This window comes from Chamaea fasciata, unplaced genomic scaffold (genome assembly GCF_029207755.1).
Source record: "Chamaea fasciata isolate MVZ Bird 193981 ecotype frontalis unplaced genomic scaffold, bChaFas1.0.hap1 SCAF_4, whole genome shotgun sequence".
Classification (NCBI taxonomy): domain Eukaryota; kingdom Metazoa; phylum Chordata; class Aves; order Passeriformes; family Sylviidae; genus Chamaea; species Chamaea fasciata.
The window spans coordinates 24,682,923-24,827,101 of record NW_027094089.1 but is presented as its reverse complement, the minus strand read 5'-3'; the positions used below and the strand labels follow the sequence as shown (position 1 = coordinate 24,827,101).

Genomic DNA, 144,179 nt, shown 5'->3' with positions numbered 1-144,179 from the left:
CCACCAAAACTGTCATTACCCTGCTGTGTTTTAGTTTAAACCATGATCTCAGTCTTAATTTTCTAGGAAGAATAATTGTCTCATCACTCACAATGAAGACAAATATAGTGAGATACTGGCAAGTGCCAGCATTGTAAGACATGTACAGTCTGATGCAGTTTAGCAATAGAAGAATTGTATTTAAGTAAACTAACAGCTGAGAGTAGTTGACAGAATGAAAGAAAAGGAACAAAAAGGTTAATACAGCTGTCTATGCCTTTATGTTTACTCTGTGCTTCTTTAGTAAAGGAACCATTTTTGAATGATATGTGGAAGTCGATTTGCTGTCAGGGTCACAGAATCACAGGATCACTAGGTTGGAAGAGACCTTCAAGATCATCGAGTCCAACCCAACCCAAACACCTCAATCAAACCATGGCACTGAGTGCCACATCCAGTCTTTCTTTAAACACATCCAGGGATGGTGGATGGTCACTCCACCACCTCCCCGGGCAGACCATTCCAACACTTTATCATCTTTTCTGTAAAAAAGTTTTTTCTAATATCCAACCTCTATTTCCCTTGGCATTGCTTAAGACTGTGTCCTCTCATTCTGCCAGTTGTTGCCTGGAAAAAGAGACCAACACCCACCTGACCACAACCACTTTTCAGCTGTAGAGAGTGATAAGGTCACCTCTGAGTCTCCTTTTCTCCAGGCTAAACAACTCCAGCACCCTCAGTCATTCCTCAGAGGGCTTGTGTTCCAAGCCCCTCACCAGCCCCGTTGCCTTCTCTGGACACACTCAAGTGTCTCAATGTCCTTCCTAAACTGAGGGGCCAGAGCTGGGTCTTGGAACATCAATCTAGAAGGATCCCTAGAAGATGTTATTTTCATACAGACAAAACAAGACCAGCCTTACCACCATACTTCAGCATTTACCTGCCTACCAAAGCTGCATACTTACACAGATAAAGCCTTGTTACTCTGCCCAAGGGGTCTATACAGAGGTTGACAATCTCTCAAGTCACAAAGTTTTCCCTGACACCTGGTCTGAATCTTCACTGCATCAATAAAGTTCTACTATTTCTGTTACAAAGCTGAGACTCCTTTCACATACTCCTCCTCCACCACTACTTCTTCAGTCTAAATAATCTTGAATCTATGTCTTTCTGTAGGAAACATTTGCTGCATGCCTAGGAGTTGTGTCCTACTATAGCGTCTTCTAGTGATCCAAGTCTCCCTCAGGGTGAAGTGACCGACTCAATATTAAGTTTTACTCATTTTGCATAGGACAAGGTTATACCATTGCTTATCTCAAATTATTCTGTTTTCCAGGATGATATTTACCTTGTAAGGTATCAGTGCTGCCTCACATTCAATTTACAATCCAGACACCTCTGAACCCGTACTCAGCTACAGTGCCAATACCATGCCTTGCAGCTGCTTTGCTGTTTCTCCCTGCCAAGGCTGGGACTTAACATTTGTTCATGTCAAACACAAATTTATGTTTTCCAGACTATTTCTCCAATTTTCCCACATAATGTAATTTCAAATTCTCTCAGCAAATGTACCAAAACACAAATTCTGGCTCTTTGCACCTTTTAGTAGCACCTGGCCATTTACAAAACAGTTGAATGTCAGCAGGGTTAGAGCAACCCATACAAAATTGCACTGAGTTCCCCTTCCATTTCTATAATGGCATGGAGTTATTTAAAATAAGCCTCCAAGTAGGTTCCCAGACAGACTAAAAGCTGTGATATAGGATTTTTTTGCCTAGACCATGCTGCCTGGTGTCAGGACTACTCTCTAGACTACTCTAAGACTGTGTTTATGGAAGTTGTGGCATTAATCAAACCTATCTTGCTATATATTTTTGACCACACTTAAGCTCTTATCTCTACTTAGCAAACAGCTCAAAAACAAATTATGGGCAAACACAAAAGTAGGCAGATGGTATGCTTTACTTTTTCTTGTACTTGTTTACCACCCACCAGGGCAATGCTCTCAGGTCAGAATGGTCTGCGACAGACAAGAAGAAAAGACACCAGATGTTAACTATAAATTGTTGTATTAAATAATGCCAGTCTGAAATACAACCAGCAATGGGGTCACTACTGCTGTGACACAAAAGAGAAAAAAGCAGAGACTGTAACAGATGTTTATATCTTTTCAAAAGGATTCTTCTGTTATTATTTCTCACTAATCTAAAGCTTCAGTGACAGAAGTTTCTATTACTGACCTCAAGACATAAAGAGAGATGTAGATGCTTCTCAAAATTTTGTGGCTCCTGATCTGAAAATGGTCAAAAGTAGAACAGGGCTGTGCAGATACTAACCGCAGTTGTGGGAGCCATGTCGGCAACCTAGTGGAATAATCCCAAGGGGCTAATTTTCCACTCCAAGGAGGCTTAGATCGGAATATGGCCATGCTGCTGCCAGCACCCAAGAAACCTTGCTCACAGCTAGGTCAAATACCTGTGCACAACACTGTATCACACGATGTAGAGATAGTAAGGGAAAAGGAAATAAAGTACTAGGTCTGTCTGTAAACTAGCAAGTTATCTGATGAAATAAAGCCCCCCAAAGTTATTAAGAAAAGTAATCCTCTAATTATCCTGGTCACTTTAATTGTATATTACTTAACTGGCAGTGAGATAGCTATACGTACTATGCTGCTTTAAAGGAAATCCCCAGCCATGTCTCATTCTGAAGTAGATCCTTAGCCGGTGTAGAATGACATTTCCCCCTTTAAAGCCAAGACATTGTAGCTGATTAAAACAGCTTCAGATGTGGCCCACTAAGACCTCTTCCATATGGCCTGAGGCCATGACCATTTGGTGTATCTTATTTCTGTACATCTGCACTGCTTCCCCTGCAGTGACAGGACAGGACCTTCTGTAGGGACAGTTGATGCTTGTTTGATGTGAGGTGAACCATGGGCATTGACAATAGATGCCCATGAGATGAGAACATCTTTTAAAACATGTATAAGCTTAGAAAATGGAGTGGGATTCACAGAAAAAGCAAAGGAAATGTTTTCCAAGGAAAAAAATAAAAGTATGACACTAAATAAAGTGATCCATTTAAAAGGCTGAGATTGACTGTCTTTTAAAAGAAACATTTTTACAGAATAACTGAGATGACAGCAAAAAAATTTTAAGCATCCATGAGAATAACTTTCAGTAAAGGGAGTGATTCAAAGGAACAATTGTAGACATAATTCAAGTTGCTTTTATCAATATTAACATCACAGTGTAGGAGAAACAGAGCACATAGGCACTGGTAGCCCACAAGTTTATTTCTTGTACAGTGCAATACTAGTAAAGATAAGGCTATGGGCATTCACATTTACAAGTTCTGAACTGCCACACCATTAATATCCTTCTAACCAGAAAACCCTTGCTAGAATCAAGGATGTAGCTGTAAAAACATAAATGCTAGAAATACAAATTGTCATGGATGTATTAACTAGCACCCACTCTACATGTAGCTTTTTGCCATAATCTTGAAATATTAAGATTTACTGCATTTCTAGATAGTAATTCAATTTTACAGTTTGACCAAAAAAACCCGCAAAATTCATTCATACCTTTATTTTTAAATTTCATGCAGAAATTTAAAAATAAAGATATGAATGAACTTTCATTCAGAAAATTCATTTTAGAAAATTCTATCTAGAAGATACATTTCTGGTCTTCCTGATTTTACTGCATATCTTAGACATATCAGAAATCTTTTGGCCTACTCACTCAGACAGCATCAACAAACATAGCATAAAGATAACATCAAAATAGACCCTGCAAAATATGGTCCCTGAAGACACATTACCCTGAAGGATGGAAAAGAGAGCAGGCATGTGTCTGCAACCCCTCCTATGAAGAGGGGAAGAGAGAACTTTGCTCTTGGAAGGCACCCAGTACTCCCACACAGGGACTCCTCAGTTTCATATGACACCAGAAATGACAAGCAGAAGTAAAAATTGCACATATTTTATTTCATGTTTTACTCTGCTGCAATATATAGGAGGATATTTTTAATATTTTATGATTATTGTTTAATCTACAGACAGTTTATCACTGACCTGAAAATGTTAGCATCATCAAAAAGTTTTCTAACTTTCTAACTATTATACGGACTGCCTTTTGTAGAAGTAAAGAAATAGAGTCAGGGCAGCATTGGGCATTTCTTTGTAGAAACACTTACTACATGTAAATTTCTCAACAGTCACCAAATTAATTTCTTTAAACAGGACAAAAGCTCCGGAAACCCCTGTAAATCCCTTTGCTACTGATAGAGTTTTGACAAAATATTTGTCATCCTCAATCCCTTAACAGGAATCCTTATGCATATTTGCAATCTTACAAGGGGCAAATCAGTATCTTTCTCAAACACTGAATGAAAGGAAAATGAGACAAAATGGAACATGATGTTTAGAGGGTAGATCCTTTATTTAAGAGAATTCATCATAAATCTTTTTCTTAAACCCAAAGAATAGCACAGCTCCAATCCCCAGTCAGTGTGATATGTACTAATAATGATAACCCACCTCATTTCCTCAGTGAGGTCACCTCCTTCCATTCTTTTTTCGTGATTACCTCCTGGCTTTTGCAATAAAGCCGTATTTTCAGCTGCAGAGACACATTCCCATCAATGGCAAATGTGAAACAGTACTGTCTCAGCAGCGGTGGCCTGAATTTGGCAAATATATTTGTTTAGGAAATGGAAAGGTAAATTATTTACTCCATCCATGATGATTAGAGGTTTTGTTTAATCAAAAATGTAAATATTAAAATCTCATTAAAAAATACTTGTGCTTCTTGAAATACAGGGGAGAAAAATGAATGTCCAAAACTTGATTAACTATAGCTGTCAAATTTCCTCAAGATGGCCAGCTTACCACAATCTTAAAAGGGCCTCCACCTTCCAAATCCTAAAGCCCAAGGTGGTCTCTTAGTAATTTAGCAGAGACAAATGACGAAATTTACACCAATGGATTTCCTTCTGTTGAACAAAATCACATGCATTACGTAGTTTCCACTCTTCTTTAGCTTTTCCTAATAACATTGACCTCAGATGTGTGCAGACATTCTGATTTGGCAGTGAGTTCTTCCAGCTATGCAGAATCAGGCTGTGTGTCTGGTATTAAAATGCCTAGTGCCTTCTCCATAATTCATCACCATTTATTTGGCACTAGCTGAACTCTGTAAAGTAATTTCAGGTTTACATCTCATAGTAGGAAACTTCATACAATCCTTTAATGGATACAAAAACCAGTAAGCAAAATCACAGGGTACAGAACTGATGCCAGGCACATATTGACTGGGTTTACCTGGCTGGTATCATGTTAAGTTTGAGCTATTCTTTCAATCTTTCTTCTGCATTTAGTTCTGTGCAAGGTAGGAAATGTAAATATTGCATAAATGTTGTAGAAATTACTCAGTTATTTTATGTTCCTACAATCTAGGAACACCTCTGTAGGTGCCATATCTCACTCCCTGCTAATACTGCCATTAGTGCTAGTAAGAGAATTAAGAAGCTGAAGATGAACTTTGTTGAGGAGAGGAGGGTCTGAAAACCTTCACTGAGGCAGGAGGTAAATAACTAGTAATTGCTGACTCAGCTGTTTAACTAGGAAGGGGTGGGGAGTCTGGTTTGTGGCACTGTGTAGATTACATGGGCAGTTTTGCTGTAGGAAGGTCACCTGACAGTGATGATATCCCAAAATATATTTGGACAGATGGTTCTCTATTACTGAACAAAACATCTGTCTAGAGGTTCATAAACAATTTGTCTAGTCAGTGGAAGTGTCACACCTGTGTAAGATGTTTGTTCCCAGTTGTAAGTCTATGACTTTAACAATGCTTAATGATGCTGCTGGGAAACAGAAGCTGCTGGGCAATCTTTCAGCGGTCCAGACTGAACTAATCTCAGTGATAATAGTCAGACCCTTAGTGACACCCAGTTACTGGTCAACAAGGAATGGGCATGAACAGAATAACTGAAAACTCTATTTTTTTTTTTTTTTTTTTAATTTTTTTTTTTTTTTTTTATTTTTTATGGCAAGAGGAGTGAAACACAGAAAATAGTTGCCAGGAGAAGTTGTGAAGAAACCGTGTTGGAGAGCCCCCTGATCACCCTGCTCGAGGTGGCCCTCGCTGAAGCAGCAAATTGGACCAGAGCTGTCCCCCAGCTCCAGCCATCCTGTGATTCTGTGGTGCCCATGACCTGGTTTTGTGCTTTTGCAAATTTTGCAACTCTTTATTCTCAGGGAATAACAATTTATATAGAAAATTATTTTAAACACAATCAGCTTGTCTTGTGAAAGAGAGTTTATGTTTCAGAAACTGGAATATTATCCAGCAAATCTTCAATAGCCAAAAAGTTCAGTGAGAAGATTATGCAAAGCATGACTGGTGCTAAAGAACAAACATGTGCATGGTTATATTACATTGCTGTAGCATCAGCTACTCAGCTAGGAAGAGATGATATGATTTGGTTTTATTTTAATAGGATTTGGGATACACACAACAGAGCAAACCTTTACAAGACAATTGGTTTGTAGATGCCATGGAAGTGGAGAAGTGGAAATTATGGGAGCAAGTTTTCTCATTTCAGGACTCTATTCAAGGGTGTTTTGAAATGTGCATTTGAAAGAAAGATGCACATAATCTTAGGAAAAAAATTATTCTTTTTTATCCCAGTCAACACCTGATAGCATCCTCTCCCCATTGTAGAAGACATTGCTATCATTATTAGTATTTTTAATTATTAATACTTACAATTAATCCACACAGAGTGATTCTTAACTAGTGTGAGAATAATTTCTGCAGAGTGAAAGATACTATGATACCATACATTGTTTCTAGTAAAGATATATAACATACATTTGGCCCCAGACAGTGTTAGACTAAGACTTCATCAAATAATTTGTAGAGGTCAAAAAGTTTAATTTCTGTGGCTTTATAAATATTCTCATGCACAAATATTTTGTAAATTTGCTACAAGACAGGTTTTGAAAGTGTCCAAAACATATTTAATACTGTAGGAAATACCACAAGTGTGTAAATGCTGACATATAAATAAGTAAAAAAGGAAAATGCAGTAAAAAAGTGGTCAACAGCAATGGGAAGATAAGCAAAGTTAAATAAGAATGTAGGATCTGCTTCACTCTCACTTGAGAAGTGATAAAAACTAATTTAATAGTCATTATATGGAGTTTGCTGAAAATTAGGAACCTAAAGTATAAAAACATCTCCTGTAGATCAATAATAAAAATGACAGCAAATTGATAAAATGCATTAACATAGCACAGAGAGAGCCTGCAGGGCAATTTTTGTCATCTTTTCCAAATTTTAAATGTTGTTGATGTACATTCAGTTCAGATCTGGATGATCAGGAGTTTTGGACTGTCCATTTGAAACTATTTTTGTCTTTGATGATGATTGCAAAATCATATCAGGTCTTTAACAGCTTTAAAGAAACACAATTTTCTTCTTTTCAATTAATGAGCAAATCCTCTTTTCAAATGCAAATGTTACAAAATCAACTCAGAAATATCTGTGTGCATCTCTATATAAACAAAAAAAACCCCACAAAAATACGCAAAAAAATCTAGACATATGTACACATGCACACATGGATATTTAGATATATATATATATAAATACTAAAATCCCAGATTAAATTCAATAGTGGCTTCTGATACAAGCAGCTTTAAGCTGTTTTCAGTGCTAGTGAAATTCCATATTTAGTAGCATTCTTTCTACAATTCTTCTCCTTTTGAAAATTATTATTGTTATTATTTTTCCAAATCCAGAGATATACATACCTTATACATTATTGCCATACCCAGTTGCCTCCTGATTCTAAGTCACATATGCTACAATATACTTATGTCAATTATATTCTATATCACTTTCCATCCTATATTTACAGATACTACTTTTCAATTCTGCCAGGCTCTTTCAATCTTCTCTGTTAAATATGGAATGTGTACTCTATCTTCGTGGATTGTGTTTTCCAGTACATATTTAATTAAATATGGGTACCTATCAGGAGCCATAATCACTTCTGAAATGTACTACCACACTAACCCAAACTCAGCAGCCACATTTTTTTAATATCATCTTTTTGTGCACAACCTAATTCTTGTATTTACTTTCTTCTTTTGAACAATGCACTGAAAATATTTTTAGCAAGTTTGAACAACGCTAGGAAATAAATATGTTTTACTATGTCCTAAATTACACTAAAAGTGTACATGCTACAATGGCTGAACAGTCTATGTTACTTAATGAAAATCACAAGGAAAATAAAGATTAATATGGGACTCTGGAACAGAATTCATAATGGTCACAGGATTTTGCTCATGTGACAGAATTTTCCTCTATTTTTAGTTCAACACTAAATAGGTAGCATAAAAAATGTAGTCTAGCAAATACCGAGGCATGTCCAGATTCTTGACTCTCTTCATGGATGGTAGATGTTTCCTCTATGGTCATGTTTGATAGTATTTTGATGTCATAGGAAAAAAAATATAATTCATACTGGTTTATGCATACATGGGATGAGAACAGTAAATACAGTGATACATTAAGAGCCGAAAAATAATTTAAAAAAACCAACTCTGTTCTAACTAGTCTTCACCATCAGTTTATGCATAAAAAGTCTAAAGATAATATTATTTTTATTATGACTGCTGTGTTATTATAAATAGAAAGTCCTCTTATTAATCTATTTTCCTCTAGACTCAGCTTGCTTTCCTAAGCAATATGGGTTGTTACTAGAAGATGATGACCTAACTGACATATAGTCTCAGTGTTGTTGTAAGATAAAGAATAGTACTTTTAATAGTTTCTGATTTCAAAGAAAATATAGATAATCACATACTTCAGAGATTAGGTTTTTTCATCGAGAGAAAAAAAATAAGATTTGAGATATAATTTTGGTATTTTTTGCTGTTTTAATTGGGAAACAACTAAATTTTCAATAACAGCAACAAAAAACCATGCCATGATCACTTTGGGTTATCACAGGGTTTTCCACTAGTTTTGAAATTTGACATGTTGTTTATAACAGTTTATGTTATAAAATAACAGCATTATTTCAAACTGGTTTTGTCTAAAAGGCTTTACAAAAGCCTTTAAAAAGTGTTTTGAATCAATTTATAATTTTCAATTTTTCCCCCCATAAAGATACATTTTGGAGAGGTGTAACAAACTGAAATCAGTCAATTCTTATAGGAAGATTAGATTTCAAAAAAACCAAACCAAACAAAAATTCCATTCCAACAACTTCCCACTAAACTTGTCTGGTCTGCCATTCATGTTTTATGTTAACATTCATAGTGACGAGTGCTGCAGCAGTTCCTTGCCATAATTTTTATATTTCTCCTTAACAAAGAATGAAGGTTTGATTTTTTCTTGGTCTTCAAAGCCTAGATAAATGCTAGAATTTGTGCTGAATTAAAAATTTTCAGTGTTATCTGGAAATCTCAATGGTTAAATTATCAATAAAGTAGTCAGAGGTCCAAAAATAATCTTTCATTTGCTAGGAAGCTGAGCTGTAAAGCCTCATTAGGTTCTCTCTACAGTTTTCATTTAAAAATAATAATCCCAGAAGTGAGAGCAGTAGTCTGTGAGGATGTAACAGAACAGATTTCCACATCAAAGTGTCACCAGTTAAGATACTTTATCTGAAGTATTTATAGTGCAAGATATGCAATCTCTTTCAAGTCACATGGTGCTACTGTTGCTACTAGCTAAATCCTTATTGCAGAAATAGTCTGAGATTAATTTATCAATATGGGTTTTATATTGATATATCATATCAAGTATTTTATATTGAGTGTATCAATGTAGGTACCTGGGTCACATTTTTATAGATTAAGGCTACCATGGTCCCTTGGTTCAGATGAGTTGCTCAAACTAATTGATTTACAGATAGTTGTTTGTAAACTGACTGGAAAAAGATGAAGTTGAATAAAACACAGAGAAAAGAGGCAAATCTTTCAGGGTAACAGACTGACTTGAGAGGGGTGGGTTTATACCGATTAGGGGAAAACTGAAGATAAATGTTAGATGACAATAGGTTCAAAATGAGTAGTAAATGAAGGAATTTTTGAATGGTAGGAGATATTTTTAAAATACAGACTATGACTGAGATGGTAGATATAGAGGCCAAAGTTTCACCAAATTTAGAAACAATCAAGAAACAAATGGCAAAATTTTACATACATCTGTCTAGTCAACTGAAACTTCTTGTCTAACTACATATGCAATTATCTGTTCTGCACATACCATGTGTCGAGGTCCAGTACTGGAACTGGACTGAGGTTACTTACAGAAAAGGGGTTTGGGTATGGTGTGTTCAATTACCAGAACATTTCAGACAATGAGTCATTGGGAGCTCTGAGAAGCAGCATCATCAGCAAAATCCTTTACTGCATTGCTGCTGGGAAGGGTGCATTAATGACACTGATAATGTTGAGGAACTGACAGTATAAAGATTTAGAGTAAAAAGTACTCTGAAGAAAGTAGGTCACATAGAAGTTGTTCAAATTCAAATCATATGGCCACTCTCATCCTTAATTTCAAATTATGTTGTCTGTTATGGGGCAGTTGGGTTTAGCAGTTTTTTCTTTGATGACCTGAGAGAAATGCTTGATGTTTTTCAACATAGTAATGAATTCTGCTACAGCAAATACACTGTAGTTGATAAAAGCAAACTATTTGACAAACTGTCAGAGATGCATATACAAAATGACAGCTACCCCCTTAGTGTGGCTGGAATAACAGACTTGAAAATTAAAACCAACTATAATTAACTTTTACAAATGTTGGGATGCAGAATGGAATCCCCAGACAATCATTCCTAGGATGTTCAAGGCTCAGATTTCACTCTCCATTCTCTCTAATTTGAAGAAGAACCTCCTACTTATCAGTCTACAGGCAATAATGCACAGAGGACTACAATGGAATCATAAGAGGAAGAAGGAGTGTGACATAAGAAGCCCAGCACCAGAGGATGCAATTCCCCAGGAGTATGTCAGTGAGAAGTTGTGTTGTATGGAACCCTTATCCTTTACCAGCTTCTTTCTTTGAAGTGCAGACAGTGAGAAAACACAGTTAAAGGAAGAAACATTCACTTTATGGGCCCTCATCTCCTGTATTGGTGAATGTGGGATGGTCTGTTCCCGACCTCATGAACCAAGGTACTAAGGAAAGAAGTGAAGCATAGCCCTCATGTCGCTGTAGAAAACCCCACGCAATGGTTTCTCTGAATATCACTCCAGGAATTCTAAAACTTAACTGAAAGCTGGCAGACTTTTTACAGGCTCTTAAACCTTCTATTACACTCTCTACTTCATTCTGGAATAGCCTACTTGGAAAAGTAATAAAAGATAAAAGTGCTGGAAAGCAGTAGGAATTCTCTCCCAGTGGCTGAATAGGCTCGAATCTACTTAGACGTTACCTCAAAAGACCTTACAAAATCAGGACAAAGTAACATTGCATCTCCTTCTTGTACAGATCCTGGGTCAGGCTCTTCTTTGATTTTGGTGACACAGCTGTACTATTGAAGACCTCTCTCAGGACACTGAGTAAGCTTTTGGGCTTATCCATTAATACTGTATGTGAGAAAGTGACTTTTATGAAGGAATGATTGCATAAGAGGAATGTGTCATGGGTTTTAATGGTTTATTTTAACCAGTTTTCTTTGACATAAGTGTAGAGGCTTATGAGCCACAGAATGTTATTTTCAGTAGAAAACCTGACCTATGCAAAGATTGATCCAAAGCTCCTCTATCAGGATGATAACTCTCACAATGTTTGAGAGATTTTTTTTCCTAGCGTATTAATGGTACAAGACCTCCAAATTTATTGCAATTTGGTGGTAAAAGGAACAAATCCTGAAAGCATTTGGACCTCAAAAATACTATAATTTCACTGGTGTTACTTCAGATTTTCACTAGTCCAGAACAGAACCTGGCCAGGCCTATTAAAAGACTTGACAGTTGATGATACATTGAGATATGCTCCAAGACACTGAGCAAAAAGTCACCATAACAGATGCAGAAAATCAATTCCATTGTACCAGAAAACGAAAAGGCAGCATCCTTAGTTTCAGAGAGAATTTTCTGTCTTTGTGGAATGTGGATTCAAATGCAAAAGGGGTAGATCCTCCATGTTTGGATAGGAATTTTATGTCCTTTTCTCAGCAGAAACCACTAGTTATTCCATCATCATTTTTTCATGCTCTGTTCAGGCATTTTAAGGTAATGTTCTACAGGGATGGTAATGGGTATTCTTGCTTCAATTTACCACAACAGTACAAGAAATAAAACTTAGATCAAACCTCAGCAACATGAGCTAAAATGGAAGAAAGAAAAATAATATGGAATAATAAAGCAGAAACATAGGGAGTGACATTTAATTAATCACCAGTGTTAATCAATTAAAACTGTGTATCAACATTACCTCTAACAAGGCCATTTCTATAGATATGTACAGTCCACCTGTGTACATCCCATCCTAATAATAGATGTTGCTTCCTTGAGATGGTAACAGTAATTGCAGGATTATTTCAAGTGTTTAATTTAAAGGAAGAAGATAAAAAATGGTGTAAATTAGCTGAGACTCATGGGTGGCAGCAGATATGTGCAAGAGTAAGAACAGAAACAGGGGAAACTATAAACAGGAAACCAATTCATAGCCCATTTTCAACTTTTAGAAGTTCTTTAGAAGTTCTTCTTCAAGTTATAGAAGTTCTTGTCTGCCTGATCCCACACAAGAGGAACTCTTCTCATTCCATGGCTCTTCTGTCTAGAGTAATTGTAAACAAAATCTTTTAGTGATTCACCTAGATCCAGGTCTGGAAAGGATGCTTTTCCCTGCTTACAAACAACAATACTAACAACCAGTCTTTCTGTGGCAGTTCTTAAGTAAATTTGTCCATAATTTGCTGAGAATATGTCCCAGATAAACGTACTCTCAAACAGGAGGGTTGTCATGCTTTGGAGGTATCTGATGGGTGCATCACAGATACACTAATACAAAGGAAATATTTTATTCATACCAGTAGAGAACTGACAATTGACTTCAATTAGATAATTCGTGGTAACTTTATGCTTCCTATTTGCAGACAAGCAACAGGCCTGCAATTCAGCACACATAAGCAAGATTAACTGAGAACTGAAAACACATTTTCAAGATTTGCCTTGGGGATGAAATGAGCAGAAGCTTGGGGGTTTTTTTTGTCTGTGATTGAAACCAGGAAAGCTTTGAATCCAAGTCCTAAGGAGAAAGTCGAGTAATTCAAACTAGTAAGTAACACACACAGAGAAATATGGTTTGTTTCTAGATCAGCAAAAATAGAGTATTTATGCCTGGCAAAAGTGTTGTATAACTTCCATCTTTATAATTGCTAGGGGGAAAGCACAATACAAATGATTTAGGGGCTCCATCTGAACAAGTGCAGGAACATTCACAGAGTTTACTGATGGTGGGAATTGCAGGGAAGAAAATGAACAGGAAAATAGACAGGTATTCTTTACACAGCATCAGAGTCTCTTGGATTCTGCTGAACAGCTACCAGTACTATCTTGCTTACCAGTACCAGTACACTTTCCCTCTAACTGACCTTGCTTTGGAAAATGCTGCAGCAGTGTCACGATCCATGATTTCTGCTGTTATGTTTTCAGATTGCTTTATTTTTAATCTTAAATAGTAAAGTGTGGTAACCCAGATTTCCTACAAATTATTGTGGACATAAACTGGACGCAAACTGCATCAAACAACATGTTTAACACTACCACATGGCTCAGTAACAATAAAAGGAGAGAGGCATTACTCTCATCTCACCTCATCCCATCCCTTCCTCTTTCTTCACTCCCTCATTTCTCATAACCATTCCAAGTGATATTGTCTCTTGAGCCAGATAAGGGTGTGACTGAACCCTTCTGCAGCAGAAGAAACAGAACCATCTCAGCAGAAGAGTACACTGTACTTTATCTAGATTACTTTTCTGCCAAATTTGTTAGAAGCCATGGAGGGGCTGAGTGTGAAATAGAGCAGTCACAAATGGCCACAGCACACAACAGAGATGGGCAGAAAATCTATGGGGAGAATTATAGAGAGACAAGACAGCCATGGCCATGATGGGATGAATCCAAAAGTGTTGAGAGATCTGGTAGACATCATAATGGGGCCACTCATGATTATATTTGAAGGGTTGTGGAGATCCAGAGCAGAGCCTGAGAACTGGAAGAAAGAAAAAGTGCAAGGAGGACCCAGGGAGCTATAGTCTCAACTTCTCTGGAGAGATGATAGAGTGCCTCATTATGGAGGACACCTGCCCTCCATTATGGAGGATGCACAAGACAAGAAGGTGATCACAAGTAATCAGCATTAAATCATGTCTGACCAACTCGATGCCCTTGTATGATGAAACAGCTACCTGGATGAATGAGGGGAGAACAGTAGATACTGTCTACCTTGACTTCAGCAAGGCTTTTGACATTGCTTCCCCCACAATATCTTCATAGGAAAACAGGAAGTGTGGATTGGATAAAGGGACAGGTGAGGTGGATTGAGAACTGGCTGCATGGCAGATCTCAGAGGGTTGTAATCAGTGGCACAGGATCTAGTTGGAGGCCTGTCACCAGTGGTGCCCCCCAGGGGTCAATACTGGGCCCAGTATTGTTTAACTTATGCATCAATAAGTTGAGGATGAAGGGCAGATGTCTCCTCAGCACATTCACTGATGACACAAAGCCGGGAGGAGCAGCTGATACCCAGAGAGCTGTGCAGCCCTTCAGAGGGATCTTGACAGGCTGGAGAGGCAGGCAGAGAAGAACAACGTGAAATTCATCAAGGGAAAATCCAGGATCCTGCAGCTGAGGAGGAATGATCCCTTGCACCTGTACAGGGCAGGGACTGACTTGCTGGGGAGCAGTTTGGTGGGGAAGGACCTGGGGGTCCTGATGTCCATGAGCCAGCAGTGTGTAGTAGCCAAGAAGGACAACGGTAACCTGGGGTGCATCAGGAAGAGCATTGCCAGCAGGGAGATGGAAGTGATCCTGCCCCACTGCAGCCCTGGTGCACCCAGAACTGGACACAGCCTTCCAATCTGGAGAGCTGTGTCCAGTTCTGGGCTCCTCAGGACAACAGAGACATGGAACTTCTGGAGCAAGTCCAGTGGAGAGCAATAAGATCATTTGGAGTGTCTCTCTTGTGACAGAGTTGGGCCTGCTCAGCCTGGAGAGGGACAGACATCAATGTCTGTCAGTGCTTGCAGGGAGGGGTCAGAGGCTCTGCTCAGTGGTGATGAGCAACAGGACAAGAGACAACGGGGCAGTGAGTGATGCACAGAAAGTTCCACCTGAACATGAGGAAGAAATTCTTTACTGTGTGGGTGACCATGAACTGGAACAGGTGGCCCAAAAATATTGTGGAGTTGCCCACACTGGAGATTTTCAAGAACCATCTGGGCACAGTCCTGTGCCATGTGCTCTGGGATGGCCCTGCCTGAGTAGGGAGGTTGGGCCAGACCACTGTGGGCCCCTCCAACCTGACTCTTTCTGTGATTCCGTGATTCTGTGAAGAGGAGATAACCTACTGCTTGACGTGACAGTGGCCTATCAGATCAGCTTTCCACATCTTGGCATGGCCACTTGGAAATTTGTCTGAAAACCTCACTTTGGAAATCACCCTCTTTTTCTCTTCTGACCATCTGCCATTTTTACCTGTGTTTGCCCTCTCATCCTGGTCCTTTTCCATGATCTGCTTGTTCTCTCATTTCTTCATCTCTCTCTTTTGGCATTCAGCTCTCACACAGATTCTTGTTTTCCTTGCCACATCCTCATTTCTCATTTTACCCAAATTTTTAAATACACCTAAAAAAAAATTTTAGAAAATCCCCAACAATCAGTAGCCAGTTTTGTCTGCTGCATATAAGTAAATATATCCTCTGTAATGTGCAGATTCCTCAAATCAAACTTTCTTACTGACAAATACATTTTCATTTCTTACATGACAATAGAGATGACAGCTGTATGTTAAATTCTAATAATTCAGATTTTAGATAGTGTTGACCTTTCTCTCACCCACCATTTTAAGATCTGCATCTCATTTGATCTAGTTTCTACCAAAATTATTTTAGAAGATACTTTGAAAGAATTAGAGCTGCCCATGCATCTTAGCAAACAACAAGACACTAATCTAATCTAACCACAAATCTCTGACATGTCCCATGCAGCAAAAAGCATCACTGAGTGCTTATGAGTGTGAATTGGTTCTTGATGAAAGCAACACAGCTCAGCCTTCAGCACAGACTCATCACAACAGATGAGGAGTCTCAGTTTCTGCCCTGCAAGTGTTCCTCTCAGCAGGAGGGTTTTCAGCATCACTGGAGACATAAAACTCTCCCAAATCCTGCACAAAGGAACAACAGGATGTAGGAACCAATATTTTACTGGATACTGCTTCAGTACCCAGCAAAGATAAACAGCTTTCAGGATAATTTTACACACACTTTGACAGATGTGAGGAGTGAAATGCACGTGTCTGTACTGTCAGATGCATGGTGACCCTGTGTGGTATGGAGAATCAGCACAGGGAAGGGAGTGAGTGATATGGAAGAATTAGCACAGGGAAAGGAGTGAGCAAAACTGAGAGGAGAAGCCAGCAACCAAGCTGGGAGCTAATCTGGGTCTGCTCTGTTTCTAGGTCATTTTACCGAAGCAGTCAAATGCTGCCTTTTACTGGAGACAGACTGTGGGATGCTGTTCCAGCACAGTGATAGCTGAGTCTTTAAAATGAGGTTTGGTTAGATTAGATATTTCCTCTATTTCCTTAGAAAGGGGAGAAAGCAACCGGATGTATCATTAAAGTCAGTGTTCCAGCAGCACAGCTAACAAATCACACTTTCTCTTTTTCACATTTGACAGCCTTGATTGCATACAGTATTTCCTATTTTCTGAGGTGTCAGAGGGCCTCAGATTGCATTTTCTGAAACTGGATCATGACTTCTGAAACTTGAAGACAAACTGTGGGAGGTTCTGATTAAATATTGATTCTTGCATTCAACACTGTTTGTAAATGCCTTTTATAGAACACAGAACAAACGGATCTCCCTATCATAGATATAGATGTTTCATTTTGCAGCTAGTATATTTGACTGGATTAAGTTGTTGCACAGAAGTATGTTATATATTTTGCTAGTTATGCTGCAACTATTTGGAGTTAAATAACTCTCTTATTTACGACTAAATACCTCTCTTATATAAGACTGTTTTCATTTTGGTGTCCTGGATCAACAGGCTATTTTTGAACTGTACACTTTCCACTCTCACTGCCAAAACTATATTCTAAGCCCCTTGTACCAGCACAGTGACCAGATTTTTTCCTTCCAACTATTTTTGAAGGATATTAAAGCCATTATCTTTTTTTCCTCATCTTTTCATAGGCTTCTTTAAAATTATTTAATTTTTTGCTGCTACCATAGGATTTTCTCAGCTCTTAATCACTCAGCTCACACTTAACAAGTTGTCAAGTGATTACTTGGGCAGCAAAAGGCATATGTCTACAGAACTGTAAATTATTTATTTCTTATAGGTACCTGAAAATTAGCCTAACCAGTCCTATGAAAAAGAAAAATAAAAACTAACTCCTCAGTTAGTTGGAGTACTTGGCAACTCCAATGAAAGTTTCAACTCCAGAAAGTTTCAAGGCACTATTAAGACAAAAATGTAATTGCAGAGCTGCTATTCCTGATCTTACTTGCCTGCTTTGAGAATTCACAGATATCTTCTCCCTGCCGGCCTTCCCTAACCCTGTGATGCTTGCACAGTCACCAGCTTTTTGTATGCAGTCTGTTCTGATAGGAAGTTTGGTATTTCAGCTTCTGTGCACTGATACCATCCTTGAGGAGAGGAACTCTCAATACAGGGAGGAAATGAGAAAGATGGGCATGTGGGTTCCAGCCTGGGAGTAGAGTCATTTCCACATGACTGTAGGTTCTTTGTATGACAGAACACTTGCTGACTTCACAGTGGTGTTCTGACCTTCAGAGATCCTACCAGACCTATTAGTGGAATCTAACAAACCTTGCCTTTCAAGCAAGCATTTTTCATTCCCCATTCACTGCTGCATAATATTTTGGTCTATTTGAAAACAGAAAGGATGTTACTGTGGACTCCTAAGCAAGTATGATGATGTGTACTACTCATGTGCAGCTCTTTTTGAAGTAGTATATCAGAAAGGCAAATTTAGTTCCCTCTTCAGCCTAACAAATCCACATCTACTGTATAGAATCTTTAAATGCGAACTTCAAGACTTCTGTCTAATTTGGGCCAGTGAACAGCAGCAAATGCAACCTTTTGGAAGTAACACAAGCACAAAGCAATAAAGATACAAGGGCTCAGTCAGACTGAAATGTTTGGGCCAGTTATGTTAATTCAATGGCTATTATACTTAAACAATATGGAGTCAACATTATTCTCTGATGCATGACTAGTTACTATCTAGACATTTTCTTCTTTTCCTTTTTCCTCCCTTTGTCAGATTGGCAACCATTCACACAAATTTGGCAAATGTTAGAAAGCAATTCTCCCTATGAACCTGGCTAGCCTATATTTTGGAGAAAGGCCAATTCATTTCCCACCTGGTAGCTTGGACCCATGCCCATGTATTGTTTAGCTGAGAATTGAGGGTCATAGGGGGAAAAAGCTAGAAGCAGCAGAGGAAGAGGGAGGAAAAGGAGTTTCTGCTGGCTTTCTTGCCTTTCTTGGCACTACTCCATATGTCTGGAGTCAGCACTTTTTCATTTCTTGCTTTACATTGCCTTGGCTTCAAAAAAACCCCAAAAATGTAAATGGAAAGTGGTTTCCAATTAGATAAGTTGATGAAATGGTGGATAAAATGCATTTTTCTGGACAAAACAAAAATTGCATGCTGGTCTTTAGTAGATCAGCAAAAAGATAGAAAAATAATTACACTTAACACACTCAATTCCATTTTGAAGGCTGAGGACTGTCATTATTAGAAATTATTCCATTCTGCAGAGCATATGAAGCTTAATAGAACTTTAGAGGCTACCAGTGACTGATCATTCCCCATCAGGTACCCCACAAAAGACAGAAAAGAGTATCAGTTTATCTAGACAGAAAAGAGTATCAGTTTATCTAGACACTACTGTAATATCGAACACAACTCAGTTCTTACCTCAATTGCTTCCCTTGTCACAACATTCCTTGATATATAAGTCATTCAAGTATTTTAAACAAATTGGAATTTTTTATTTTTTATTTTTTGAAATAAAACTCACACTTTTTTTCAAGATCTCCTAGGCTACACATTCAGTTTTATTTCCTCTGACTCAAACAAAGTTGAGTTCTACTTATCCACTTCAAGAATGAAAATGGATGAAAGTGTCAAGTGAATTAAGTAACAGTTTTCACCCAGCAGATATTAAGGGTATGGGAGGACACTGGAAGTTATGGACTATCACCCTGACTTGCACAGTTCAGTTTCAAAAGTACTGTCAGCTCTTTATTCTGATAAGATTAATCTGTGAAAGACCCAGACTGACTGTAGCAGATAACAATTTTAATGGAACAATATTTATAGCTGATTTAGAATGAACTGTCATGGGTCATCACAAAGAAATGCCTAACTTGCTTGTGCTCTCTCTGACAAATATTCCCACAAGTGTAATCGTATTAGGGACGGTTTGCATTAATTTTAAAAGAAAACCATATTTTATGGTTGAAATGGCATAGCTGGCAGCATTATTCCATGATTTTGATAACACTTTCATTTGAATAACGATCTCTGCTCTGAATAAGCAATACCCAGATGTGATACATCTAGAGAACCAGATGAAAATTTCTCTGTGCTATTTTAGAAATGTCTATATAAAACTAAAAGTATATAGAATTGTGTAAAACTTTATATTCAAAATTATGAGCAATGGCTGAGGAACAGTCTTCCTGGAAGGCAGTGGAGTTATGCTGGAGCATGGGAATTCCAGAATCACTGGTGCAAATCATGAAACATGGAAAGAGGGTAAGTAATCTTGTCATCTCTCTCCAGCACCTTCTACCGCTGTTCATGCACTTCAGATGACCCCACTTAGAATGAAATTGTCTTGTAATCTTTATTTTTTGTTTTCATCTTAAAGCCACTATTCTCCTCTTCAGTGGTAGTTTAAGGTAAGACCAACTGTGATTGTCACTGGATTATCCAGTTTTCTTTGCAACAGGGTTTAAGTAAATCACTTAAGGGACTATAGATTTCAGGAGCAGAAATTGTTTCACTGCCCACATCTAATTGCTTGGGTACCAGAGGGTCTGCCAAACTTTCCTAAGACAGGAGTTCCAGGACAGTGAAACATTCCCAAGCCCCTCGCTATGTCTTTCCTGGATGCCTGTATACTCAAGAAACAAACCAACTACTCCTGTAATACAGTCTTATGACATAAAGGAAATTAAAAGCCCCAAGATTTGTGCAATACACTTATGTGAGATGTGATGTATTAGATCTCCAGGAGGAAAGAACAGAGGATGGGGCTTCAGTGCAGACTTTTTAGACTTCTGCAATTGATAGTGGCAAGCTTGTATCTGGGTATTACAGATTCAAAATTCAGTTTCAAATGTATGCAGTTTGATATTGCAAAACTCTACAGCACACAAGGGATGTTGTTGCCTATATTCTGCCCTTTATAGAAGAGGAATAGACAGATTCAAACACTGAAGTAAGCGACCGGCTAAGCATTGATTCCATCAGCGCCTATATAGGCATCTCTGTGTGGTTTACCATGCGAAAAGGGTATTAGTCTAGCTCCAAATTGCCATTTCATAATCCATCCAGACCAAACAGAGGACAAGCAGCAGAATCTATTATTCCTGTGACAAACATCATGACAAGAGAAAAATACACGTACAACAAAAATATATTTTCAAAAAAAAATGCTATAGCAATCAATTAAAATAGGACTGAAAAAAATTAGAATTTTGTTCAACTGTTCTTTCATAACCACTTAAATTAGAAGATAACAATACTATAAACAGTACTATGAAATAAATAATTAAAAAATAGTTTGATTTCCATCACAGATGTAAGAAGTCATGGTTACAAAAGCACACCCATGAATAATAAAACACAAAAAGATAATTTTATGGGATTAAATTTGGATTAAAGATGATCTTGTGCAATTCATAGAAAAGTTTACAGAAAACTATATATTCTGTGACATAGTAAAAGTTCTTAATATTCCTTTTAGTTTATACCACCATTAACTACAAGAGCAGATTAAAGGTTTGAGAGCTTTTTTTGATATTTTGAACAACACAAGTCTAAACTACACAGTAAACTGCAGGTGTTTTTAATGAAAAGGGCTGCTACTAGCTTGTACCAGGAGCCACAAAATCATCACAAAAATTATTCCAAATTTATTTGCATTCTAAAAGCCCAAAAAAGATTTAAGAGAAAACCTTCATTTATAGAACCAAAAGTGTGGAAGTTAATTAAAAAATTAAATGTTGTAGCATCTCTGCTGGATAAAGTGTTATGTTTCAGGAATAGATGGGTGAACTCAGCCACAAAGGAGTTCAGCAGTATGTTTAAAACCACATAGGAAATTACTGACAGAACTCGGAACTGAATTTCAAAGTATTGTTCCCCGGTGACCTTCTCTGTCCCTTTTATCATAGTTTTTAATCAGAATTTGTCCACTCCCAAACTGTTAATAATGAGTTAATAATCAATTTCTGCTGCTTAATTCATTAAAAAATTTCTAGAGGGGAAAAAATGTTGTAATAGGAGAATTCTGGAAGAGCACAGCTGAGTAGGTAGATTCCATAGAAAGGCTGAGGAAGAATAAAATATAACTTAGAGGAAAAAAATTAGGGAACTGATAGTGATATTCCATCTATTTAAATACACAAAAAGAAGAGATCTCCTGATTGCAGTACATCCGGGCCTACTGAATAATTACAAGTGAACTTGGGTTGACTTCTTCAGAAATCCTCTGAAAATTTCCTTTGGGAAAAAATCCGTACGCAGGAGGTTTCTTTTTCTTTTCAAGCATAAGTACCCATAATCCACATGACACCATTCTGAGTTATGAAATAACTGAAGAAACACAGATCCCTGTCTTATCAGAAATACACATCATTGACATTTCACCTAGGCTAATGCAACAGTGTAACAGACTATATGTAAGAATCTGGGACATTAAAAAAAACCTTATCCTTCGAACAACTCCATTTTTCAATATTATTCCTCCATTTGGGGCCCATTTGAATGATCATGAAGAATTTTTTGTTTAGTTTCACCAAATACTCTAGATGTAAAAATGATGCTTGGTTCCAAGTTTTGGAGGAACCAGTGCATTTATAATGATCAAACTGTTCCCAGCATCTTGTATTTGATGGGATTGTACAGGATGTGAATGAGTGGGGAATTCGTTGTGTCATGACTTTTCCTCATCTCAGGAAAAACAGATTTCATTTCTGTGAGAAAGAATACATTTAAATTTAACTTTTCCTCTTCCCTTTTCTTGCCTTCAGCTCCCAACACCATCTGGAGAAAGGGATGGAAGCCCCTGGCAACTCCTTACTGAAGAGGGTGACTAGAGGCTATGCAAGAAGGGAAAATGCTGCATTAAATTCAAAATGCTCCTTCTTATGCAACAGAGAGATCTTGTTCAAGAGCTGGCACACGTAGAATTAGCTAAGGAACATTCAAAATATCACCATTTTTCATTCCCAGTGCAAGTCATGTATTTTGACCTTGTCATTTCCAGCGTAAGCACGTGTCAGTATCTATGTATGAAAATTCAGAAACATAACACTCCACTGCACACACTTCTTCCCCTGGGGAGACAGTGAGTGAACAAACACATGCCAGATGGTAGTTGCATTGCTCAGTGCATTACTGGAAGGCACTCAGTTATTGCAGAGACAAACACAACACACAATAAAAGCAGAAAGTCTCTACAGAGCAGTCCCTTTTTGGTGGTGGGTGTTAATACACCCCTCAGCATGATGAATTCCTGGTCCACAACAAGGTCCATGCAACATGTGGAAACAAAGGACAGTAGCATATCCTAGATTCTACGTGGTGGATGTAATGGCTGACAGATAGAGAAAAAGCACCTTGAATAAGGGAAAAAACCTCTTATTCCAGCCATTTAATCCTATCACAACATAATGTGAGGAAGACCACAAATGTACAAATAAATATCCTAACACTTCTTAGAAATGAAAAATATTATCAGGTTCAAAGGCTGACACCTCCAGCCCTCAATTTACTGAATTTCCAAAGAAACCTGTAAATCTGGATACCACATTCTCCATTTAGCCATAAGAATTAATAATCTCTTTTTTATAGGGAGACTTTGTAACATTTAAAATAGATAATTTCAGATAATTTACAGATAAACAAGATAATTTCCACTGCAGAGGGTACTTCCCACTGCAGTAGGAAAATTTACTTAGAGAATTGTACTGAAGGCCAGTGAGTTTGCCATCCCTTAAAAATCAGCAGTAGAAAATAGTCAGGTGGCAACATGTTATTTAAATTAATGCTATGCAATTTCACTCAAATTCTGCAGTGTGGCTTGAAGGGAGGGAAAAACAGTGTTTTCCTTCTGTTGCTTGTGCTTCTTGTAAGATTTTGTTAAGGTAAGGTGACTCAAAACTGCCACCCAAAATAGCTGAGGCTTTGCACTTAAAATAGCTGTAGACACTGCTGCAGGAGCAGGAAGACCAGAATAAGCCTGCAAGCAAGGCTGTGAGGTCCATCCCACAATTCAAGTGCCAGGTGGGTACTTACTTAGGTTCCAGGAGTCACAGCAGGTTCTGGATCCACAAGGCCATTATTCTCAAAAGTACTTAACTTCAAAATGTGCAATTATTTATTTTCTCTTAGAAAATCTACACAAATAGGAGCAAATTTTGTCCAAATGGTAGCAACTAGAGTTCTTTTGCTTTGCTATGCCAGTTGAACTCCACTTGCTTTTGCACAACAGCAGAAACAATGGCCAGTAAAGGGAGGTACGTATGGATGGACAATAGTGAAAGGGGAATTTCTTTATTTCTGGGAATCTGATTTTTCTATCTAAATAGTAATCTTGTTCTAAGCACATCATTATTAGCAGTAATTTGTGGGCCACCCTCACAGCTGATACAAGAAGAGCATGTTATTCAGGACTCTACACAGCAAATAATTATAAATACTTAAAGTTTAGAGTGAGCTGAAACACCAGAAAACCAACAGCTGTATCTGTAATTAGAAATGAAGTATTTTCATTAAAGGAGGCTCAACCTTTGACAGTACTAATGAGTGGATGAACTGAGCAAATTTATAACAGGACAGGTGCATTCACGATGTCCATCAGGTGTTTCTCTGCACCTGTGTATTTTTAGTATGGGAAAAAGCACCTTCAAAGCTCAAGTTCAGAGGTCTGCACTTAGTACTTATATATTAATACTTAAATATTTTCTCCATCTCTAAAATGCATGTATAAATTTAGAATCACAGAATCACAGGATCACTAGGTTGGAAGAGACCTTCAAGATCATCGAGTCCAACCCAACCCAAACACCTCAATCAAACTATGGCACTGAGTGCCACATCCAGTCTTTCTTTAAACACATCCAGGGATGGTGGATGGTGACTCCACCACCTCCCCGGGCAGACCATTCCAATACTTTATCATCTTTTCTGTAAAAAACTTTTCCCCAATATCCAACCTCTATTTCCCTTGGCATGGCTTAAGACTGTGTCCTCTCATTCTGTCAGTTGTTGCCTGGCGAGGAGACAGATCCCCACCTGACTACAGCCACCATTCAGGAAGCTGTAGAGAGTGATAAGGTCACCTCTGAGTCTCCTTTTCTCCAGGCTAAACAACCCCAGCTCCCTCAGTGGTTCCTCACAGGGTTTGTGTTCCAAGCCCCTCACCAGCGCTGTTGCCTCCTCCAGATATGCTCAAGCATCCTGATGTCCTTCCTAAACTGAGGGGCACAGAGTTGGACACAGCACTCAAGGTGTGGCATCACCAGTGCCCAGCACAGGGGAGGAATGACCCCCTTGCTCCTGCTGGACACACCATTCCTGATCCAGGTCAGGATGACATTGGCCTTCTTGGCCACCTGGGCACACTCCTGGATCATGTTCAGTTGCTGACACCAGCACCCCCAGGTCCCTTTCTGCCTGGGCACTGTCCAGCCACACCATCCCCAGCCTATAACATTGCAGGGAGTTATTGTGGCCGAAATGCAGGACACAGCGCTTGGACTTATTAAATGTTATTATACTGGATTCCACCCATCCATCCAATTTTTCCAGGTCTTTCTGCAAGCCCTCCTACCTTCCAACAGGTCGACACATGCTCCCAGCTTAGCGTCATTGGCAAATTTACTAATGAATGACTCAATACCCTCATCCATGTTATCAATAAATATATTGAAGACATAGACAGAGAATAAAAATCAGCATATTGAAAAACGTATTTTGTATTACTATTATTATAAAATGTATATTTTAAAGTTGTGTGTTATTATAAAGTGTAGCCATTGGTACATGAAGCACTGTTGCACTTTTCTGAACAACAGTGTAACAATAGTTGCACTTGGTATGTATCTTTTAATATTACTAGCATAAAATAGGGCATAGTGCAAGGCATGCAGAGGGTTTTTGTCATGCTGATGTTTCTCTCATTCATTTCTTGGGCATCCATGCATTTCTGTTTGTCATGCTGTAACGGCTTTCTTGCCATCCAAGCTTTGTCAATACTACTTAAAACTCAGAAACTTTATATATATATATAAACATATATTTAGCAAAAGCTTTAGTGTCACAGTTGAAATTGAAGACCAAAAATCTGAGCAATAAACACTGTAGTTGAGGCTGACATATTCACTGAGAATGTGGATATTTTATATGCAATTTCACAAATTCTATGACAAATAACTATGTAAACTATTTTAAATGTGTCAGTGAATTACAGGGCCTTAAAACTAATCAAAATACATGATACAGAAATGGAGAAGGAAGAAAGTCAGATGAAGAAGAATTAAAAAGATCTTTAATTTTTTTTTTTCCTGTTATTCCTTAACTCTCATTCAGGTAATAAGAAATCAAACAAGAGTCATAAACTCTCTAACAAAAGTTATAAAAATTGGCTACAAAAATGAATTGTTTTTTTCATGCTTACATCCCACATATATTGGTCAATCTTGTAAATCAAGTTGTCTTTTATTTTCTGTGGCCTTCCTCCTAGTTTCTCATCTGCAACTGCACAAAGAGCTCACTAAAGAATAATGACAAAAAAGAGCTCACTGAATTTCCCAAAATTTCTACTCTTACTTTCCCCAAATAATTAACCCACAGAACTCCTGACACTCTGCATGGTTTAAAAAACAACAGCAAGCCCAGTCAGTTTTGTTACAAAGGAGAATATCACTGATGTAAGAGATGGATTTTTTTTCCAGTACCAGACTAGCTGATGTCACTATCAGCAAGGTAACTGGGAGTTCAAAATTTAAAAATGCACTAGAATTTATTTCTCAGCAATGAACTTCAAAAGAACTTGTTTATAATGAGCTCCATAGTAGTCTGGAGATGAAAGATGATGACTTATTAGAAGAGATTGTTTATCTGAACATTGCCACAAACAAGTCCTTGATGGAAGTGTCAGCTCAGTATTCAGGGATTTACTTTCTTCTCTGGCATGCCAGGGAAACAGAAGACTATCTACAGGTTTTGAAGCTTTGACAACATGTCGGCTGCTTAGCAGTATATTGGAAAGTTAGAGATTAAAGCTTATTTTTAGAATTCATGGCTAGCAATGTATACAGAGATTGTCTTTAAAATGGCAGCCACTTCCAACACACACATTTCAGAGAACTGTCTCTCTGCTAATCCACTTATTTGTTATAGTCTTTGTCAGAATGAGGAAGACTCATGTAAAACACTAGTCAGTATATCCGCCCAGAATTTAACAAAACAATCCTTGCAATTTCCCTCTGACAATTTTCCCTTTTTATTATAATAAATATAGATAAATTCCTATGACCTTCATGTGAAAATGAGTGTTTCAAAAAATATTTACTGTTGAAGTCTTCATTCAATCCTTTAACTTAATATAGCAAGATCTTGCTAAAAGCTCAGAAAAAACAGCATGTCTGCTTCATATGAAATCTACACAAAGAAAAGGGGTTTTTAGTTTTTGTTCTGTTGCATACAGAAGAAAATCTTCTTCCTGGAGATCAACTTTGCCTTCCTGCCAATATCCAAATATCCAAATGCCAATGTCCATGAGGCCATGGATAATTTGAATCAGTTGCTAATTTGCAAGGAGTATCTCCATTCTTACAGTACACTGTCTTTGGCCAGTGTCTGCACAGGCATTTCACTACTGTATAGAAGGAAGTATTTGTCCCATGTACAAGAAATTAGCCATACGAAGACAGAACCTGCCTCTGCAACACCCAGTCTGTCTTGCTGACTACACTGAGGCAGAACTACCCCAAGAAAGGATGAAAACACAAGCCTGCCAGGTAAAGGAAGTCAGACACATGGAAAAGTGGCCTGTGTCTCCACTGGAAAATATCTAGGAATGCACCAAGGGAAAGGCTGCACACCATGGCTGTGGAAGTGCAGGATCCAACAGCTCTGTTTTCACCCTGCTCTCACAGAACCAGAAAAATCAAGTTTGGAAAGGCACTCAGCAGTCATCTGGCCTGTGCTATGCCCAGAGGTAGAAGTGCCAGTGCACAGGCTCTCTCACTGCTCACACACTTTATTACTCTGAGGGCGGGTGGTGGTACTTTAATATTGGTGCTTCTTCATTGTTGGAGCTTTCTCCTGTGTTTGTATGAAAATATATACAGCAAGGATTGTCACATTCTAGGACTGAGAGATTTTTGTGAAACCTTATTACTTTTTAGAAAGATTTAATATATTAAGCAACGTAGATGAAAATTGAGGTATCTTATGAGTTCTCTCAAAGGGAAGATTATTTCCCCCACCTTAATTCAGAAATAGTGCTCCTACATCTTTATGAAAATTAGCTGAGTGAAACTGGGTTGCAGAAAGATTCTTCCTTATGCTGACCAAATATCACCTTTTTTGTGTGTGTTTCATGGAATTATTTTATTCAGTAATGTACACAGAAAAAAACCCCACCTATTTTAAAAGTTAAAAAAAACCATGGAAACTATATTTAATTCTTCTCACTGTCCCTTTTTTTATGGGGTAGAAAATTAAATGCATATGAAATTAAATGCAAATGTTTTATGCAAATATAAACACCATGAAAGAAGATCTTCAAATTCCCTGACCTATGTTACTCTTATCTAAAGTTTAATTAACTCATTATTATTAATTTATTATTTGTGCTCTGGACATGAGTCTTTCTCATGTGGCTAATTTATCCCTGAGAAACTGCATATTTGTGGCATGGGGAAAGGATGTCTTGGGGGAATTCAGTGTATTAAACAACAATTAAAAACAGAGCAGAAAGGAGGCAAGAAGAAAACTCAGCACCCTATGGGAAAGGTGTCACAGAGAAGAGGGGTGAGAAAACATGTTGATATCTAAGGTGATCCTGATGGTCTGCTGATGCCTCACAAAAACTAAATCCTGTTTACTCACTATTAAGCCAGCTGATCTTGTGATGTCCCACTCTGATTGCAATCAATTGCAATCACTGGAGTACTAACATAAGTACAGTAGTGAATCCTGACCACTCACTCCTGTGCTTCCAGGCTGATTTAGCAATAGGCATGAAAGTCTAATTTATTGGTGGAAAAAGCATCAAAATGTTTAAATATATGGACTTGATTGGATTATTTCTGTGAAATGCTATCATAATTCAAAATGCCCTCTGAAGAATGATCTTGAAACAGAACCCACTTCATAACTGGCATCACCCTAGCAAGCTATTACTCTTGCATTCTGATAGAGCAGTTAAGGTTTTAAACTCAACTTCCTCTTCTGTGAGACTGGTTCTGCAGATGTGCTTGAAATCTTTAACTAGGATTTAAAATTTCCTACCCTTATGTTCTTAGATGGACAGATTACACTTCGACTGCTAATATTTGTGATCAGACAATATTCATCTACTTTTTCATTCATTATAGAAAGTAAATGAAAGTCTCTCCCTAGCCTCTGGCCCTTTCCCCTTTCCCCTCTTTCTCAGTACCTGGCATACTAGAGACAGAATTGGAAGCGTCAGATCATGCTGATTAATTACCACCCAGAAATATGTGGAAAAAGAAGCGTTCAATATCAATGTTCAGTAGCAGCTTCATAGCTGAAGCTCCTCATACCAGAATCTGAAAGGACTCAAGGGAAAAATCCAGGCACTATTGAAGTTTATGGAAAAGTTTTACCGAGGTCAATGCTACCCATAAAGAAGGTAAGAAAAATGAAAGCAACTTTTTCTCTTGGTGCCTCAGAAAACAATTTCCTGTTTGTCAAGAATTTTGCAGCATTTGAAAAACCTTATCAAAAATCAAATTTTACTCAAATTTCCAAAACGTTTGAAACAGTGCATTAAACCAGAAAATTCATGTCTTTTAAACAGTCATGACCAAGGCCTTCTGCTTTTTCATAAGAACAATTGTATTAGTTCAAATCAAAGCCATCCATAGTCCCGCAACCAACTTCCAGTTTTTCCCAAACCAGCTTTCCATGGTCACTTATGAGTCTATACCTCTACTTCTCATAATTTAAAAAATGTCCTTGTCTGTTTCCCACGTATGACTACCTCTCTGTAACTTGTTCACCCGTATTGTTCCTCTCTAAATCTTTCCCTCCTCTGCGACATTTTTCTAAGTTGGCAAGATCAAAATTGCAAACTTTGTTGAAGGTTCAGACATACCATGGAATTATACATCCGTGAAATTAGATTTTCTGTTTTTTTCCCTTGTCATTTATAACATTTTTGGGTATTGCAGGGCAGATAAGTCTTACTGGGTAATGAGTTCATGCTTCTGCAAAAACACCTGTAATTTAAACAAATACTGCTGAATATTAATATTATTCAATCTCTGGGGTTTTTTTTAAGGTGTTATTGAGATATTTTCCCTTAATGAATTATTTTGCATTCATGTACATAGAATTTCCACTGTCACCTGATCATTCATTAAGTCAAAAATGAGAACTTATTTACACACTGTAAGAAAAATAAGTAGGAAAACAGTTTTGCTAAAAAATATTATGTTTATTCTCATAGCAAACCAGAAGTTTGAAGGCTCTGCATGGCAAGTCGTGTAGTTATTTTTTGCCTCCTGGGAAAATTTCAACATTTGGATGAAACGTGTTTTTTCATAATCCAGATAAACAGTGTAATATGCTACAATGACATGCTGTAGGATATTTGCTTACAGAAGAATTGCTCTGGCTCCTCTACTGGCATGTGACAGAACCTTCATTCACTGGGCTCCATCTCAAACTAGCTGCCTTTTTCTTCTTTGAGGCCTTATCTAGGCAAAAAACACAGACAAATGAGGACTTAAAATGAGATAAAACCACACAGCAAACCCACCATCACCATCAACAATAAAACCCAGAGAAATTCAGCTCTGGTCCCAGGAAGGCTGTACCAGCTGTGAAGAGCTCAGCTGTGATAGGCACCAGTGAGGATGGCTTTGCACAGCACCTGTAAGCATTTAGGGACGCCTCTGCTGTGCCAGCTGGAGTGTCACACACCAGTGGTAGCTGGAGCAGGCCCTGGAGAATACCATGTGTCACTGTGCAGTGACAATGAGGCTGGCATCACTGAATAATCTCAGAGATCCTTCTTCTGGGAAGCATATTGGGAAAACATCATCTGCTTGCACAGAAACACAGAAAATAACCATGCTTTGTTCAAGTGAGAAAGTCCTTGTGCTGCTTCCGGGACACCATACCTGAGTACTTACTTTTAAAATAAGTCATGTCTACATTATTAGGACAAGCAATGGATCTAAAAAGCGATAAATATATGTCTCATGTCTTACGTATTTGCATCTATACAAAGAAGAGTGAGAAAATCTTGGCACTGCACACGTGCAGTGTTAAAATACGATGTCCACTACCACTGGCTGGCTGCAGGGACTACAGACTAAGCCTCAATTGCAACTAACATAACCAAGAGCTTGGTAGCCAAAACCTATTAATAACATGTAACTGCAGAAAATTTATACCTTCACAATCTTCATGTAAATCAGAAGCATATACTAATATTATTGAAAATATTTCAAATCCAAACTTTGGAAACATCAAATGCAGCAGACTTGAAAGGAAGAGTAATTTGCTTACTGACTGCAGGAAAACATCCAAGTTGCTTAATATTGCCACAGGGCTTGTAAATCAGCCTTAGTTCTCCAGCCTTGCAGAACAGCATTTCAATATTGTTGAGCTCACTGATTTGTAGAGCTGCAGAATTTTAAATGGAGGGAATACAGAACTGTAATTTTTGTGGCTAACTATCAAGAAATGGTTTAGAAATTATCAAGAAACTACCATTAATTGCTGACATACTGACACTGACAGCAAAAAGTAAGGTAGTGTTAGTCCAAGATGAGAAGATGCAAACTAAAAAGAAACCCCTTGATGTAAAGTCCTAGTTTGCTGAGACTTGAATAACTGCAAAACCAGTGAAAGAGCATTTATTTATTGCAGGGACCATTTTTAAAGGTCTGTATGAGTTTATTTCATACCCTTTCCAACTGTGGTTTTTCTCTTTATTGAGAGAGAAGTGTTAACACGTTGGCTAATGGAGGAAACCAATATAGATGTGGAAGTGTATAACATCATATTCTCTAAATGGTTCCATCAAAGGATTTCTGACTAACACAGCAATTTCATAAAAATTCACCCACACAATAGCTCAAAAATTTACTAGTCCCTGCCCCAATCAGATATAGCCTCAACCAAGATTCTCATGTACTCTGAGCACCACAAACTAGGCTACTGTTTCAACAAAAGCAAAATCAGTTCAAAAACTGAGAAATACCTTCTATTTAGTCTTAAGTAGAAGGATCTTGAAGGAAAGCTCAAAGCAGCCCAAGGCAGGTTCTCCTCATTGTAAATTCAGAACCCAAAGCTGCATCCCAGAGCACCCAGGTAGATATGGGCAGGGAGACCTTGCCTCTGATCTTTCAATTTGCTGTGCAGAGTAGGTGAAGTAAATCCAGCCCATTCTTGATCCTTGTTTGATTCATTTTATGCAAAGTCTGTCTCACTGGGAATGATCAGGGATCTAACACACGTTGTTCAGACACTGTTCAGCACCTCCAGGTTACAGTTAAGCAGTGCTGTAGTAGGGGTTCTGTTGGATACCGTGGCACTATGTACACAAATACCTATTGTAAAGGGGGTTCAAAGAGAGATACATTTTAAGAATAACATGATTAACCAGGTATCTAGGAAAGTCTGGCAATTTTTTTTCTGGTAACAACAAGAAAGGATAGGAGTACTTTTCAAAGTCTCCCTCTATACTTTAAAATTTGCATACAAATTATTCAGTCCTTTGTTTTTGTTGTGCACCATGTAAAATGCAAAAAACCCTGGTTACATCAAAAAGATTTGTAGGAGGTCTCAGGAAATCAGAAAAAGCAGAAAGGCATTAAGAAAATAGATCTTAAAAGGATGACTGTTGGATTTATAGGTGCTGGGGTAGATTGCAGGAAGCATGAAGTCACCAACCACATGACCAAGTGAAGACACTCAGACTGAGAAGTATAAATCATGATTTCCTCCAAAACTCAGGTTTTCAGCAATCATTTGGATTTGGGTTCTGGATTTCTACATAGACACTAACAATACAGCTAGAGCTCCCATTCATCAGAGGATGCGAATTCAAGTACTTCCTCTGGATGCAGTAGGAGAATACAAAAGTCTTTGGGATCAGCTGCCATTCTGGTCTGACATTCAAAGAAGACACAAGTGCATATACCAAAACAACTAATTAAACCAAATGCACCCTTATGAAATTTACAGCCTCCTACACAATTGAGTCTAACAAAAATGCGAAGCCCACAGGAAAATTTTAGGTTTAAGGATGATATGTTGTTTAATGTCTTTGTGAAGTAATTGTTTGGATACTTTACAAGTTATTAGGTAGTTTTAAAATAAACCCCAAATATTGGACTAGAGGTTAAGAAGACCCAAATTATGTCAGTTACACACTCAATTGCTTTCATTGCCATGCAGAGTATAATGCCATGAGTACCTAACATAAAGTTTGACATTGTTTCATTTTTTGAAAAACTCATCTTCTAGGGTTTGGTTTTGCAACACAAAGTTGTTCACTAGGGTAAAGAGCCAGAAATTTGTTAACAAATAGCATGAACAAAGTTCACAGAGTATTTGCAAAGCTTTTATCTAATAATATAGGCTGGAAGAAAGGAGGTAGAACATTTTGTTCCATGATTCATAAAGTAAGTCTGCATTGCAGATGACTGAACAATGAAAACTAGAACAAATGGACCTGTGTGAACTTCTGGCTACCTCACATCTGATAGAAAGACTATTGCTTGTGGAACGAGCTCAGATGTCTCTGTGCCACACTGCATTTTGCACTGGGAACCTACAGACACTCAAACAAGTCACCAACCTAAAACAAGTATAATATCACCTTTTCACTCACAACAAAGACTGCTGCTTCTCAACCATTGTAGTTCAGAGTAGGATCGTCTGCAGTGTTGACAATCAACCCATGCATTAAAGAAATTATTCTTAAAAGGCTGCACGTCTTACTTGCAATTTGGTTTGTTATTATGGGAAGTTTGCTATTAGTGTTTTCCATATTAAATAGAGAACCTTGTCTTTTTTTTATTATTATTTACTTTTTCAGTCTTTGACCAGCTTTGTACAAACAACTCCTCCAGAATATCTTTGAAAGAAATGCTCTCTCCACTAGATCCGAAAGAAATCTGTCTCTGATAAGCAAGAGGAAAGAAGGAAGAATAAAATCTCAGGACAAGTAATGAATAAATACTGCTAAAGCAATAAAGGCTATGTGCTGAATTATAGTACTGAGTCATGTTTCAGTGTTGTGGCCAATGTTGCTTTATCTATCTGTCCCTTTTCTACCAGTAAGCAGACTCCAGCTGGGACTTTTCAAAGCCATCTAAACTTGGACATATACTTTTAATTTCAAATAGACTGGTTGCCCAAATAACTTAAGACTTCTTTGAAAACCGTAGCCTGACTAAGCTGACATCTTTTCTTGAGGACAGTGTGAATAGCCTTTGTCTGGGGAGAAGCTCAGAAAGAATTTGTGAACAGCCAAGGCATTAAGAATATCTCCATCTCCAGGAGCAGCTGGTGCATAGGAGGAATGCATAGGTTTAACCTTCCCCCAGCCACTGCACAATTTTCATGAGAGGAATCTCCACTCATGCTCAGAGGAGGGAAAACTGATTACTGGCAAAGCTGAGCTGCAAATCATACCCCCATACAATTCTATTGCAGAGGGGAATGTTTACAGTGAATCTGTCATCCTAGCCCAAGCTCATTTTGGGTAATACAGAATGTACTCATTATAAAGCCCTCCTTTGGTAGGCAGGCCAATTTTAGTTTCCTGTCTGCTGCTTTTCCCCTGCATCACTGTTTATTGTACTCTCTACTTGACAAAAATGAGGTTTACTTTTTTCGAGCATTTCAGTTCACTGAAATAACATTTGCTGTAGAGCCCAACAAATACCCTTAACAACATAGCTCAGGCAAAGGACAATCAGAGAGGAAGCGAGCTGGAGAGAAAAAGAGGAGAGGACTTGGACAAATATAAGCATTGTTCCTAAAGTCAGCTTTATCACTGCAGCCAGAGACATGTTGTGAAATGGCAGTACAGTCACAAAAGATATGCAATAGCCAGTGCTCCTCAACTACATACTGAAAGAGGAAATGGCAAAAGGGACTCAACAAACAGTAGGAGAGAAGGAAATAGAGATGCCCCTAAAGTAACTGGTAATTCTTATCCTTCCCCTCACAGGTATAGGAAGCCACCTTACCATTTTCAAGATACAGATAACACTCAACTACTTTTTAAAATATTTTAAAACTTGCTGTGCAGCAAAATAAAGAAATGGTTACCAGCACTCAGAACTAAAAATCACCTAGAGAAGGTAAGGAAGTGGAGGAGGAGAAGGAATATACAATGGTAGGGAAAAGAAAGGAAAAAAGGGCAAAATAAGTGAGAATGTGATGGAAAGGGAGCCTCAGGGCTTGCAGAGCACTGGACAAGATTGGGCTGCCAGGCTGGCAGAGGATGCTGCTGGGAAGCAGAAGGGTCTGTGCCCAAGTGTCAGGCTAGGTTAGGGTATTAATCCCACACACTGCCACAGTGGTGACAGACAATGTGAACACAGACATAAGCTGCACCTATGTTCAAAGAGCTTGACAACAAAAAACTGATTTAGTTTATGTATAAAATCTGTAACTCAAAATCTATCTGAATAGGGTAATGAGCTGAGCACTTTCAGGTATGAAAATATTCTGCTTTCCACCAGCCTTGCCTATTCCCCTTTTTTATCTTCACTTCCTTATCTATGCACTCATTACCTCTTTTTCACTTTCATTTTTAGCACTTGAACAAGATGAGAGTTACCGTATTTCTATCGAAGATGCACACCCATGGAGATTCATGCATGATGGATGTTAGTTTTCCCACATATGTAGTACATTTCACCTGACCATTTCAAGCTGTCATCAGTCTGAAATTTACAATCAGGTATATTGGACAACTAGGAAAAAAACTGTCTACATCACATTTTCAAAAGAGGACACTTTCTAGCAAGACTATGTGTATGACTACTTTACTTAAGGATAGGGAAAGGAGAAGAGAGAGAAGGGGAAGTGAGGGGAAGGGTAAGTTTATTTTCCAAATACACAATAAAAAGTTCCAGAAAGTTCCAAAATACCAGTCTGATTTTCTGTCTTGTTTTTTTTTAAATTTATTTTTTTAAATGAAATGGACCAATTCTTCTTCTTATGGATTTAGACATCTAGTAATTCAACATCTAGAGCTGAACTGATCACACAGAGCTGTTTCTGTCATTAGGGCATGCACAAGAACTTTAGGGCATGAGTTATCTGATTTACACATCTGCTTTAGGACTGTGGTCTGAATACACAAATTCTGCCTAATATCTTTAATAGGAATTTAGGATTAATAGCTCCATACAGGAAGGTAAGTATTCATATGATGGGCAGAGCCACTGAACTATGCTTCATGAGCACCCAGCTGTTAGAAAAAAAGTGAGCTTCCCCTGGGTTTTAACCCACTCATTGTATAACTTCAGACAAATTGTTTCTGGGTCAGTTCTCCTGTAACACTTTGCCATTTATCTCTCACTCTCATTCTTAATACTCAGGGGAGAAATAGACATGTACCTGGTTATCATGAAAGCATTCACCTGGTTATCACAAACCTGCTCTGAAAAATAGCAATTAATTTACCATTGTAATCATCTGCATTTATTTTAAAAGTATTATCCAATCTGTGAGTAAAATAAAACATGATTGTTTTTCTCTATGCCTAAGAAAGTCGAGCTGGGCTTTGCCCTTATTAAGTATTGGGATCTGCACAAGACATCTGCCAAACAAATAGTCCCTCAAGGGCAGCAGTGCAGCCCCAATGCCTACCTTGTGATGGACATGACCTCAATAAGGAGTTCTGCTAACGGCACTCAGGAGATGGCACTCTGTGGCACACAGAGGCCACAGCTTTTTCTACAGCTGTGTCAGTTCAACAAAGAGAATTAAATTGGAATGAGAGCACTGTATGAAACCGTTGTTGAAGGTAGATCTGGATGAACAAACAAGAAACTGCACCAGCTACCTAATTTATCTCATTAGGACTGAATTCATTCATTTTTCCAATACCTCCATCTCCCTGTCCTTTAAAAAGGGGTAGTGCACCTTTCTCTACAGCTGCTGGAAGATTTAGAAACAGGTTTGGGAAATGTTTGGGTCATATATGTTACACATCATTCTTGAGATGTAGATAGATCATTTCAGATCTATCTGAAATTGAATGATTTTCAATCATTCAAAAAAGCAGAAATTTTGCTGCCTCAGCAGAGACAATGTCAGTGCTGCAGGCAGGGAGGAAGGCACCACTTTGTGCCTTAGAGAGCTGTCTTGTTGCTCTGAGAGTGGCGGAGACTGCCAGGTCTCTGTTTTGGCAAGGGTGGTAGGGCAGACCTGGATGATTAGGGCACATTGCAACAGTCATTTATGTGAGCATCCATATTGTTTCTTTAAAGTTCTTAATAAAAACAACCCCTGTATAACATTGACCTAAATGTATTTGAGCTGCAGCAGGGTAGGTGAGATGACTCTTTATATCACTGTTGGCTGCCTTTTGTGTTAGGAAGGCAGATTCCCAAACTGCAGGTGTCTGCCACAGCAGGTAGGACAGCATTTAAAATCTGCAATTTTACATTGCCCAAGGGAAATGGCTGAAAATATTCACCCCAAATGTGAAGCTGGTAGGTTTTCAATAATCACACATATTTCACTTCCCCCCTCTTACGCTTTAGTCGATTCCCAGAGCTTCCTTCATATGTTGTTTCATATTTTTGAAATTTCTTTTACAATTCTGTAATCATCAGGAATTTAGGCCGTCCTTCTTCTACTTCACACAGCAATAACACCCTTTCTTCTCCATTAAGTCAGGCTGTTCGAGGTTCTGTTTCAAAGCCCAGCAAAGGTTGTGTGGAGCACTACGAAGTCTTTAGAAATAAGTATATACAACTATATTCAGTACTTTCTACACTTAAGAGTACTGAAAACTAACAGAATTTTAGGGAAAACTGCATTATGGTAGCTATAATGGGATATAATTTATTTATCTCATTAAGTAGTACTTTTAAAAAACAGTCTTGCCTTTAGGGTATTCTAATAATCTCCTTTTTCTCCTTGACTTAGTTTTTTCAATATGTATATTCAGTCTGACACAAAAAAAAAATCTGATGCACATGATTTAAGTCATGTTCACCGTGCAAGACTGCAATCTAGCACATATTTTTCATCTCATAATTTCCAGAAATATAAGTGTATTAATGGAAAATATCTATATGCTAGAGACTATATTTTGAAATTGAACAGTGAAGGGAAAAAAGTAATTTAAAATGTTATTAATTTTCAACACCAGCGGTGAAATCACAACTGTGATTAGTGACATATATTCAATTGCACAATTGATGAACTATGTGTTCTGCAGAAAACATCATTTTGTTGGGAAGTCGATATTAATGAGCAACTTAATTTTGAAGACAAGAAAATCGTCCAAAGACTGAAAGAAGTCAAAGGCTTACAAACATGGAAAAATGTTTTCTTTTAACAATTCAGGATAAGTTTCACAGGAAATAGTTAACAACCTTCACATGATGATAGAATTTCAACAGCAGAATGAAGACAAGTAGAAATGTAAAGGCACAAATTATTCAAACTTTATTGAGACATGAGTGAGGCTGGAGAAGAGAAAGTGGCATCTGTTTTGTCAATATCATTAATTTGCTTGTAAGAGGAACATTATGACTTTTCTCATGGTCCTGGTTTTTCATATCAGGTCACATCAGTACTTCAAAACCTCCCTGTTAACAAATATCATGTTTAATTTGTGCATGAGACTTTTTCATATATATAGTAGCCTATAGTTAGAGTTGATGTGTGTCATTTATCCTGACATCTCACAGCCCCTCAAGGCTACTCCTTGAGGCTGAGCAAAAGAGATTTGCCCAAAGTCATCAGTATGGTTAGGTAACATCAATCTTTACTTAATAATTGTTTTTTCCAGCTTTAAAACAATTGTTTTAATAGAATGACTTCAATATTGCTTCTATAATAGTTGCATTATATCATTGCACTATAATAGTTGTTACAGCTCCTATACTCTGTCGCAAATCATTCTGATTAAAATATTTTTGTCTAATCCTTTTCATAATGTATATGTTTATAAATTATAGATTTATAAATTATAAAATACAAATTAATAAATGATACATCTGGTTTACCATCCTTAATTCTGCAGGACAAAGCTGTATAAAGATTCAGTTATACCTGTACAATCCTTTAGACCTAAACCATTGACAAAATCCATTTGGTTTTGGGTTGTTTGGGGTTTTTTTACAAAAGCTCTAATAAATATCCAGATGCCTTATGTAAGATTTCCTGGAGACCTTACTAACTGTATAACAGAAAATGGGATAGCAGAAAATATTAATGTTCATGGCAGGGCATATGGGACTGTATCTCCTGAGCCCTTAGCAGCTATGCCCTTGGGCCTCCTGCTGAGCAATACCAGCACTACTCAGACAACATGCAGAAGAGAAGTATTATAGGTGTTTTCAGGGGAAGAAAGAAGTCTTTCTGTACTTTCTGTACTCTGGTGGGTGAAACAGGACTACCTGACGGCCAGTTGTTTCCTTTACATGAAGCATCCTTGTTTGCTCTCAGCACCCATGCTTCTGCCTCTGGTGCCACCAGGGGCTCCCTAAGGATGTTCCACCTTGGCTGCAGGCTTCCAACTTGTCCCTGCTCCTTCTCCTAACAGAAGCCTGCAGTCCACTGCAATCCATATGACCAATACTGACTTAACTCAGTGCCTCAGTGCCTGCAAAAAGACAGGCTTCTGACACTAAGGACAGCCTGGAGCAACACCCAGCAGCTTTGATAAATTATCATAAATTCAGAACAAGAACATGACAGGAAAAAACACTCAGAAAACAATCCTGACTGTTATCCAAATTCCAGGCTGTCATCCAAATACCACAAAGTGGCTCTAGGGCTGAAGCACCTCAGCCCATCTCTGCAGAGTGTCTGTATTAGTCAGTACTCTTCCACTCCCAAAATTATTTAGCAACTCCACTGCTTCAGCTAGTGGTGTCTGATCTAACTGAGGACTACCAAAAGGAAAAAAAAAACCCAGCGGTAAGAGTGGATGCTTCACTTTCCTGTGGGAGTGCAACTTCTGACCACTCACCTACTTTGCCTCAGCACTAGAGATTTCCATTAAGTTGGTGCTTTGTGAGGCAAAATTGTGATTTGAATCACAGAGGTACACATATTTGTAGCATTTGTAGCACCAACACAAGAGCCTTGGAATATTCCACATAGTCTAAGTGTTTCCACTAGGTTTCACTCAAAACAACCGTTCTCAGTAGATGAGAAGCCTGACTCAAGTCTTTGCTTAGAAACAGCAGCAGAGATTACAGGACCAAGCTGTTCTTCTCTAACTGAGGCTGCAACTTTAAGAAGCTTCTCAGTGACAGATGGTAGAGGAATATAGAACCATCACACTCGCTATATCCCCAATCTGATCTGAAATTTAAATAACTTGACTCATTAAAGGATAATGCATATGCACTTATACAATGTAAAAAAAACCCCACAGAACAACCTAAATCAACAAGCCTGATTTCAATGCTTAATGTTAGTCTGTGATAGGTCATTAAAGGGCATCAGCTTTGGCAGAGGGTAAAATTTCTCAGATGAAAACGACAGCAACAGGAGGTTGTCACAGGCACAAGTAATCTCTACTAAAACACTGAGACTATATAGCTGCAGCCAGAAATCCTGTCCCCTAAATCATGTAAGAAGGATCCAGATGAGAGTTTGTTTTAAAAAAAGCAGGAATACATACCTGCAAATTCTGTTTTTGACTAATACATTCAGTTAGCTTGGTATCCATGCATTGCAAGGCCTGAACCTGAAACTGCCATTTAAAATCTTTCTAGTGCCACACAATTTAATTCCCACTTTTCTTTCCTCCTCTTCTCCTCCTACACAGTATTAGTAAATTATTTTAATTTTATGAGGGCTCAAGGGTGTTGTTATTTACATACACTTTACTGTACCATGGGAGTCAGTAACATTTGCAATAGATTGAATCTGGATAGCTGACAAAATCTAGACATTAAAACACCTTTTGAGTCAGTGTGCAATAATATAATGCCAAACACCCTGTTAAGAAAAGTAATTGCAATGTAGGGGAGTCATCTCTGAGAACTGGAGCTCCAGTAAGAACTTCGCTTGTAAGAGCAGACCAACTTCTTTTTGGTAAAACTGACCTGGCTGACCTTATCCTCTGCAAGGGAAGCGACCATGTGGAGAGGAAGGGACAGAGTATTAATGTGTTGCAGAAATGTGTGAATGCAGGGAGTTAGTTGAACAAATAAAACTGTCGGTTAAGTGGAGGTGGTCAGGACCTTTACAAGGCTAAGAACCTGGAGAGGTAAAAGGAGACAAAAAGCAATTCCATAATGTTGTCATATTTACTGTGATAAACATATCTGAAGAAGGCAATCAGTGCAGAGATATTTTTTCAAAGATACAATTTCAAAACTTCTTAATAAAATTCTTAAAATAATAAGAAGCAACAATCAGTAGTTTTGTTTTTTTAAAATAATGCTTCTCAACAGAAGAGGGGCTAACAGATACATCAGTAACAGGAAAAAAAAAACAGTGGGGATTTTTTAAATTTTGCGTCAGCTGCTTGACTGATTGTGACACTTCTCCTTGGATATTGTACCTGATGTTAAATTCCATTTTCTACAGCAGCCTCTAAGTCATGTTTCCTCCTATAGTAAGCACCCTGGTATTATTTTCTTCCCTCCTCAGACTTTATTAGCTCTGATTCAAGAGTCTAATCCAGTTGAGTGTTTAGTTCTTTACCACTTTTAGTCTGAGGCATTGTGTTTCATGTCACTGCAACTTCATAGGAAAGTGGCTATCATAAGAAAGTCTTTTATGGTGCAGCATGAAGGACCCTGTTCCAGCTGTGGAAAGGAACAAAGCAGGAAGGAGTCTGGAAAATATACTAGGAGTTCTGTAAGAATGCATCGGGAATAAGGGGAGTGGATATGTATCAGCTGACCCTCCTAAAACAAAGGCCATTTCAATTTTGTCTGGATTCAGAGTCACCTGAAAAAAAGTATTCATAAATCACTGATGATAGAAAACTGAAAATTAAATTGGAGAAAACACTGGAGAAAAAAACAAGGTTTTACTCTGCATTTTTTTGAGCAAAGTTTTTTGTTGTTGGTTTTTTTTTATTTTTAATTAAGAAGAAAGATATACTAATACATGTTACCAGATTTAGCACTGCTTCCACCCACTTCTGGCGAGCTCACCTTAGAAGAGGTGGTAGCACTGAGAGCTATGTGAAGTCTAGACAACAACACTCCTTTCTAATCCCTGCTTGAAATAGCCACCAGGAAAGGCAAGTCAGGTATTTGATACAGATGGTGGAGAGATAAATGCACAAGCTGCAAGTACCAGGTGAGCCAGGTTAGCCTTGGGTTCCACAGCAATTCCTGCAGGCCAGTGCAGTCTCCTGCACTCACTTCACAGGCTGCAGAGGAAATCACAGAGGTCTTTGTGTGGATGCACTTGCTCAACTGCACCAAGCAATATGAGACTGCCAGTTTGAATTTATAATTCAAACTGTAAGCATCCCCTACATCTAAGTGCAGTGTCAAGCACTTAATCCTGAAATAGATGGGGGGGAAAAATCTGCATGGGTGCTTTTCTTACTTTGGAAAATACTTACAGTAATACTATTCTTTTACTATTGCTCAGACTGTCACAGTAATTGCAAGCACAAAAAATATGTTTCAATTGTTCTTCCAAAATGCATGTGTCCTTTTGAGGTTTGTGGATAGTTTTTTGCTGCTGTTTCCCATCTAAACTATGGTTAAGGCTCTGAACATGTAGCTTTCAGCCTGCTGTGTGTATATGCATGTGAGGAAAAATGAGAGCCCAACTTAAAAGGCCTTTGAAGTGATTCATGGCAAACATATGGCTATTTTGCACCCAGACACGCCCATTTTTCTTCTTCCCAGTTAATCAGAGTTGTCCTGCTAAGCTTCTAAACAGGGCTGAAAAAAGAAAATTTAGCTTTTCTCATGCTCATTTGTAATTTCCCTTCCGTCTTTAGTATCTAAATTCCAGAACTGGAAGGAATGTCATTACATAAAATCATCAGTACCCTTGCTCCAAGTTTTAGAAGGCTATTTTTTTAACAGCAGTATATATAAATGGACTTTTAGCTTTATTAATGGTCTACATAAAGGAAAGGAGAAATGTTTTAGAAACATCTTTCCAGGAAAATGTTGAAAACTGCTGAGTTTCATAATGTAAAATTCTTTCTCTCATGAAGTCCCTATCATGAAGAAGAACTGTCATCAGTACTAATGTAATCAATCTTTATGATTTCCAGAAGTCCCAATTTTGTTTATACTTATGAATTACAGATATTCAGGGGAGGCAAGCAAGATAAGTATCTTGAATACTACTAAGTGGCATCTAGATGGCCAACTATATACAAATACAAAGACAGAAAAGCAGTGGTTTCTTATGATTTCTTTCAGGTGGAGGTTGGATTTTCTTTTGTTTTCTAAATTATTTTCTGCAGGCTGAGGCTGTGTTTTTTAATGCAGATTAAGCTATTTAAAAGTGCAAGGTAGCACAAGCAATGGACATTTACTTCAGCAAAAAGGCAAGATGTAAGACAGCTTATTTGCTTTAAATAAATTTGTGGCAAGCAAACTTGAAGAAAATAGCTTGGAAAAAAACCCTATTTTCTTCTTTAGTTCTAGAGAAGTAGTACAGGTCTGTTTCTCTGCTGAAGAGTTAGTCTGGAGCTGTGTGACTGCTCCAGACTAACTCTTCAGCAGAGAAACAGACGTGCACTACTTCTCTCAAACTAAAATACAATGAAATTTTAAGTATGCCTTATTATCTCATTAGTAAATTTTAGGTTTGAATGCTCTTAGGTAAGCACACTACTGAACTGAAAGCCATTTAACTTTGTCTCCTTCTAGACAGACATTAAACACTGGAAGTACAACACAGCCAGATAACAAAAACCCCAAAACCTAAAAACAATGAACAAAAAAATCTTCCTATTGTTTCCTCTGTTTTCACACAGACTTTTAGAATCCAAGTTCATCACAAGGTTATTGAAGTGAAGCTCTGGAAGGCATCAAGAAACTAGAAGTCACTTTTGTTTTAACTGTGTTGAAGGTTTATGTTCAGCAGCACACTTCAGTTTGAATATACAGGTGCCAGCAACTCTGTAAGGGTTTTCAGCTGAAGGGACTTGGGTTTCACTCAGATGTTCTGTTGACAGGCAACTGCTTAACATCCTTCCATTCACAGAGTTCAAGTTCAGCCTGACAATCCACTAGAAGAAATTCCAGACTCTAGCAAATACAAAACTTTGAATTTCCAAGTTTATTCCTGACCAATTAATGTCGATTTGTTCTTTAAATGAAAATTTTCTTTAAAAGTTCACTCCTGACTTGTTTTTCAAAGCCAAATTTTTAAAAAATTTTGCCGAACTGTTAGACTTCAAGTGCTCAAAAGCTTTATTCTGTATGGCTGAATTATTGCAAAGTTCAAAAATAGTTATAAACACAGGCTATTGAGATGAGGATTTTTAGGAATTCATCAAAGAGTGGGCAAAAAGTATCAGATACAGGAAAACAAAAATCATTAAAATTATTACCAGATGACAATACTGTCAGTATATTAAGAATGCAATGATTTATGCCTTCAGACGTAAATCTTCTTCTTAACATAGATATAGTGATGAAAATTAGGTAATTTTTGACATACAAACAACTAAAGACATAACTTACAAATGTCCCCAGCTGAGTGCAAGTGATGTGCTTTTATGATATCCTCGGCCTGTGCTCACTAGAAGACACTTTATGTCTGCTGGATTTGCTGGTGTGCCACAACCCCAGAGAATCTCTAATTAGATTTTCTTTAATGCACTCTTCCTTTTAATTTCCATAATTTAAAAGAATAGTGAATTTACTTCAAGAAAAATTTCTTCTTCTCCTACAGCAGCAAATCCTCTGAATAAACACATTTTATAGAAATGTGTTTCTATAAAACACATTTAAAAGAAAACTCCACGAACCACCACCAAGGCCTGACTTTTAAGTTAAACATACACATCTAGCTTTTTCACAATGCATTACAGAGAGCTGGGTTTCACGAGTGGACTATTGGATGAATAAGAACATGGTTGAAGGGTCACATCCAGAGGGCGGTGGTCAATGGCTCAGACTCCTTCCTGATGGACATAAGTGACAAGTGTTGTCCCCCAAGGGTCTGTACTCGGACCACTGTTATTTAATATCTTCATTGATGACATAGAGATTGTGATTAAATGCATTCTCAGCAAATCAGCAGATGACACTATGATGACTGGGGCAGCTGACATGCTTGAAGGATGGGATGCCATCCAGAGGGACCTGGACAAGCTCAAGAAATGAGTCCATGGGAATCTCAAGAGGTTCAACAAAGTCAAATGTAAAGTGCTGCACCCAGGTCACAGTAATGGGCCTGGTGTCAGCACAGGCTGGGCATGAACAGACACAGAGCAGGCCTGCCCAGGAGGACTTGGGGGTGCTGGTGGGTGAGAGGCTGGACATGCCCCGGCCATGCCACTCACAGCCCAGAGAGCCAAACGTGTCCTGCACTGCATCCAGAGCACCGTGGGCAGCAGGGGAGGGAGGAGATTCTGCCCCTCTGCTCTGCTCTGGTGAGACCCACCTGGAGGTCTGCATCCAGCTCTGGGGTCCCTGCACAGGAAGAACAGGGACCTGTTGGAGCAGGTCCAGAGGCTACCAAGATGATAAGAGGGATGGGGCCCCTCTCCTATAAGGAAAGGCTGAAAGAACTGGGTTTGTTCAGTCGTGAGAAGAGAAGGCTCCAGGTAACCCAACTGTGTCCTTCCTGAAGGGAGGTTCTAAGAAAGATAAAGGGAGACTATTAACAAGAGCCTGTAGCGACAAGACAAGAGGAAATGGCTTCAAACTGAAAGAGGGGAGGTGACATTAGGTAAAAATCCTTTACTGTGAAGGTGTTCAGGTACTGACCAGGTTGCCCAGAACAGTTGTGGATGCTGCATCCCTGGAAGTGTTCAAGGCCAGTTTGGATGGAGGCTTCAGCAATCTGGTCTAGCGAACGGTGTCCCTGCCCATGGCAGGAGGGTTGGTGATTTTAAGGTCCCTTCAAACCCAAACCGTTCTATGATTCCGTAATATAAAGGGAGTAAGATAATATGGTCAATGTGCTAACTAATCAGCAATTGTCAATAACTACAGGACAAAAGCTGTTACTCTAAAAGTTCTTTGTTTATATGCAAGAAACTGATTGGAGAATGCATATTGTATTTCATAAAGAAAGTAAAACATCTGTTTTTGCAAATCTGATGTTAAAATACAAGTAAATTTTTTTTCTAGAAGTAGTTTTTCATTTAATAAAACAATGGAAATACAAAGAACATTGCTCAGAGAGAAAATAAGGGATGAACATGTGTTCTAGCTCTTCCAGTGCATCTTATCTTCTACAAAATTGTTCACTAAATGTTCATTAGGCCTAGGGCACTGGAGAGGGAATGGCATGAAGTTGTGTCAGGGAGGTTTAGGTTGGGTATCAGGAAACGATTTTTCACCCAGAGGGTGATTGGGCACTGGAACAGGCTCCCCAGGGCAGTGGTCACAGCATCCACCCTGATAGAGTTCAGGTGTTTGGACTACGTTCTCAGGAACACACACGGCGGAGTTGCTGGCTTTGTCCTGTCCAGGGCCAGGTGCTGGACTCGATGATCCTTGTGGCTCCCTTCCAACTCAGCATATTCTGTGATTCTATGAAATTTTTGTCAGTTCCAATGTAGAAAGGGCCTACATTTTCAATAAAAATGCATGTTTTACAATAACTGATAAAAAACTTCTCAAAGGGAAAATCCACCGGCTGCCTCCTCGAATCTCTTTGCTATCTCTAACACCCTTCCTGCATCTCCCTTGCACAGGAGGGATTTGTTCTGGTGTCACTGAGGACATGCAGCAGAGGTAACAGGATTGTAGGAGTGCAACTGAGGACAGGTTTTGGCTCACAGAATCTTTCTTACTGGTCATGTAACGTGTGATGGAAACATCCCAGTCTGACTCTGACAGACTGCATCAGCTTGTCAAAGCTGGCAGCTAAGGAAATAAAAACCTTGTTTACTGTAACCTGGGAGCATTTGATAAGGATTGATTGAGACACAATACACACAGACTCCCAGAGTTATAATACTTAGAAGCTCTTTCTGTTCAAATAGAACTATGCTTCAAAGAAGCATTTGGGGTTTATAACCTCTCCTATCTCCCATTCATCCTGAAGAAACATTTTAATTTGCATGCTCAGATTTTAATTGGTACAGCACGTGGAATTAATAGAAACCATTATCAGCTAAATCAGCATGACCCTTCTGTGAATCAAAATATGTCGCATATTTAGAACACTAAATGAGAGAATGGAGCTCTCTAACAGCTAAATCAAACAATTTTCTGTAAGCTAGGAGCACACTCAGTACACTGCCACAGCCTTTCTGTCTTTGAAGTATGCTCAAAAAACTAAGGAAGGAACAAAGGTGCCAGTGGCTATATTCCTAATGCTTTCTCAGCCCCTCTTCCCACTGAAAACAGTGTCCATGAGAAAAGAAAAAACTAATTCTTTAAGGCCTCAGTGCTGAATAGAATTATTAGAAGGGTTTCAGATAGAATTGGCAGGAAATAGAAAATATATATAATCAACTGAAAAATCAGAGGGAACAGAAAGGATGAGATTATTTCTGAGTACTAAAATATGCCAAAAATTACAATGATACCTTTCGACCCAAAGGTACATTTGAAATGGCACTACTGAGAATCTCAGATGGTTTGAAATGACTGGAAAACAACACAGTTTAAGACCTCATTTGGGAAATTTCCTGCTAGCCTGTCTTATATAACTAATAAGAGGATTATATACTTCAAAGCTGAGTTTTATCATCCTATTGTGCTGACCAGGGCCATCAGTTCACTGGTTTGGCTGATGAACTGGAATTAGATGTCAGAAATGGACTTTTTCATAATAGTAAATAGTTATATATCCTGAACAATTTATAATTTAAATAACCAACGGCAGCAATTTGCAAAATATGGCAGAGAAATTCAATAGCTAACTAAACTTTAGACTCTATTAAAAGTGGAAACAGTTTTGACTAAAATTAGAACAACACCAAGATGCTAGAAAAAAAGAATTATGGTCATCTGTCACCAGAAGAAAGCCATTATTATGACCTGCAGTTTCCAGCAGCTGAGCTCCAGATGTAAATTTTACATTAAATTCTTGACTGAATAGTGTCCTATCCCTTAGAAAGGATATTATAGAAAGGATATTTCACTGCATGAAAGATGCATCAATCTCCTCTACCCTTCCAGCTATAGTTGCATGAGCACAATTATGAAATATTTTATAGATATGGGAAGATAATATATTTTTCTAGCAGTTAAGAAATCTATTCTCAAAGAAATAGAAATCGGATATATAACATATTACTTACTATTCTTCTATTAGCTGTGCCCTCACATAGGGAGAGATGACCACATACGAATCAGCAATTTCAAAAATAAGTTTTTCCAAATCACGGGTTTGACCACAGCATTGAACCTAGTCTGCACCAGTGCCCTGACCATTGTACTGCTCCATAAAAACTACTCAGAGTATTCCTTTAGCAGTTCAGTCAGTTCATGTTTGTGAGGTAGGTGCACTCAGCTGGCTTCCTGAGCTTATCTACAAGTAGGTAGATACAGATATAGCCAACCTGTGTGGCTTGGGCCAAGTGTCCCAGTGAAACTGTAGCCAAGAAGGAGTGGTCAGGTAGTCCGAATCTCAGCTATGGCATAAAGTAGCAAAGCTGCTCAGACTGATATTGTTACATGACTCACTTACATGTAATGCAGTGATAGAACTGTTATCATGCCCTGCTATTCCTGGAGCTCTCCATCTCCTTAACCCTCTTCTTCCATGGAGAAGGTGATGAGGCTCCCAGACAGATAAATATTCTGGTCATGGCTCTAAAGGTCAGTTGGGAAATATGGCCATCATCTCCTTTAAAAGAAGTAATTTCAGCTCCATGGAAAGTTAGGGCATTGACCTCCTATGTTATAATGGTTCTACTGGTTGTTTTAAAAAGTGGTATACATTCACTCTTTGGAATTTGCTAAAGGTAATGATTCTTGGAAACCAATTCGAATCAGGAGACTTGACACTCATCAGCATGACAGTGGCAGGTTGACTGCTTCCCTCCTACCCTTATTGTTCCATATTGCCCTTGATCAGTCAGATTTGCATGGTGAGTAGCCAAATGTTATCTCATTATTAGACTTAAGGACCAGTCACCTGCAAGGAAATGAAATCTTCGAAACTCAGATCTAGGTTAAGCTTATGACTGAAGGCTTCTGATGCTGGCTAATGAGGGTGCATGCATTTTCTCCTTTGCCATTACCCTTATTCATTGTTTTTACCATGGAACAGCAGGTACTCCAACAGCCAGACAAAAAGCCTAGCAGGTTTTCAACCCAGTGTGCTTCTTAAAGTGTCAATTTCCCAGTTTCATGAGGTTTTATCTCTAGTTAGATTATATTCACGACTTTCCATGAGGCAAAAACTGTTGGTTTTTTTAATAGGAGAAAACCAAGGTTTTGAGTGGGTAGTGAGTGACGTGTACAGGACAACTTATGAGTAACTTCTATGTGAGGTAAGTAGGCAGAAGCCCTTCATAGGAAGAGAGATGACTGAATAGTTATGGCCTAGCTGTCAAACTACAAATGCCACTGCAAATTAACTGTGAAAAGCAATTATCCACAATGAGATTTTGGGGTTGTGGATTTAAAACAAAAGGAGATTTTAGAATAAATTTCAAGGGGGTCATTATTATTATTATTATTATTATCATTATTATTACTACTATTATTATCATTATCATTAGTATCATTAATTACTACTACTACTACTACTACTATTATATTCATTGTCATTAGGTGTCACTGATCATAACAGTCCCAATAAGTTCTAGATTTAAAAAGTGTGTTAATTGACTTCAGGAGTTAATGAGTACATAAATATAACACAACAGACGCAACCTTCAGGAATTTTCTTAAAATACTGACTGCTAGAGCCTGATAAAATCATGAGAGGAAGAGTAATTTACAGCTTTTGAAATTTCTCAGTTTTCCCTAGCCATCTGCTATTGACCACTCCAAGGGGAAGGATACTAAGCTGAAAAGACTACTAGTCTGTTCTGCTACTGCATTCTCAGTTAAAACAAAAAAAAAAAAAATTACAATTATCTATTAGTTTACCTATACTTCACATATGCATAGTAATACCATATGCACAGTAATACCACATATGCACAGTAATACTAACGTAATACCAGTAGAAGGAAAAGATACTTATTCATAAAATTGTGCCATTCATATATTCAGGGAAATTATAGTTATCAGGAATATTTGATCACTTGTGTGTCACCTGAAGCATAACCAAGAACATCATACTGAGTACCTGTACTAAATTTTAAAAGAGCTCTGCCAGTTATCTCTGAGGGGAAAGACCAGGCATTTTTCCAAGCACAAAGAGCAGGCAAAGAGCACAATTTTTGCAGAAGGATTCTGAGCTCTTCTTCTATGCTCAAAACATTATAAGAGTCTGATACCGACCCCAGCTGGATTTCAGATTTCAGTCATCAGAGTTTTGCATCGGTAAAACAAATCTGGTCATAGGGCACAAAATTCTAAGCCTCTCACTTGCACCAGTGGAAGTAGCGATGGCCACACCAGAGAAAGGCCATGATGCTAGAGAAAATAGCACTGTACAACAGAGAAAGAAGAGAAGTCACTGCGGTCCCTCTGGCTCACAGGTCCTTGCTAAGTAAGGGACCACTGACACCTCCTTCAACAAGACAAGGTTGCCTCTGCTACAGTTTTCCACTTCCTGTACAACATCTCTATCTACTTGTAGCTTCAGTTTTCTGAAGGCCTCTTGTTAAGTCGTGGGTAGGATGGGTACCCAGGCTGTAGCACCACAATCTCCTCTACTGCCTTGCTACAAACTCCCAACATAACTATGAAACAGGGTGCTCAAGGACAGCATCTCTCTTACCTCACATTAGTGAGGTCCAGGTGTCAAAGGAACTAAATTTCCCTTACAAGTCTGTGTGTTTGTTTATTATTTATTAGTGCTGTTGAAGATGGAAAATAAGTTCTCCTGCTTGGGGGACCTTACACGTCAGCTGGCCAGGCCTGCTGACAATATTTTCTGAACTCTAGCATTGCCTCTGTGCCAGTGTGTTAAATCAGACACAGCCCTGCTAATTACCTTCTGGCAGCTTATGTGCCAGACACCATCATAGGTTAACAAATCACTCATCTTCACAAAAAGAATGAGAAAGAGGAAAGAATCAAAAATCTTGATTTAGGAGACTTCCAACTGTTAATTTAACATTCATGTAAAAATTTAATTATTTTTTTTTAGCTGTAGGTAGAGTCCTACAAATTATACTTCAGAATCAAGTGACAGACCAAAATGGATAGGTTTGGAGCATCACAGAAATTTCTAACCTTTGGCATAAGGCTCACAGAGAAGCGCCAAGCAGAATTCCCAGTAACTTCATTTGAAAAGGGGATAGCTTTAGGCATAGGCAAAGCAGGCAACTGATTGTCAATAAAACCACACTAATGTTGGCTGCAGGAAAATCCCTGAAATGAGCAGCTAACCTCTCCTGCCTGAGTAGCCAACACTACTTTGTGCTTGCCTCCACCTTACTCATCCTTTTTATTCAACATTGGGAAGCTTCACTGTGAAAATGTGGCAAGACTTTTTATACAAAGGGGAGAAGTGGCTTGTAACCCAGACTGCAAACTGGAAAGCACTAGTGCTTAATTCTAGTAGGAAAATTAGGTTCTGCTTGTATTGTGGGGTAAGTCAAATTGCCACAGAGGGAATTTCCCTTCACTTTAGGTACAGCAAATTAAATTCTGAAAAGCCATGAGCTAGCTGGCCATTTTGTAAGTACATCAGGGAAGAACAAATTTGATTTAGCCAAGTTGTCTTTGCAGAGCTTACAATTAGGGTTTTTGGTTCCATTATTGCTTTTTATTTTTTCATTCTTTCAAACTGACTACATTTGATGAAGAGTTTTTGTCTTCCTTGAAGTCTCACACCGTTTTCATGGAATTACACTTTGTCAGTGAAGAGAACTGCTAGCACTCCTCCCTAGGGCTAAGGGAATGTCTTGTAACGCATTTTTAAAGCATATGTAAGTATACAGTTGCAAAGAACTGTCAGTCTACAAAGTAATAAAAAGAATATGGGGCATAATATTGATGTGTTTTTCCTTTTGTACTACTTATAAAAAATAGATAATTTCAGCTGAAGTGCTCAATCCAGATTTGGTCACCATCCATTAGAAAAGCTAAAGAGAACACAAGAAAGACCAGCAACAATTAAGAGGCTTGATTTCCAAAACACAAAAAGAAGGATTCAGGTTTCCATAGTTTAGGCAATACTAGGGAGAGCAGGACAATAAAGTTCAAGCATGCAGAAAAGTGAAATAAAGAATTCAATTGTTTCCCATGTTAACCAAAGGTGGGGCAGGGAGCGAATCCTTTACTTTAAAAAACAGAAGTCTGCATAGGACATTAGGAAAAAATTCCATCCAGAATTATATTTAAGCACTAGGACAGGTCAGCTAGGAAAATAGTAGGATCTTCAGTGACTGCTTTCAAAACATTATAGGATGAACAGCCACTGGAGACAGTCTGGCTATATTTAATCTTATCTGGAGCCAAAACATGTCTCAGTCTGGAGTAAACAGGGATAGCATCAAAAATGTATATCCCTGTATTTCAAGACCAGGCAGAACCATTTCAGTTATCTCTTCTGAATTTCTGATTAAGGGAGGCTGGGAAATTCCAGAAGATGAAAATTGCATTGAACAGCGGAATCTAGATGAATCAGGAGACAAAAAAAACCAAAAACATACAAACAAACAAAAAAACCACCACCATAAAAAAACCAAACCACAACAAAAAAACCCCCTACAGTTTAGCAAAAACTAGGAATTTTAGACTCAGTGGTCTGCAACTGAATTCCCAGGAAAAAAATACAGCAAAAGATCATCCGACAAAGCATTTATTTATATTATTTCCAGGTACTTATGAAATGAACAGGTAAGCAACTTACACCAAACCACTCAGTGGGAAAACAGAGCTTGTGAATTTAGTTAGGAGTCTGACACTATATGACCTGATATTTTTACAAGTAAATTAACAAGTGTCCTCAACAGCTACAAATAATTTGTTGTGTAAGTTTGTGTTCTGCTGTGGGTTTGGACCTTGACAAATATTTGCATCAAAGACAGAGATATGAACCACAGAATATCTTAAGAGGTTAACCATTGCAACAGGCTGCCCAGTGATGTGGTGGAGTCAGCATCCCTGGAAGGGTTAAAAAATAAAAGTGGGTGTGGCACTTGGGGACAGCTTAGTGGTGAACAGGACAGAGCTAGGTCAGTGGCTGGACTCAGTGAGGTTTCTCCTAACCCTAAAAATTAGATGATTCTATGAAAGACTGAAAATGCCTTGGAGAATACAATTTTAAGAATTTTAAAATATCCAGACAAACTGCAGAAACAGCTAGAAAAATGTTACAATTTAGTTTAGGACAAATAATATATATAATATTTCAGCAGAAACTGCCATGACAAATAGAAGATTGAAGGTAAATGAAGAGACAGCAGTTCTAAAAAAGAAAAAGAAAAAAGAAAGGAAAAAAACCCCACCAATATCAGAATAAATCAAAGCTAAACATGAATCAGTGTTGCCATCATCTTAGGGGGGGGAAAAAAAAAAGCAGACAAGTGTATAAATAGGAGTGTTATATGCAGGATTGATAAAGTAACGCTTCCAAGGGTGATAAAGTATGATTTTAGGGTCCAGCCATAGGCCACATATTTAAAAAAAGATATTGGGAAAATTCTAATGGAGTGAAGAAAACAAGACAAATAGAAAAATAGTAGGAAAAAAATGTTTCCAGTAATAAGTGATGTTTTAAAGAAGACATCAGAAAAGTGCAGATGTGTTGGTCTCCAAGTTTACTGAGGACAAGATTCAAAGAAGAAAAAGTGAGCTATTACACAAACTTTATAAATAACTCTAACATAAATATGGAATGTAAATCTAATGAAAAGTCTGGAATTTTCATCAGTGGAAGGCTTTGGAAACCTTTCCAAAATGCTCAGTGAAAGGGGATAGAAATGCTTAAGAACATCAGAGCATTTTGGGCATTTCCAAATCTCTTCATATATTTCTGAATGTAAGTTGGTTTTCAGGGGATTTTACATTTTATTCTTACATATTTGCCTGCATTTCTTTCCCACCAACCTTCTGATAAATGGAGATATCGATTCCAGTTTAGTTGTGGAAGGAGTGGTCCTAAAAATCTAAATAAAGTCAGTGGGTACCTTCAGGAAATTATTCCTCTCCAGATGGACTGAAAAATTGTTGAGAAACGATTTCCTTAAAAAAAGACAAGAAAGGAGGGTGTAAACTCATCTATATACAATGAGGGCAGTTTTTTAGTTCCAGAGTCTAACTGACAATGCAATTGTAGATTGAGCACTGCATAATATAATTACTACCAAGGATATAAAGAACAAGCCTAAGTAGTTTGTATTAGTCAAGACAAATCACCAATGTTTTAATTTAGATTAAAACTTTTTTCAGAAACACCCTCTCTGGAGAAGTGTTTGGTGGTTAATGGTGGCTCTGCTGAGCTGAAGCTGACTGTACTGGCTCTAAGGAAGAAGCAGCAGCTACTGCGATTTCCTGAACATGTAATTTCTGACAACTTTGCTACCACTGTCACATTCTTTGTTAGGAAACAAGGGGCACAGGTAGGAAGCTGGTTACATTGGTTTTCCATTTGTGGCAGTCTAATAAAGAGCCTCAGAACAGAGCTGAAAGTTGCTATATATCTATATGAATATATTTTAATTTGGAAGTAACTAATTCAATATAAGATCCTAAAAGATCGTCCTTTTGCAAAAATTGGAAATTATTCTTGCTTTGGGCTTACAGCAAAGTTGAGTCTTTGTGCAAAATCCAAACTTCTCAAAATCTACCAGCAGGTCCACATGTGGCTAGTATTCATAATACCAGCATGCGTGTTTCACTCCTTCTAAGTCTTGCACAGGCTTTTCCAGTCTGTGATTTCATCTTTTTTAACTAACATCAACTAAGAGTCAGCTCTCAAGGTCATAAATGGAAGCCTGATCACTACTTCCTCAGATATAAAATACACATTATGGAAGATAGCTGCCTTGTCACCTAAAAAAAAAACATAAGAAATGGAGGATTATCCTACCATAAAGAAGTATCATCCCACTTAAAAAGACCACTTAGAGATACCTACATGCTGATCACTTAACATGGTTATTCCTTCCCTCTTGTTGGAAGGCTAAGATCCATCTACAACATATTTGTCCATCTGAAGGTTCACATGCAACAAGAAAACAGAACAACACCTTTGCATCTTATATATGAAAGTCCTGCTAATGCAGCCCTCTGGACAAAAAAACAAGAAAACCTCCAACACTTTTTTGTTTCCCTGTTTTTCTTCACTCTTCCACATGAAGAGAATGGCAGAGAATGGCACTTTGGCAGAGAATATGTGTGTTTACCCTTCCCTTCATAACATCATTGCAATGCAGTATAAATGGAATAGAGGGAAGCACCTGAATATGATATAATAATTTTTCTTGCTTATTGGCAGTAAAGGGAATTTTCTTACTATTCCATCTGTCTGGAAAAGAAAAAAAAAAAAAACCAAACATAATAAATTAACAGTCAGATGAAGTTTATATAGTGGTGACTTTTTCAAAGTCACATAAGGATGGCCAGATGGAGTCTGCAGGAGTTACTTTAAGGACAACTGACCAGAACAGAAAAGACAAGTATTAATATTTGTTGTCAAGTATTTTATGTAATGCCCCAGGCTTGAAGTGTCCCAGGGTTGCAAGTTACTATTTCACAAGAACATGAAAAGATAAAGCTGTACACCATCTAAACTCAATGTATCCTTTCATAAGCGTAACAAATTCTGCAACATTTCCTATAGTTGCTGCCCTCCCAAGCAAGGTGGAGCACACTGATACAACATTCCTGGAATTAGAGATGTGTATGGGAAGAGATGAGCTCTCAGCTTCTCATCAGTACACCTTATCTGGGGCCACCTATGACGGGCACTGTGCTATACCCAGACAAAGTGGCAGTGACTTTTGCCTCCATAAACACTGTGATAATGCCAAGCCCTTTCAGTTCTTCATGGTGCAAATGGTTCTGCTGCCTGGGCAAGACTGTGCCAAAAATCCAGGAAAAACAATCAAGAGACAGTGTGGAAGGTCTGAGAGGAGATGTCTCTCTGCCTGAACTGTAAAAAAAAAATTCCACATCCTTCTCAGGTTGCCTCACCCTTCATCGATCACACACCACCCTCTGTAACCACAGCTTAAGAAATATCTGTATTACAAGAGATAATACTGACAGCACCTAGGTCTGCCATCATAATGTTGTTAGTAACTGTATACATGGTTAGCCACAGTTCCTTCTACTCAGATTAAAAAAAATAAATCCTGACAAGGCTAATGACTGCAAGTGTCTCTGGATAAAAATCCCACCAGGCATTATGATCCATCTTCACTCTGGAAGGAATGCAAACCTTGCTCTTACTCCATCCCACATACTTCCTGACAAGTTTCAAGTATGTAAGTATACTGAAGTAATCACATTTGAATTTCATCACATAGAAGACATACTGGAGTCCCGCATACCATATTTGTCATTTGTCATTGTGACAATTTTTAATGCCAATATGAACCTCTAAATAAATTTCTGACATCTGATTCCCAAATATAATAAACAGCAATCCAACTACAAAGTATAAAGTAGAAAGTTATGCATGCACTGACAAGGCATAAGACTAAACAGATCATTATGCAGCACTTCTATTGTATCTGCTGACTTAACATTTTTAGCTATTTTGTTACAAGAAGAGAAATGTAATATTTTACCATAAAAGCATTATGCATGCTGCATAAGTTACAGAGGAGCAGCCAAGTGTTCCCACTGTACTTTTATCCTCATAAAAGCACCACATTGTCAGAACACAAACTTCCTAACATATGAGCTTTTTTGAGCAGGAATATTTCCCACATTGGAGCCCTAAACAGACATTTGGCCACTACAAATACTCTTTGCAGTTAACACTTTGTTATAAAGACTCCTTGCAAGTCAAGTATCCTAAAAGAGACAGCACTCAGATGAAGTTCTCTGCAGATAACTTAGTCCAGGAGCATTTAACTTGTCTCTCCATCTGAGGGGGATGAGAGTGCATTTATGTAATTAAACACAGTTCTTAGGACTGACTCCATAGTTCAGGAAATGGCCTTAGCAGTTCACCAAATATATCTAAATCTGAACAAAAAATTTCTAGCTGTTACATTTGTGCTGAGGGTAGCCTGCACCATGGTACCCAGACTCAGGGCTGAGCTAAGAAGGACCTTTGCCTGAAGGGAACTGGAATTAAATCCTCAGAGATCTTTTACTCCAGGTCTAATATAGGTTTCTATTTCACTACATATAACCTTGCATCGACACAACTCATGTAGACTGAGTCACTTGAAGTGATAAGAGTTACACCCTGACTTCTTGTAAACAAATGCCAGAGGAGGGACATGGACCTCTTGCCAGCCTTCACCAGCAAAGCACTGGTGTTTCCTGGACTGCCACTTCACTACTCGATTGTATCTACTTCCCAACATCCTTTCCCAAGCAAGCAGAGAAAAAACCCAAAGAGCAATGCACTCTCCACTTCCTGCCCCAGTACAAGAGTCTGCACTCCCCGCAGCAAGGCGACCTCCACTTGTGGACATGCAGCATTTCTTTTTTTTTTTTTTTTTTCTCCACAAGCTTGAGCTGAATGTTACTCATGAGCAGAAAAGTACATAAAGCTCCTGAGCCTAAGGCTGCAGTGCATCTGTCAGAGCAGAGCTAAAATAAGGTTCAATATTTTGGCTTTCCTATACTGTACAAGATTATTTGGCACTGTGCCTTCTGAGTTTGCGAGGTCAGGCCTTCAGTGGTGCTTTGTTATTATGTGGACTTAAGAGGTCAGTTTAAGGTCTTCTGAGCTTTTAATTTGGGAACATTGTTTTGCTATCCATCCACACCCTTCCGAACAAAATGAAAGCAGCACAACAAATATTCAGTGAGAATCACAGCTCTATCTGTGCGTGCCACAGGAAGACGAAAATCTCCTTTCAGCTTGAGTATTCATCATGAAGATGCCTGTAAGCTCCAGATACATTTCCCAGGCATTTCAGACTTGCAAATTATAAAACTTTTCTCTGAATCTTTCATACAACTATGACTCTATTAAAACTGCTTCAAAATCTGCTTTTGATCGCTAAAGATGCAGGAACTTGCACATACCATCTTTAGTTGAAACATCTGAGCTCCCGAAGCACTTCCTTCTTGGACAGACTGTGTAACAAGTTTTATACACATATATAATAAAATAATAATGTAATTTGCTGTTTTAAAACCAACAGTGTTGGTGTTGTAAGGCAGACCATTATCACCTTCAGAGAGCAAATAAACACCCATGAGGTTAAGTATTGACTTTAAGGATGGCAGAACATGACCTCACACCTCATTCATATGTTATCAAGCTGCAGGGTGAGTCACTAAGCAATTTACTCCCTTCTTTGCCAGTACAAAAGCACTAATGAAAAAAAATATCCCACTGAAATTCTTTTCTGTTAAGAGTATGCCAGCTACTGGAAGTAGTGCTGACCATGAGCCTACTGAGCTACTTTACTTAAACTTTTGGCTTTGTATTGCACACCAGTTTTTACCATTTCAGGAAGACTGTATAGTAAAAGTTAAGATTTCTTGCTCACCACAAGAGAGAACTTGCACTTTGATTTCAGGGACATTTGGGATAGATCTGTTTACTGTTTTCAAGGAAAAATCTTGATTATATCGTATTAAGTAAATAAAACAGAACACCTACAGAATCAGTAGAACGCTACTTGTTGAATTTCCTGATTATTTTCTTATTCCATGTTAATCTGGTCTGAACAGAATTACATTTTTAAACTATCTTCATACATGTCAAAATACAAAAGTGAGCATAATATCTATTATGCAGTCACTGAGTTCTACAGTATTTTGGTTAACTCTATGGGACTTTTTAACATAAAACATATTAAAATCACAAGAATCCATTACTATATGAGATTCAAAGCCAGATTTCTGCAGTTGTTGCCTTTTATGCTGTGTTCGCACAAACTTAGGTATTACTCTAACTACAACCCTATTGCAAAACACTTCCAGAGGCAACATCAGTACTATTTTGGATGACAAATGACTTTCTTAAAATGCCTCTCATTGAGCCAACTTAAATCTTAAAATCAATTTCTTCACAAATGTATCCTTTTTTAACAGTGTTGTTTTGCTTACAGGAGTAGGACTATTATTGAAGTGAACTGACATGTTTGTTAGCTGAATTTCCACTCACTGAAACAACAGGGCCGTACAAGATCCTAGGGAACTTTCTGACCCTGAAAAAGGAGAGGCCTTTACAGGTAGCCCTCTCCTCTGTTTACCTGCTTTCCTGACTCCAGAGTCTGGGAAGAGATGCCATTTTTAATCAGTTTTTATGCCTTAATCCAAGACAGAACATTTCCTTATTCTTTTTTTTTTTTGAGTATGCATTAGTTACGCCAGATTTTAGCAAAGAGATTAAGCTAGATAAAAAGGAATTTATTGCCAACTACACTGAATATTTGGCACCAGCTACCCTAACCAACAAATTTTGTGTTGAGCTGTCAAATAATCTCTTGTCCTACTTCTCCATATGTGAGCCTAGAAATACCTATCTGAGATTATCCTTTTCAGATGTAATCTTCAGTGACCCAAAATAATGAGAGAGAAACATTGTCTTTCTGATTCCTGGGGCCTTTATTCTACCTTGTCCCCAGATAACATCGTCTTGAGTTCATACTTCAGTAACTGTTTTCCAGCAGCCTATAGATTCAAATAATCATAGGGTCTTCCTAAACCAAAGAAAAAAAAGTTCACACTGTTGAGGTAGCAGAAAAATTCAACACCGCACTGTAATTTAAATTCTCTGTGCTATTCTTAGCCTTGAAGTGATATTCTGAGCAGCTTTACAGCCTCTAAAGGAAATGCTTCATTATTTCTTTGATGGTTGCTGAACTGTCTACTACTTTGACGGTAGACTGTCTATTACTGTCTTTAGTACCCTGGAGGTAACTACATACAGAAAAAAAAAACAACCCAAAACCAAAACCAAACCAAAACAAACAAACAAATGAACAAAACCTTGGAAAAAACCCACCCACAACAACCAAAACAGAACAACAAACAACCAACAAAAAAAAACCTAAATCCAAACAACAACAAAATAGAGACAAAATGTAGAGAAAGACAACATGACATTCTTGATCAAAGCAGCATGGAGTTTTTGTGTTCCAACTTCACAATGAACAGAGTACTCAGAAGCACTGAAAATTTATAACTGGTTTTATCCTTTTCTTAAAAGCACCGACCCATTAAGAATATACACATTATACAGGTTTTTAGCAGTACACTAAAATACAGCTAGAAATAAATACAGGGATAGACAGAATACAAATGAAAAATAGTCTGAAGTAGTATCCACCTAAAAACTATATGTTAAATGCGTATTTTTCTTAGTTCTTTTAATTTGTAATTCCTATGCAAACCATAAGCATGGCACATCTGCTAATCCTTATATTTTCCTATCCTAATCTATAGGAGTTCTTATACAGAGTTCAAAACCACACCAGCTCAGTGCTTCACTGTATAATTTTACCATGCCTGTGTTTTGCACCGGTACACAAAAGAGTGCTTCATCCCTAGATTATGAACATCCTTCATCCTAATTATATGGAACAAATTATGTTGCCCTAACTCAGAGCAGGTTGGTCCTCAATGACATGAACTAAGGTTCCCACACCAAGGTATATGGAGTTCTTTCCTAATGGCAGTGGACTCTCAACCATATCTTTACTTGCTAAATTAAAAAAAAAACATGTGGTGGTGTTCCAAAAGAAATGTTCCATATTGCTCTGAGTGGGAACTGGGAGGCTGCAAGAATTCAGGCTCCCATCTGCAACCCATAATGACTGGCAAACAATTCTGCAATTTTTCACCACAGCTGCAACCAGCCCTGAAAAAATACTCTCATTTTTTAGAAGTTTGCAAAATTACAATTCTCAACCAATTGCTCTGTTTGGCTGCCTCAAATAGGCCATCTGGGTTTGTGGAGAAATTCAAAATCAAATGGTTAAAGTTGATAAAGTTTTCAAAATACATTTCCAGTAATCAAAAATATTTAATAACATTGCTGTATCTTTCTGGAATTAATCTCTGCAATGAATTCTTTCCTTGACACTCCTGGTTGTGAGTCCTGATTTTTGAAAACAAGAGACATTTACTAACCTGAGGTAGAATTGTCAAAACCTATGAGATCATTTGATCTCTAATGGAAAACAGAAAAATTGTTCATATCCATGTAATTAATTGGGGAAGAAAATACCTGGTAGGGTCCTAAAAGCTAAATTTAAATTTAAACCCCCTCCAATTAAGATCATTTTTGCATATATTTTTCTCCTAATCACTAATATCATTCAGAAAAAATATCATCCCCTATTTAGCTGAAGATACTTTCCTTAAATGTTACAAGAGATTAGCTATGTGTGAAATAGCATTGGTTTCTATTTAGCTTTCAGAGGTCACAAAAAATGTAAGGTAGTAGGAAAATCTACAGTGAAGATTCCAAATTCTGATAAACAAATGAGAGTCTTCCTATGCCAGAGGCAGTCAGAGGATGCACAAGTGCTTCACTGACCCTAGTGGGAGATCCTCCATCAGACACCAATTGTTCAGCAGCAATTTTCTGCATTTAATGGTTATTGATAAATAACCATTAATAACCTATTAATGAGCTGATTGAAAATAACTTGCCACTGTGTGCAGCGTCCCATCTAACCAGTGACACTAAGGCACCTGGTTCCAGCCCATGGAGACAAGTGCTTCCAAGGAGAATCCGTCCCCTTGAACGGGACCTCCTTCGCAGATCTGACTGGCTTCTTCCTGTAGGAAGGAATAATACTGCATGCTTAAAGGTAGCTAGAATTGACACAGATCTTTGTCTTTTAGAAATTTTAGAAATTAGAAATTTTTGAGATACTGATCTCAAGCCATGCCTTTTCACATGGACAGCTTGGAACAGATCCAGAAACTACAAAAAGCACATCATAGCCAATGACAGCATTACATCTGTAATCTTCAAAGACTCATAAAACTGGAGCAAATGATTCATGGTTCCTATTGCTGCATCCTAATCATATATAACTCATAGTTCTACATGGTTTGGGAGAAAAGTGAAACTTCACAGTTATGAACAAGTTGTGCTAAAAGAGTTTGAATTTATTCAAGCCCTAAACTGGTATTCAAAGGTTGTAGTTTTGAATGCAAAGCCACACTCCCTCAACAAACGTAATAAAAGAATTTGCATGAGAGCCCCCAAGCCAAACTGAGCCGTTTCACACTGCTGCAGTGTGATATACATGGTACTGCCTGGTCTTCCTGTTCTTCACAGCAAAAAGTAGGAAGCAGATACCTAAATGATGGAGGTTAACATTCAGCTCTAAACATCTCAGAAGTCATCGCTTGTCAGGTCATCTCAGCTGGTGAATCAAAATACCTAAGATACCTCTAGCAACTCACCAACTTTTTATTACAGACAGGGTAAAAACCTCTCACTTTTATTATTTTTCATTCATGTTAGTTAAAAATAGTTCTGATGAAAAAGGAAACAAAGAGGAGGTAATCTTATCCTAATTTTTGCCTTTCTGTTATCTAAATTTGCCTATCCTTTAGTGGAGAAGAATGATATTAGCCCACCTGAAATTAAAATACTTGGCATGAAGCCAAATATTTAATAGCCTGAAATGAACCAAATTATTTCTTTCTTTCTTTCTTTGCATCTCTCTTCTATCTTCTTTTATCATCTTGGTTGGATCAAAGCCAAAAAACTGATATTAAAATGTTTCCAGCTACTAAAGATGTCTATGGGAAAATACCTCCCATGACTGACAGAACAACATACAACATCAGAATAACACCCTGAACTTCTCAGAAGAAAATTAAAAGCATATATTTAAACTGACAAATTACTTTTTAGCTACGAGTTCTACCTTATTTTCAAAGACTGGGAGATAACAAACTGTGAATAAACTCAATAAAAAATTGTAACTGTTTACCTCTCCATTTCTCTGGCTGTGAACAGCGAGTCAGATCATCTGTCTTCCTCTGGACGGCTGAGTGAGTGGAATAACATCAGCTCTGACCAAACACAAATGAATATACAGCATAATTCAAAATAATACGATATCCAAAGAAAACTGCCAACTACTGATTTTCTATAATAATATTTATAGTCAAAGACAAACTGAAACTCCTTGGATACAAACCCAGGAAGTATTTATTCCATTAGTGTCAAACCAACTTTCCTTTGAAATTACCTGATAAAATCAAAGTAAACTTGGACCTATCATAGCATTAGCACATCATTTCTGCTTCAGACCAGGAGGAAGGATTATACAACAGAAAGATGACTTCCCATCATTCCCCTGGGCCCCTGCCCCCAAACTTAGTAATTTTCATGCACTAAAATATACTGCTTATTCCCACAAACATTATCCAGGACATAAATATAAACCTTAATGGACAACGTACTGATGTATGAGAAGACTAATTAAATGAGCTACTAAACTTTTTACACAACGTAATGTCACCATCAGAAGTTCCTGTGTTTTCAGATACTCTGAAATACAGCATATTGACATATTCATCTACAAAATATCTAAACATCTATCTAAACAGTATTTAAATAATGCTTTCTTGCCTTTGATTTAAAAAAATAAAACAAACTGTATTATGTCATTTACTAAAGCTGTTTTGAAATAGGTGTGGCAGTTTGCTTATAAGCAACAACTTGCTTTTATGTTACAACTCTCATTGTCAGAAATAATCAAGTTCCTTTAAAATACTGCCTGTAACTGAGTGACAAAATGTCTGTGGAATTTATTTAGGTCAAGATTATTTGAAGATATCACTAAATAGGCATATTAGTGTCATATAGCTGTCATTCTAAGACCAGCTTTTTTTTGAAGTTAACTGGATGCACATATTCAGCTCCCTTGTATGATGTAACTGCCAGTAAATTAAGTATACTGCTTCAGCTACAGATTTCCTTTCTCAGTTAAGCATTAACCTTAGACACAGAACCAGTAAATAGATTTTAATATACTATCACAGTCTTTTCATCTTAATAAAGAGCTAACTCCAACTCATAAACGCTCTTTCTTAAAATAAATAAGTAGAAGTATGTCATGGCATGTTCTCATCTCAAGAGTTAATAGAGAACTCACAAGCATTGAGCAATGCCTGCTTCCCTCACTGTTGATGGATATAGTACTTCTGTTCATAGGAAAGCCTTAAAATTTTTCATACAACTGCACAGAATTTTAGTGTCTGCCAAAGTTTATCTAGTCAAAAATTTTATACTATTCAATCACAGAAGGCAACCAACCCGTTATCTTACTACATACACCTACTTACACTCATCTGATATAACCTCACAGTTACCATTTGTCTCCACTTACTTTGGTCATCCAAATATTTATCTGTATAAAACTTAAAATTTGCATTTCTTGAGATTTTGCTATTCATGGACACTCTGAATTCACTGAAGAATCAAACTATGCTGATCAATTCATCTTGAGTCTGTAGATGTAAGAATCTTTACAAATGAGCTCTAGATAACATTACCTTGCTCAAAGCACCCTTACAAAGGAATTGTAGACAACACTGACTGTTTGGGAATGTTGAATGAGGGCAATATGGGGAATTTGTGACAGTTAGATCGACAGCAGACATACAGCTGGCCATTGCCAAGGCTGATAACAGCAGGCAAGTCTATTGGATTCAAGACAATAATCCCTAATACTTCCTGATGAAAACCACAAAAATATTACCTGGGGATTGCTGACTGTGCTGGATCTGGCTGGGACAGAGTTAATTTTCTTCCCAATAGCTGGTGTGGATCCAATCTATTGGACAGCTGATCCCAAAGGACCACAGGGATATTCCACACTACATGGAATCATGCTCAGCATATACATCTGGGGGGATGTTGGCAAAAGTACCACTGCTTAGGCATCAGCTTGGCATCTGTGGATTGGGGGTGAGCAATTGTTTTCATTTGAATGATTTGCCTTTATGTCCATCTCTTTATTTTCCTTTTCATTACAAACTATTGTTGTTGTTGTTGTTGTTGTTTTTAATTTAGATTTAATTTCACGTCATTTAATTCCACTTATTAAACTGATTTTATTTCAAATGAAAAATTTTATCACTTTTACCATTCCAAATCTCTTCCCCCATTCGACTGGGGCAGGAGTGAGCAAATAGCTCTAATGGGTTCAGTTACTTTCATGGATTAAATAATGACACTGGGCTACAGCAATTAATTTAGGAAAGTGGGAGAAATGCATACTTGCAGGTTACTGATGTGAGAGGGGCATGGCTACAACTCATGGGGATTGGTATGAATGTCAGTTCATGGTGGGTGGTTAAACTGAATAATGCCATGAATGAGTAATAGTGTGTGGAAATGTAGAACTTTTTTGTAGCAGCAGAGAAGCTGATCCAACATTTCTATCAGACCAATAGAAATCTCGTTCATGAAAGAATGCAAAGAGTTAGAAAAGAGTAGCTAATCATTCACACTGGATATTTTCTCAGTGTTAACTTCAAGAACAAGAGGATGGATGTCCACTTAGGGAAGCCAGCAACCAAAGGAAGAAAACAGCAACACAAGATTCCTCACCACAGAACATGCCTTATTACAGCAAGGTAGCTCTGTGTATATTGCAGGCACTGACACCAGCCACCAGGCATTTAAACTCCCATTTTGAGGACAATTGGTCTGGAATGGAACACAGTGTTGTTCAGGTCTTGAAGTAAATTTAGAATAATTTGATTTGTCTAAAACAATCCACATCTTATCTTCTCTTTGCTGAAATGCTTTTCCAGAGCAGGAAGGAATATAACAGAAAACAGGCTGATTTCCTATAACTTTCTATCATCTGACATTTAAGCTACCTGCCTGGAGCGATAAGGCATTCTTCACAGCTCTCACATATTCATTGTGAACTTCAAGACATGAAATATCTTCTTTCCCTAGGCCCTGGTGTATCACAGTTCCACAGAAGATACAATTCTTTGTAATTGTTTGTGAGGGGCATCTGGCACACATGAATGACAAGTCATATCCAAGTACTGCATGACATGCCCTTTATCCAAAGAAAATAATCAGCCCCAAGAGAATGCAGCTGGTGTGTCTTCACTTAAAATATTTCACAGAGGCTGAGACAATCTAATCACTTTTTGTATCTAAATTGTTACAAAACATTAGAGTAAAGCATGCACTCATCATAATTTCAAATTCTTCTTCCCAAGGTGCTTCAAACCACAGACCTTATGTTGCACAAAAAGAAGCATTTACATATCTTTTCAAAACCAACCCCCTACCCTGATCCTATTCCTATTGGAGAACATTAAAACCTGAAAGATTAAACATGATTCACAGCCCTGTAATAGAAAACCAAACATAATTTTCAACACTGGCATGCTGAGGTTGCTGCTGTTCTTTCCTTTGTAAATGACTAAATCTTAGTACACAAGTTTCAAGGATTCTTGAATGTGAATACAAAGAATTTTGTCAAAATTAACTGAGGCATAAGGACCATTAAAAAAAAAAAAAGTAGACACTAAAGGAGAAAATTCCTTTGAAACACATTAAATTTGGGGCAGTAAATGCAGACAGCCAGGGTACATATTTACATTCACACTGAAGTATGCAAAACTTGATCTTTAATTCAGAGCAAAAAATCTCAGCCTGGGAGAGAAACACATTAACAGACATTTACAGGAACTTGCTCAGTTGCAGCCACTCAGGCAACAGGATCCCCTGGCGAGAGGCACTTTATCCTTTTATAGCCATTGAGTCCCTTTACACAACCAAGGGGTATATTAAACTCTATAGACGTGACACTTATCAGAATTACATAACTGTACTAAACTCTCATGTTTTGATAATTTCTATCCATTGCAGGAGAAAAATTACTGACGTCAATGGACATCTTTTTCTGAATAAAAATATTAGGGTTGGATTCTCATACGCAGTCTCAAGCCAAGCATGTTAAAAACCTGAACACTAAGATGGAGGAACAGCCATATTCTGATTGTTGAATCTACCAGTCATATACGAAAAAAGATGCCTAATATCCACTTAAAATGTCAGAAAAAAAGAAGCAAAGAGGGAAGTGAAAGTAATATACTGCCATAAATTTATTGTATTCCCTTGGAGTCAGCTTTGCTTGGCAGCCTGCAGAGCTTTTGAGGATCTTGGGAGAAACCCGCAGGTTGTGGAGAGGTTCTGCAGGGACTGTTGCCAAATTAGAGTTCTCTCACTGAACCCAGACTGGTTTGAGAAACTCATTAAAAAATCAAAAGCTCCCTAACATATTTGTTTACATTGACAGCCCTGTTCAAATATAGGTGATGTGTTTGAAGAAATTTGCTGTAAATTCTTTCAGTAGAAGAAATACTTCAAGCTTCAGTCATCTTACAGCTCCTGTCCCAGTGCTACGCTTCAGAGCACTACTGCAAAAACCTCATACAACCAAAAGCATCAAATAAACATGGTTTACAACAGCAGAACCATATCAAATATCTACAGACTGTTAACATTCTGAGTGAAATGTTCTGTCTCACACATAGTTTCTTTGTATAGCACCAACTGCTTTCAGCTTTAAACAGGCTCATATGCAACATTTTGGAAGTAGAACCAAAGACATGCTCTTGCACTCAGGACACAGGGAAGTGATCCTACCTACCTCTGTGGAACACAAGACAGCACTCCTGGGAAGACACTTTCTTTACCACATCTTGTTTCAAAATACAGGGTAGCTGCAGAGGGGAAGCTTAGGCTGCTTTATTTTCCTTGAACAGCCAGGCAATTTTTCTTTGATAAGAAACAGTTTCCAGAGCCAGAACAGCCTTGTATTTTCTACTGCGCATTTTAATATTTTCAAAATGAAGACTTCAGCAGTAATCTGACTTGATTTCCTGAGTCTGAATCAGCATAAGTGACTATTGCATCTCTACTGTGGAGCTCATAGAGGCATGGGCATAAAATGAGCCCACCCTTACGAAATAATAGTATAGTAATAACATACATGCATATATGTATATTAGAGCAGTATCTACTCTTGGCAGCTAATACTGTATTTAATAAGGCTTAATTCCACATCATATAAGTGATGCAAGATATAAAAGCATATTCAAGTTTTTTCAGTACCTCCAATTTTAAGGAAAAAAAAAAAAAACAACAAACCAAGAGGTAAAGGTTTTGCAGGGAAAGGATTACAGACCAAGCTAGACAGATATTCACCTCCCGATTAATGCAGATAATAAACCAAAGGGAGAAATAATGAGAATAGGTATTGATTAGCATCCTGGAGACAAGAAAAATTAAGGGAAAGTGAGAAGTCCTAGAAGTCAAGGTAAGTAAAATCTATCAGAAAGAAAATTAAGAAAAAGAGGAAGTACATCAGCCACAAGTACCAAAGAAAACAGAGGTTTTTCTTATGCCAAGTAGTGCAAACAACAGTATTCTGTCTATTATCCAAAAAGGAAAATGTTTTATCTTAAACAGAATTGGGCTCCTAGGAGAAAGCAATCAAGAAGTCAATTAAAATTCAGAGACAATGTTTGATTGTCTTCTGAAAGGTATCCTGGCTGCCTGCAATAGTAGAAAACACTCAGTGACCTACAAAATCCCCTTCAGTTCCATGTTTCTTGATAAAAAGGTATTTTATAACAACTGGCCACACTAACTCCAAGAAGAGTTAAGTGTTGTTCTGAGGAACTGATCTTGCCTCTACATAAGAACCTGGAAAATGGAACAGGACCTTCCTGATATCCACGAGCCCAGTCCAACAGTACAGTGGTCATCAGGACTTGAGACATGGATAACATCTGTGTCCTTGCAGCCTTACACAGAGATCCAAGACTCTGAACTTGCACTTACGTGCTGACTTAGTATTACCTAAACAATGGAGATTAAGAAACTTATTTAAATTTTAAATATGCTGAAGATATTTAAAGAGGCTACATATAATTTTATTTTGTATTTTGGAGGTCATTAGCATGTCCTCTTTTTCTACAACCACAGCCTTCTTCACAACATCCCCCAAACTGTGACAACTGAGGTCTGTCAGTCAGACTGGGGGGATCCACAATTCCTTCTGCATCTGAGAGAGGGTAACTGTTCTTGACCCCAATACAGCATTCCCATTACAATTCCAATCTTCTTTCCCTCTCTTCACAAACTTTAAAATGAGCCTCTCACAAGATATATTTAATTTAATGAACTGCCCTATTTTCATTTTCTGAGTGTCTCCAGCTCCTCGTTTTCCAAGTGTCCTTCCTTTTTCACAACTGTAACCTAGTTGTGGTGGTGACTGCTGGAGTTAAACAGTAAAGGTTTCTAAAGAAAAAGCTCATCTCAGGCAGCAAGAGAATCAGCTAAGGCAGGCAGGCACCATTTTCCCAGGGTGTTTGCTGGGCCTATGATCCTTCCACAGCCTGTAGTATTTCAATGTAAAGCATATGTTGCAAACAGAATTGAAGATTAAGAACATGGGCTGTTATATAGCTTGAGTAAAGAGGCCTTAATAACTTATATCCACCAAAACCTCTCACACCAGCACTTTCAGCAGATTCACACACAGGATTCCTGGATGGCTGGCACCGCCCTCCCCCTTTCTTCCTGCCCTCCTTCCACTCCCCCTGCAGATTTTCATACAAAATAATATAATTTCACAATTCAGTCAAATAAGAAAAATATTCAGATGTCAAAGGCCTGTCCCCAAAAACGCAGCTTGTAAGATAACAACACTCTTTCCAAGGGGACCTCAAAGTGCACTGCCACTGCTGACTCATTTCATATCCTGCACCTGCAAAACAAAAAGTTCCTTTATTCTGATGTCTTTTAGCATCACAGAGGTTACAGTGCAGCCCACTATGGGCATATTTTGTTTACTTTAAATTAGAGTGTACAAATACCAGCGTAGCTCACAATGGCAGGCTGGAGCTCAGTGCAAACTGACAGCATGGGTGTTTGTTTTACTTCTCAGTTGAACTTCCCAGCCCTGCCAAGCTCCTGTCCTGCTCACACTGCTGATGTACCACAGGTCAAAGCCAGCTCAGCCACCTCTATTCCTTTACATCTCTTCAACTGCAAGTGATTACAAACTGCTGATTTAACTATTGCACCTGAAGAATGCAGAAAGGTGTCTTCATGAAAACAACAGTTTTCAAGGCAAATACTGGTATGCATACTTGGGTTTGTTTATCTGAAGGGACAAAATTTAGAGGAGACACTCTCTCAGAAGTTTCTCACAGGGTGAAAAAAGTAGTTTTGATATGAACTGTCCCATTTGAAAACATTTAAGTATATGGAGTACACGCCTCTGTATTAGTCCTACAAATTTAAGTCAGATTATGCTTTTCTTGTAGTCAGGTTTTTTTTTCTGTAAAGTTTACCAAATGCCATGTATTCTGCTTGCTGAAATTATTTTTCAGATCAGTCATTTATTCATTCATATCTTTACATTTAAACTCTAAATGGGCTTTTGATATTTTCCAAATACTTTATGAAACTTTTTAAGTCTTAAGTAATAAAATTTTAAAGTATCTCTCAGCACAGCACATATACACAAAAATTACCAAGAATACAAGCCCAGAAGTCTCCCTTTACACAGAAAATCATATAAAACAATACTGGTGCGATTACACACTAGAAGTATTTCTAGGATAGGAAGGATGGCCCAGTGTTTTCACCATTTGACAGCATCAGCTTAAAGCAATCTTATGGTTGCGTGAAATCAATTATTAGGGCATGCAGCTAAAATAAAGAAGGAAGTAGAGAAATAGATAGCCAGATACTGAGCTAAGTAACAATATGTCTCCCATAAAAGGATTCACTGAAAAGCTTTAGTGCATGTAGTGCACACAGCTAAAGTACTTAAAAAATTCCAAGTGCATCATAAACACCAGAGATTATACCAGAGATAGGCAGTAAGGAAATGCCTGATAACATCCCCAAAACACTATTAAAAGGTGGGCCTGTAGAGCTGAGGATGGCTTTCTTTGGATTTTGGCTTTGTTTTATGTTGCTTTTCAACAATGCACAGCAATATGACTGTAAAACACTTACATTTTGTGGTCTATGTGACTGAGAATGTCTTTAAATTTTCCCACTTCACAGACTTTGCTACATTTTCAGACACCTGGAAAATTGGGACCAATCCAATTAACTTAGGCAAAAAAATATAACTGTAGCAATGAATTTCCTGATAGCAGGCATGTAAATCAAACACTTTCTCCTATGGATCTAGAAAAGTAATTTCTTTAGAGTTTGTTGACTATTGAGTGTCTGTTTCCTGGACTAACTTCTGTATACCCTTGTATTTTTACTTATTCAGTACTAAAAATATAATAATCTATCCTTCAATTCAGTGAAAGCAACAGTGACAAAAATATATGAAAGAAAATTCTATTTAGTAAAAAGTCAGAGACTCTCAAATCGTGTCAAAATATTCAGGTCAAGTAATCCTTTCAAGAGAAAAACGCATTTTTGCAGCCTGCAGGGAAGTGCCAGCCCTGAGCCTGTCTCAGTCAGCACATGGGTTCTGTATGGCCCAACAAGGAACATGAGATCCAGAGGGGAATTCTGGTTCCCTGATGTAATGGAGTCAGCCATGGAATTTCAGCAGGTTTATAAGAGATTCAGTCTCTGCAAACACAAGTTTTCATTTTGCAAAAATGAGGGTTAATCTAATAATGTTACCCAAGTAAGCACACATATACATATATATGTGTATTGGCCTTGTAGCCACACAGCATAGATGTAAGCACTGAGTCAACTATTTTAACACTTGGGCCATAAATAATTAGGTTTCTTTCTCCTGTAACCAGAAGACTAAGGAAGACAACCATTACAGTAATAATACTAGGAAGTTCCAGGAGCTCCTTACTAAAAGATTGCAAGTACTCAAACAGATGTAATAGCATGAAACAATTTATCCAAAATAGTTCCATTAGAAGCATAAGGGTTACAACATATGCCATGAGCTTATTACCAACCCAAAAAAATGTAAAGAAACATCAGCACCTGCTACTGCAATTCCTTCCAGCTACTTGTTTGCAAGTGCAACTTGCTAAAGGACAGAATCAACAAGCTGATGTAAAAGTTAGGTTTTAGTTAGTCCTGCCTCTTTTCACCTCTTCTTGTATAAGTACATGTCTAAAAATGCTAGCAATTTTTGCTATTGTTGTTTATCACTGCAGAAAGCTGTGAATATTTCATTCTACTGCTAAATTAACATCATACCACAATTACAGATTTCTCCCCAAATGCACTCTATTCTGGATTTCAATTTCTTTTTACACAGTAGAAAAACACATGCTTTTCTGCAAGGAGCTGCAGTTTCAGAACTCAGTGTTCTTTACCTTAGAAGTCTGAAAGAGATTTTCATCTAAACAGTGCACAAAAAAGAGAATTTCTCTACCTGTACTTCAAACATTAGTCATCAGATGTACAGTTACTTGAAAACATAGACACCGCAATCAAACAAAAATTGCAGAAAAGAACTAACTCAATGCAAGTGAAAAAAAAAAAAGTACAATTAAAGTTTGTATAAATTTTGGTATCTGAAAGAACATAAAGAAATATGTTATTTGAAGGATTAGCTTGACGTTAACCTTTTTCTGGTTAAAGGTATCTTACATGAAGTCTATTCTTCTGTTAACACACTGAGGTATTGAGGATTTAAGCAGGTATTTATTAAATTACTGACTCTACCACAAACAAAAGAGTCTAGATCAATTACAGATTTGCAATATGAGTACCAATACGCAATATATCTGGGGCCATTCACTAATAAACATGGTTTTAATAATTAAATCACTGGAACTTAAGAGTGACAGTAAAGGACAATGAAATCAATAGTCTCAGTATGATGAAAAGCATATAAAAACTTTTCCACATTTATAGTTCTTTTCCTTTAAATGTTTGTGTTGAGCAGTGGATTTTTTGTGATTTTTCTTTTCCAACCCATGCCAGATTCTCATTCAGTCACACTTTGCAGCATTTCTGCACAGACCTTTTATTCAGATGTCCCAGAGCACTTACTAAATAATGAACCTTATGCCAGTATTAATGATGATGAAATAACCATAATTTTTACATATATTTATCTTTCAATAGCTTTTTTTTCCCCAGTGTAGACAAGACTTAATATTATGTATTTTCTTTTCCATGATTCCAGTTCCCTTTCTCCCCACATGAGATGTGGAACTTTCAACAGCTCCACGTGAAAATGATAGAGGCAGTAAGGTCTCAAGATTAGTTAAGCCCTTGTAATCTTTGTAAAAAGCAGACATGTGGATATATATTTAATTTTTTTTTTCCAGGTCAACTGCTACAGACAAAACCAGCAACACTTATATGGTTGATGAGAACTGCCACTAAAGGGGAAGTAATAGGTAAATATAGGAACAATACAGAATCATACTATAACTCAGACAGTCAGTGAATGGAGGGACACCACATGAAAACTTTCTTTAGTTGTGGTGGTGGTGTTCACTCTTTTACTTTTTTAATATCTGGATCAGTAATAAAATCCCATGATCCTAGGCAATGTTTTACATTGGATCCATTCAGACCAGCATCCAGGAATGCATTTAACAGAATGCACGTATGTTCATATCCTTCCTCTTCAGTACAAAAACATCCCTGTTCTCAAGTTACTGTTACCAGCTGCATAAGCATAAATATACCATCACCCTCTGCTGGAAAGAGTTTAATCTACAGTTAGAGACAGCTGCAAATGGTAGGTAAAGAACAAAACTTAGGCACACAAATCAAAGGCTGCAAAACATAATTTTTAAAATAATTATCACCTACAATGGGGAAGATAATTGCACTGGACATTTGCAGCATTAGATTACATCCTTTAGATATCACATGATTATTGGTTAAAGTGAATACTCTATTAATGAAATATTAATTTTAAGTAATATTTTACCAATATCTTATCTCAGTCAACAAATAAGTAAAAAAAATTTCAGTCCTTAAAGCATATGTACAGTATTTCCACATCCTCAGAATTAAAATATTTGAACTCCTACTCCTTTCTTTGAATATGTTACAGATTAATTTTTGTATAAGTAGAGCTGTTTGCTCTGTTTGTGATACTAAAGCGCCAGAGTAAGCAGAGAACTCTTGATGGCTGTAACACAGACCTAATAAAAATAATAATAAAAAAAATCATTGAAAACATGAGACAAATGGGAAAAGCCAGCTGCTCACATACCAAGGCTGAGAGAACTAAATGTGTAACAGATGGTCCAGGCTACCTTTGGCCATCAAAATCGTGCCCAAACAATATACTACCCAGTTGTGCAGAAGAGTGGAAAACCACATAGGTTCAAGTGAAGGGAAACATATAATGGCTTGAGGGTTCCCACGATGAATGTCTTTTCACGAAGCAACATTAATGGACCACCACCTCTCTCGGTGAATCTCTTTAGATTCAGACCTGCAAGCAAGAAAGACTATCCACTCTCTGGAAAAATAATCTCTAATCCCATGTGAGATGAAACGGGGTATGAAAACTAGTTACATTCCTGCTGCTAAAATAATGCTATATATAAACTGATTTTGTGTTTCCCTGTGGAAAAATGCACGCAGTTCTTGTCTCTCTGTCTTAGAAAGAATTAGCTGTTACAAACATAGCTGCAGATGAGTAATGAAAACATACCAACAGCACAAGCATGACAGCATATTGGAAGGCATATAAGCATTCTTTTTATTTTACGGCAACACTTCACTTAATTTTCAGCAAATCTTGTCAATGTACTAGAGCACTGCTTGTTCCCAAGTATAACAGTCCGGCCAGACAAAAAAAGGTCTAGGCATCTCACTCAATGGCACAGGCATTTATGGAGAACACGGTAGATGACACAGCAGTGGGGTGAATTCTCTCTCAGACTCTAGTAGGCATCAGCTGGAAACAGCAGAGGACAAGCTCAAAACAAGTATGGCAAGGGGGTTTCCACACAGTGGGAAACTAATGGTGAAAGTCCTTTCCACAGCACGCTATGGACACTAAATTTTCGATGTCTCTAAAGAAAACTCCAACTGGACAAATTAATTGAGGAATAACACAGCAAAGATGATGATTTACAAAGACACTCATCTCTGGCTACATGACTGCATATTCTTATGCTCTTCCCCAGGCTTCCCTTACCATGTAGTATCACAGAATGTATTGTTTAGACTTGTTTTCCTTGATCTGGTACAGTCTGGTAGAGACAGGCTCACCCCATACTCAGATTCTGTCTATTACTTATGATGCTTAAAACTAATGACTGATTTTGTGGAGTACCCTGCATATCTAAATGACTCCTGAATATACACAGGTGTGCAACTCATCTCTCTCCCTCTCTTCTGAATCACAGAATCGTAGACTTACCTAGGTTGGATAAGATGTCCAAGATCATCAAGTCCAACCCTTGACTGAAAAGCACCTTGCCAACTAGACCATGGCACTAAGTGCCATGTCAGGTGTTTCTCTGAGCACCTCGAGGGATGGTAACTCCACCACTTCCCTGGGCAGCCTGCCCCATTCCTTAGCCACCGTTTCAGCGAAGAAATTCTTGGTGAATTGGCATGCATTCTCTCAAAGCTCACCACAGAGACAACAGATAAATGCAGCTGATGTTGCCTCATCCCTTCTTCCTCCTCTCACATGCTTTCTTTGCCTTCAAGTCCAGTGGCTAGAGCAGTCACAAAGAGAGAAAAGACTGGATACATTCCTTCTTGGCCTTCTAAAGGGATGGTTAAAATATAACAAATAGATGGAGCATGAAGTGCAGTGCTTGCCCAGGTGCCCAAACAGTTCATTATTGTCCCAAGCAAAGAAGTATTTTTCTATCCATAACAGTTTAAGAATAAAATACATTGTGTCTTCCGATCAGGACAAAGAAGAAATGGGGCCCTGAAACTCTTAAATCAGAGGAGCACTGAGCATAGGACCCTCATACATAGGAGAGCTCTTCAGCTACCAAGCTGTGAAACACACAAAAAAGAATCCCAGCTTTTTACACCAGCTGGAAAGAGATCAGCTCCTTGATTCACCTTCCTGCACAAACAAACCTTACACATCTAACTTCAAAAGAAAATCCTGTGTTGCAAACACAACACAGAGAGAAGTGTGGTCCTGGACAGTGAAACAAAGAGCTTTCTGACATCCTTAGGACTCTCCCTTTCTGCAGAGTTCCCAATTGTCTAGTTTAGTGTAGTGGTTTGAAAGCAAAACAAATGAGAGGCTCTAAGTCAGAGATACAACTTAATAGGAAGAAAGGAAAGAAAGTAAAATAAAATAGATGCAATAATACAAAAGACCACTGACAGAGTCAGAATACAACCTGAGCGGAGTGATGGAAGCAGTCCAGATGAGGTGGTCTTTCTGAAGCAGTGATCCTGTAGAAAAGTCTGGTAGCTCGGGTCCTCTGGGAATCCAGTGGGTAAGCGCCCCTCTGGTGTTCAGAGTCTCAGCTTATATCCAGGCTGGAATGCTTGGTTCCTCCCTCTGGGCAGAGCATCTTACAATGGGATGGTGAGTCATGTGATAAGGCCTGATGGGCCCATTAACAGGAGGTAGTCCAGGAGGGGGTTATCTGTGAGCTGTGTAGCAAAGGTGCTGATGGGCCCATTAACAGAAGATAATCCAGAGTGGAGGAGGCAGGGAGCACTGCCTCACCTGGCTTCAACAGTTCATGAAGATGGTGATAGAATATACTTCAACCCAGGACACTTAGGAAAGCTTTGAACCCTCACTTTTAGTTTCTTATTCCAGACTGTGGATGCCATTTGTGTCTCTCTTTTTCTATTTCTACCTTTAAAAAAAATTTAGACTACATGATGGAAAATTAATAAATAAAATTGAAGCTGTTACACATTTCTCACCATGAAAGTGAAGAAATTAAAAAAAAAAAGAAGAAAAAAACCTTTATCCTGATATAATGCTATTATGATCTGACATCCCATTGCTACAGTTTTACATACAGATTGCTACTAGCTACAGTTAACACTCCCAGACAACTCCTTGCCTGGCACTGACCTCCGAAAGACACCATGGACCAGTCTAGCATCAAAAGGAAATGTTCATGTGATATGTCCTCAACAGAGTTCCATCAAAATAAACTTGAAATTCACTTTTAAAAATAACCTGGTTCATTCTAACTGGGACTAAATTATTTGTTCTAAAAGTCCTCAGGCACTGGATGTGGGAAAGACAAATGCTTTCAGCTTTTGCTTTCAGCAAAGAGGTGGTTTGGGGACAGATAACAGTAATTTCTTCAAGTCAGCACAAATGCAGCTGAAAAAGGGCACATGCCACAGTCTAAATCACGAAAGAAATAACAAAACTACCAGCTAAGATGAAGAACTGAGCAACACTGATAATCTAAAAGAAACCTCCAAAGATAGTTCACTTTCAGAATATTGGGTTTGAACTGAGAACAGCATATCCAGGAAGACAGGCTGAAATGTGAAACTAAATTGAGAGAGACAGAATGGGGTGAAGAGGTAAGCTTGGGAGTTGCCTGCAAAGAGAAGCTGGCAAAAGCTTTCACAGTGCTTTATATCATTCAAACATTAAGAATAAGGAGGAAAGAGAGAAAGCAGGACCCATGGATACATGTGAAAGAATACAAATACAGAAGAAGAGATGATAAAGGAGATTCTTAAGCAGCTGACAGAGCATTAAGGAGAAACTAAGAGAACAGAAAGATTACAGATTTATCAAAAAATGAAAAAGTGGAGTAGTATAGGAAAATGACAGGATAATCCGTGTCAAGAGAAGTTGGTTGAATAAACAGGAAAAGAAATAGATAAGAATTAATTTGTTATTTATATATATATTTCTGAGGTGGTTTTGGCAATGGCAATGAAATTTCTAATGAATATTAGAAAGATAAATATAACAATTATACAAAGCCCCAGAAACGACTTGCACATTCAGATGAAAGGATTACTAAAATATTTGGATTTATTCTGGTGTCTTTCAGAAATCTCTACTGCTCAAGGATGTCCATATATACTCATCCTTCCCATTTGATTATAAGATCACAGAGTACCTTATTGCCTCTCAAATAATAATACCTTGACTGTGCCAAATTTTAGCTACTATTTAATGACGCATTTCCAATTTCCAGATTCTGTTCCATAAAAATTTCCTAAAAATCATGCTTATATAAATAAGGTCATTTCAGGTACAACCTTAACAAATTAGCAGCTGTTATGCCACTGTTAGTCACTGAGAAATTGAGGCTGTTCCCTCATTCAATTACGATGCTGCCAATTCCATTTCCTGGCTTTTGTCTTTCTGGCCAATATATGCAGCTTGGACAAAATTCACTTCTGCTGTCCTATAGACCGAACAGTACTGCACCACTAGATTTTGACCTTAAAAAATGATGAATGGTCACTGATCAAAAACATGTATGCATTTTGGGGTGAAAGGCACAGAAGCAAATTATATTAACATTAAATTGAGGAGGAATACTTGTTATAGCTCAGCCATATAATACAGCAATGTTAATCAGTTAAAGGCCTGCTGGTTTAAGCCACATCTTTTACTTGCACATTTAGTATTATGTCCAGTCAGCTCACATAGCAAATAAACTTCAGTGCTTAAATGACAAAGATAGCTAAAAGCAACACTATTCTGTAAAAACCTTATTCTCAACTCCTCTCTGAAAGCCATCTTTATACCTTGAATTCACTGGCTATGCTGATAAGAAGCATTAGCCTAGAGAAATACAGACAAAACAACAGTATCATCTATAAAAAATTCGGAAAGCTTTTTGAATTCTTGACTACTTTGGGGCAAGCGCATAATTTTTACTTCCAGTTCCAGAATGCTTTTCCAAGTGTAAAAGCTTTCAACCTTTTCTGTAATTTTTGCAGTATAAATTCTTTGCCTTTGACAGTTTAAACAAAATCTTTCAGTTTCTCCTGCACTTGCTTCAGGCTGAGACCATGCTTTGCAAATACAGGTGACTGAACAGCAGTCTTTCAAAATATTATCAGTGGCTTGGGCACTGCTTTTAATAACTTCTAACAATGTCCCTTTAAGTATATATGAAGACATCTTGCTACACGTTTTACACTCACACGCTTTTTTTGTTGTTGTTTTCTCCCTACAAAAGCAGCAGGCAACTGCTGATTTAGTCAGTATGTGATTGACAAATAGACTGGATTTTCTTTCTAGTTATGAGCCCCCAGTTTACGGCATCAACCATATGTGAGACGTTGCAAGCTATATTAATAATATTTTACCTTATTTCTAGAACATTTCTAAAACAAATTTTGTGTATATACACAAAATATTTCCCATGTCAGGTACTGGTTTCTATAATGACTTTTCCCAGTTTTGTCTCAAAAAATCCTTAGAATTCTTCTGCCCTTCAGTGCTAATCATTAATAAAAGCATTAAATTCCACTGACCATAAGAGAAAGAGAAAAAATGTAGTCTTTCAGACCCAACATCCATTTCAGAGCTCTTATCAACACACAAGACTCATTTTTACCAATGTTAAGCTAAGCCTCCTTCTTGCAGTTCCTCACTAACCTCCTCTTTCTCTAGCATAATTAATAACATAGCTGTGACTATGTCAAATACTTAATGAAATGTAGGCAGGCTACTTGTTTTCAGTGAATCATTTCAGGCTGAAAAGCACTAAGTACAAAGTAACCTGCCTTTTGGGAAAGAGAAAATGGAGTCAATTATGATCTCTTTGTATTCATCCCTACCACCTGCATTATTTTTATTAAAAATTATTGAAATAATTTAACAAGTAAGTAAACACCTGAACCTCTCTACCCTTTCCTTTTATCTGGATGTTGGGGTCCTAAACGAGTGCTGCTGGAAACAACCCAATGTCCCTCACTTCTGCAGGATGGAGCTAATCAGGTTCTTTTCTTCTCCCCAGAGACCTGAACCCCTCTTTCCCTCACACACAGGTAATATTCACGGCCTCCTCTGTGTCCTTTATTTGTCCATCTTCACTCTAAGGTTTGCTTTCTTTTTTTCAGAAAAAGATATACAATGAACTTTCCTGTCTAGAGTGTATTTAGCAATGGCCCATCTTTGCTTCCCAATACACTCAGTTGTTTTTATGTTGCTCTCTTTGCACGTAGCCATGAGGAAAACAAAACCAAACCAAACCAAACCAAAAACCAATCCAAACAAAAACCCCAAACAAACAAACCCAAAAGAACCACAAAAAAACCCAAAAAATCCTCAAACAACAAGCAAAAACCCCATGTACTTGCTTTGGGTTCACTTTTAGGGCTAAACTTAGCTTCACTTCACTCAAGTCTCATTTCACTCCTACTCTTTCTGACTTCTGAGGTATACTTTTGTTTGCTAATCAGATTCTTTTCCCCTTTCTGTATTCAGTTCTTCCTTGGACATAATTCAGTTAAGAAAGTTGGACCTGCCTCGCTTCCTACAGGCAGCACACAGCATTTTACATCATCATATCCTGGAATGGAATAAATATGCATAAGCTAACTGTGCACAAGTTAAGTCTCAGAATGAAAACAAGCTTCTTAATCTACCAAAGAAATATGTTCTGAAACCATTTCCCAACAGAGGGAGGGCAAAACCCCGAAACACATTTCAGGAATAATATTTCCTCACTCTATGCAAGAAAACCGTATTATCAATACCTTGCCTTTCTTCAGTTTTTCCTTATTGAAGACCAAAATGTCTGTTCTTAAACGGCGGGCATCTGCAGCTGTGTGCAATCACTTATCAGCACCTCTTATAATTAGAGAATAAGCAATTAATTGGCACATCAGTCCTCAGTGAAAGAACTACAGTGCCAAGGATGCCAAGTTTTATTGGGCTGCAGTGGCTACATACTGGCATTCAGGATTTGCCTACCTTCGCACCTTATGAGGCTACAGCAGGTTCTTGAATTTAAATCCCTGTTCAAAAAGGATGACAAAAATATTACCTGTTATTCAGGCAAACCTGAAGAATTCACTGAGATTCTGAACTATCCATGCTTACTCAATTATAGATTATGCTTTGCATTTGATTTGGGCATCCCCTTAAACAATGGGAGTATTCCTAAGGCTGGTCTTTCCTAAAAATAAGCTGGTTCTGAAACATTTTATTCAGCTTTTGTACTTCTAGCGTCTCTGTATTTTATTGAATTAGCTGTTTTCAAAGAAGAGGAACAAACTCTATTTCGTTATTATTTCATAGCTGTTTTATCTGAACACACGTACACAATCACATAGCCTTGCTTCTAAATGGTAAGGTAGGGGACAAAAATAGCATATTTCAGAAAGTCTTCCTTCAGTTGTTTTTCCTTCCTTCCCCCACCCAGCAGCTAACTCTTGTAGAGCCACAAAAAGAAAGAAAGATGGGACCTGCTTCAGCCTAAGCATTTTGAAATATTCACTGGTTTTCTGTGTCTTATTTTTAACTATATGACTATAAAGTTGCGTTAAGAGTTTCCATCAAGTCAGACACATGTAAAACCTGATATTCTGCAGCTTTCCTTTTAATACAATATTTTTCTGTATAGATGTGAATAGTTTTTGGAGTTTTATGACACAAATTTTAGTGTATCACTTACTTACTGGTTTCACTGATGTCTATAATAAAAGTCATCACCAAAAAAGGCACCAGGACCCAGATTGTTCTCAGCAGTATTAGTTCAGGCAACAAAAACTAATATTTTACTTACAGTCAGATGCAATTAAAAGCTATTTTAAATTTTGAGGATTTCAGAGAACTCTTAGCTGTCACAGCTGTCTAAAAATATCTGTCATGGGGAAGATGTTGGGTTTTGACTGTTACCAATAAGTCTTCTAAGACAGACTCTGTGGATTTGCTCAGAAGACACATCTGCACAATATGGCTCTGGAATATGTAGATCTGAGATTTCATTTACCTTATCAGAGACAGACCTGGGTTTTGCTTGATTGAGCAACCTAAGGAATGGTCTTACTCCAGATATTTCATATGTTCTATTACCTTTTGGTATGTTCTATTAACTATTTGGTATGTTCTGTTAAACCCTGTCAACTGTCCACTAGATCAGGCACTTTTTTTTCTTGCACTTCCTTTTAAAAAATAAAAATCTGTTGGTACCACATATATCAAAGCTCTCAGTATACAGTACTAAATTAAGTGTCTCAGTTTTCTAACTTGTTTGACTCCCTCCAGGAATCAATGTATTTCATTCCATCCAATCATGGATGGGATAAAATACACTTGACAGTATTTTCATGAACAGCCTGGTCTGTGAGGAACTCTACCCAAGCTTTTATTGAAAAATAATCCTAACAATATCAGCTACAGCATGACAGTTTGCTTGACTTTTCTCTTTATGAAGGACTACATCCAACTCCAAAATGTGCCAGTTCTATAGCTGGAAGCTGACGTGTCCTCTAGGACTTTCATTACAGTAGTAGCAACCCGTGTAAGTGGCATATAAAATTTCCCAAATTCCAAAAATCAGGCAGTAAAACTGTTGCCCTGTGATGGCATCACAGCCTCATATGAAGCCAAAGATATTCAGAAGTGCTGGTTTAGAACAGCATTTCTCTAGCAAATTCCAAACCGAGAGCCCTAATGGGAACAGAGACAGCTGTGCCCTGTGCCCAGACATCCTCTAACATTCTTTAGGGTGCAGAGGGAACACTGGCTGAAGACAGACACACGGGGGAAGTTTACTGTCCAGCTCGGATTTCTTTTTGTTTCATTCCTAGAAGCTCCTCTCTGTGGGTGACCCATTGCTACAAAGTGGCATTTATTTGGCTTTAAAAGGACTAAAGCGGAGACTTGGGAGAGGGGTAAAGAGGAGATTGCTCTCATCTGTAACACAACTGGAGCCTAACACTGCTGCTCTCCTTCAGTATATCCACATCACCAAGCACAGCAGTATCAAGGTGCAATCCCTTTTTTCCTCCTTCTCACTGTAATAAACTCTCAATGATACCCCATCATATTCACAGCCAAAATAATAACCATTTTCAGACACAAAGACAAAAAAATCGGAAAACAAAATCATAACATTCTCTCGTTTCTTCCCTGTTGCTTTTTCATTAAAAATGAAAAAAAAAAATCATCTAAATCTTCATTTATGAAAAAAAGGGAATTACTTATGAGTTATAACAAATAAATCTTTACGTGAGCTAACACTCTCTTTCAACTGAAATATTGACTTTATTCAGATGAACTTAAAAGACCTACAGTATTACTGGGAACTTACTTCATAACAGAAACACAATTGTCTCTTTTTTGCATTATTGTACTATAAAAGATCACCACACGCCAATACAAAGCAAATGAAAAAGGATTAACCTAGTCTTGAAAATGAATTACATTGCCAGAATTTTTTTCCCTTTCTTAAGCATGGGGGAAAGGTATAAAGGGTGCTTGAAAAATGTATTTGCTCCGCAGTATTCAAAAAGGCAGAACCAAAATACCAGCCTGTACATCCAAACCCAGAGAGAGGGCTCCAGGTCAAGGCCAGAAAAAGCTCCTCTGCCAGCTGGGCTCTGCACTGTGAGTGCTGCAGGAAGGTCTGGCCTGGGAGAGCCTCCTTCACAAGGTCAGCCTCTGTCCACTCGTTGCTGTCCACAGCATCCTGCAGTAACTAACTCAGGGAATACATTTTCTTGCCAAAATATTCGTTCTGGTTACATATGTTCAACCTATAATCAGAATGTCTTGATAACTCATCACCATTAAAATCTCTATAATATCAAGCAGGGGAGTAGAAAACTACTCGTCCAGTCAGAAATGAAAAGCAAGCAAAGCCATTTCAATTTGCCAGCAGCAATTCTGACAGGGAAAAATTCTCTCTCAGACAAAAAAATGACTTGAAGTACTTGAGTAAATTACTCCAAACTACTTCTGTCAGCAATGGCTGTATGATACACCTCTCATTTTCAGCCATTAAAAAAAATATCTGTAATATGTTTTTCGAAGACCTCTGGTGGCAAAGATTGAGCACTGACCTTCCCTATAATTTGGATAAAAACATGAAATCCCCACCAGAGAGGCTCATGCAGTGATTTTGAATGGAAATCCTGTGCACCTTCAAACAGCTTGCACAGTGGCTGACTGCAGTTTTGGTTTAAGATACAATTCCTGGAATTAATGTATCACTGTCCTCATAACACCCAGCACCATGAACAATTGCATAACTAGAGCTGAGCAAACAATTATTTTAGCTTCTTTTTATGCTGCATGGAATTATCTATAATTTGCAAGTACTGTAGACACAATATTAGATGAAAGAAAGGAAATAACATTTATTCAAATGGCTAATAATTATTACAGCTTTTTTCTTTTGCCTTCCTTCTTTCTGAACCAAAGGATTAAGGCGAAAAGGGATGAATGCTTATGACATATTCCCTCTCCTCCTTCAAGAAAAAAAATCCATTTTCCTTTGGTTTTCTTTTAGAGTTTTTTTGTTGTTCAAGACGTCAAAATGATTCAAGCCACTCTGTACACCTCAAAATCTGACTATAGATCATTTTGGACACTATATGCTAACTAATAATAAATTTCTGTTTTCCAAGATGTAAAACCATCTCTCTTAATGGCCCAATTCTATCTAGGTTTTGCATTATGAATTAGCTTGTTGTCAGCCTATCCAAATAGGCTTACTGCTTGCTCTTTTCCTTTTATCAGAATAACATCTATAAAATTTCAAGAATATAAATGTTGTTAAAGGTTAAATTGTCCTCGTAGTATTTTTTGGTACTTGTAAGAAGCTTTAGTATATCTATTTCTCCCAGACAGCAATAACCGTTTTTTATCAAGAAAAATGGGTCAGGACTAAAACAAAAGATTCTCTCAATTTGAAGCTTGATTTCACAAGAAAGGAGGAAATCAGCATCCTATTTTTCAAAAAGGCAGAAATGCACTCCTTCATCTACAGATTTCCTGCATATACCAAATGTCCAAAAAGATGTTTTCTCTTCTCCAACACCATCAGTAAAAAGCACCTCTGTGCAGGAAGATGTTTTAGAATTTGAAAAACCTAAATCTTTGACAAATCCAAGTCCCAGCAAGACATACATTCTCCTAAATGCTAAGCACTCCAGCTTCATGAACTGATTTTTTTCTTTATTTAATGTTGTCGTAGAACTTCATCAAGCTCTAAGATCAAACTGAAGTGGTCTGATGCCATTTAGCTCCTCCAAGGTCTTGGCACATTTCTGAACTTAAATATCAGATCCAACAGGCTCGTTATTATGGAAAAAACCTCATTCTTCCTATTACAAATGAGAAACAACTGTTACAAAGTTGATTTGTGTAGACATCTTCATGTATTTTTAAATAAAACATACTTAGAGGAGATTTTCTCATTTGTTTTTTTACTACTGATCACACAATAGTTCAAACGATACCATCCCAGTAGTCCTTGGTTAAACTACTGTGGGAACAGAAGATGAAATCAAAAATGTCAATTCCACTTATTTTGCAACTGATCTTTCAACAGCTGCAAAAAATCCAGACAGGGAGTAAGTCAATGTGCACAAGTCTCATGGCTTCACTCTCTCATATAATTATTTCTGTTTTAAACCATTCTATAAACTCTTCACAGTAAAAGTCACAGCTTGATTTCAAAGCCTGATGTACTTCATGAGCAACTAACAAGTATCTCGTAACTTCTGTGTGAATAACCTATGCTGAGGGGGTAACTATAGGAAAAAGAGCAAGTCAGAGGGATAATGAATGGTATGCAAGATGTGCAGGGGAGAACAGCCCCAAGCTCATAACTTGTCTCAGAATATCACACCACCACCATACCATTGTGAGTGAAACAAACATCAAAACCATTCTAGTCATTCATCCCTGATACAGCGTTATAGATACCTTTGGATTCTCCTAGCCTTCCTCACAGGTGGACAAAAGACATCAGGCTGCCACAGGACTGTTGCTTTGATGGTAAAAAGGGTGGTTTCAAAAATTTGAGATGTGCATTCTTAAACATCAAGGAAAAAAAGATTATCAACAGCTCATCTTTATTTCAGTAATTTTACAGAAGCTGTCAAGAAAGGCAGTGAAGGCTGGTAATGAATCTGGTTCAGTGGAAAGGTTATAACAGCATCAAAAGCATTCAAATGTCTAAACAAGGGAGTGGCAACACTTGCAACAAGATCCCACTGTTTCCAATTTACAAAGTCAAAACTAAGCGAAAACAGATAAAGTGGAACAAAATGAATGCCCAACATGTGAAACCTTCATAAGATTCAATTATCTGTACAAGCAGAGTTTGTTCAGAATATTGTTATGAATTTTTCTAGAACTCGCCTCATACCACTTTATCCTATAGCTGTCTCACAGAAAAGAAGCTGACAAAGGTAACATCAACTTTGCCTTGAGCAGACAGGATCATAAATTATTTTTGTTGTTGCCCTTAACAGCACACTATGTCCCTTACCATTAGTATGCACAAACAAAAAATTTGTGCCAAATTCTAGTATCAGATACTTGAACAAAAAAACCTGGAAAATTCACTGAATCAAGCTTTATTTAAAGTTTTTAATGGTCAACTATAATACATGGTATCAGCAGACGGAAAGACTTCATTTTATACACATCTGCAAAATACATATAATTTAGCATACAGACACCAACAAAACACTGAACAAGTTAGCTCAAATACTAGTTGCAATAACCCTCCAACTTCATGAAAATCAGTTAAGTTCATTCATATTGATTCTTCTATTAATAAAGTGCAGAGAATATCACAGCTATTAATGTGATCCCCATTACTTGAAAAATATGCATTTTAAGTAACAATAATAAAAACAGTAATACTGGTAGTAGTAGTAACAATAACAATAATAATAAAAATCGTGTTGCTTCACCCAGGGTGGTGCAAGAATGTAAGCTGGGCAAATCTATAGAGATGTAATATCTTTTTTTGGACCAAATAATATAGCCAGAATAAAATTAGACAAGCTTCTGAACACTTCTTCAGATCTGCAAAGTTGTCTGAATTAAATTTCCCTCAAACAAGTGTGGACTTATAATTTGAAGCTTAAAGTTCACAGGAAACTTGCTATAGAAGTTGTCTGGTCAACACTGTTCTAAAGTCAGCTCCCATTACTGCAAACTTATTTATTTCTTCCTCTTGCTAAACTGCCAAATTTCAGCTGTGATGACTGAAAAAGATACAGTACCCTACACAGAACATTTCAAAAGTAAATAGGTAAATAATTCACTAGACTGTCAAGGAACAAAAATTAAAACTTGAGCTATAACTCTCTCCAGCACTAAGCACAATTTTCTTGACTCTCTCAATCTTGTAAAACCAGATTTAACAACTGCATATTTAATACTCTGCAGATCTAAGGAATTATCATTATCTGGCATCTACACTACAGATGGTCTCAGGAAACACAATACAGTCGTCTCAGGTTCTAAAATCAACATTCTCAGTTTTTGTGAAAGTTGAAACAGTGGAGATTTTGTTAAGTTGATTGCTAAGCTTCCAATTCAAAAAGTGTGTTCAGATGTACTAATACCAGTTAGATGTACCATCTAACTTCAGCAAAACCAGGAATCTGAGCCCACATGACTTGAAGTCATCTACGCTAGCAGCCAGGAGTGAAACAATTAGGAAAGGTGTAGCCTCTCCACAAGGAGATCCCTCTGTTACCCAGACATCATCTGCATCAGACTCTTCAATCCTGAAATTAGGTACTCACCTTCCTAAAACAAGAAGTGAAGTCCTTACAATTACCTATCCACTTGGAGAGTAGTGCCCAAATTAGACAATGGCAAGACTGTCTTCATTTTGATATCTGATATTCTTAGTCCAAACTGGTGCTTTGAATGTCTATACAAGGTGAGCCTTTATGACATTGCTTTGTTGTTTTTTTTCCAAAAGACATCGCTCAAGTTCCTCTTCAGAAGTTACATAAAGTATTAACTGGGCAAAACTCAAAATCAATGTTGCAGTGATTAAGAACCTCTCCAGATTCTGGGAAACAGAGATTTAAAACTTCTGCAAACCCAGGGCAGCATGATTTTCAGCAATGGCCTTCTGCATTCTTGGAAAACTCCTTAGCCATGAAGAAAGCTATGCAAAGTCTAGTTTACATTTTTGCCTCAGAAAAGGTCACTTCTATTTTATTGCATCTCTCCAGGATTGTCTTCACATGCACAATAGATCGGGGAATACCTCTGAATATGAGAATTGCTCAGGGTGGCCTCTGAGTCTCTGCTTTTAGATATGGTTCCAAAGTGGCCTGCATGGACTTCTGTCCTTGAATACCTCTGTACTACTTGAATGGCTGATACTCCAGTGACACAATTATCAACTGAGTTGAGAATTTAGGGTTCTAATGACATAGACCTAGTCATCACTTGGGTATCTAAAGATACCTAAAGCCATAGGTATGTAACTACTCCGAGGTCAGGAGGAGCATATATAGATGCCCAAACCAATTCCTACTACTCATTCCACAATCCATGTGCTCCAATTCTAATGCTTTGCTCTTTGGTTTGTATTGACTGCTGGAAATGGAAAAAACTAAGGCGACCTCTAAACTCTCTTTTATAGATATTTTTTCTTGTTTAGGTTTTGAAGAATAGATTGTATTGAGACAGAGTATCAAATGAGAAAATTCCTACAAGAACAGCTGCAATCATTCAAAAAAAAGAAAAGCAAGCTGATGGCCTGAATTTTATTGAATTGAGTGCATAATATAAAAACCAATTTCACTGATCCTGTTTTTAGGAAAATACGGAGATTTTAAATGGAAGATAGTAAATACAATGTCAAACATTTCTCCACAGAGTCCTTAGCCCAAGACAGCTTGTGACTGCAGCAAAATAGGAAGTTCCACTGATGACAAAGGCCAGTTACTTTAGGGCATTTCTGTGGCAGGTCTTTTACAAGGATAGAAAATAAGCCTATCTGCAAAAGTGCCATTTGCCCAGAACTTGAGATGGATAATGAGTGACATAATCCATAAAACAATAGGGAGCAAAATAACTGCTCTGCACTCAGCCTTTGTGATCCTTCAGCAGTTTTACAGAAATTGCATCACAGCAGTAATATTTTAAGTTTTCTCTAATGACTAAGCTTTTTACTAATGAATTTTATTCATTAGTAATTATGAATGTTGTTCATCAATATCCTTTTGGATTCTTCAAATGCTTTCAGTATTCCACAATACATATTCTGCATAATTATTGTCTAATCCAAATGTTTCCTTTTCAATGACCTATACACAATTTATGCCCATATTACACAACAAGTTTCTTTACTATGACAATGTACTAAAAACACAATGAAGAGTTCAGGTTATAACCCCAAGCATTGTATTAGGCCCCATTTTGGTGATTTTGTCACAGAAGGTATGCAAAACAATTGCATTGCTCTGTGACTTGCAATACTTCCTTTATATAAACATAATTGCTGCATTTTTTCTGTGTTTGACACACTGTTTGGACAGTATGTGTGCCTTTTGTGTTTTGTTACCTGATTAGTGAAAATAAGCCCCAAACTACTTTAAGACTATATTTCTTCTGCCCATCTCACCCCCACTGTTTTTGAAAGTACTGGAGCCCTAAATGCATTTTCTAAGGAAACTTGAACTAGACAAGCAACTGGTTCCAATTGCCGGTCAATCTCCCTGCCCCATCTACCTCATCTTGATAAATCCTCCTAAATCCCCTAGCTTCTACTCCTCTAATCATGAGGGTTAAAAGCTGCAAGGGCTGCTTTTCGCTTCATTAAAATTTCCTTTTAATCTTTTATAATCTGTCAGCACAGTACATAAACACCCATCAGAAGCTTATTCCTTCTAATTTCACAAAAGGGGATAATTTTACTATACATTCCATATTTGCAAAGTTAAGCTGCATTTCACACCACCATAAACCTTGGTCAGAAGGATGAATAGTTAAGTAGTTGAGCAAATGGCATTTACCGCTACAGCTGGGTGCATTATTCATTGTGAAGCATTTATTTGGTGAAGTTAAACCTCGGTTTTGCTTATGAAACATCCAAAAGCTGATCCCAAATTATTTCAGTACATGGGGCTCTTTTCAGAAAGTACATTTTGAACTGTGTTGCTGCCTGCATGCCCCTTGCGTGACCGCCTGCCCAAATCAAACAGATTAATTTTCCTTTCTGAGGGGGTGACTAAAATTTCTTTTAGAAAGGAACAACTGGTTACCCAAGCAGATACTGAATAGGTCATCCATCCTCTGCTAGAAATTTTCAAAATTTCAGTGAGCAAATGAGCTATTATCTAAACATTCAATTCCAATTATTAGCAACATATATTTCCCCTAAAAATACTGTTAGCACCTTATAAGTCTACATAAAACTTTACTGTTCTGTAGCAGAGATGCCTCCAGACACATTCTTTAGGAAACGATACCATACAAACTACTTCTTAGGAGGTATCATAAGAGAGGTCTCACTCAGGAGAGCAGTAATTTACCCTCACTTTCCATCTCCTTCCCTTTGTAAAAGTACAGATGCATGTAAATTGAAAGGGACCACTGGAGGCAATCTAGTCCAACCTTCTACTCAAAGCCAGGTTAAATTCAAAGTTTTATTACATTCTGTTCTCATTCTAAGCTTTCCTTACAAGCACCTCATGACAGAATATGCTAATGTTCAAGAAAAAGGAAACTGTTAATTTTCAGTTTTTAAACTGATATTGGCTATATATGATTTATTACCCTTTTCTTCAGGTTGCTTGGTTCTGGTTTTTGTTTGCTGTTGTTGTGGGGTTTTTGTAAACACAAAGCATTGAACTCCCATGTTTTTTGGAAGCAAGAAAGAAACATGGAAAAACATGACTATTAGTACTTTATTCCTTGTACTACTGCAATCAGAAATCATCTCCAGGCATAAATATAGCTTTAGACCAAGCCCATTTGGAAATATCTAAAACTGTATTGCAAGAAGGTCTAAACTTCTTGAAAACAGACTTCCTGGAGCTACCACTGGCAAATTTGGTGAGACACTGTTTAGCAAGTATTTTCTCTTACATAGCTACGGTAGTAAGTAAAAAAAATAAGGGGTGGGGGGGAGCGAGTGAAATTGATATATGGGTTGCTGGTTCTAAGTAGGGTTAATTACTGAATTTTGTGATTCTGCAGTCTCCTCAAAATTTTATCCTATGCTGCTCATTTTGCCACTGTCCCTAGTTTGTTTAATGAATCTAAGTTCTGTTGAGTTTTTTCCCAGCTTTATTACACATTTATATATAGTAACACATGAAGCCAAGTATTGGAGTTGGTACTCCAGTAAAAGCTTCAATAGAGTGACTACAAGTTTATATCAGTGTAAATGAGACTACAATTTTCATTCTGTTAACTGCAGCAGAAACTTTTCAGAACATTTTCCTTGAAATGACAGTGAAGTAAGGAACATAAGGCTAAACTCTAACTGCAAAAGACCTCCTTGATTGTGTCTACAGTACTATAAACACCTTCCTATTCCACTTCTTTATTTTTCTTTTTTCTCCAGAAGAGAGTGAAATGAGAGGGTGTTCATTTGAGGTAAAAAAAATTAGGTTTTTTTTTACTAAAGGGAGGGGCTTTCCTTCCATTAGGTTCTCATCTGAAAAGTCATGCTGCAAATACTTCTTCCATTGTAATATTTACATAACATAAAGGAAAGCATCTGAATTTATAAAAAATTATAAATTCACAAAATTATTTGTAATAGTTTATCATTTACTCAAATTTTGTTGATGCTACAGATAATGAAGAATCTGCATCAGATCTAAACAACAGAGAGTAATTGTTGAAGTTAACAGTATGCAACACATGAAAAACAGTCATGAAGTAGTAACTAATAATTAAAATTTAGCAGTAAAAGCTCCATGGAAATATTGTCAGTCTCTTTTAAATCTTATGTCACTGATGTCAACACTCCACCCCTCCAGACTTCAGCTCCAGCCCTGCACACCATTTATATGCTCTCTCTCTCATCCTGTGATTTGTCCTTTTCTCCCAAACAGATTATGTACCATAACAACTATTCTGCCCTCCCCAGGAAACAGTAACTGCAACATTAAAGGATTTTGAAACTGCTTACCTTAAAACTGGCTTGCAATTAAATATCCTATTTCTGTAGACTGGAACTGAGCACATTTATTTTTAAGTATTGAATGTAGCTAAAAATTCCCTTGACTTTCCCTAATGAAATTCTGTAACCTTCCCAGGCATGATAGCTTTCAAGCTTTCAGTATGCCACAGTCCCACTCCTTCAAACATTGCTGCAGACTGCCAAGCAAAGAAAGAAAAAGAAAAAAAAAAAAAAAAAAGAAAAGAAAAAAAAAAAGGGTGCCAGGGGGTAAAAAGTTAAAAAAAAAAAAAAAGAATGTCAAAGAAGAAACACAGCCAAGCCACAGAAACAAAACTGAAACAAGCAGAACTAAAAAAGCCAAAAGAGAACACTTAGAAGTCTATCCAGCTATGTCTCCTGTTGGCTGAAACCAGGCCAAAACAAGATAATCAGATACTATTACGATTCTTCAAACATAACTAATATTTCTTCTGCTTACAGTGATGCCTTCTGTTCTGAAGGACACAGAAATGCCTGCATGAATGACTGAGGAAAGCCAGTTTGACTACCCAGCCCAGTCTCCTTTTGAACTGCAGTGACTGGGGATAACCAGCTCAGAAAGATACAAATTATCTATTTCCCATGATATCATCACCTAAGCATTATGGAACACTTACAATAAACTAAGACCTATAACAAAGAAAGAATCAAAGCTACTATCATTGGATGAAAGAGGAAGATCGGAAGTATCAATACTATTTTGAATAAGCAGTGGCAGACACATTAAATTTCAGGACTGAATTGTTCTTCTGAGGGGTTTCTCCCTCCACGGACTCCAAAAGGGGTGAAACCACTACATACAACATCTATGCTTTAGTCAACGTTCTTTCATTAGGTAAGATACGTCTCTGTTCTCCACTGAATATTTCTGAAGTCTGCTCTAGCAACCGTATCTAGACACCTAAACTTCTAAGTACCTTTAAAGGACAAGAGAGAGAAGCAAAAACCCCTTGCAGGATTTGTGAGGCTGAGCTGTCAGCGTTGACAGGGGGGAGCTGTTGCCCAGGTTATCACACCTGACCTGAAATACAGAATGTGCAGTTCAGAGACACCCAAAAGCATCTAAGCAGAAGGATTTTTGGGGGAAACAGGGTGTACATTCTCAAGAGAGAAGACAAACAAGAGCCACGGAAGATCCTGAAGGCTGGAAAGCCTGAGGGTAGAAAGGATGAAGGTGGAAAAAAAAGCCTCTTTCTGAGAATCCTTCACCTGATTGCTACAGGCTTCCCACCCTTCCCGTTCCTCCACACACAGCACCTAAATGCTCTGGACTCACTCCTGTCTCTAAACATATACATACACCTGACAGTAGACCTTTCTTTCAGTCATTATGTTCCCTAGTGTGTGTCAGTAGGATTTTGGTCGCGAGTTTTAGTAAGGGCACGTCTAGCCCAAAGATGCTTCATCTCAGTTATTTAACGAATATATTAATACCTAACCAATGGAGCCACACACTTTGCATTAGTTTAATCCCTCTAGCTAACATTTTTCAAGGTAATAACTTCTAGATCACGTAAATAATCTATCCTCTCCTGTAAAGACATTTCTGTTTACAGTTGCAAGATGCACAATTCACTCTTAGTTCACTTGGTTTAAAGTTTGCTTTTAGTTGACTCGACTCTGTCTTCCCAATAGTTTCCTTACACTATTGAACTCAAATAGTACTCAAGAAGTGCTTCAGCCCATCCTGCCCTTTCCTAGGCATCTTAACATGGAAGGTAAAATGGCAACATCACATTTGACATTTAAACTTCATCCCAGTTCCTTCCATTCATCCACAGATTCAATCCAATGGCTTGCAACAAGAATTTATTTAAGCCATAATTCTTTGTGCACATATGACATTTTCAGAAAAGCCCATTAGGTATATCTCCAGAGACAGCAGTTGTCTAAACACACGGTCATTATGTTGATTTTGTTTAGTACCTCTTGAACACCAGGCTGGCTGTGTTCTAATTCAGCTCATGGTCAGCATAATAATATGCTTACAAGAGGGAAAAGCAGCACGCTTCAGAAATTCTGTACCGTCCAGTCCAAGCAAATGCTTTATTTAAATTTGTAGTGTAATGAAATCTGGTGGAATGTTTTCAAAAGGCAGACTAGTGAAAAATCATCAAAATATCTATGTACCTGATAAATCGAAAATAAAATTCCATTTAAATTACTACTAGGATTTAGGAATCAAACCTGCTCCATATTTCAAAAAAATCCCTGTGGGACCCTAAAGTACTGAAACATAAAATATATAAGTTGGGTTTTTTTAATATTCAGTTCCAAATGAGAAAAAAGTATAATAATGATAATAATGATTATAGCCCATTCTAAATCAGTAATATTCTATTAACACACAACATAAAATTAAACTGTTTTATTTCTTTTAAAGTTATAAAATAAAGTCATCTAGTAGTGCATCTCTCTTGTGTCAACACAGTTACAAACCTAAATCTTATCCTACTAAAGAGTCTTACTCCTAACTCCACCTCAATTTTACCTTTATGCTACTGGGTAATTTCTCCAAGGAGCAGGCACTGCTGTTTTCCCCATTCTTCTTAACTTTCATTATCAACTTGAGAAGCTCATCACGGCAAGTTCTGTCTATGTATTTACACAGGATTTTCCAGAGAGTAGGCATATCTGCTCTATTGAAACAAGAGTAAAATATTTGACATGAGCTTCTTAGCCGTAACTGCATTAGAGAGGATCATTAATCACACAGGTAAAACACTAAACACATTCAAAAAGAGAAGTGTCCCACTCTAACAGTTACCACTGGGAGTTTCAGGAAATGTTTGAATTTGCTATCTATGCTTGTATGCAGAACAAACCTATGCTCCTATACAGACAACAGGGACCAAGTCATCACTGCCTAATGCTGGCTTCTGAAACGGGGAAGACACCTGGGGCCTCTCAAAGATCATATGTAAGGAAGTACAGTATTATTAAGAAGCTCAGACACAAACATACCTCGAGATAAAATTGGAGGCACAGAAGTTCAGTGGACAGCTTTTAATGGATTCTTGGTGACAGTGCTCTGTCAAGAAAGGAAGATGTAATGTAAGGGTCTTCTGGTGAGGTCATTTGCAGCTGTGCATCAAGTAAAATTGATGCTGAATAAAAGTATAAACATGGACGGCTACACAAAGATCAGAAGAGAGAAGGTCCAGGTCAATACCATTTGCCCAAATCTCTGCACATGGTTTCCTCCTACATATGGTGTCTGATCTACAAAGCGACCACTAATTTATTTCCACAGAATCACAGAGTGGTAGAAGTAGGAAGACACCTGTTGTCCAATCCACTCATCCTGCTCAGGGCAGCGTCACCTACAACTGGTTGCCCAGGGCTGAGCCATCTGGTTTTAAGTAATTCCAGTGAGAGAAACTCCACATCCCTCTTAGAGCAATCTGTTCTAGAGTTCAATTGCCATTAGAAAAAGAAAACAACCAAACAAAAACTTTTAAGTAGAACTTCCTGGTTTTCAGTTTATGGCCATTTCCTCTTGCCCTCTCACTGGACAAAACTGAAATAGGCCTAGCCAAATCTCTTTCACTTCTTTCCACCCTACACACATTGATAAAATTTCTCCTGAGCCTTCTCTTCTCCAAGCTAAACAATGACAGAACCTGAGTTTTAAAACTCCAACTCCTAATCACCTCCAATTACCTAGAGATACATCCTGGTGCAGGAACTGATTTTAAAAAAAAACCTAACGAAATAAAAAGCCTTTACAGGCTGAAATTTGAGGCTGAAATGTAAACCTGCACTGGGACATCTCACTGACAAAAGCATGCCTATTAGCAGCACAGACAGTCTTGTGTTATAAGCTACATATTCCAACAGTGAAAACAGTATTATATTGTGTCCCTTGAGAGTAGTGATAAAGTGTACTGACTTGATTACTGGTTTAAAGGAATGCTGAAAGCAGAAAAAGAGGAAAGAAACAGATGGAAGATTTCCTTTAAAGGAGACACTATAAGATCAATTCTTCATTCTAAAAAACGAAATCAAGCATAGCTTGGTAGGAATGAGAATTATTACTTCCCTGAGTAATACACGGAAGATTCTGTAAGAGATTTAGTTCAATAACTTGAGCTTCAAATAGTTATTAAAAGACAAGAATGATCAAAGATGAAGAATGAATGCTCACTCATAGAATATATAGCTAAAAAACAAATGCTTTCAACTACGCAGAAACCTGGATAGGTAAAAATTACCGCAGATACTTACAAGTAAATATAGTTGAGCACACACCATAAAGCTGCTGTCTGTCCTGTGCAGAAGAATTATTTATCTTTCCAACAGCATAAGCTATTGGGCATTTAGTCCTGCAGAGACATAAAAAAGCGCATGTCAAGCATTCTGGCTGTTTGCCTTCTTAGAGGGTTTTTCTAAATGTTTGTAAATAAACTCATCATAAAGTATGTTACCAATGGTGAGAGGCCTACTCAGATTATCTTCAAAGCAAAGGAAACAATTTTTAACATCACATCTTCAAACTTCTGCTTCAAGACCAACAGGTTAGATACTCAGCTGAATTGCATGGCATACTTTAGACTGGCTTCTTTCATTCTGAATTACATACAAATAATCCCTTCAATTGTAAAGCCCTGGTCCAGTAGGAGTATGTAGTGAGGTCCACAACTTCTCCCCTTTGCACCTCAACATGCATTAATAAATGTATTAGCAGTTGCCATATACAAACTCCTTGTAGCTTGTAACTTTTCTTAACCCATTTCTAGAGGTAGGAGAGCCAGATCCTTCAAGAAACTCAGCTCTAAAAAAATCAGTTTATTGTGTATTTACAAAGTAAACTTTACATAATTTGTCAGTATACTAGAGAAGGCAAAAACCCCTGTAACTACTACTAGCCTCTATATACTAACATCCTCCAACAGTTCATGATTCAGTATTTTCAGAATCAGAACAGGATGGGCTTCTTTAACACTATACTGGAAAGCTACTTCCACTATGTCCATCAGAGGTATACTACCGGTTGTCAACAGACTCTCTCACCAACAGCTGACTCCAAGAGCTGCTCTGGTCTCAAGAAAAATCCACTTCATGGAGCTCCAGAAGGAAACCTTCATCTCTGTCTGTGATAAAATGAGTGTGTGTCTTCTCCAACAGAAAATCTGAGTACAGAAGAAATACCAGGAGAAACTTCAGCATGGCCAAGCAGGCTACAAATGTTGAAGCTCTTCCTCCTGTCTGAAAGGACACAGAGCTATCTACCCCAGAAACTTGGTGCAACATGAACCTGAGAAGACAGAAGAAAGTTTTTGTCTCCCCATCTCTTCCTCTCTGCTTGAATTTTCCATGCCAAGTCATCACTCACAGCCTCATAATATGAAACAATGCAGGCAGAATGTTATACATCAGTCATCCAACTGAAGGTGAGAAAAGTTTTAAGTAAAATAGTTCAGTACTACAGAAAATTGCCTCATTATGCAAAACCCAATCTTAATTTTAGATTCCACCTTATGTTCCCTTGTGTTATGCTCCACTTGGCCTAAGCAGAAATTAATACAGGAAAAACGATCCAAACTTGGAAATTTCCAAGCTGTGCTTTTCAATTACCTTTTTTTAGTTTCTTTTAAACAGCAACCTCTATATAAAGTACTAAAGAATGATGCTCCTGTGAGACTTAGGAGTACAATCATGGGTAGTTTCAGGGAGCAAAACTGAAGAACAGGAACAGTGCAGCTTCTAAGCTTTCTAATTATTTAGCTTTTAATAGACATACAGTACTTAAAGGAAAAAAAAAAAGAAAAAAAAAAGAAAAAAAAAGAAAAAAAAAGAAAAAAAAAAAAAAAAAAGAGAAAGTCCAAACAAAACCAGAGCTTTGCTTTTTCTTTTTCTTACTTTATCATTGTAAGGCAGCATTAAGCACCCTGTACAGATGAGTACAAGATCACAGAACCACCAAATAGTTTGGGTTTGAAGGGACCTTAAAATACATCTAGTTCCTAACCACCTGCCAGGAGCAGGGACACATTCCACTAAAACAGCTTTCTCTAAGCCCCATCTAACCTGGCCTTGAAGATGAAACATTGCTGTACAAAGCTGCATACTATTACAATGTCTGAACTTAGTGACAAAAAAAGTAGAACAATGCCCATTAGCTTTTCCCAGTAAAAGGTGAAACACTGCCACCCACTGTTTTTCCAGAGTATCCCGTGCTGCAGAAAGCTGAAGAAAGCTACGCTGGTACCTCACATCCACTAGTGGCAGCTCATGTTAAGCCTTCCTCCCTCACTCCCAACACCAGGTTTTACTACTGGGTGACACATCTACAGCGATATTTCACTCACTAGGAGAGTTGCACAAAGGAAAATTCTTTGAACTTGGTCTACTAAAGCTGAAGCTTCAGGATAGACAAAAAGCTTAATCACAGAAAAATTCGTGGTTTTCACCCCTGGGAGCAGGAGTTTCTTTGACTGTACCTGTCAGTTTTCACAATCACTAGTTATATGCAACTCAAGTGAATCTCAAGTGACTTCCTTATTACACCTGTAATGCTACATAAATTACACACTGTAGTATGTTAAACTGTATAAACTGCCATAAATACCCAACTGCTTGTTTTCATATCCTTCCATTCATTTTGTATCATCCCTTAATGAGACAAGTATCAACCACACCCTCTAAAGCTAGGTCACAGGTCATTCTCTATCATCAACATTCTTACCTAGTTTATATCCTGTTACTACAAGGAACGTTTATTTAACCCAAGGATCAGCAATTATCAGAACTGCTAAGAGTCATGCATTGTAAAGACAAAAAGAGCACTTAAGGACTTCTCTTAAAAAAAAAAAACAGCGTTTGTACACATTTTACTTACCTTATCTCCGGATCGTGGAGAAAGTGGCAATGCTTTCCAACCTAGTACCAGTCAGGTAAAAATCTACAACTACTTAGTCTTCCATTAACAAAATACTTTGTAGCCACTTTACCACACAAAGTGGGCTGCAGCTCATAATGAAGAATGTGCAGGCCACTATTTCAATGATTCAATACTCTCTTTAATGACAAACCACTTGCGTCTTCACAAGAACACTGGAAAACTTCAGAAAGGTCAAGTATAGTGGATGAAATGTGTACAATGCTAGGCACATTTAGTTACCTCAGAACCAGTTACACTTTGTTGATAGCTAAATACCCCTAACCAGTTATTATACCTCAGCATTGCCTGTTTCAATAGCACAGGGTAGGTTTTAAACTAAAAGTTGGTTGATTCTGGCTAAATACACTGAAAAGCTCTTTACCATGAGCATGGTAAAACAGGCTGCTCAGAGGTGGTAGATGGATGCCCCACGCCTGGAAACATTCGAGGTCAGGATTGACAGGGGTCTGAGCAACCTGATCTAGCTGAAGATGCCCCTGCTAGCAGGCTTGGAATAAATTACCTTTAATAGTCCCGTCCAACCCAAACTACTCCATGATTGTATAATGTTGTATTTTATGAATCAGACATCCTAGCTCAGCTGTGGTCTATTAAAAACACTCATAAGACATCCACATGTCAGCAATGAAAACTCAAGATACCAAGAGCTGAAATCAAGAACCCACACTAAAGGGAAAACTGTAGACTCCAAATGCATTTGAGAGTTCTCTCCATGGTTCTGGAGGTGATAGCTTAAAACTCTGTATGCATGTTCACAACACAGGTGATAGCTTAAAACTGTGTATGCATGTTCACAACACAATCTTTGGAAGCAAGCTTCATCATGTTTGTATTACCATGTCTAAAGACTTCTCTTACTACGTAAGTAAATTGCCCACCATTCATCAAGAAACACTTTTTATTCTGAGCTTACTCTCTCTTTAGAATGAATAAGCATTTAACTCAGGTACAAAATTAGGAATTTATCACTCGTGCCGAGTATCGAGACTGCTACTTCTTAGTGATACTCAGATGGTCACATGAATTAAATACTTTGTTGTGACAGTTCAACACGAACCTGCGGATCTGCTACAAAAACGTGCTCACGTGATACTGAATTAGCCAGTAAGCTTTTAAGAGTAAATTTACAAAAGACTTTAAGGTATTTCAGCCATTTATTTGCCAGTGTCCAGTATACATTAAGAAAGAAAAAAGAAAGAAGGCCTAAATAATATAAAACATGTATATAGTGTCTGCTAGACAAATACCTAAAATCAAGGCATAATATAGCTCATACTTCATGGAGTCACAATGAAGTTCAGGCACATACTTTACATTGGTTTAATGGTTTACAACTCCTTTGGTCTATTTAGTAGAAAATGAACCAGCTGAAGCAGAACTTCATCATTAAAGCCTTTCACATTGCCATCTTCCACAACATCATACAGTGGCCTACTGTCTGTACCCCAACAGATATTCTTTCGAGGGTTGTTTTTAACAGTTTCTGCAGACAGTGCTAAAGTATTTAGCTGGTAACAAAAGAAAGCAAAATATTTTCCATCAGTCACTACTGCCTGTGATACAAAAGGACGGGTCACATCTGCTTCAATCCAGAATCCTACAAAATAAACAAATACAAGAGGACTTGAGATTTCTATCAGCAGACACACACCTAAACCCGTCCCAAAAAACAGAACAACTCCAGGAATTGCAGCAGCTACCTCATAGGGAAAAAGTCCTGTCTGCTTTAGCAACACAAGCATTTTTCACACAGACTAACCAAAACACTATCACCAATAAAGCTTATGTCCAAGATCAGGGACAGAGATGCACACTTGCATTTTGTACACAGCCGCCTATTAACAGTTGATAAAAATCACTCACTGATGAGCCAAGTGACTTTTCCAAAACAGTTAAGCTACTAATGATGCATCCAAAGTCCTGTTAAGAGCTGAGGGAAAATGTCTTTTTACTATTTCATGGTTCTCAAGATACAGTGAGCATTTATATCATGACAAAAGCATGCACGTGTATGCACAAGCATAACTGACTATAGTAACCAGCCAGACACCAAGAACATTATGTAAGTATTAATGTTTTAAACAAACTCCACTGAGCACTAACAGTACGTTAAAAATATTTACATATTTATGCATGTGCACTAGTACACACACAGATATTTTTATGAATATTCCTATTATGTGCAACAATGCTAGAAACTGTTACAGAAGAAAAAAAAGTCATAGATTTGAATAATCCTGCTCTTACAACTCATGATGTGTTCACAGCTGTGACCGACTCTGAAGACAAGATTTACTTGACTTCAATATTTTACATCCACAAAGAAAACTTTCTAATACACCATTACACAAAAAAATTAATGCAGAGCAGCAATACATGCTATAGTAGATTTTTCTTACATGTGCTGTTTCTCAAGTAAAACTACAAGCTATCAGGTGTCTTACAGTAACACTAGACAATAACTGTATTTACGAGAGTAAGTGAAAAACTGATCTGGTCCAACCATCCAGGTCTTCCAGGATTTTTTTAGACAAATGTAGGCATAAAATCCCAATGTAAGGCTGCTGACATTTTTCTTTGATTCCCAGTATTTTCGTGGAGTTGAAATTACTGAAACAAGGGGTAAGCAACATAGTTGTTCCAGAAGGAAAAAAAAAAACAAAATTGCTTGATGTCTACCACATTTCCTTCTTAAGGTGCAAAGAGCAAGTGAAAGCAATTGAGATTTTTGCACAGACTTACTGTTATATATAAAAAATGTTTTTCTCTGTAATTAATTCCCCCGAATCAAAATACTCAAACTAAAACGCTTTAACTTAGTTGAAGTACTGTAGCTAGCTCTCTTTTATTAATTCAATTACATCTGTAAAGATTTCCTCAGAAAAAAAAGCACGAGAAAAAGGCAGTGGGGAGAAAAGGTTAATGAACTTTACAGTACACATTCATAACCAGGAAACATTTCTCAAGCTGTCTCACCTTGATACATTGCTTGTGCTGCTGTCCAGGCAAAGAGACTTGCAATTCCATTTGACCGATAAACAACTTCGATCTGATCCTCGAGACGATCTCTTATAAACCTCTCCCGCTTCAGTTTGTCAGGAAGCAAATGGAACTGGGTATGTCCGTAACAGCACGGATCTGCCACCTTTGATCCTGTTCTCCCCAAAACAAAACTATCAGTCAGAGGGAGAACACTGCTATGCATATAGACACATACATCCTCACCATCAGACTCTAAAGCTAGAACCGTAACTGTGAAGAGTTGCCTACTTCCAAAAGGTAAGAGTTCACATGCCAAAATGAGAATTCCCCTAGAAATGTACCAAAATTCAAAGTTTTGTGTCGCTTTTCTATTCAACTGAACTTTTTCAAGGAAATTTGGACACACAGTACCATATGCACAAGAGAATGCTGCTCTCCATTGCCTAACTAATGTGAATTCTCAATAGAGATTACTTCATATATTTATAGAGTACAGTAACAGATAAAAACACACAACTTTTTCTGGTGATGGGAGAAGATACAGTTGGCATTAGTTTTGGGGTTGGTTTTCATTTGGTTGGTTTGCTGGGTTTTTTTTAACCACAAAAAAGTAGTTAATACTTCACAATTAAAAAATTCTTACCTATAAATACTTTATTTTCGTACTGTTTTTTGAACAATGGGAGTTTGGATGGCTTGTGGTCAATAACTGGAACATCTCCAAGATCTGACTCCAGGGGTACAACCTTGAAGACAACCGAAGAAAGAAAAGCCATGATGTAAGACACATTTCTGACATGAGGGCCAATGTAATGCAGCACTTCCTGGTCAGACAACAGAAAGCACAAGTCCTGCTTATATACATCATACAGATAACCTTAACTGAAATTCATTATTTTGCAAAAGAAATCCTCATCCTGTGATGAGAGCTAGCAATCATCTTGTATTAATTTTTCCACAACACAAAAAATGTGAAATAAGCTAAAAAAATCTGCCACTTGTCACTAGTTTCCATAGAAAAAGAGTTGAAACATTTCTAGCAGCAGCCAATAAACTAACTTAAACCTGCAGACTAAGTTTAGAGATTCAGTTTACTGCACTACACAACATTTGGAATTGCCTAGACAGTTCTTCCAAAATGCCAAGGTTTGTAGCATCTGACAATACTAGCCCAAGCAAACTGTACAACCAAGTCAGCCATAAAATTCTGTGTTTACAGAACACACAATGGTTTTTTGTTTGTGGTGGAAACTGGACAACAGAAACCCTCTCTGGCTACTATACAATTACCATTGTATAAACCTGCAAGAAGCACATTACAATACTGAAACAGAACACACTTCCACTGAACTTGAGCCTTCAAGAAAACAACTGCCAAGCAGTAACAACAGGCAGGAATGCTCACATTCAGCTTTTAGGCATTTTTCTTCTTTTCTTTTACCCAAATGTTCCACAGCACACTTCTCATTCTTGCCTCCATTTCCAAGCACAAAATGTTAAAAATTCAATTCAACTGAATATAACAACATGCAATTTAAAGTACAAAGAGGACCAAAAGTTCAGAAGACCACCTCAATATCTACAAAGTCGTTACCACAATGCAGAAAGAGTATTAGGACTCGAAAAATACCCAAATGTGCTGCGTACTGATTAACTTGGTCCTCCAAAGACCACCTCTGCATGTTTTCAATGGTTGTCAAAAACAAAAGTAAAAATGCAAGGTATTAACTGGCTGTAGAAAACATCCACACCTCAGGAAGCTGCTTCGGTACACGGATCTGGAGGTGTGGGTTATCATCTATCTGGAATCGCACAGGATCAACTCTACCCTTTCGGTGTCCGTGAACAACAACTTCCTCACCATGATGCCAGTAATAGTTAACTTCAGGGCTTAGATCTGAAACAGAACACGGAACACAGAAAAACAGTGATTCACCTCTCGCATTTAAAACCCTCCCAATTCCGTTGTAGCTGCAGTGAGATACAAAACCCAAAATCCACGTAGAAGGATGGAGATAGATTATTAGCGATGGTCTGAACAAGTGCGATACACCAGCGACACTCGTGCCGGCTCCCAAGTCCCTTTCCCTGCCATCCCCTCTCTGTACCGAGGGAGGAAGCAGCCAGCAGTGGATTGAGACCGGAGAGGGAAGCGGCGAGCGTGGAAACAAGCTGCGTGAGGAAAGGACCGGGCGTGTGATCCTGGTCGCGGTAGAGGAACGGCCGCTTCTTGTTCTGGTAGAAGCTCTCCTGGAGAAGGGCGTCGCAGGTGAGAGAGCGCAGCTCGCCTATATCCACACATGGCACCGCACCCGCCGCCGCCACCGCCTCCGCATTCCCCGGCGCCCCTGCTCCCGGCTCCGGGGCCCTGCCGGCCTCGACGGTCGCTCCTGCCGCCGCTACCGGGGGTTTCGCGGCCGCGCCTCTCGGGGGCAACCCCGGCACTAAGACGGTTCTTGTGAAACTGCGGTACCAGCGGTCGGCGTTGAGGGCGAAGGTCTGCGGGTACACCGTGTACTTGGGCCGCTGCAGCTTCCCGTACAGCCGCAGCTTCTCCTCCACCGTGGCCGCCGCGTGCACCCGCTGGTTGAAGCGCTGCAGGCGTCGCGACTTGGCCGCTTTGCTCTTGGCCGTGACGGACGCCACCACAGGCGGGTAGAGAGGGCCGCCGGGCGGTGAGGGGGCGCCGGGCACCGTCTCCGAGAACCAGCGCCGGCCAGGCCGCAGCAGCCGCCAAGCCCCCAGCGCCGCCATCTCGTGGAACTGCGGGGCGGCGGCAGGGCGGTGTCCGGAAACCGCGGCAGCTGATTGGCCTCTGGGGACCACGTGATAGACCCGCTTCCCGGTCATCGGGGGGGCTTCCTGCAGCGGGAGCTGCCGGGCAGGAAGCGGCGGGGCCTTGGGAGTCACGTGGCTGGAGGGCGCCAAGCGGAGCCCCACGGAAGGGCACGGAGGAGCTCACGCGCATGCGCAATAGCGGCAGTAAGCCCGCAGATGCGCGGGAACTACACCTCCCAAGATGCTTCAGCGAGAGGCGGCCCGGATGTGTCCGGCCTGGCTGAAGAACCCGCGCCCCGCTCCCGGCGGAGGCTGCCGGTGCAGATGCCGGTGTGGTGCTGGGAGCTACAGAACCGACTGGGCTGGAAGAGACCCCTGAGATCATCGAGTCCAGCCTGTGGCCGGACACCACCGTCTCAACAGGCCGTGGCACTGAGTGACACGACGTCTTTCCTTAAACACCTCCAGGGGCGGTGGCGCCTCCACCTCCCAGGGCAGCCCGTTCCAGTATCTAATCACCCTTTCCGTAAAGAAATAACTCGGAATGTCCAAACTGAACGTCCCTTGGCGCATGGGGAAGCTGTGTCCTCACGTCCTTTTCCTCCCTGAAAAGGCTCGAGAAGCGTTTACGTGCTTCCAGTGGGGAAGAGGACCCGGCTTTCTGCAGGCCCGTGTCCCGAGGAGCCCAGTCCCGCCCGGGCGCTTCAGCCTCCCGCTGCCGTGCTGCAGGGAAGGGCCGCCTGTGCCGGTACCCGCAGCGCTGAGTGTACAGTGAAATGACTCCTTTCCAGAGACATCGCAGCCTGAAATATCTGGCTGTAATAAAGGAATTAAACTCTGCTAAAATACCATCTGTCACGGCCTTTGTTTGTGAAATGAAATGAGCTAAAAGTGGCATAACGACACCGCAAGAATACCACAGTAACTGTGTGTTTATCTTAAGAGATGGTTGGAAAAATTGAGGGTAATTCTCTTCAGTGGACAGATGAACTTCAATATTTATTCTTAAAACTTTTTTTCTGTTATTATTTTTTTAAAGTTGATTATTTGGGGTAGTCATGGGAGATTTGTGGTTTGTTTTTTTTTTTTTTTCCTGTATTTCCATAATTATGACTAAGAGTGGGAAATATGTGTGGGGTTGGGACAGGAGACAAACACATATGTATATCCCAGATAATCAGCTTTCTTTACTGCTTAGCTTTCTGCTGAACTAATGATCACTGCTGAAGTGGTAGAATCTTTGGAATACAGCGGAATTTTTGAAGTAAACAGCAGAAATGTAAACCCAGAGTTTTGACTGAGATTTTCAAAGAATATAGAACATAAAACCATTGTCTTAAAAATCAAGAGGAAGTAAAATAGAAATTAAACTATTGTTTACCCATAGCTAAACTGTTCTTTAATTTATAATTTACAAGGTTGGTTATAAAGGACAGATTTAAATGTTAAGTTGCAAGTAAATTTAAGATCAAGTATTTAAAATTTGGTTGTTTTAATTTTGAATCCAGACACTTTTTTTCACTAGATGGGTGAAGGAATAAGGCCGTAGATCAGATGACTCCCCATTTAGGAAGCAGGCACTCTTCCTTTTCCTCACCCCACATACTGCAGTCTCACAAGTGCATCCAAAAACCTGTTTTCCTCTCGACTGATACAGGACACTGGCCAGAAGTGTTCACAGGAAAGATACTGAATCTCTTCCCCTTGAGATCACAGCTAGACATGTCAAACTTACACAAGCTGTTAAGAAAAATCACTGGTACAGGTATTTTGTTGCTGTATCTCCTCTTTCAAAATATGTTTATTTTGCTGATTAGAAATATTCTTCTCATTTCATCCTTTAATGTATTCATGGTCAATTTATAACTGCTTGTCATTGTGCCAACATTGTCCTTTAGTTTAATTAGCTTTTTGTTCTCTTCAGTATTGGCCTTCTAAAATATTGATGGGGACCAGTTGTATCATCTCTCAGTCCTTACTGACAGAGACTGAACAAACTCTTCTCACACAGGTAGATTTCCATTTCCCTGATCATCTTAACAGCCCTTTTTTGCCTTTGCTCCAGTTTTGCATTTGTCTCAGGGATATGTGACCAGACTGAACCCATTTATTCGTATAAGGGACTGTATTATCTATGCCAGGATTACTAACATTTTACCACTGGTAAAAACATTTTTCATCATGTTGTCAAATCAGAATTTTCTGCCTTGCAGCAACATGATACTGTGAGCAAATTTTGCATGGTATATTTTAAACCCTCAAGAAGTTCAATACAGAAACTGAATTTAAGTGATGAAATAAGTGAATGTTTAAAGAACCATTTTCTCTACTTCATTCAAGGCCTGATACCAACTGTAACATTAGATAAGAGATGTCAAGAACCAGTGCTGCACTATAACCTGTGTTTAATATCCCTCAATTACTGACATTTTTGTCACTGTTTAATTTTATTTGCTTGGCATATATTCTAGTATTATTCATCTTGAGGTAGGAGCAACAAGGGCTTGGATAAAATGTCCCAATAGACAGTCTGGTTAAAGTAACTTGCATACTTTGCTGCCAGCTTTGTCATAAGCTTTTGGAAGAAGTGTATTATGCAGCCAGAGGTCTCTTTGTTTGAAAAAGCAAACTGACAGGATTCAAAAATGATCTATTTTCCTTCTTTACTGAGATAACCTGCAATGTTCAAATTATCGTGAATCTATAAACCCAGAGCATCTTTTTAGTGGTTAAGCGGATGCTTAGAAAGAGCCTGGATTAGGAAGATTACCCTGCCTAAAATGTTCAGAACAAATGCCAAAGTGAATGTCACAGACATAAATCTCTAAAATTGAAAAAAAAAGCTGTATCTCATTTCCAACAGGAAGGTCATTGGAAGTCTCAGTTTAAACTCCAAAAGTAGTGCAGCTCATCTTACTGAAACTAGTCCATAGGAAGAAATGGAATACATATTCTCTTTCTGAAGTACTGTACTAAATGCACTCACTCAGAAACGAGATTGCATAGACATTAATTACTGGGAAGCTCAGTATCTCTTTTATGCAAGTTATACTTTATAGAAGTGTACTTTACAGATATACTTTATACTTTATATTCTACTTTATAAAAGCTGCTGAAGTGCACACACCTCCTCAGTAATCTTCACCAGAAGACACAACCCAAATGGGATCACAGGAATTGCACAGCAGAGAGACAGTGTCATATCCATACTCAGTTATCTTTCTGTGGCTGACTTAATGCCTAAAGAGAGGACTTCAGGATCTTCCTGCCTGCTTCAGATGAAATTTCTATGTTTGTGAAACTTTTGTTTTCTTTAGTGCCTTTTTCAGCTTAGGAAACAGCAGTGGGCTGTCTGCCCTATTTAAAACTCCACATACTGCAGTAGACACAGTCTTAAAGTATTGAGATGTTCTTTATTTTATGACTTAGGTCTTCAGGTGTCATGGTCGGTGTCCTGGGAGTATTCTCCCACCTTGCCTCGGCCAGCCGTGGCACCGGCAAAGGAATAAAGGAGGACTCTTTTGAGGGGTCTGTTACAGAAGTTTATTGGGGCCCCAAGACTGCACCGTGACACTAACTTTTACCGTGGGGAGGAGCAAGGGGAACAGTTAGGGAAGGAACCAATCAGGGAAAATCTGGGTGTGGTCTCAGGAATGAAGAACTTCCCAAGGATCCAGTCCTTTGGGGGAAGGAGGGAACTTCTTGGATCCTGACCAACCACACGATGCCCTCCGTGGAACTTTGCAGACCTAGGGAGAGGCCCGGATGTGATTGACAGGACCCGGGGGGAAGGGAAACAGAAGACTGACACATAACTGAAACATGGGGTAAACCATATGGGGATGAACTTAGGGGGTACATAGAACAAACCATTAATGAAACATACATTGAACCATAGAACTAAAAAATGCACCACTATATTTAGGTTAAAGAAGATTATTTGTTACAACAGCTGCCAGATGATAACATAAAGCAACTCATAGCATAGATACAGCAGGAAAAAGTCATTATTATCTTCACTAATCAATATCTGTGAATAAAGGTATATTCCTTACATGATTTCCAAATATTTTTGTAGGAATATAAAATGCATTTCACAGAAGGAAGTCTTCCATTATTCATCCTTCAAAATCAAAGTACTTCTAGAACTGCTCAGCACTCTAAACAGCATCAATTAGAATTAGGTTTGCATTATGTTTCAACTGCTATTTTAATGTAGTTCCTCAGACAAGTTCCTTGTGGGCTAAAGTTGTCTACGTTCATCTATAGATCAAAGATCCCACCACACACCCATCACCACCCACCACCAGCCCTCATCCCCATTTAAAGTGAAATCAAAGCACCTTTGTAACAGGACTGTGGATATAAGAGGAGTGAGAGGGAGGAAGAGGGGGGCGAGGATATGTTTCTGGCCCAAACTTCATTTTAATTAAGAAAACAAGTTAAATAACTTCAAAGTTGGTCCACTTTCTAGTTCTCATGTGAAAGCCTAGAGTCCGGATGAATCTAACGAAAGCCCCTTGTTTTAAATCAAAGAACCTTCCAACTGGGAATTCAAAAGGTGCACAGGCACTTTCTGCCTGCTGTGGGCTTTACATGCTGTAACAGCAGGGCAGTTCAGAATGGTGATGACGTTTAAGATCATTCTGGCTTCATACTGCTGTATAGATAAAAGCTTATCTTGAAGACATGCTTTGACTTTGATTAGTTTCACTACCTTGATGCCCATTAGCTAAAAAAACGACCAGAAATCCTCTGGGAAAACTAGAATTCTTAGTCAGTTTTATATAGTATTTCATGCTATTGTTGCAGTTACAAAAGAATACCTCGCATATTCCCCTTGCATTTTGGGAAAAATCCATCTAGTGGGCATTCCATGTGGGCTGTTTTCAGGCCCCTGCATACAATTTTCCCAAGGTCTGTTTTTTATGTGCAGAAAACCCATCTAATTTTAACCTCTACTCTGTGAGATAACTTAGAGCTAAATGAAAAATATTTATTGTGAAATCAGTTGGAAAGACTTTCTGAAAGAAACAATTTGATCACCTGGAGGAAATATTATGCTGTCATTTTGAAAGGTGTATGCGGCGGTGCGTGTCTCCCTATGTCAGGCCAGCCTCTGACACGCCCCCACAGGATCTTGGTGGGATCTTTTTTGGCCAGCCTCGTCCTGCCGCTTAGCTACAGTGGGGGTAATGAGAGACGGGACTCTCGGAGGTTTATCTGGGAGTCAGGCTTTATTGAGAGGGATCCTCGCCCTTAGCCCAGAGCCTTGGAGAGACCCAGAGCCTTGGGAGGCAGGGGGTTTAATACAGGAGATGGAGATTCAGGGTGGGTACATACAAAACCAATGGGGAGAGAACGGAGGGGATTCATTATCGTAACTGACAACAACATAAACTTATCATCAAAGAGAGGGAGGGGAGAGCCCTCCAGCCAGCCAGTCCCCTGGAAGTTCCTATCAAAGCCTCCAGACCTGTGGGACAGGCCCCGGGTGACTGGCAGGGAGGGGGAATCTCCCTGAGGGATGCCAGGGAAAGGGTAGCCAGCCAGGTGCTGTAACTGGGGAAAACCAGGAGAGGCAGAGGGGGAGGTTGTGACATGAGGGAGACTAAAAATAGAACTGGGGTACAGTGAACAGTGAACTGAAATACATGAAACCAAAGTACCTAAAACAACTGTAATACTTTAAACTTTAAAAATCTCTTGCACCGCCACAGGTGTAGAGCTGTTTAGATGCTGATGTGATAGCTAAGTGACAATTGAACATTTGCAGTAAGAGTGCTCATCATTTGCACAATTACAATATTCAGCTGATGAAAAACATACACTTTTATAAGAAAATTTGTGGAGCCATCTATAGTGTTCAAGAGATCATGCAAAGGGGAGATTGATGAGTAGATTTGGCTCAGTATAATAATGAAGAACTGGATGTAGAGCACAAGTGTTGCAAAATAAAGCTAATGTATATAAATATTAATACAGTATGGTACTACAGAGATGATGTCTGTTCGTGAAAGCTATCATGAAGGTGAGATTTAAAGAACTGGGGGAAATGGTATCAATGGCTTTTGAATTTCAAGCAGACAATATCCACAATCTTTCCCTCATAAACTCAGTTGGTCACCCTATCTTAGAGGGTGATCAAGCGGGTCAAGCAGGATCTGCCTTTCATAAACCTATCTGTCTGGGCCCGATCCCCTGGTTGTCTGTTACACAGCATGGGAAATCACACTCAGGATGACCTGCTCCATAACCTAGCCTGGTAGTGGGGGCAGACTGACCAGCCTGTTCTTCTCCAGATCTTCCTGACCTTCTTGTGGGTGCATGTCACATTTGCCAACCACCAGTCATCTGGGACCTCCCTGATTAACAAGGACTGGTGGTAAATCATGGAAAGAGCAAACTGTTCTTCCAGCTCTATAAATATCCTCAGGTGGATCCCACCCAACATGATACACTTGTCTAGGCAGCAAAGCAAGTTGCTGACCAGTTCCTTTTGGATTACGGGAGATTTATCCAGCTCCACATCCCTGTCTACCAGCTCAGGGGCCTGGCTACCCTTGAGGGTAACTGGTCTTTCCGTTAAGGGTTGAGGCAAAAAAACACATTAAGTACCTCAGCCTTTTATTCATCCTTTGTGACTATGTTTCCCTCTGCATCTGAAAAAAACAAAGAGACTCTCCTTGGTCTTTTGTTATTGATTTATTTGTCAAAACATTTTTTGTTATCTTTTGCTATGCTGGCCAGATGGAGTTCTAGATGGGCTTTCACCTTTGCAATTGTCTATCTGCATGACCTCATGACATCCTAGTACTCTTCCTAGGTTGCCTGCCCCTTCTTCCAAAGGTCCTAAGCTGGTTTTTTTTTTTTTTTTTTTCCCTAGTCCCTGTGCGGCGACAGTGTCCCCTGGAACCTCTTCCTGGTTTGCCTCGGCCAACCCTGACACCGACCACAGGTTGGGTACAGCTCTGTGTGCAGACACACTTTGCTGATCCTGTGAGCTCTTTGTCCCGCACAGCGTGAACCACGACGAAGAAAGGAAAGGGAGGACACTGTCAAGGAATCGACCACTGGAGTTTATTAGCGCCCCGCAAGGGACGACCTCACCTTCAGGGAGTTTGCCTCAGCAGTGCACAGACTGCCCCGGTGCAACAGCTTAAAAGCAGGGGAGAAGCAAGGGGAAGGGTAGAGCATGGGACCAATAGGACACAGTTAAGGAGTGGCTCTGCAGATGAGGGACATACAAAGGAACCAACCCAGGAGGGGAAGGAGGGAACAGGTGAAATCCTGCCCAATCACTCAATGACTTCACTGGAACTTTCTAGACTCAGGGTGAGGCCTCAAAGTGACAGACAGGACCCGGGTGTTATATAACACAATGATTGACAGATAACAGTAACTTGGGGAAAACCATAGGGGGAAACTTAGGGAGAAGAACATAGAACAAACTATTTTAACATACATTAAACAAAGATACTTGAGACCACACCACTGCATCCTTGCAAAAGCTTCCTGTTCTACGAGGCTGGTCTTTTTTCCTGCTGGCAGCTAAGAGCTGAAAAGCATGTCACCGATACCTGTCACATTAAAATAACAGGTCATATATGTTGTGGTAAAGCATTTGGGTAAAACATTGGAGAGGGTGCTTCCATCAATGAACCTGTTCTAGCTCCCCAAACCAAGGGGCCCATACAGGTCATTGGGAATGTCCTCTGCTCAGGCCCAGCTGCCACCTCAAGCAGTCCAAATCATGGGCTGGTCTGGCATGTCAATAGTTTGTATTTTTGAGCAAATAAACCCTGGTGCTGCTCAACCTTGTGTTATAGATAATACTTTGGTTTCTCTACATACCTGTATCTTTTGTCCAAATTTCTAAGACACAATTCTAGCAGTTTTTTTTCTATGACTGAACAGATTGGACTTTATTAAGGTTCTTTTTGTAGTTGTCATTCTGTTACTTATCTTACCAAATTCCAGCTGTTGCACTTAGACCTCTAGACTATAATAATTACCCAGGCAGAAGGCAAAAAGCCCCTAAAATGTGATTTGTTGCACCCTTTCTTAAAGATTTCTATTTTTAAGGCAAGGATTAAGTCACTCCCTGGACCACACCCTAAGTCCCTACTGAAACAGAGCTTATCATGTCGTTCTGAGACAAATAACTCTTGAATTTAAGTCACGGATTTCAAAAGAAAACTCTTAAGTTGTTATTGCAATATTTGAAATGTTTTACAATATAGCTTTATTTGCAGATTGCTGAATCACTCCTTTATGGCAACACTTGTTTTCCAATGTAACAACAAAAGGGGCAATTATGTTTGAAATTTTCAGAGGTGGACACTGATAAAAAGCTGATGCTGCCTAAAGTATTAAAGCTTTCAGGAGAATGAATTAAGTCTCTAATTTTACATTGCTGTACTACTGATGCATGCATCAAGATGTAATTCGAAGGGCTGTGAGAACAGCAGCACCACTAGATGTCACCGTCCTTCCACCAAAAATTCATCAGCGACCAGCCTGATTTAATTGACAAGTTCCACTGGTTCCGCCAACACTACACTGAGATGAAGTCTTAAATTCATATTTTGCCAGCTCTGTTCCCTTGTAATCCAATCAAAATCTATGTGGTATTCATTTATTTCTGGTAGTACTCTGTTTAGATAGTCCTAAAAACCTAATTCTGAGGTGAAAACAGTGAAAACATGATTTGGGGATTGAGGTTCACTCAGATTCATGAATGTAAAAGGCAACACTGTTGGATAAGTTGACTCAATAATGGTGCTGTCATTCAGCCCTGCAGTTGACAGTGGGTTGTTGGAGAGTACGAAGTGAAGATTCTGTTTCCAGCTCTTTTACTGATGTACTGAATGACTTTGGCAAGCCATTTCACCCTAGCTTTTCTCTTAGCAGTTCACTATAAACGCACCCTAATTTGCTCAGCACAGGAACTAAGCTTATTAATGTTGTTTGATGAATCATCTTTATCTTAATTTAGTTGCAGGTATTCTACAGAGTCTGAAAAAAATAGGTGTTTAGTGCAGCTGAGAAAAATACTGGAGGGAGATAATCGTTCCTTAATCTAGCCTTACTTATTACCCAGATACTAAGCAGTGACTGAAACTTCCCTAGAGTCAGGGCTGGGGTTAGAGCACTTTTTGGATGTACTTAGTATGGGATATCTGAAGTTATCAGTTCCTACTCCCTGTCATCTTGCTCAGTGGGTAACATCACTTTGCATTCTGGTTTAAGTTTTTAGTTTTTTTTCTAATACAAATAGGAGCTGAATACAGTTTATCTCCTGGATAGGGCAGCCATCTTTTATCTGCTCTGATCCAGGTTGGGGTTTCCTGCTTATTTTTTTCATCACTGTCTATTGTGGTCTGACTATTGCAATCTTGGGGTCGAGTCAGTGGTGAGATAAAGGACGGGTATGACCAGGTTGTCTGAAAAGCGAAAGTATTTTAATATATGAAAACAATAAACTGGGGAAGGTGAACACTCTCTATAGGATCAACCTCAGAAGGCACCCTGGGGTAAGAACAGGGATATATAAAAGGTCAGTTTGGGGACGGGTCTGGGTCCAATCAGAAACTAGAAATTAGCATATGCAAAACACTGCATCATACATAGACTAATGGGGAAAGAGAACCGGGGAATATTCTGGAACTTTGTCCATATAAAGTAACTCTGTTAACATACTAACTTCCCATCAATCTTTGTACCCTTAACTTCTGCTCACTACAACTTCAGTATTAGCCTCTCAGCCTACAGGCTTGACTACTCCCAGGGCCTCAAGTTGATGCCTTCATGGGAAGGCGGGGCTGCCCCACTATCCATCCCAACCAGCTCTATTCCCACAACTGTCTTTCACAGAAGTACAATTAAGTGGAACCTTATAAAAAAGTCTCATTGACAGGATCTTTCTTTTCTCATGGACAGGTCTGCTTATTTGGACCTTAAGGTCCAAATATTTATGGGGCATATTTATTCTCATCTTCAATAAGACAGTGGAGCAAATGCAGGCTTCCCTTTATTCAGATTTTTTTTCTGACCTTATTCCATTAGGTGATTTTGTGCTTCAAAGACAAAAACACAAAAATAACTGGACAATATCCAGAATAGACAAGACCATAGCTAAGATCAAATCAAGTATGTATACTCCAACCTCAGAACCAACTAAATGTGTTCAACATGCATCCCATAAACACTTATTTTCCCACTGGCAGTGGGAAAATTACCTCACACATGCAGTAATTCTCTCCTTGAGCTCAGCTCCTATATTGTCAGGTATGAGCAGGTGAGACCCCAAGCATGAAAGGCTACTTTAACTTTCTGATGGAGTACCATATTTTGGATTTGAGGGGAAAAAGGGTTTTTGGAGTCAAATGTCTTGTCCCATTACCACTGCAGTATGAATTACTAGAAAAACAAAAAGTGATTGATGAGAAAAAGTACAAAGGTTACTATAAAAAGACCATAAACTGTCAACCCTAATATGGACAGTGATTATATTTAATTACACATTTAAATGTTGAACAGCTTGACTGAGACATACTTGTGTCTATCAGTATTTGTTACCAATGAAAGGCTGTGCCAAACACTTTTCTTCATCCTGTCAGCACACTAGGTGACAACACAAAGTAGTAGTCTGCACTGTTCCCCAGAGGCTGCTCAGTTTGGAATGAAGCACAGGATGGAAGACAATTCACAAACTGCAGAAAAAACCAGCAATGAACCTGCATAAGATTTCACATACTTCAGTTTAAAATAAGCATCCTGTAAATAAAATTCCAACCCATAATGCACAATTTTCTTGCAGAGAGATTTTAATCATACATAATCTCAGATGAACAAAGAAATAATTTTATATTCTAGTATTAGATATGGCACATATTTGTAAAACCTTAAAAGGAATACTTTGAAAATAGAGTATCTCCACAGTTTTTTGTGATAAAGTTCATGAACACATCTTACGATGTTTTAGATGAGCATGAAAGATTCAAATTAATATTTTATAAGATTCTTGTCAAGAAATTATAAGCTTTAAAAGAGCTTTTAAAACCATGGTATAAGATGTTCTGTGGGCAACCCTAGGGCTGACTGTAGAAACATGAACAAATTCAATTTTATGCAATTTTAAAGTTCACATATGATGTATTTTATGTAGTCGTTTAAAGGAGAGTTTGGGTAAAGTAAATCTCATCTCTTTATTTGTATCTACATCTAAGCAGATATTTAGGTTAGCTAAGTTGTCCAACCTTCCCATGCAGTCCAAGGATATCTGGTAAATAAAGTCAGTGGAGTCCAGAAGGTAAATTCTCTCTCTGTGGAGTGGACACCTACATTTATTCTGTTGAGTAGGCTCTCAGATATTCTCTGAAATGGGAAATTATCCATCCAACCACCCTAGCAGACACACATGGTAGACATCAGAGTTGAAACTGTCTGTCATCACTGACACAGGGAATACTATTTCTGCAGCTGACACATCAGGGTTGGACAAAAGTCGCATCAAAAAAATGCGAAAAGGTGTATCAGGTGGTGTGATCAAACTCAAGCATTACTGTGACATGAATGAGGCCTTTTTTTTTGCCAAGACACTAAGGCAATAGTTTGCCTTCTGAAGAGAATGCCCTGGTCCCCTAAGTAATGTCCTCTTTATGCCTCTGCCCCTCTCCTAGCCATGCCACCAGCAGCTGGCTTACTCTGGGGTTGTGATTTGTGTAAAGGAAGAAGATGGGTCATTGTTGCTGCAGCAGTTGTGCAGCTTCAGGAAATTGCCTTTACAGTGCTGAGTTACAGCCCAAACTTATAGGTTGCAGTGAAAAGTCTGCATTTTCATTAAGAATATTCTGAATTAGACTTGGAAATTATTCAGGTTTCTGAAAAGACTGTTTCCATTAATCAGATATTAATTAATAGGAAGAATTTAGATATAGCAGGTTTCAGCTATAAAAACTGAAGGGAGAATTAAAAATTTTTGAGACATCAGAGTCACACACAACACATTGTTTTTGTAGTTCTCCATAAGTGTATGCGACAGAAACTTCCTGTAAAACACTTAGTTTTCATTAAAAAACCCCCAACTTTCATACCAGTCCAAAATGAGAATGTTTCAACAAATCGTATTTTCCTGTTGGAAAATACACCTCATTTCCCATAAATTTAGATCCTTTACTAGAATGACATCTGAAATATTTTGCTCTCTGATATAGTTCCTTATGCCTTTACTGTACTGTTTGTCTAGCATTTTGCACTTCCCCTCAATAATTTTTTCGATTTTTTTCTTCTCAAATGTTATATTAAACACTGAGTCTGATCTGCTTTTTTCCCTCCCGTGTTTCTTTCATAAAAGTAAGACACTTTTAAAATCATGCTGCTGTCATAGATGGCCTGTTATATATCAACAAATTATATTTTTGTTTGATTCCAAAAGAAGTAGAGTCAGCAGTTGGAACCAGACAATATCCTTCATTTTTCTGTTTTTTATTTGACAGCATGGTGTACAGGGTAGAATATTTATAGCCTTTATTGCTCTTGTATTTTTCTTTCACACTAAAATATCTCCATTTCAAATTAACAGTTTGCTTTAGGGCTTTAAGCTAAAAAAATTCATATTCTTCTATGATTATTCATATTCTTCTGTGATTATTTTAACTCTGCTCTAGTTTTACTTTCTATTCTTTAAAAAAGTCTATCTCTGTTTTCCAAGATGTATCTTCTTCGGGATTTCCCAAAAATGCTTTTGAAAACTTGACTTCCCTCAGTTTACTTTTTGAGTGTCTAAGTCCCATTGAAGCAGAGGGAAGTATAGTTGTACTTAGGCTGGGCTGCAAGCCTGGTCTTTCTTACTACTACAAGCATATCTACACTTACCCTTGGATATAAATGTCTTTTTTTTCAGCACAAAGTCAAAAGATAGTGTTAAAAACACCAGTGCCTGCACTCACTTCTTACAGCTGGGAGGGCAGAGTAATGATAGAATATATGCACTAAGATTTATAACATCAAAGGCTTTTTATTTCATAGATTAACAGAATAATTTTTGTTGGAAAAGATTTCTAAGATCAGCAAATCCAACCAAAAACCCAGCACTGCCAAGTCCCTCTCTAAACCATGTCCCCAAGTGCCAGACTTAGACATCTGTTATATAGTTTCAGGAATGGTGATATATCTTGGAGAACAGAGATAGAGCCAACTCCTTCTTCTTTTCCTTGCCTCTTCTTCATCTGAAGGAAGCCATATGAGATGGAGCTGCATGGCACATGGAGTGTGGTCTCTGAGCAGCAGTCTAGTGCTCCATCATCACCTGCCATACTTGGTGCACAGATTCAGAGTCCTTCTGTCCCTGAGTCCTGAGCTAGTATGGTCTTCTGTGGGCCTCAATGTTTAAGGAATTCAAGTGTTTAATATTTGTGTTAGTGTGAACATACTTAGTTAGGAAGAACCTCAGATAATGGAGGCAGTTTACAGAATCAGGGTATAATTCTGGCAGAGAATTTTGCTTTCTGTTTTTCTTCCCAAAGAACTATATAAAGTCCTCCTGTAGCCCCAGATTCTAAAGCATTGGCCGATATCATCCCTGGAATTACACTGTTAAGCTTCCAAAAACACTTCTGCAAAGAAAACAGATTGTAAGCCAAACAGATGATTTTGATTAATAAGGATATGTTCCTAAAAGTAAAATAATAGAGACTTAAAAAGTGCTACAGTCTACTTAACTACTAAAACAAAATGTGAAATAAAGACACTTTCAACGATAATACTGACAAAAGGTTACAAATTACCTAACAGGTTTATCGGAAGAAAATAGCCTAAACAAAGAAATGTTGAGGGGTGGTACCCATAATTGTGTTTTGCCTTCGCCATCTACATTCTGGAAACATTTTTCGAGGTTGTATTGCATGAGATAGCCAAATCACCCCTAATTTAGAAGGAAGCATAAGATTAAACTAGTTTTCTGTAAAAGCCTGTTAAAAGAGTATCCTTCATTTATTCTGTTCTCATCCCCTTTTGTTGTCCCTGCTTTGCTTTCTCAGCACCTTCCAGATGTGCATGCATGTGTGTGTCTGTGTGTGCAAGTTTTCATTATTATGAACTCTGTCATTTGTGAGACACTAGTTTTTATGAATAAAGGAGTCAGAGTTTGTGTGCCAGTCCACCATCTCCTTCTCTGTAATAAAATTAGTTTTAAAAACATGGCACTTCAAAAACTTCTAAACTAGGATTGTGTTTATATGGTCTTTCAGATTTTGAGTTGTTTTGCAGGGAGAATGGGAACAGAGTTCCATTTATTTGCAACTATTTAAATCTTACATTTCGAAGAACTGAAGGACAATAAAAAAAGACATAAAAATAACAAGAATAATGAGAAAATCACAGGCTTTCACAATTCTTTTTCCTTAATTTCTTCCCTTGCTCCAGGATATCTTCCTTTTTTGATTAGCTTGTTTTTCCTTGTGTTTACCTCAGAGATATACACAAGCACATCAGTGCTGCCATGCCATAAGTCACCTTGCTGCTGCTAGTCCCCTGTCCCAGCCCCAAACATGAACTTTCACAGATTGCAGATAACAGCCTTTTTTTCCTTTCCTCTCTTTCTTCCGATTATTCTCAAGTTTTTTGGGAAAAAGAAAAAGACTTTAGTGCTTCATTTTTTCCCCTTTTATTGCAAGTTATTCTAATAACAACTAATCAATTGAGCCTCTAGGGAAACTGTCACATTTCCTAGTTTTTCTTGATTCTTATATGGTGGTAGTTTTGAGATATCGGTTATTTAAAAGTCAGTTCAACATGATCAGGGAATGGACATATAAGTTCACAAAGTGAGGCACCAAGAAAATTGAGCATCCATCTGAATGTATGGGTGAGGAATCACAGTTTGGTACTAGCATGACCCAGTTTGGCTAGTTTACATGCTGGAGTACCACAACATTGACAAATCTGGAGATATCTTCTGTCACTGACCCCAAAACTGGATGTGTTGGAGACAGCTGCACTGGCTGACATAAGTCACCCTGTGTCCAAATCCAGTCTGGCAGTGTCAGTCTGACACTGCACCTGGACCAACGTTCTTGTCCACTGGATTGCTGCCTTGGATGCCTCAGCACAGTAACACATTTGGAGTCCATCTGGATCCAGTTGCCTATTTTCACAGGAGTCTAGGCTTGCCACAGCTATGTGACCAGAGACCTCAAATCTCTGCTAGATAAGACCTAGTTTTGCCTTGAGACTGAGGTCCCAATGCATTTGTCTTCTGAGCAGAAATATCCATACATGTGGAGGGAAGGAAAGGTGAACAGGAGACTTTTGCACTTGGAGGAGTAAGGAAAAGTCATACAGGGCAGCAGGAAAAAGGAAGAGATGAAAAAAGAGCAATACATGATGGCCTCAGTAGCAGACAGGGAATTGTCTGCACCCTCCTGATTCTCCTCATTGTCATTGAGAAAAGTACAAGCATAATATTTGAAATTAAGGCAAGCCTTTGATTGTCTTAACGAAAATTAACCCTGACTTCTGCACACACACACAAAAGCTGCAGCTTATGTTTAATTTATTGGGTTTTGGTTTGGGGTGGTTTTTTTTGTTTCCAAGGGAACAGAACATAGAGAGATTGAAAGCACATGTTGCTAAATTGATGCCCTGGAGAAATCCCAAGTGGCTTAATGTCATGCAGCCTAATTTAATTTGCATTAATAGTACAGTTTGCCAAAAAATATTGCTGGTAGTGTGAGGTTTGGTGTGTATGTGCTACTGCACAAAGTAAAGTGATATTGTATCAATATTTTAGAGTACTGTGCCCACTGACATGCAAAATATCAAGAGTCCAGATTTCCAGAATTATTTCTGTGTCTAAATCCCAGTGGCACTTTGAGACAGGGTGTGTCCCTATACAGGGAGGTGTCTGTGTTTTGAATTATGTTAAAGAAGTGTAACAGATATATTTAAAGTTTGTTAAAATTGCCTCATCCTATGTGTGCTGCAGATCCCAGTTGTGATTCCTATACTTCCAATGGTTTAAAAAATAAAATTTTTGTTCTTTCTGAAGCAGAATGAAGTAAGAGTTTCCATTCCACGTACAGCATGGTAACAACGGCATAGCCACCAAAGGTTAGAGATTAATGGGAAAGCTGTCTGTTAAAAATTAAGATCAAATTAGGAGGAAAGCTGTTAGATCACACTGTGCTGTGATGGTGACAGGGAGACCTCCAGCCCTGGTGATACAAAGTATCTGCACAGCTCATAGGCATTAAGATTCACAACAGCAACTTGCAGGAGTAAACAGAACTTGGGATATCTGGTGACTTCATCTGCAGAGTATGAGGACCACAGTAAATATGCAATTCGAACAAATAGGGAAAAAGTCAAGAAACAAATAGTATGGAATAAGTGGTATCCATCAGGTAAAACAGAAAACCATATGGGCATTTATACTTGGGGAAAGACTAGGAAGAGAAAGGCCTGCTGCCTTGCAGAGGGTCACATTTATCAGTGAGAGTTAGATAAAGGAGACCATAATCTTCAATACTTTCTGCAGTGGTTTTCACTACCAAATAATATTTTCACAATTAATGACATCAACAGAGAAAAATTCTCAACTTTAAATGGGAATAGACCATTTAAAATACTTTCACATTATCAAGAACTGTTAAATTTGTCATTACCTAAGAGCCACCAAATACAGCTTACCAGCCATTAGCAATCATCTGTTAAAAAAAAAAACTGAGTATATGAAGAGAGGAGGAAATGGTGCTGGTCTTCAGAAGCAGGGAAAACAACACGTGGAATTACAGGGTTTCTACTTCAATTAAATTAGTATAAAGTACTGGACCAAATAACAAAGCTATTCATGGTCATCTGCAAAGGAAACAGAGAAAAAACTAACAATCTATATGGATTTTTCATTAGTAAAAACCTGAAATGTGACTCAAAAGAAAGTAGATGACATACACTTGAACTTCATCTTTATGTCTTCAGAACCAGTGACTTAGATGATGATATATGCAAAACAGTGCTATTTAATAGAGACAAATCTGAAGCTCTGTGTATAAACTGGAATAATCCATTACCTGAATAGTGGACAGGCAACAACAGAGTAGGAAGTGAAAAAAGAGTTGAAATAGAGAGGGATTAACAGATGCTCAGTCAACAGCAGTAGGCTGTTAAGAGAAATTCAAACACTGTAATGTTAATGAAAGGAGGTATAGCTTGTAAGACATCTCACATAACCCTTCAGGATTCATTATGGTTACAGAACGATGTGAAGTTTCTGAACTCCAGTATTAACATACTTTTGAGTGATGCAAGAATAGATTGCCTGTGGTGATTGTGGAGTTTCTGCCAGTCCGTAGAGGGCAGACAGGCCTCTGTCATTCTGTCATGAATGCCTATTTCTGTATAGCATGCTGAGAGGTGCAAAGGGAAGGGAGCTCTAAATACCACATTCATGGGTCATAAATGTGTTTGGAAAAAGGACTGTAGCTATTACAAAGAAGGAAAAAAAAGAATAAAGAGAAAGAGAACTAAAAATTGACCTGTGAAGTTTAATACACTGTCCAAATGAAAGCCAGATATTGTGTGCTGCACTAACCAGTCTTTGCCAGTCTATGCCCAGCCTGTTGCTGATCTTGTGAAGGCTACTAGTGCAGATTCTACTCAGGTGTTAATAAATCCTGTACTCCCTAAGACAGGTGTCCTCAGGCAGGAGTCCATGCTAGGAAAGGAAGGAACACAGTCTTCCCTGCTTTGGTCATGCTCAACCAGTGTACACTGTGATTACTACATGCAAGAGGAGGTGGCAGCAATTTATGCTCCTCTATCACCATCCGCAGGTACACAAAGCAAGAAATTATTTCCCCCTTACATTGAACAAGCATGTCTGTGGTTATGAAATATTTCTGCGCAACTCCAATCTTAAATGTTAAAGGTTCTTTTGTATTCCTTTCCAGCTTAATGTTTTTCTTGAGGATGAGTTTGTTGTCATGCTGTTACTGAGGAAATACTTGCTGTCTCCTGTGCAGTTGCAGGACGTACAGATCCAAAATGGATCAAAGGCACAGGCACAAGGTTTTGATCACTTGAAAATAGAATGGAAATGTATCATCCTCTGTTCTTTCAAAGCAGATTACAAGTAATTATGACATGTGGAACATACATTGGAATTTTGCTGGCACAGGTCTCCATGAATGCTCCATTAAAATGCAAAACTAGAATTCAGACTCTATAGTTTTTAATATATTGGTTCTCAGCTTCTGCTGGGCCTGCTTTATTATATTCTATAAAAGGTTTTGAAGGTGTGGCACAAATCAAAAGCCCAATCTATCCCTTGAAAACACAGTTGGAGACTGAGATTGAATCAGTTTACTGGGAAGTAGACTAAGATTGGATTAGGTTCAGTTAATTTAGATCCCTCATGTTAAAGGCAGGCGACTGTTAAGAAACAAATAAAATTTATGGTCGTCATGCACCTAGTCTGCAGTTTTGACAATTTGGCAGGTAGCCTGCTACTAGACCTTGATTTTTCAGATCATACTTCTTGTGGCATTCTATTCTGAAGTAATTTGTAAAGCTTATTTCTGTAAGAAAGGTCTAGTGGCAGAGTTGTTGTGGTGTTAATGCAATTTTCAGTGTGTAATTGTTCCTCACATCAGTGCATCCAATTCAGACTTACTATTAATTTCTTTACAATATTAATAGTTTCTATAGCCTAGAGTGCCTTAGAACTCTAAACCCTTTAGTTGTTGCTAGACCCAGAGGTGTTGGTGGTGTGTTTTGTCATATTCAGCTCATTAGTTTGACTCTTTGACCCCAGTAGTGAAGATCCGCGATTTCAGCTTCAAAAATGCATGTTTGAATATCCAGTACCATGAAATCTGTTGCATTTCAGTTCAGAGGAGAAATATTGCCACCAGGAGCTGTAGCCATGTTAGACACAGTTCTGATACTCCTGTTAACTGGTTCCTGAGACTCCTGTTAACTAGGCACTGAAAAACACGTTGCCTTGGCTTTACAGAAAACCTGTCTCCCATGACTAGTGAGGGAGTTCAGGGTGACTGCTTAATGTAGCTGGCTAAACTATGTGCCTCAAGTGGGATAGTATTGAGTCTTTCCAGCTTTCTAATTGAGAAGGCCTGAAGCTGGAGGAAGGGACCATTCATTTTTTTTCCTATAAATTTCTGCATATATCCTTTTGGCATTGTAAATGAAGTTAAGGCTGTTTCCCTTCTGGAAGTCACTGGCAGAGCTCAGAGAGTCAGACACTTAAATGAACTGTTTTTTGATTCATCCCATGGTGATTTAGACCCACACTATTCCTCTCCTCTCCTCTCCTCTCCTCTCCTCTCCTCTCCTCTCCTCTCCTCTCCTCTCCTCTCCTCTCCTCTCCTCTCCTCTCCTCTCCTCTCCTCTCCTCTCCTCTCCTCTCCTCTCCTCTCCTCTCCTCTCCTCTCCTCTCCTCTCCTCTCCTCTCCTCTCCTCTCCTCTCCTCTCCTCTCCTCTCCTCTCCTCTCCTCTCCTCTCCTCTCCTCTCCTCTCCTCTCCTCTCCTCTCCTCTCCTCTCCTCTCCTCTCCTCTCCTCTCCTCTCCTCTCCTCTCCTCTCCTCTCCTCCCCTCCCCTCCTCTCCCCTCCCCTCCCCTCCCCTCCCCTCCCCTCCTCTTCCCATTTTCTTTGAATCCAAATATTTTTCTCATCTGCCAGAACATGCTCATATGAGGAGCACAAAGCATTGCTCTTATTAGGATCATTAACTTCCATTTCAGGAACTTAGCAACAACATTCCTTCTACCCTCTCACTATCCTCTCTATCCAAGTAATTTCCATGGCATGATTTTTCCAAGTTTTATAAGGTTCAGTCTCTCTTACAAGTTTGATGGAAAGGACAGGGCTTTTTTGATAATATGCTCTGAATTGGAAGTCAGAAAGATTGTATTAATAGTCCATTTTACAAAGGTTAAAATAACACATGACAAAACTTGAGCTAGTGCTTATACCCAAGACAAATTATCAAGGAGGAGATTTTCTGTGGTTTGATCTGCTTTACCTACACTTCCCTGATCAATTTGCCAACTATATTTTCTGCTCTATAAAGATATGACATACTCGTATTTTTTTTTCTCCTTCCTGCAATTTATTCACATGTTGCCTTCTGGCATTACAGCCTCCCTGAAAAGGAATACAGTACATTTTTTACAGTGAAAAGCATTTTGCATGTTGTAGCTGACTTAGAAATAACAAATAATACTAAGGACTGTATGCAAGCTGATATAAATAAGCAAAAACACTCATAAATATTCCACATGAATAAATATGCTTAGATTTACTGCATACTCCAGAAATGCGAGAGAAAAAAGAAGTTATGTGGTGTAAAAAATATTTCAGGCATTTCTGTGTACTGTAAAAGAACTTAGAGAGGTCAGCTCACTCTCAGGAACACTGCATGCAGGTGGCAGATGGGTCAGTCCTTCCTGTGTTATAGCACAGGATTTTTGTCCAACATTTTGTCTATGTCTTAAAAGTTTTTTTACCTTCCCCTATAGTAATTACTTATATTGCTAACTGCTGTCTTTTCTGCTTCTTATGATCTCAAAAGAAATTCCTCTTGAGTTCCTTGCAGGCTTGACCTACTCTTTACTTTAAACCATGTCCCTGAGCTCTTGTATATTTGGCAAAACCTCACATCTGCCATCTTATTTTCTTTCTGAATTTTGTCTACTTCAGTCAAAAAAAGTCATAGTTACTTTTCCCCAAAGAAATCAGACTTTACTTCTGCAGTTTCTCCTATAAACAAGATCACAGACTGAAGGAAGGTCATTTGAAAGAAAAAAGAAAAACAAAAATTAACAAAAACAACTCCATGGAAATTAGTGTAGTGGATGACCAGGACAGTAAAGAAAAAAAGCCACCCAGGTTTGTTTTCCACAGTAGTAAAGTTCATCTCTGAAAAATGAGGCAGTAAGTAGGTGTCCATTGAATTTGAAAAAAAAAAAAAAAAAAAAAAGCAGCATTTTAATTAAAATTAGGTGCAAACTTTTCAGTCTGGAGGACTTACAGCCATGATTAACCATTAGGGCTCCTCAACTCCTAATCAGGCAGAGGACACTTATTTTATGTAATACTAATAAGGTTATTGTCATACTATTGCATATCAAACTAGGGCAAAGCTTAGGAACATTTGGGTCTGAGCCGTTAAAGCATCCTGTTGGTGTAATTCCACATAGTTTCATTAAGCAATTAAAAGCAATATAATGAAGAAAAATCAACATAATGAAGCATTTTAAGGTTCTGACATTTGGTTTCATTTCACAGAAGGATAAGAAAAAAACAAGTATCATTTGCAAATGAATGCGCAATAGAAATACTTCACCAATAATAATTTTGTAAGCATATTTCACTAACTGTTTATAAATCTTAAATTCTAACTGTCCTAAAGATAAACCAGAGCTAAAGGAGAATATCATAAACAAAGTGAGCTTGTTTCTCATTATGAGACATATTTTGGTTTTCCCACTGTTAAAAATTGGATAAAATATTATAATCATTTACCTTGAGTTGACAGCACATTGTTCTGGAAAGTTTGCAAAGACATCTGCCAGATATTTCGTATTTATCCAGAGTCTCAGAATAACATTTTGAATGTCCTTCAAAAATTTTTCATTTTCTTAATGCTTTGGAATCTAAAACCCTTTTGGGAGCTAACTTTCTACCTAAGTACTGATAAAATATGCATGTCAAAAAAAATTAAGGAAAAGCTATTTAGTCTCATTTGGTTAAAATGGTCCAAATGTTGTAGAATATTTTGAAATTTTTGAAATTGTAAAATTTTACTGTCCTCTAACATTTTTCAATCTTTATTGATATTATCAAAATAGGGGGGGAAAGGAAATTATAACCATGCAGACATTTTGATTAATTATTTTAATTCTAATTTTGATTATTGTATGCAATTCATAGTCATTATTCATTGGCATAAACACTGTACATGGCTTTTCCTCAGCCCATGGATTTGAACGTGCTGTAGTCCACTTTGGATAATCAGCTGACTAGGTTTGTTAGTAATTAGTTTCATGTTTCATCATTATTCACCACAGTGCGAGGTACTTTGGCAAAAAAAAAAACAACCAAAAAAAAGGACAAAAAGGGGGAAAACTATGACAGAACTTCTCTGTAATAGATTATCTATCTGGCAGACTGCCTATAAATTGCTCCAGATCAATGAGCTCATCTGTCATCAGGAACCATTTTGTCAGGTTAAGGTGCTAATAGTCTCAGCAGAAGTAGTTTTTGATGGGGGAGGACATGCAAAGCCCTGCAAGTTTATCAGTGTGGAAATAAAAATTGGTATAACCTTTATCCACAGCCCTTCTCTCCATGCTAACTAGTAAAGGAAATCGATTTCAGTTTTCAAATCCTTTAATAACAAAGCCTTAGCTTTGCCATTATCTGCCATTGTCCATCTTAAATCAATACTTTGATTCTGTTTTTTCAATGTCAAGCACAGGTGCTGTGACTGACATAATACAATCTCTCATAAGTAATACTGTTTACACTTGAAGATGTTATTTTGTGTTGATACTAACTGTTCAGACTAGATGATCCGTTATGTTACAGGCACAGATGAATGCCAAGCTGCTGTACTTCTTTCAGCTCTGCTGAAGAGGAGGAATCAGTGTACACTGAGGAATTCACATTATATCTTGTCTCAGCCCATATGTGCACATAACACAGTAAGGGGATCTGCCTATCTTTCTTTAGGCCTATCACATCTGCATTTAGGAAAAGCTCAATGGAGAAAAGAGAAATACACAAAGATGGGGTGGATGTGCCAGGAGACCTCTTTTGTACAAGCCACTGAAAGTAAAACAGCTCTTTTACCCATATTATGCCAAGTAACAGTAGCTTTGCAAACATAGTTTTCCTTCTAATATGTGTTTCATGTTCCTTTCAGTTTATTTACTGTAGTTTTCACCATATGAAATGGTGAACACCATGTTGCTTTTGAATCACATGATTCAGCTACCCACAGCTTCCACCCTGGGAAACAGAGAATTGGCTCATATTTCAGTGCCCATGGAATAGTTCAAAGAGTTAAATGGCTGCAAAGTAGATGCTGTGAAAAAAGTCTTTTTCTTTGACACAGATGCACCATGGAGCCACAGCCTTAAATGTGTCAGAAGTTCAGACTGCAGGCTTCGGGCAACAGAGGTTGAACATAGATACATCTTTCCCTGGAGGCCCCTAAAATGTTGAGTGAAGGAAGAGGGCGGTCTGAGGGAGTATGGACAGAGGGCTCCTAGAAATCAAGAATAAACTCTGGTAAATACATAACCATCTCCCAAATGGCGCAGGATTTTGAACAAGGCTGAGTACAGGAGGGGTATGGAAGTGGGTGACCTTGGTGACTTACCTGCACCAAATGTCTTGCAGACATGCAAGTATAGCTGCAGGGGAATTCACTTGATTAGACTCCAGTCTAATCTCCAGTGTGTTTGTGCATGTGTCTGAGGTCCCTTACAGTTTGCTGAGGTAATCAGGTCACACCCACTATTTTTACTGAACATTTGGACATTCCCCCACCACAGGCTCAGACACCTGCCATGTTATTTGTATGACTTGGGGCAGGCCTTGGGACCTTTGGCCCAAACCCTACCTAGACACCTGTCTCCTCTTGTGTGGAAGAGAAGGTAGGCAGAGTCCTCACCTCTGCACTGCATGCAGCTCCTGGAGGTTCAAGGAGTGAATCTTCATTCACACTCCCAGCTCTCTTCACTTGGTCTCTCCATGCCAATGTGTCCTGTTCCCAGTCTGCTCCTACAACAAGAGGGAATAAACAAAACAAGGGAAAATTTTCATCCCATCTGAAACATGACAAATGAGCACCAGTCAGCCAATGCTGTATCCCTCTTTACATCAAATTGTTACCATTGTGATGTCTCTCAAAATCTGCAGTTGCTGAAAACTCTGGCAGCTCCAGAGGATTCCTAGACTTTTTTTTTTTCCCAGGGAGCTCTAATCTAGGAATATTTTAAGAGGTACATGCAATATAAGTACCTATTTTATGGGTGGCTCTATTGTTGAAGACATGCAAAAATATATGTAGATGAACAAATTTAGCAGTGCTGAAAGATCAGTTGCTGAGCCTTGACCATCACTTTAGGGACACAAATCATTTGAAATATGGTGATATGCCATAAATTTATGAAGTAAAAGGTTCAGGTCATGAAGTAAAAGAATCAGCAAAATCTGGAAAAAAAGCAGAAGCTGGTAATAAATTTTACAAAAACTGGACAATATAGGAAAATACGATATTTTTCAGACTTACAGATGCAGTATATCCAGTTACGGTGTGGGTTGGTTTTACACTCAGTCTAAAAAAATCAAAGAAATTTATAAGGTTTTTCAATTTGTTACTGGATTATAAATAACCCCAGAAAATAATACCAAAACCCCACAATCTTGCAAATAGCAAGCTGCATCCAAATATTTACAAATATATACATATTATAGTTATGTGATCAGATAATATCAGGGTGAGAAAAATGGCCATTAGAAGCTCCATGTAAGATAAAAATAACAACTTATTTAAAATTATTCTGTACAAGACACACACATCAGTCCATTAATTGAAATTAAGGCATATTTTAAAACTAGTAATTTTGCAATAATTTGTTTATATGAGCAAATCTTCATCAATAGTTTAGACAGAATTTTGAATTATGGCTTTTATAAACCAACATTTAGCCTATGCACTTTATTAAAAGCAGTCAGGCTAGATTCTATACTGAATTACAACCTGAAAAATCTTCATGGAATGGCTTCATTATGCAGGCTCTAAATCAATATAGAACTTGTTTTACTGTATTTAATTCAAGACATTGTTGGAGCCTAAAAAGATGTTTTCATTTGTATAGACTTAACATCAACTACTTTTTTAGGGCAGGGCACCCAAAGATGAAATCAGAATTGAAGTTGTTACTTTGAAAATGTTGAAAAACATTTACATCACAATTAGAGATTGCATTTATGTAATAGAAGAAGAAAACTAAGGTTAATGTATACATCAGGCTCATATTAAAAATCTTTGCACTCCTTAAAGAGCACCCAGAAGAGCAACATTTTGTTGTAAAATGAAATTGAATACCATTAAGTTATTATAGCAGTTATCTAAAATCATTAAAATATATCAAACAGGCTATAATAACTAAAAATTGAGTTTCAGTCTATTTTGGTTACACTGATCTAGTGCCTGTCATTATTTTACATTGAAATTTCATTAAGTAGTTCTACTGTCATATCTTGCAATAAAAAAACCCCAGAATTACTAAATAAGTAATTCATGTAACATCAGAGAGCTCAACACAAATGTGACTTTTTGCCAAAGTAACCTCTGTAGTTAAAGTCTCTCAGGTCTTTTTTGATCTTAGGATATGAAAATCTTCATTTGAAAATTTTATTCTATCCAGTATTTCAAAAGTACATTAAACTAATTTTCAATATACCAATTTTTTTTTTTTGTTGAAACATAGAGCAGTAATAAAAAAAAAAAAAAATTGTATCATCTTGGTTTTTCCTTAATGAAAAAATCATTAGAAGTTGGACTAAATATGTTTTATTCACCTGAGATTACAAACTTAATATGTGAACTAAAGGTTAATATGTCAAAGCTTTTATCTAAGAATAAAAATACAAACCTTGTGGGATTTCCAAAATTAGGTACTCTTTCTCCTTTAAAGCAATGTAAACCTGATTTTATAAAAAATCTTTCTGCCTTTGACAGTCTTTAAATAACTTGAAATAGCAAGCCACAATACTCTTGCTTAATTAAAGGATTTTAAACAAAAACAAAAACAAACCCAAAAAAAAGCAAGCAAGAGAAAAATAAGTTTACACTTAGAGGAAAAGTAAGAACAAAGGTGAAAAGTAAGAAGTTTGAAGAACTGTCTGTAATCATGATCGTACCTGTAAAATAACATATTAAAAACAATTACTTCACTACCTGACTGATCAGGCTTGTGTCCAGGGCTGCCTTTTGCTTAATCTTCTGAATGTACTCACACCAATATTTGCAATATCCTCTGCTAAGTGGAAAAAATATCACATCTTGCAGAGGAAACACGGAACTTTTTACACGCAAATTCTGGCAGGTTAAAATATTTCTCAGTTCATCTTTTGGTTTTGATTATGGTCCTTAAAATTTGCTCCCAGCTTTCTGGTACCATTTTTGTTTCTATAATCAGCTGTAGACTTGAAAGCAAGGAAAACTTGGTTTTGTCACATTTTTGGCTCCAGTGCTGCAAACATCTCTGCGCAGGTGGACTCACCCTGTTGAAATCACTGTGTCAATGTAATGTTATTTTAATCATTCTGCTTTACTTTCTTCCTTTTTTACCTTTGTGTGGTCATTCTCATCCTCAGAGAGATGGCTGTCACTGAGGAAAATGGTGACAGATGAGAAGCTATGCCTATGCCAGGAGATGAAGAAAAGCTTGTGGGAAAAATTGGCCAGATTACACCAAACTGACCTTTTCTGAGATGATAATCACCAGCTTCAGTGTCCACACCTTTCTCCCATGGAAATCTACTCACTAATGAATGTAGCTGTCCCAAACTGTTTCAGGAACTAAAGGATACTGAAACCAAGGCCTCTTGTAGTGCAGATTATCTCCTCTGCAGCAGAGTCAGAAGAACTGGGTGTCTACCAATTCCCATTGCCACAATTCACAGGCCTTTGTAGTAGTGAGAAAAGCACACAACCTGTCAGGCTGGGTGAACGACGCTTGTATAACTATCCGTTTCCCCCAGAGCTACCAAGATGAGATGACTTTGACCAGAGGAGCATGGAGTTACACCCTTGTGCACCTGGTAGAGTTTGTTAGTGGTTGCCCAGCAAATCCAAGGCACATATACAGAAAGCCAAGAAGACAGATTACTGCAGTCATGGATTTTAGTTACAATTAATATCCAAAGACAGCTACTAGCTTCGTAATTCTTTTAGGCCCCAACTTCAACTACCTTTGAAAATGCAGCAGTAGGTCTCTCAAGTCCAACTTGTTTAGACTCTTGTTTAGACTCCTAAATTATTTGCATATATTTTTACCCTTAGTAAAATTCAGTCAAGCATCACTTCAGATATACATACAATTCCTAAGCTTTTGTTTTACCAGGAAAAGAGTTTGTATTTGTGAACCCTGTGACTAAACAAGAAGGAGGAAAATTCAAAGCATGTTGCTGCTCTGATGTAATTAAGAAGATTAAATGTTATTTTAGGGATTGCAACTTCTTGGTTTTTCTGTTAGAAGGAATCCCCTCCTACTAGAGATAATGCAAATCCAACAGAACCTGAAAAAAGTGCACACAAACATGCTGAAATCAGGGTTCATCTCTAGTCCCTGGATGTTTGAGGCTGTCATAAAAGCAGCATCTTCATATGGTGGGATGAGCTGAAGAACAACAAGTATGTAATGTGGAGGTTAAAGCAGTTTGACACTACATGAATCCAGGTTTTCCGTGACTTCTGTCCTTTGAGCACCCAGTTAGAAAGAGTCACATGGCTAGCACTGTTCCTTGGTAGCAAAGGTGTCCAGTGATGTACTGGGCTGCTTTAGGAAAGATGTTGCTAGCAGGCCAGGAGAAGTCATCATTCCCCACTACTGACCACTGGTGTGGTGACTTCAAGAGTGCTGAGTCCAGTGCTGGATTTCCGAGTACAAAAGAGAGATGGACATATACTAAAGGTGAAATCCAGCAAAGAGCCTCAATGATGATTAAGGAACTGGAGAACCTTCCCTAAAAGAAAAGTCAGAGAGCTGGGACTATTCAGTTTACAGTAAAGCAAGCCCAGGGCAGATTGCATCATGATTTACAAATATCCAAAGGAAGGATAAAGAGGTGATGGAGCCAAACTCTTTCCAGAGGTGTCCATTGGACAAGGTCAAAAGGCAGTGGGTAAATATTGAAACAGGAGATTCCAAATGAACCAAAGGAAAGATTTGTTAATGAGGGAGTGACTGAGTATCGCCATAGATTGCTGAGAAGTTATGGAGTCACCAAGCTTGAAGAACTTCAAAAAATGTTGGGACACAGTCATGGGGAAGTGGCTGGGCAAGCAGCTCTAGGTAGTCCTGATTCTGCAAGAATTTTGGATCAGAATGTCTCCACAGATCCCACATTAAGTGTTCTGTCATCTCTGGGGTTTCGCACCACAGACACTTCTTCCCACCACCAGGCCCTTCTGCTCAGGCAGCCAGGCTATGATCACAGCAGCCAAAAAGCCTGTACTTAAACCCCAACCCCACCACAAGGCATGGCTGTGCAACGGCAGCCAGAGTCCAGCAAAGCAGGAGCTTTCTTACCCTGGGGTGGTTGTCATCCTCAGTGAGAGGTGGGACTAGGCAGAACAGAGAAAGAGAAGCCCAATGCAGCAGCAGTGGCAGTGCTTGTGGAAGTGGGGGTGGCCAGCTTTGCATGTGTGACTTTTGCTTTTCTTCTTAAACTGCATTTATATCGAGCCACAAGTTTTCTCACCTTTAACCCTTCAATCCCTTTCCCCACCAAGCAGTGAGTGAGCAGTGGTGTGGCATGGAGCTCCTGGCTGGCGGTTAAAACATGACATGGCTCCACCATGGGTGTCCAAGGACTGCAAATCCAATACACAGAGCACACTCAGATAGAAGGGGCACCATGTACCACAACTGCCTCCATCCTCACACTGTGCTCAGGGCTCCCAGGGTACACCCACAGTGTGCACACCTGAGCAAGACCCTGGGCCTGGGCTTGAGTTTTGGCTTTGGGGAGATCAGCAGCTCTGGGTGCTGAGCTAAGACCACCTCTTCCCGTGCTCCTCTCCTCACTGCCCTGCTGTAGAGTGCTGGGGATCTCACACAGTGACTGTTCCAGGGCCACAGCCCCTGCTGAACACTCCTGATCAATTCCTCTGACTTTGCTGACAACCTTGTCCTTCAGGTACACATTTTGTGATTCTGTGATTCCATATCTGAGAAGGAATAGACGTCCTCTCACCTTTTGATATGTTCTTTAAAATTATGATAAATTTCTAATCAGAAGCTCTTACAAGAGATTTCAGCTTCCCAGAGATCTACTACAAATACCATACTTCTGTGACTAGTCTGGCAAATTCCTTAAGTTTATGTCCCAGGTACGCAGAGACCCAAGCATGAATGCTGCCCTCCTAAACTTGCTGTTTCTGAATAAAAGAAGGACTTCTCGGGGTTGCGGTGATAAGTGGCTCTCTTGACCACAATGATGACAAAATCGTTGATTTTAAACTTTTCAGTGTATGAGAAAAAGAGGTAATCAGAGTGCTTACCCTGGATTTCAAGAGGACAAGCTTCAAGCTACTTAGGGAGCTACTTAGCAGTGTCCAAATGAAATCTGCCTCTGAGGGCTTATGTGTCCATGAGTGCCAATCAGTTCTTAAGAAGCACGTTTTAAAAGCACAGGATCAGGCAATTCCACTGTGTCTCATGTCATGCTGAACAAGGAATTCAGGTTGAAACTCAAGAGGGAAAGGAAATTATGTATGTGGAAGGTCAGGAAGGAAATCTTTGAAATTTTGAAGGAAAATTAATGAGCTGTTGTTCAAATATTCAGGGAGAAGCTATGAAAGGCCAAAGTTCAATTAAGAGTTGAGACTGACCAGTGTTGTGTCAGACAACAAGAAGGTCTTTTTAATGTACATTAATAGTAAAGAAGGTTGTCTTAGTTTGAAAGACACGTGTTTGCCAGGGAAAGCCAGAGCCTCCCTTGGAATGGAGAATGTAAACCCCCTTCCTCTGAATGATTATAATTTTGAAATTAAGGGGCTCTCGGGTAAAGGTATGGGAATAGGAAAAACAGTTTATTGCTAGGATGTGTAACAAGACAAACAAGCAACAATAACCACGGCACTAACAACAAAACAGAACCAGGAACCTCGTGAGGGCTTCTCGGCCAAGACAGGAAGGGCCAGAGGAGAGGCTTTGCTTCACAAAACCCCGGGGCAGTCTGATCCCGCTGCCCCTGCAGGACTCTGAGGAGCACCAAGCTGGAAGGGCAGGAATGAGCAGAAACCCCGGGCTGGTGGATGGGATGTATCAGAAGCTCCTCGGGGGCAGCTGGAGCAGGGCAGGGGCTGCGTGCCTACAGCGCAGCACAGACACGGGGCACGAGCGGAGGAGCGGCGGGGGCGGGACAGCGGCAGCCCAGCCCCAGCAGGGCAGGAAAGAAAAACGAGCTCAGGATTCCTGGACACACGAGCAGATGGTGATAGGTCCCTAGGTCCGGACTTTGGCGGTGACAGTGAATTCTCCTCGCAGTAAGCAACAGCTTGACCATCTTCCTTCCAGTGCCGAGAGCGAGAGCGCAGCTGCCCCCCAGCCTCGTCCTTTACCTGGCCCCAGTCTCGCTGTATCTTTCCCGTCCAAGGGAAACTCCCAGAGACAAGAGCCCGATGCTACACTCCTCTCCCGACTTTTGGCCACCTCTTTTGTTTTGGTCAAGTACCCACAAGTACCCAGAAGAGATTGGGAGGATATTTGCTGAAGATTATCACCTGGCAAATAAGCCGTTCAGTGATTCCCTCCCCCCCCCCCCCCCCCCCCCCCCCCCCCCCCTCAGGTTTTAATAACATGCACAGACCTTGGGCTGATCCTTGTAGTTAAAGGGACAGTCTGTCTCAGCAGCAGCTTCATCACTATGGGATCAGGAGAAACTCTGGAGCACCTCCTCTACTCCTCCTTCACTGACCTTTCTGTGTTCAGGACTCTTTCTCTCCCATGTTCTCACCTCTTTCTTATAGCTGCTCTTGTGCAGCAGTTTTCAACCATTCTTGAGTATGTTATCCCAGAGGCGTGCCAGCATCATCACTTGGTTGTCTGGCTGTCTTGGAGTTGGCTCTGTCCGATATGGAGGCAGTTTCCATCATCTTCTCACAGAAGCCACCCCAGCAATCCTTTGCTACCCAAACCTGGGCTCTCAAACCCAATACATTGTATGCTGCAAGAGAGAAAGCATCGCCCCTACTCTCCCAGCATCCACCTCCAGACACCAGGGCCAAGGGTATGCAAGCCCTTTGAGCACCAGTCAGGCTTACAGGCCTGACCACCACTGGAAAAAAGCTATTTAGGTACCGTAAAAGCACCAGCACTTATTTGCTTGAGTGCTAATGATAGATATTACTCTGATTATTACACAGAGAATAGATATTACAGACATTTTCTCTAGGTCTCTTCCCAGTAATACTCTTATGAGTTGGTAGTTTACAACAGTTTGGAGTCAAAGCTCAGCTGATTACATAGGGCTTTTTTACTGAAGAGATGTGATTGCAACACCTAGCTGACCTTGTCTGTTTAGGAATCCTGTGATAGGTTTTTAAATACACATTTTCAGAGAGGTGAAAGAATTAAAGAACTCAGACAAAGCAATTGTGTGACCAAGATGAATGCCCTGGTGGAATGACTTTGAAAGTGTAAACTCTTGAACTGAGCCTACAAATTCTTTTAACTGTGGTTTATGTAAACGTTTCACATCTTGCACCATAGCAAACCTGTGCCCCTACTATGCTAAGATTAAGTTACAGTGCTTGGAAGTATGCAGAAATTATTTAATACATAACCTTATAGCACAGTCTTAACTCCTTTTGTAGCAGAACACTTGTATTTTATCTGAAGAAAAAGTAATATCCTGTTGTAACAACATTAAAGGCTTGTTAGAAACTTCAATAAAGCAAATACAATCCTGGCAAAAGTTTATATTAAAATATGGCATTTAATTGGCTTAGTCTCTTGAGTGCAGCAGCAAAGTTATTATTTTGTTCTTGACCGCCATTTATATATGGTGCTATATCAATCACTGCCATCCAGCTTGCTGTTCTTCCACTGAAGCAAGTAAATTGTATGCTACAAGACGAAGATGAGATAGAGGACAGGAGTGGTCGGGACAGAATTGAATGGTGTTCTGGTTAACACCTGAGACTGAAAGGCAGGTGATCAGGGTCAAGAATTTCAACAAAAGTAGATTCCAGATTTAGACATCTTAAATCCATCCAAGCCCTAATATTTCCTGTTGATTGGCTCTAGACTGCAGGAAGTGCCCTGCCAATAAAAAACACCAGGCACAGAGAATTGGTTGGAATTTGGGATTTGTGAATTGGAGCCAATGCCTGTATACAGTCATAGAAACACAGTTATGTTGCCATTTTGCCATTTTAAAAACACTTCAAAGACCCCACACAGTCATAGGAACCCAATTTTAAGTACATCGCCTAGTTGGCTTTCTTTTCTTTTTTTAACTTCTAGGTTGCTGCAATGAGAACTATACCACACCCAATTATGCTGAAAATTCACAGCTTTTGAAAAAGCAGTACAATAAAAACAACAAAAAAAATCAAACATACAGCTTGGTTTGCTCTCTAGTAACCTCAGAGGAAAAGTTCATGATGGATAAATGCTGCTTGTCAGTTTTAATTTTTCACTGATTTTTGTCCTCTGGAGATGTGCTTTTTTACCAAAGGAAACAAATGGTCCTCTCCAAGCAAAGAGATTTTCTGTGGAGCCTTGAATTTCGTAAATCAAGAGAAGCCATATTTCCTGGAAAATGCTAAATACACGAAGGAAGGAATTGAATGTATGTATAACAGCATACTCCTACTTTCAACAGCAATCGTAAACTATAAAAATGGCCAGAAATATTTTGCTTTTTACAATGTGAGAGAGCTCTGTGCTTTTCAAGCTCATGTTAAGTCAGATATTTCCATATATTTTCAGATTACACCACTTATTTACAAAGAAGAGCTTCTTGCTATCTGTGTGATCTCATGTTGTCTTATTTCCATTCTGCACAAAACACCAGTTCTGATTTTGCATTGCTTGATCCTTCCAGAAACACATCTATGTTCTTTAGTACCACCAGGAACCAACACAGCGTGCTTCTCTTTCTTCTCTTTCTGATCCAAATTTCATTGAAAACTTACAAATCATCTGCTTGGCTTCTAGCAGCCTGCGCTAGACTTCAGGTCTCCTCAAAGTGCTTATCATATCTGCCAGTCCATATGGATATACATGAACAGATCACATTAAGGAGGATCTTACCTCTGTCAACTTTTAAATTATCTATCCCTTAAGGAACACAGAGATTTAAATGAAGTAAGTGCACACATGGCATTTTGAACAATGATATATACTTGCGGAACATCTCAGGCACACTGTGATTCACATATGTGTTTCAGCTAGCAAAGGAAAGAGGCAGAAATAGAACCACATGCATTTAGTTCTGTCTGTCTGCAGCCCTGAATGGAAGGTGACTGCAGGAGCCTTAACTCAGCTTGTACATCTTGTCTTGGTTCTAATTTAAGCACAACTATTTCTGACGCCATCTGCATTCAGGATTAGAAGTAGACAATGTACTAAATTGGAAGTTTTTAAATCCTGGAGGACCAATGCGCCTTCAGTTGCATGCTATCCTAATCTTCTGTGCCTTGCTCCCACCTAGGGGATGATGGACTTTTGTGTTCATTTACATTGTCAGTCTAAACACACCATGACTACTCAGAACAGTGAAATTCTGCTCCAATGGGCCACCCAAATGGTGACTTTGGGCCACCCAGGCTCTTGCAAGTTACTGAGATCCTAGAACTCCACCATAGAGCTAGATTATTGGAAGAATTATAGCTCTGCTATATATGCCCTCCACAGAGATGACTTTGGGACTCCAACTAATGGGACAGCATCACCATAGTTTATATTTATCATTAACCCCTGTGTCATGAAAACATAAGAGTTTTTTGCCAATCACAATTTTACTAATTAAGAAGCATACATCAAGCTAATAATTACACTGATTTAGTGTATGATATCCTGTCTTTTGTCTCATGTCCAAGAGTCAAAAGGAACTGACTGCAGATTAAAAATATGCTCTGAAAACCTCACTATGCCAGTTGTAGCTGGGCCAAGCAATGACTAATAGGGACAATATTTGCAGGGACTCTGAGTACATGAATGCCAGGGAAAGATAGCTGAGTTGTGTTGGGTGGTCCAAAGAGATATTTGCAACAAAAGAGTAAGGAGGTAAAAAAGTTCAATTAAAACCAATTGCCCTGTTTTTAAAATGGGCAAAGTCCTTGCTTCTCCAAAGACTGGAGAATGAAATTTGAAATGGATGGATACAAACATGATTTGAATTTGAGATTTATGAGGGAGCAAACCTAGGCTTTTTGTTTCTCTCCCTCCTCCCACATTTAAGAACATTCTTCCCATGAGCAGGTATTAGGAAAGGTGAGACACCAGAGATGAACTACTGGCAGATGAGGGATACTCCCATTCATTGAGATTCTCACTCAAAATTAGGTCAAAAACGTGAAATAATGGGGAAAGAAATGGGCCCACTGAACTTTAGATCTGTTTTCCGTCCTTCTTTCAGATATTCTAAAAGGTTTCATGTATAACCTTTTTTTTTTTTTTTTTTTCCCCATCTAACCTAACTATTTCTGGTGAAAAACCTGAGATGAAAGGCAAAATTTTTTATTGCCCAGAATTTTTTAAATAGCATAGTGGTTTGGAATAATTCAGTTTTTGGGCAGAAGAATGGAGTGAATCTGATTTATAATTGTTTGGGAAACTGTTTTTAAATGAAACAGAGTTTTGAATTGTTTCTACCTGCATACCAATAAAGTCAACAATTTTTATCTACAAAGAATGAGAATCTGATGTAAATACAACTGATTTGGACAGGTCTTGTACTGTCGTAGATGAGAATTTCATTCCATTGATATTTGGGTACTTAAAGAGAAAAATGTGTAATAGAAGCAGGAATTCTTATCACAATATTCAGTCAAAATTAGGACATTTCTAGACCTGGTACTCAAATTTAAATATAGAAGTGTTAAAGATGTAAGGGAAGAAAAAAACAGCAGAAAAATCAATGTTAAAGAAACTAGAAAACAGTCATTATAATGTGATATTTAGTATATCTAGATCATCAAACATACAGTTAAGGGATTATCTGAATTCTGTGTATAGATCCTTGCACATCTGTTTCCAGAATGTTGGGTTATTCCTACTGGCTGGAAAAAAAATCATAGTCAGATCAGTAGGATACTGAGTAAGATTTTAATTTAACCAGAATATGAAAGACAGCGGAAATAATTTAAGTTGGAATAAAAGGAGAAGAGATGAAGTCACCAGTTCATGGGGTTTTTATTATTATATAAATCTTTCTTAAACATGTTTATATTATTTTTTTGTAAGAAGTTTTGTGGCTTAGGAGTGTAAGCAGTTGGTCTGCACTGTTGTATTTGAGCTTAGATTCACTAAACCCCACACTTTAACCCTTGTTTCAAGAAGGAGCCTGGAAACTATAAGTTAGTGAAGTTTCAGCCTTTGAGGTATCAGTTCATTAGTTGGTAGGATTAGAGTAGATGCATTTTCTCTGGTGTTTTTTAAAAGTGAGTACATTGCAGTAAGTTTTTCTGTCTTCTTCAGCACTTAGTTGCTAGCTAGTCTCAGGCAATGCAAAGAATTCTTTCCCTGGGACAACTGGTCAACACCTTCTGCTCACATGTTCAAAGTTAGATTCCCAGTTTTGCAACTGTGAAGGAAGTAATTGCCAGGCAAGACTTTCTGCCTTCCTCAGTAGTGCTAAGCATGGATTACTTGCTGTTTCGTCTGTTTCTCACCTTATCAGATTTTTGGGGAACTGGCAGAATTTGGACAGTGTCTGATGCTATCTCTCCCTGGTATGAATAGTTTAATGGGTAGTAGGATACAGTGCTATCAGTGAGTGGGCAAAAGAGTGAATCTCCAGAATTTGATGTTCTGCTCCCCATGGCTGTTTAACAGCAAAGGAAGAAATGTTTCCATGTTATAATCAGAAGTTTATTACATCATACAGAGATTTTGTTTTCCTTCTGTATTTCTGGGTCAGGTCTGCTGATAATAGGCCAAATTATTATGTTCATATTCAGAAACTTAGAAATCATTCCTATAATCTGCATTCATCCATACATTCATAAAAAATTCCCAGTGCTTTTTTGCACACATAGAATGTCTTCAAATACAGACCAACATAAGCAAAGCATGAGTTGTCTTCACTAATGCATCACTCAGACTTTGAAGCCCAGGTGGAAGCATGTTATATGAATGTACTTATATATACAGGCATATGCTTTGTATACATACAGATTTAAATACACTCTTTGGATTTTGGAGCCAGTCCATCAAAAACTGTCCTTCTCATTTGGGGTCCATCTGTGTAAAAATACTATCTCTAGTACCAAAAGACAGTAACAACATTTTTTATTTTTTTGTATAGAAAACCTCCACTTCAAAGAGCTAAAGTATTTTGGACATCTGTTCCTGCCTTATTTTCATAGATCCAAACCAAAAGAAAGCTACTCCTTTCTCAGAGCAGCTCATTATGCGTTAGGTGCACCAGTGATTTCTTACCTTCAGTCATCCATTTTCAGTACATCATTTTATATTTATGCCAAACAGCCACACAGTTCTTAATGTGCACTGCCAATCTTCCATGGCCTACTAATCCACATTTACTGAAACAGTGAGGAGGGATGATGAAAATTAAAATGTCTCAACTGTTTGGAAAATACTGAAAAGCAAAGTTCAGCAAGAAGGAGTGTATGCATTGGCTATAGTTCACCGGGGATAAGCTGTGTGCACACCTTTGAAGCAGGAACACTGAGGAAGCTTGGTGTGCTGCTCTAAGGGAGACATGAAACAAAGGATGGAGTGGCACGGAGGTTCTGTGGTCATGCTCTGTTGAAATCAATGGACATATGACACAGAGAATGGAGCAACACAATGGGGTTGTGATCATGCTCTGTTGAAAACAATGTACTTAACAGGAACAAAGCCAAAGGAATGTGCCAGGTGGTGAATGAAAGCTGAACTTTGCTTCATCAACTTGAAAATACATATTAATTTTCATGCTTCTACAAATACTAATGACTAAAGTCACTCAGAATCCACCTAAACATGAAATTACATCAACTGTAACTTTACCTTTGCCCTCCCTCGAAGAAAATAATATAAATATAGCTTAGGGAAGGGAGATCAAAGGAGACTCCGTTGTAACTTCTGGCACCGTTTACAAGCTGTATCTGTCTTCTCCCTCCAAAGGGATATTTATAGGGTAAGAACCTTATTATTATATACATGCAAAATAATTATCATGAGCTGGCTTTCATTGGGCATTAAAACTTGTCTGTATATTGCCTCAAATTCATTTTTACCAGTATACTACCAACATCAATCTCTCAACTTCATCTGTTGCAATTTATTATTATCACTGTATTTGTTAAAAAAATGTATTATTCTGTAAACTATTTAGTGCAAGTCCTTCATCAAGGTCTCTAGCAGCCACTGACAGTCGACAACTTGACAAAACTGATAATATGCCAACTAAGAGTGGGGAAATCCAGAAAGGGGCCTCTGTAAACTGATATAAAGGATTTGACTTGGATATGCTGTCAGTGCGCACACTAGAACCACCCTCTGATACATCTGTCTGTTCAGTGGGGTCCCCATAACAGGATATAGCCAGGCTGGTCAGGCACAAGGGTCTTCTGTGTCTTTGGGCATTGACGGCCTGATCAAACAAAAATGGTTTAAGGATACTGCTCTTTCGTGTGACAGTATCTGTAGAGTGACTCACTGTTGTTCCAGGACAGACAAAAGGAATCCCTTATTTTACTTATGCCAGCAGACCTAACTCATAGTGGCAAATATAAATGAATACACAGAATGCAGTGAGCAAATGACTGCCTGAAATAGAATTTTGGAAAAAAATATGAGATAGTGACTTATTTAACTGATTATTACTCCATGTCTCTCTTTGCATCAGATTTACCTCACATTACACAGGCAACAGCATAACTATGCTTCTCAGGAATCTTTTGCAGATAAAGCAACAAGGTTTGTATGTTTCCATCAAACTGAGTTTTGGGTCTCCATGGACCTACGTCATGCAGAGGTCTTCCAATAGATGTTTCTGATTCAGATATCAGGGGTTTGCATCCTTTCCATGTCTTATACTAATCCTTCTCTTTCTTCTGGTTTGATACTGTACAAACACAGAACTTGATCAAAAACGGTGAACAGAACACAGTATCATTACTAAGCTTCAGGCACTTAGGCATTAAGTAATTCTTTGAAAGACATAAGCAGCTGGATCTCTAATTTTACTTAAATCCCTGTAAAATAAATGTTAAATTAAAAATTGGAAGCTTTTGTTTACGGAGGAAACAAGACCTGAATACCAGTTCCACTGGCTGAAAGATCCAAAATGATGAACATGTTCAACATGTAAACTGTGAGTTCACAAATTAGCATTTTTTGACAATATTGCAGTTTTCTCTACTTACCACATCACAGGTCTCTCTTTCTCTCCAGTGTCCAGAGCAGAGATCCTGGCAGCAGCAATACCTTACAGTTTTGCTCACTGAGTTTTACCTGGCAGGAGGGTCCCTGGTTGTAAGGCAATGGAAAGGGTGAGTGAAGGAGGGGGAACAATAGCATGGTTCTCCATTTCTGTAGAAGGGTATGAATGTGTGCCTTATTATGTTTATTTGACACAACTATTTTAATCAAAATTTTATGTAACGTACAGTCATTTTACTTGGAGAATTTCAGGAGCAGAATACCAAAACTGTATTCTCTATCAGAGAGAATTGTGATTTTGTATTAAAAACAAAACCCCAAAACACACAAAGGACCTATTTTCCATGCCTCACAATGACTGAAAGTAATTATATTTTTGCCTCTCATCTTTCTTGTGTGGCCATATGAAGCTATTTGGGTTTAGTAACTCATGCAATAATTCAGCATGCTCAGTTACTTTCAGCTCATTTGTGCAGGTGTTTCGTCATAAATTACTCAGGATCGCAGGCTTGATATTGTAATGTCAAATATTTACCATACCCTTTAAGCAACCCTTTAGGCCAGGGAAAATCTTTAATCAACATTGCTTGCATGAGCTCAGCTTGTATAACTCATAGGAGCCGAGTGTTTGCAGCCTGAAAGAATGCAGCCTGGCCAAAGACTACACTAATAACAGGCCAGCTAGAAATAATGTCAGTATTAGCAGAAAAATTATGACATCTTGATTCTATTTTTTTTTCCAAAGAAAGCTAAACAGCACAATGGAATGGATCATTCCAGACACATTTTTGAGTCATAACC

The 144,179-nt window shown here is 38.5% G+C and overlaps 1 protein-coding gene and 1 long non-coding RNA gene across 3 annotated transcripts; both read right to left on the bottom strand.

The window, feature by feature from the left end:
• Positions 1 to 30,223: 30,223 nt before the first annotated feature.
• On the bottom strand, positions 30,224 to 97,726 carry LOC136288844 (uncharacterized). Of its 2 annotated transcripts, XR_010720600.1 has the most exons (6): positions 97,343 to 97,726; positions 96,557 to 96,654; positions 95,294 to 95,360; positions 94,821 to 94,968; positions 63,241 to 63,322; positions 61,972 to 62,068 (listed from the first exon to the last, which is right to left on the bottom strand). It is a non-coding gene; the product is annotated as an uncharacterized lncRNA (long non-coding RNA). The 2 variants fall into 2 exon arrangements; XR_010720599.1 differs by lacking the exons at positions 61,972 to 62,068; positions 63,241 to 63,322 and adding an exon at positions 30,224 to 30,472.
• A 2,642-nt stretch (positions 97,727 to 100,368) lies between these two features.
• Positions 100,369 to 104,993, bottom strand: MRPS30 (mitochondrial ribosomal protein S30). Its single transcript, XM_066181127.1, has 5 exons — positions 104,324 to 104,993; positions 103,967 to 104,112; positions 102,859 to 102,961; positions 102,210 to 102,386; positions 100,369 to 100,830 (listed from the first exon to the last, which is right to left on the bottom strand). Exons 1-5 carry the CDS (start codon positions 104,967 to 104,969, stop codon positions 100,562 to 100,564), a joined length of 1,341 nt encoding a protein of 446 aa, XP_066037224.1. The 5' UTR covers positions 104,970 to 104,993; the 3' UTR covers positions 100,369 to 100,561.
• Between the last annotated feature and the right edge of the window lie 39,186 nt (positions 104,994 to 144,179).

Excerpts from the sequence above, each read along its gene's own strand:
- MRPS30 (XM_066181127.1), bottom strand. The coding sequence starts at position 104,969 with ATGGCGGCGCTGGGGGCTTGGCGGCTGCTGCGGCCTGGCCGGCGCTGG. Across the intron at positions 104,113-104,323 it reads GCTGGCTGCTTCCTCCCTCG|ATCTAAGCCCTGAAGTTAAC; the intron begins GTACAGAGAGGG and ends GTTCTGTTTCAG. Across the intron at positions 102,962-103,966 it reads TACCGAAGCAGCTTCCTGAG|GTTGTACCCCTGGAGTCAGA; the intron begins GTGTGGATGTTT and ends GTTGTCTTCAAG.